Source organism: Camelina sativa, chromosome 17 (genome assembly GCF_030686135.1).
Source record: "Camelina sativa cultivar CO46 ecotype springtype chromosome 17, ASM3068613v1".
Taxonomy (NCBI): domain Eukaryota; kingdom Viridiplantae; phylum Streptophyta; class Magnoliopsida; order Brassicales; family Brassicaceae; genus Camelina; species Camelina sativa.
In genome coordinates this window covers 14,382,134-14,525,596 of record NC_141896.1, presented here as the reverse complement: position 1 = coordinate 14,525,596, position 143,463 = coordinate 14,382,134, and the positions used below count along the sequence as shown (strand labels likewise).

Here is a 143,463-nt window from a genome sequence, read left to right as displayed (position 1 = left end):
TGCAACACTACCAGATTGATTAACCTTAATACCACAAGAAACACTACCAAGTTGATCTATGCCATTAGCAAATAATTCAAAAATCATAGCAATCTAGATACCTACCAGTTCAAATCAGTCCTTCTAATCTCCATCTCCTTACAAGCTTCACTATAACATACTTATAGAAGCTTCAAAGCCTTGATTCATCAGTTTCTTATGCTTCTCTTTCCCCATTTCTGAAAAATGTGTTCTACACATCATCTATTTTTGACAAACAAAAAGCTCACTCAAACATTACAATAACATAAAAAAAAAGTTTAAAGAGTGGTGTTTTTTGTTAGTTAACTGACTTGCAATGATTTGAAACGAGAAGCAAGACTAAAGAGAGCTTATAAACAAATTCCAGAGTCCAAAACTCCAATTGATTTGATATTTTATATTTGATCCCATTCATCATTGGTAACTCTCTCTCATGTTCCTCATTTGCACTTTTAACATCCCTACACACAACAACAAGTCAGAATTTACAAAGAACAATTTCAACATCTGACAATGAAAATTCCAAAAACTCAATCCTTACTTCAATTCTTACCTTGATTAACAGATTCGAGAATAGCGAACAAGATTCTCTCACTGAAGCTCGCTGTCGCTGAGTCCGTATTTGTGGCCGTGGGAATTTGCAGGACTGAAACGACGGTGGCGGTGGATTTGTTGTATGCAAAAAATTGAGCTCGTCGTCTTCATCAACACCACAGTCAAATCGAAATCTATCGGTTCTTCCTTCCAAATCTAGCTTTCGTTGTGAAAACACAAGCTCCAAACACATGCTCTTTCCTCGTCGGAGATTTTGCCAATTTCGTACGACCCTAAGCTTTTTTGATTATTATTTTTTTTGGGAGATTCTCAAAAATAGCACTCATTTAAGTTTTTAGTCCAAAACTAGCACATATTCTTAAATGTTCCAAAATTAGCACAAAATTATATATACAAAATCAAATGTTTTTTTTTTCACAAAATAGCTTCTCCTTTCTCTTCATACGCTTCATCTCCATCGGAATCATCCACATATCAACTCCGGCGTTTCACCTCCACGCCGAATCAATCTGATGAGTCTCCAATAAGAATATTATTGCGAGTCTCTAATTCCAGGTAGAGTCGAAGTACTGAAGTAGCGATGGATCTCGCGACGATGAACACTGGAATCAATGAGAGTAAGGAGAAACATGTGGGATCGACGGCGTAGGTCCAGTGAAAGGCTGACGGAAGTGGTGGTGGTGGTGAGAGCAGAGAATAGCATGATGATTCAATTGAAGAAGATTATGGCTTATCTCATTCTCAATGCTATAGATCCGATTCACCACCGAAGAAACTCGGTTGAGATGGATTGATAAACTTGGTTCATGATTAGGAATACGTATATACTCTTATCATTGACAGATTTCATTTGCTTGTAAATTTTTATGAACATTTGCTAAAACTGTGTGCGTCATATTGGGAGGTTCATCAGGAGGATCTGCAATAGTTGTTGCAGCAATACAGTGTATGATATTCAGGAATGACTCTTTGCGATTTAGGAAGGTCTTCATGAAAATAATGTATAGTGCTCTTACAGCCTACACCTAGGCTTCTATCATAGTATTCACGATGTGCACAAAAACAAATCATTACCCCACATTGATGAGAAAATTTGCGATACATTGAGGCAAACATAAAAATGAAAAGATTTTAAACACATTTTTTAGATTCAAGACATTCAAAAAAGATTACATAATATTCATAAACGTGAATTCACACCAACCATGTTTTGAACACATGAGCTTAGGGATTATGTTAAATTACATTGTCTTACATTTAGGCAAAACATAAGATAGGAAGCCTAAGTATAATTTAGGAAGAACTACTTGAAATTTAGGAAGGAGTCATTGACGTTTAGGAAAGTCTTCCTATAATATCATGCTGGATATTCATATTTGCTATATTTATTATAAAACACCAATATGTACACAATATCAAATCATAATATATCACTAATGGAGTAATATGTGATACAATAGGGTAAAACACATATGAAGATATTTAAAAACACATTTTTAAAAATTTAGGAAGAATTTCATAGTTTTTAAGAAGACATTCTTGAATTTTAGAAAGACATTCTCGAATTTTAGGAAGACTTTCCATAATGACATGTACTCAAACTTCATCATCATCTTCATCAGCAACTCTCTGCTCTCTTTTCTTCCCCTCTATCTCAAGACATTACACAAATCAAAAAACACAACAAAGATCAAGTATCAATCAATCTCAAGAACATCAACAAGTTTCTAATGTAAAGAAAATTTCCCTCCTAAGTGTTCTAATTATATAGCATAAACATCACCTTATCAAGATATATCTAAAAGAATCTATTTGTAGTTATATCGGTATCAAATCCTTCTACTCCTTTGACTGAAGCAACACCTCCTAAAAACATGGCTTCAGCTCTGCATTGCCCAACCCAAGAAATCAATGAAATCAATCTAAACACGCATTAACATGAAAACAGATTCATAAATTGATTTGCCAAAGCTTTTTTACCTTTCCCGTAAGAGGAATGGAATCATCCACAATGACCCATCTCAGCAAAAACATCAACGACAACACGTCTAAAAAACTTCTCACTGTTACAAAGGACACCATAAATATCAAACAGAACCACCGATACTTTCCCCCAATCATCCGCTGTAATTTTAGCCAGAAGACTCTCCTCCGCCACACTCACTACCGTCGACGACAGAAGTACTGTTTAGCTTAATTAAACTCTGATCTTTGATCGAAATCCGGTGAATAAAGATGCTTTTGATGTGGATTTTATTGTAGTGGAATCAATCGATCGATTTGGCAATTAATTGAAAAGATCTGAGATCCAAAATGAATATCTCAGTTCAGAATCTTCACCGTAAGCTTTGTCGGAACTTTGAAATCCAAAATTCGTGAGTTTAATTTTAGGAAAAAATGAATTTTGTTATTTAAATTAAATAATAATCTCACTATATAAATGCTAGTTTTGGAAAATTTGAACATGTGTGCTAATGTTGGAAGAAAAACTTAAAAGAGTGCTATTATAGGGTATTTCTCTATATTTTAAACGATTTCAGTAAATTATTAATAACTAAGATTTGTTAAGTGATTATACTATTATAGTCTAGTGGAAATGATAAGTCTACTAAGAACATATACCATCACAATCATTACGGATCCAGTTATGGTCCAATAGTGACAAAAAAGTAAGATTTAACCAGGATTAATTTGTTTTTTACATAATCATAGTTTAATTAAACTAATTCGATATGTAAAATATTTTAATATTATTGATGTGTTAAGAAAATTATTGTATGTTGATTTACTGTGTTGTAACATTGAATTAATGATATTTTAAATTTATATTAATCTGAATTATTGTTCAATATTTTTCAGTCGATGTGGAATACTGTATACACATTTTTTATTCATCAATTGAGTAATATATGTTCATTTTAAAACTGATTAATATATGTCAGTTTTAAAAAATTGAGTTACATCATATAAAGAAAAAAATCAAAATTTTTATTAACTAAATATATTATATAATAAATAAAAATATTTAAATATAAAATCAAATAAAAGTGAAAAGAAAATCACATATTTATGTTTTAATTAAATAGAGGATTTTCTTATTTTTAAAAATCTTAACCTACAATTGATTTTGAAGATTTGGTAACTAATAATATTAAAGGCAATGGTAAATAATTCGATAATGAGTATTTATTTCTTAAAACTGATTCAAAAATACTATATAGATACAAACATTTAAACTAAAATCTAATTCTAAAAAGCAAAAGCACCAAATCTGTAGTCAATATCAAAATCCAATGAATTTAATCTCTATGGATTTCATCTACTTTTTATTTAATAATAAGATTACAAAAGATAACATTATGCAACTATATAATAGAGAATGTTGTCCTCTTGAAGCAGTACAAGCTATTGCATTCTTTTAGAAATCAGAGAACAAAGATGGAACTTAACCTAGAGGAAGTCAAAAGAGAAGTGATCAAGCCTGCTTCCGCTTCTGATTCACCAACACCTCACAATGACCAAATTCAACTCTCCATTGTCGACTTCTCAAATCCAGAAATTTACGTCTCTACAATCTTCTTCTACAACAACACCAATGATCTCAACTCAGAGACCACCTCCCAGAAACTGAAAACATCTCTGTCCCAAACTCTCTCACGTTTCTACCCTCTTGCTGGTCGCATAGATGGCAGCTCCATTACCTGCAACGATGAAGGAGCCGTCTTCACAGAGGCACGTACCGATCTGCTTCTCTCTGATTACCTCAAAACCCTAAACACTGATGAATCTTTCGAGAAACTCCTTCCAACAACTGCTCCAGGAGAATCTCCAACAGCCTGGCCGTTGGTTAATGTCAAGGTCAGTTCCTTTGGGTCAGGATCAGGTGTAGCGGTCGCGGTCGGCATCTCTCACCTGATCTGTGATGCGGCTTCACTTTTCACTTTTGTCTCGGACTGGGCCGCTACAACAAAAGGGAACTCTAATGATCTTACGGTGAGTAGTCCTCTCTTTGCATCGACCACTATCTACCCTCCTGCGAAGACCTCTTTTCAGGTCCCCAAAATGGACGCTCTTACTGGTTCCAGTGAGAAGTGTGTGACGAAGAGGTTCGTCTTCGAATCATCTAAGATCGCCGAGCTTAAAAGCAAGGCAGCTAGTGAAACTGTGGCGGTTCCTACACGTGTGGAAGCTATTTCGGCATTGATATGGAAATGTGCCACAAAAGCAGCTTCATCAAGATGCAACTGGTCATCCATGATAAATCTAGCCATGGACATACGTCTTAGGACGTCTTCTGATATTTTGTCACAAGACGCTATAGGAAATCTACTAACGTCCTTTTTTTTCAAGAAAGAACCAGGGAGCGTCATGGAGATCGATCAGATCGTGGCTCAATTCAGAAAGGCTAAAGAAGGAGTTAATGAGATGATCAAAGAGAGTGCTACTAGAGCCACGCTTGGACAGAACTTGATGAAAAAGGGTTTTGAGTTCTTATTGGCGTTAAGACCAGACACAAACTTATATGTTGTGACTAGTTGGTGTAGTAAACGTTTTTATGAGGTTGACTTTGGAATGGGTGTTCCCGTTTGGATAGGACCTAGCATTGCTAGTATCCTTAATAATAAGTTGTGTGTCTTGTTGATGGATGCAAAGGATGGGAAAAGTGTAGAAGCATGGATAGGCTTACCCGAACAAGACATGGCTGTGTTCATGCGTGATGAAGATTTGCTTGCTTATGCCAGCCTAAATCCGACCATCCTCATCTAATTGAGGATCGACCTAGTGACATCTAGGTTTGGAGTCGAGGAAAAATAATATCTTAAAAAATAAAAATAAAAAAAGTCTTGGGTTGAACAAATGAGGACAATCCCTTTTATCTATGTTTTATTTACTTTATGGAATTTTATGGGGCCGACGGCCTATTTCCCCACCAGAACTATCGTATCGAGTCAGATAGAGCCCGTTCTTTACCCCCGGTCTATATGTCCCCAAAAAAAAAGTTCAATGCCATTTTCCCCCCGAATTAAAAGTCAAAAGCTATATCTCCCCAAGTTTTGATTATAGCGGTATAATGTCTAAATCCGAGACCAAACCATATATGTCCCAAAAATAAACCAATTGTTGAACCAATTTCCTCCACCAACCCGACCCGTTTATCATAAAACCCAAAATCCCCAAATAAAACCTAAAATCAATTTTTACTTCTTGCATAATCGATTCTTCTCTTGAATTTGCTTCTTCTTCTTGAATTTGCTTCTTCTTTCACGAACTCGAGTAATACAATGAGTAATGTATCAACAAATTCCACCGAATCAAGTTTCCGTGCAAGAGGAAGGGTTATCGGTGTGCCAAAGAGATGTTGGTGAGGGGAGGGAATCATGGCTTTGACATCGAAGTCCGATTCGAATCCGTACCGGAGATATTTTCGGTGTGGGTTTGTAGTAGCCAATAAGGTAACTGTTTTTAAATGTTTTTTGATTTGTTTTTCTAATTTCGTGTATAACATTTGGGTTGTTGCAGCTTAGAAACGATGAACACACATTCAAATGGGTTGATGAAGCTTTTGTCAATGAGGTAGATACATTAAATGCAAAGACTGTTGAACTTGAGAAGCCGCTGAAAGAGATCAGAACAGAGAGGTTTGAGATGGATAAGATGGTTTATGAGAAGATGGAGAAGGAGATATTTGAGAAGGTTGAAGATGCTTTGGATGAAGCCAAATCAAGCAATAAGAAAATGATGCTTATCATAGTCTTCTTATGTATGATCATGATTGGACTCAGTAAGCTACTAGGTTGAACAAGAGATTCAGTGTTGTTCTTAGTTTGTTGTTGCTATGAAGACAATTGGTTGTTAGTTTGTTGTTGCTATGAAGACAATTGGTTGTTAGTTTGTTTTTGCTATGAAAACAATTGTTGTGGTAATGAGAATGAGAAGTTAAATTTCAGAATTATGATCAGTCACATAGCGGTTCATAAAACATTCACCAAAAGACATCACTAGCAAGTTTTAAGAAGAGACAAAAGACAAAATACATAGGGAATTACAAGTCTATGTGGTCGAAAATACATTGAGGCAACCACAAAATTAGAACCCTATTTCTACTTAGCTACTTGATTAAGCTTGAGTGAGTGAACCTTGACTTGGTTCCCCTTGACTTGGCTGCAAAACAAATTTAAAACATTGTAACATTAGTAAACCAAAACAAACTCCATAAACTGAAACCATGAAAAGGAAAATACATTCACCTTGGCAAACTATTGGATAAATATCATTGTTAGCATCCCTACCTAAAGCTACCAGAAGCTGTCCCTTGACCTTATTCTTTAGGAAGCAACCATCCATTCCTATTAGAGGCCTACAAGTCTCTTTCCATGTTCTTCTTATGTTGTCAAAACAAACATAGAACCTATCGAACATGTCTTTCCCATCATCAGTCGTCACACATTCAACCTCTACTTGTGAATCCTTGTTTGATTCTAATATCTCAGCAGCATAATCTCTTAATCTAGCAGACTGTTCATCATACTCCTTCTCAATCCACCTAAGTGCCTTCTTTCTAGCCGCCTGACACTGATGCCTAGTGACACTGATCTTCCACCGTTCCTTTATGATTTCTTCCATTTTCATTGGCATGAAGTACTCAGGATTATCTCTAATCTTATCAAGAAACAACCTAGCTATATGATTCACCTTAAACATCTCACATTCTCCATTAGGAATACAACTATGCTTATCATTAAACTTTCTAATCCTCCACATGTTATCACTTGGCAAAATCGCGGCATATACCTTCCACTCACACTTTGATCCATCAACTCCATTACAACCAACACATATGAAGCCAATTTTATCTTTATCATACCTGTATTGCTTCAGATTGTTTCCAGTTCGAAGAACATAGTCCGTCACTGCCTCTTTGAAAGCGACACCACTGAAGAATGTTTGCTTATCGTACAAATGCCCATCACCGCGCCTGATATGTGTATGAACTGGCTCTTCTCCATCACCATTTTCTTCAGTGTCACTCTCCGGATACACATCATGGCGGACCGGTGGTTCGTCGACGAACTCGTTGACCAACTGGTCGATGTGAAATTCATCTCTGTCAATGGCTTCTTCATCGAAATCTCCTGCATTTGGAACGACAATCGCCATTAACGATGTCTTCCCTAGGGAATCTAAGCTTCGACTTTGGGTTTTCAATCTCTAGGGTTCTTCGCTCAAGGGTTCTTTGCGAATTTGGGGTTTTTTGTTTTAGGGATTTTGGTGATAATGGATAATAATATCAAGGTATATCGGGTCGAAATCGGGTTTGTTTTGGTATAAGCAAGGTTTAGTTTTTTCTTTATCGGTTAGGTAAATAGTAAACCAATCCCAAACCACGATTATGGGTTAATTGATGTAGAAGAATAAACTCGGGGAGATATAGCTTTGGAACTTTTAATTCGGGGGGGAAAATGGCATTAAACTTTTTTTTCGGGGACATATAGACCGGGGGTAAAGAAGGGGCTCTATATGACTCGATACGATAGTTCTGGTGGGGAAACATGGCCATCTTGAGGTATACTCTGTCTCTCACCTGAAACTCAAGATCTCTCCTCCTCCTATCTGCATAACTCCTCTGCCTATCCTGAGCCTCCTTCATGTTCAGCTTGAGAACCCGAATCTTCTCTGAGGTCTCCTGAACAAAACTAGCACCAAACATGCTCCTCTCCCCCACCTGAGTCCAGCATAATGGTGTACGACATGGCCTCCCATACAAAGCCTCATAAGGAGCCATCTTAATACTCGCCTGATAGCTGTTGTTGTAAGCAAACTCTACCAGGTTCAGGTGATCTGCCCAATGGCCACCCCAATCCAACACACACATCCTCAGCAAATCCTCCAGCGTCTGGATCGTCCTCTCTGACTGTCCATCAGTCTGGGGATGATAAGCTGTACTCATATGCACCTTAGTGCCCATCTCTGCCTGAAACGCCTTCCAGAACACCGAAGTGAACTTGGAATCCCTATCAGACACAATGCTCGCTGGCACCCCATGCAACCTGACTATCTCCCTCACATACTTCTTAGCCAAGACCGCTGCTCCATCAGTCTTCTTAATGGCCAGAAAATGTGCTGACTTGGTCAACCGGTCCACAATGACCCAAATAGCATCAAAGGTCCGTGACACTGGCAATCCCACCACAAAATCCATAGTGATCATATCCCACTTCCACTCAGGAATGGGTAAACTCTTCAGTAACCCGCCAGGAACCTGATGCTCAGCCTTCACTAGCTGACACACATCACACCTCGAAACCCAACTAGCTACATCCTTCTTCATCCCGACCCAATGATAGTACCTCTTGAGATCACGGTACATCTTAGTCGCTCCTGGATGAATGGACAACTTGCTCGCATGAGCCTCTCTCAGAATCTCCTGTCTCAACTCCTCATCCTTGGGCACACAAACCCGACCGTGCACCAAGATAGTACCATTATCTGAGACCTGATACTCTGAATCCACATCCTTAGAGGCATTCACCAGCCCCAAATCCTTCTCCTGAGCCAACCGCACTCTACTCAGAAGATCTGCTCTATCTACTGCTTCCAAACCCAACAGTTCCTGTGAAACAGCACATAAGCTCAACGCACTTATCTCCCCTACCAGAGACTCCATCTCCTGCTCCTGAGCCGAAGCTACCCTCTTCCGACTCAGAGCATCTGCAACAGTGTTAGCCTTTCCAGGATGATAGGCTATCTCCAAATCATAATCTGCCACAAGCTCCATCCACCGCCTCTGTCTCAAATTCAGCTCAGGCTGAGTGAATATATACTTCAGGCTCTTATGATCTGTAAACACCTGTACCTTTGCACCATAAAGATAAGACCTCCAAATCTTCAGGGCAAAAACTACCGCACCCATCTCCAAATCATGAGTAGGATAGTTGCCTTCATGCACCCGCAACTGCCGCGAAGCATAAGCAATCACCTTCCCATGCTGCATCAGAACACAACCCAACCCAAATCTAGATGCATCTGTATAAACCACATAGGGTTCTCCCTGCTCAGGCAAAGCCAACACTGGCGCAGTAGTCAACATCTCCTTCAGGCTTGCAAAGCCTTCCTCACACTCTTCTGACCAGATAAAAGGAACATCCTTCCCTGTCAACTTAGTCATAGGACGTGCTCTGCTTGCAAACCCCTGCACAAATCTCCTGTAGTACCCTGCCAATCCAAGGAAGCTCCTGATCTCTGTGGCATTTTGCGGTCTAGGCCAATCTCTGATAGCCTGAATCTTCTCTGGATCTACAGAAACCCCCTCTGCAGAAACAATGTGACCCAGAAAGCCCATCTCACGCTGCCAAAAACTACACTTGCTCAACTTGGCAAACAACTTCTGCTCCCGCAGCTTCTCCATAACTGCCCTCAAATGCACTGCATGCTCCTCAGGACTCTTAGAATAGACCAGGATATCGTCGATGAAAATGATGACAGATACATCCAGAAACTCCTGAAACACACTGTTCATCAATCTCATAAACGCTGCTGGCGCGTTAGTCAATCCGAAGGGCATCACCACAAACTCATAGTGCCCATATCTCGTCCTGAAAGCAGTCTTCCTCACATCTGCCTCATCTATCGGTATCTGATGATAACCCGACGCCAGATCTACCTTGGAGAACCAAGTAGCACCCCTCAACTGATCCAACAACTCATCGATCCTAGGAAGAGGATACTTGTTCTTCACAGTGACCCGGTTCAAACCCCGATAATCAATACACAACCGGAAACTCCCATCCTTCTTCTTCACAAACAACACCGGCGCTCCCCACGGTGATACACTAGAACGTATGAATCTCTTGCTCCATAAATCCTCTAGTTACTTCTTCAGCTCAACTAAACCAACACTCAAGTATGCCGACATCAACTCGCCCCCACCTGAATATCAACCCTCTTGTTCCTCCAAAAACCTCTAGTAACTTGCCAGTTAGGGAATCTTCCACAAGTTAGCTTATTCCAAAGATAGCTTTCCGCTTGGCAATTCTCCACAGCAAATCACAATACGAACATAATAAAACAAACAAGTACCATACGCTCGCATATTCTGATTCACCGCTTCAAATACTTTGCAGGCCGCTAACTCAAGCCACTTGACTTATTCCCTCCAACAAGCTTACCAAAACTTTGAATCTAGCAACCCTGTCCATCTCCAATGAACTTCATCCAACATCGTTGCAACGATTAGTTTCTCCTGCCATGAAGGCTTTCCGTGAACTTATGTATCTGGCAAACATGCCTCTCCTGAATCAATCCTGCTGTAACTCCCCTTCCCAGGACTCCGGCACCACTGGCCTCACAATCCTGGCAAAACAGCCACACATTCATAACCGCTCTGGTTCATAAAACCCTGGCCCAACGGCCAACATAATCCTAAAATCCAAGATTAAACCACCGTAAATCTCTCGAGGTCTACATTCAATCGTTATGTTTATACTCACGTCCTAGGAATTGCTTGCTCCCAACTCTTCCACTCTTAGGTCGAAACCTTCGAGTCATACCGATCTCACTCTCAGACCAGCGTCTTCGAGTTATACCGTCTCACTCTTGGACCACAATCCTCAAGATCTCGGTATCAGGGGAACTACTCATCCCCTCAGGAGAACAACATCCCCTCTGCCACTCTCGGAGCCCTCAGCCCCTCGAGCTATCGGTATTCAGGGGAATCACCATCCCCTCAGGAGCAACAATCCTTAACGACTATAAACATCTCTCGACACAACTACCTCCTGTGATCCGAGTATAACATTGCAATGTTACACCTGCCCACTCAACTTATAATATCCAACTGGATTAACCACCAAGCAGAGAAATATCTGCTCCAACTGCATATGTCCACATATCCGCCTCTCTAGGCCCGATACCTCTTGAGACTAATCTCATACCGGTCATCTACAACCGCTCCATCCTCTTAACGTAAGTTGGAAAGTCCTCAACATCCGCAGCCCTCGACTGCACCCCGCCACATGTGGCACAACTGGAGCCTACTCTGGTACCCCTCTCGGTAACCGCTCCAACAGCACGCCAACAGATCCGCCAAGCGATCATCTCGACCCTGGGCTCCACCTGCTGCAACCCCACACCTGGGTTCCCAGCACCCCCGGCACGCTCACCGGCTAATCCCCTCTGGTCCCTCCTGATACACTTGCGACCCTCTGACGTACCTCCTCGTGGAACTCTGGACTACACACTCGCTGGCCTCGGGACCCGCCCGACAATGACCACGACCACGGCCCCGTCCACGACCAACAACTCAAACACCTTAACCACTGATCTTCCAAGAACAGAGGCTAACAAGCAGAAAACAAATCAATACCACACAAAGAAACATAACAATAACTCACCGTGGAATCTCATTGAAGGCCCGAAGAGGATGTTCTAGGACTCCATGCCACACATAATTGACTAACTCACATAATCAATCAAGACATGCAATCCCAAACATCACAACAGAAACCTAGTGAACCCAAACCTAGAACCGTAAGGGCTTTGATACCAAAATGCAAAGACCGACCTTTTTTTTTTTAATAAATAATAAATAATATATATATATATATATAAATAAACTACAACTAGTGGTCCCATATCCACTAGCCACCTAACCATATTCACAATCAACAGCGCAATAACATAAATCAATATTCAATAATAAACCAATAATAACCAATAACAATCTGATATTATAGCAAAGGCAATATTCCAATACCAAACAACAAGAAACATGAAACCAGCAACCTAGCAATGTTTCTAATGACTCAACTCTAGCAACCTAGCAATGCCAGACAACATCCAATCGAGTCCCAAGAACATCCTCCTCTTCATTGCCTTGATTCCACGATCACACTTTGCCTTTACCTGCACCACAAACACAAATTGAGATGCATGAGTATTTGATAAACACTCAGTGAGGCAATCCTCCCATCTACTGGGCTATACACACAAGCAACAATGATTCCAAAGTTCCAAAACAAGCAACAAACAAACACACAAACCAGGAAATCAATCATCGTCTCGCTGGAAGGGATGTGTCGACCGACACCAGCCTAGTGTCGACCGACACTGGCTCAAAGGTGTCGACCGACACTACCCTACAGTGTCGATCGATGCCAAATTGCTGGTGTCGACCGACACCAAGCTGTATCGATCGACACTCCCTCTGCAACTGCGATCCGCGCGAAGTCGAGAGTCGAATCTCGCTCCCAAATCTCCTCCAAAACACCCAATACTCAATACCCAAGCCTTATACCTCCTTAGGAACCTGTATCAACCAATCCCAGCAAGAAAAACACACAAACAAGCAACAACAAGCAAGAACAAGGGAATCAAAGGCTTAGATTAGCCATGGTCATGCACTCACCTTCTAAAATGAAAATGAACCGTTAACTATCAAATCCCTCCGGTGAAAAGCTATTCCTAGGCATCACGAAGCTTCCCACAAAATTTCAGCACGATCAGATCTCAGATGAAACCGCAATCGATCCCGAAACTCCCGCTGGTCTCAATCCGCGACTGAGAAGAAACGCCCCACGAAACTGTCGATATCTCCTAGAATATTAACCCAAATTCACTTCTGTAAAAAGGAGAGTGTACGAAAATCTCTTAGCTACAACCCTACCAAAACTCAATACCTTTCAAAACGATGTAAGTATACAGATCCACCTTCTCCCAAACCCTGACGATTCTGTTCCTTTTTGCTTGAACACCAAAATCAAGTTTACTCTTCCTTCTCCTCTTTCTCTTTGTTTTCAGCGGCTAGGCAACAACAAAACACGACCTAGGTCGTTCTCCCACTTAAATATCACGGTTTAATGGTTTTCCCTAAACTAAACCGGTCCAAATCGATTAAAAACTCAATCTGGTCGAACCAGAAAATCAGTGGTGTCGAACGACACCCCCTTGGTGTCGATCGACACCCTCACCCAAAACACTCAAATTGGTTTGCGGGTGTTACACTAACTCTGAATGAAGTGGGGATGCACTGCGACGTTGTCATTTGGCACCCATTACCAAAGTCTGATTCTCACCTTCACCACACCACCATCCTAACCCTGAATGTGGTTTTGTGGCTTTCCACGAGCCATCAACCTGACAATGAATTAACAACTCCGGCGTAATCAAAGAATCCGTCAAAACAGTGTCAACCCTTGCAGTTAATTGGGATTCCTTCCACCACAATTGTTCATGTAAAGCCTGATTAATGATATCCATTGGCTCTGATTGTAATCCTTGAAAAACTTTTTTATTCCTATCCTTCCATAAGAACCAGACCAGCCACGGAATCGAGCTATGAGTAGTTCCTAAAGCCATATGTGCTAAAACTTTGCCATATATAAAATCTAAATTTGAATAGATTGAACCAAATGGGAACTTATCCGTATCAGGTCCATAAAAAATCCTCTCCCAAACCTGACGTGAATGAGGACACTCAAATAAGGTATGGTTAATAGACTCTTCCTCCAAGTCACATCTCTTGCATATTATATCACAATTAACTCCCCGGGAGGCTAATCGCATCGTCACCGGAAGAGAACCCGAAGCTATCTGCCAGAAGAAGTGTTTGATTAATTTTAGGTGGTGCCGGAAGATCCCAAGCCTTAGCCTTCAGAGCATTAAAATTGGGACCATACTCAATTTCAGCCTTCATATCTTGAGCTACCTTATAACCTGACTTAACCGAATACCGACCAGATTGTGTATAATGCCACACCAATCGATCTGGTCTAAAAGACTTGCTAATAGGAAAACTAAGAATAGTTTGAATATCCTCCGGATCCATATATTCCTGAAGTATAGGTAAATGCCATTCTGTAGTCCGATGATTAATCAAATGGTTTACCATTAAATTTGGATGAAGTTGTTGTCCCCTACCGTTTGCAGGTCGAGGGTGTTGATCAGGGATCCACGGATCACGCCAAACCGATCTGTTTCTTCTTTTTTCTTTCGTGTATCTATAACAAAATATCAAAATCTATGCATGAGAACAAAAAGTAAGATTATTATAATCATCCGAAAGTAAAAGAACCACGACGACACAAAAAAAAAAACCGCGAGAACCATTAGAGTAGTTCATCGAACTATGTTGAATCTATATATACATTTTTAAGTACATTTTGGGCTCTACCTTTTTATTTGTACTTATTTAAAAACTTATTTTCAAAGTTAATCTCTTAAACATTTCTAAAAATAGCACTTCAGATTTTGTTCCTTAAATATTTTATATTCTATTCTAACTTAAAAAAATTACATCAAAATCAATATGGAACTAGAAACAATGATATATTTAACCACACTTCTATTGTGTTTTGAAGATATTCTATCTCTGAATCATTTGTAAATAAAGAAAACAACAATTCGATTCCCATTTTGTTTTCCAATACCTGTGAGTTTTGATTCTTAACGTAAGAATAACTTCGATTCATACTTATTATGTATTTAGATCCCTTATTTTTGTTATAATAATTAAAACTCAAAATAGAACCTCAAACACTAAACAAAACAAACTAAATATAACAAACAAATAGTCATGAAATATATTGCGGATTAAAAACTTAGTATAAATATTACCGTAAAAACAGCCGGAACATTTTAGTTATTCCTCTGTTTACAAAACATCTAATATTTAACAAAAAAATACAACATAAAATATAAATAATAATAAAAATTATATGCACTCGGTGTACCGCCGGTTAAAATCTAGTTACTCTACAAATATCTATACTAGTATTTTTGCAGCAATTTTTGCTCAAAAATATATTTATGGAAATATTTACCATTGAATGCCATTTAATGCTTATACTCATATCCAAACAAGTTTAGTTAACTCTTCTACTATCCTTATAACCAAACAAAACTAAAATATTTTAAATTTCCATATATATATAATGTTCTATAATTAATATAGATATTTAGAAGATATTTCCATATTAAAAAAGATTATTCTCCTATCATTTTTTTTTAATTTAAATGTAGTGAATCATCATATAATACATAAAAGTTAATAAAAATGTGTATTTTTTTACATATATTGTGATTTGAATTTTTTTAAACGAACATATATTACTCAATTAATACAAAAAGTGTGTGTTCAACATACATATTTAGTAAATTTACCGTATATAGTCAATTATTGAATTTTAAGAAGTTTATAATTTATACTGATATATCTAAATTTAATAAAAGTTTAAAATTATGAATATTTAAACATATTAAATTTTCAAAATAACACAAACGAGTTATATTACACGACAGGTTATATGACATTACATGATTGAATTGATAATACTAAAAAATAAAATATCATTAATATGATACTTCAATACAAGTTAAATCCTCATTTTACTATTTTAACAACACCAATATAAAATATGTCGAATCAAACTGATTTAATTAAGATTGTATTAAACAAAAATTATTGTGCGGTATACCACAAATTATATACTAAATAACTAAAATTAACAAAAAAGTACATTAGCAAAATTAGTATTAAAATAGTAAAAAAATAGTAAAAAAAAAACTTAATACCGCAGGTCGTAATCTAGTATCATACTAAGAATCGATCATCATACCAATTGATATCACCATGACTGTGCCGGCTTAACTACAAAGCCAACAGTAGGACCACCCTATATATATGTTTCATAAGTAAAAGGGTCTTTAATTATTATTTTTTTGTATCTTTGATATGTTAAGACCATTTTTCCTCGAGAAACGGGTGAACATTTTTCAGAAGATTAAAAAAATATATTTTTATTATATTTATTCATTTTTATTTATTTTTTAAAAGATGTACCAATGAGCAAATGACACGTTTCTATTTCTGTCCAAACAACGATTCTTCCAGTCCTTCACCAAGCATCGATTCCTCGTGATTTCTCTTCTCTCTTCCTTTTCTTACTTTTTTATTTAAAGCAATTACAAGAGTAATTACCAGTAATAATGCCCTAAGAAGCCTATTTTAAAAAATTGTCCATAAGCCTAAAAAATGTATAAGCCAGCACACTGATACAATTAATATTTGTCGTTAGACCTTTTAAAAAATACTAGAATATGAATCTGTGCTCTAGCACGGGTTGAAATTCCTTCTTCATGTTTATTTGATAATTTTTATTTAAAACATCCGTATATGTGATTATTTATTTGGTTTAAAAGTTTTTTTGGATAGAACATTATGTCATGAAATCATATACTGAATATGACTTATGAAAATAACATCTATTTTGTAAAATATATTCGAGTATATCTAGATTTTGGCCCACGGTATAACGCGGATTAAGTTGTGTGATAAAAAATTAATTTTTTTTTGTTAATTTTATTTGATTTGTTTAGTGTTTAAAATTATATATTGCATTTTGATTGTTAATTCTATGACTTAACATATATTATAGCGCATATTAATTTTAGGATCAAATATGTAACGTATGTTTATCAAAATCATCGTGACCGAGAAAGCCTACCAAACAACATTATTCCAAACTTAAATTTAATCAGAGACATCATATTTTTAAAATTTTAATCCGTGCTATAGCAAGAAATCATATTTCTTGAAATTTTTTCATATTATAGTGACATATTATTGATCCGTGCTATAACAAATCAAATTAGAGTGTTTATAATTTTTAACTTTTTGATCTATCATATATTTATCTATCATATATTTATGATATTCTTAAAAATATCAAATTAAAATATTTTTAAAGATTCCAAATTAAATTATTTAAAAGTTTATTATAGTATATAAAACTATACAATTCAACAAAATAAATATTCAAATTTTGCCCATTACTCGGTCAAAATTTTCTGATAAAATTAGATTAGATTTTATTTTTTTAGTATAATCGGAAATCACTTATAATCTGCGGAAGAGTGATTAATTTCTAAGATTTTTTTGCTTATATGTGATTAGTTAAATATTATTTGGAGATTTTGGAATATCCATTTTAAAAGGATCCTAATCCTAAATCTATATAACCTATCAAATAATTAATCCATATAATCTATCAAATAATTAATATTAGTTATAACTTATATTAATATTATATGGTTTACCAATTTGAAATTGTGTACTCCGTTTTATTAAAGTGAGGATTTAGTCGGTTAATAAAAATATATCGAAAACTTTTGAAGATAAATTAAGGATAAGGAAAGTTATTGCTGAAGCTGAAATGTCAAATGCATCGTAGGGCCACAGAAGATTCGGGGCGGCATATTATATTGAAATCGTCTCTCTTCTGCCCCCACACGGAGTGAACTATGATATCAATGCAAATTAGTGAATTGCGATTATTCTAACTTTTATAAACTACGAGTTTTCCTAGTCATCACTTACTGGATTCTCCAAATTCAGTTTTCAAATTTGTGCAAACAGTCATTTTTACTCTTTTCCATTAGGATCTATCCAAAAGTGATTTTACAAATTTCAAGCAGTTAGGACTAATAATAAAAACTGATCATAAATGTGCTAATTTAAAAACTTTTATTATACGTACTCTTGTCTCTTGACTACAACAGTTGTTCTTCACACTGATGATTATATTCCTTTTGGTAATAGAAAGTTTTAAATGGGTACTCATGCTAAGTAGAGAAAATGGAAGAAGAAAAAAAACATGTACTTTAAGGTGGCCATTTCGAATGGTTTGTAATAATTTTTTATGGAGTATATGTCTATCTAATGGATTTTCTTAATCAATATAATAAAAGATAACATTATTTATTTCCTTGGAGTGTTTTTTGATTCTTTCCTTCAAAAATGTATTTATTTCTCCTATAAAACATTCCAAATCATCTGGCAGACCATAAGCCCAAAAATATAATAATATTTGATTCAGTCACATCTTCGTTTGACAAAAGATTACAAATTACCCAAGAAAAACATTAATTTCGGGTCAAAATTTTATTGTATTTCATGAAATAGTTAATCAGTAAAATCAAAATCTTAAATGGTTGGTAACATCATAAATAAAATAAGATGTTTAAGCAGATGTAATATCAACTAGAATTCCATATGGACTGAAGTTGCTGCATTTCAAAAAACTCATCCCTGTCGTACTGACCAAAGAACCGTCCGTATAACTCTTCGTAATCAGTCACTTCCAAGTCCTGCATCCACCCCATCCTCGGGGAGTCTAATGGAAACTCATTAATAGCCTGAATCTGATCAGGAGACAATCCGACCCGAGAAATTCCTTGACCGGAGTCGAGAGATGGTTCAGTAGACCCACCTGGTTTAAACATAAGTGCTGCCTCCTGAGCAGCCGCTTGAACGTGCTCGGGACTCGAGCTCTCCGGCTGAGGAAAACTGTTGGCCAGTTCCGGGAAGTTGAGATTGGTCCCATGACCTCGGAGGTGAAGAGCCGCAGCATCGTAGGCCGCTGCTGCCATCTCGGCTGTCTCGTAGCTCCCGAGCCAAATACGGGTTTTCTTACCGGGTTCCCGGATCTCCGACACCCATTTGCCCCATTTCCTCCGACGAACGCCTCTATAAGACACTTGGTCAACGGAGAAGTTGTGCTCTCGTTGACCAATATAGTTGTTTTCCATATAATAATGCAAGGTTGTCTAGCAATGTGTGTGTTTGACAGTGTATACTGAGATATGCTGCTGATTAGTTTAGAAGTTTGAGTTATAGAGTCTGTGGTTAAGTGAAATTGTATATATAGAGAAATAAATGAGGAAATAGAATTTGTGGGAGGCGTGTTTGGTTTCAGGTGAAGTGAGCTTCCCACGTAGTTACGTGTGAAGTGGAAATATGCTGTCATGCATGCATGGGTCTCTTTTTCGGCATGGACTTTGATGGATATTGTATAAATTAGTAAGGCTGTCTTTAAGCGTGTACAAATAGTGTGTATTTCGAAGACAACCCAGATTTTAAAATTGTTCTTCTTTTGGTAGAAGAAAATTTTGAATATTTATATGATTTGGACTTTAATTAACACATCAACGTTTTGTTTAATAAAAACTTTGTACATGCCTTCCAGATAAATTGATATGGTCTTGATTAATAGATTTCTTATTCTATATAATCCGGTTTTTAGTTAACAGCTTAATTAAACCGAATCTTATATAATATGAGAAGGTTTTTTTCAATTTTTGCTAAGGAAATGACATTTGGCTTATCATATTGTTGACACCTGTATTTTTTTTTTGGACGTAAATAACTATAGTTTGAACCTAATTAACTACATGCCCATAAAACAAAAAAAAATGCCATCAACATTTCCTTCATCCCTTCTTTAATCAGAAACATATGCAGCCCCAAGAATCTAGAGTCCTTATATCACTCTGTGGTTGGTTTCATTTCAGAACTATACCAACATTAAATTAAATTTATAGGTTTGAATTCTTGGGTTTAATTTCTGTGTTTTAATCTTCTATAATTTTCACGGAGATAAGCGGAATCAAATTTAGGTAAGATGGTGGGATGGTATTATTTTAGTAAATTAGTTTAATTTTTTAAAAATTGTTTATACAAAAATTAAATTTTTGTATTTACTTTCTGGAAAATTACGTAAGATTGTGAGATGGTTTTGATCTAATTCTATAATTATTTTGTTCGATTCACACTTATTATTTCAAACGTTATGGTATTTTTGAATTATTTAAAATTTATAAGTTTTCATATTAGGAATTTCATAATAAATTATATGAGAAGGTTTTTCTCAACTTTTGCTAAGGAGATGACACTTGGCTTACCATATTGCTGACACCTGTATTTTTTGGTTTGGACCTAATTAACTACAGGCCCATAAAACCAAAAAAATGCCATCAACATTTCCTTCATCCCTTCTTTAATCAGAAACATATGCAGCCCCAAGAATCTAGAGCCACCTTATATCACTCTATGGTTGGTTTCATTTTAGAACTATACCAACATTAAATTAAATTTATAGGTTTGAATTCTTGGGTTTAATTTCTATGTTTTAATCTTCTATAATTTTCACGGGGACAAGCGGAATCAAATTTAAGTAAGATGGTGGGATGGTATTATTTAAGTAAATTAGTTTAATTTATTAAAAATTGTTTATACAAAAATTAAAATTTTGAGCTTACTTTCTGAAAAATTACATAAGATTGTGAGATGGTTTTGATCTAATTCTATAATTATTTTGTTCGATTCACACTTATTATTTTAAACGTCATGGTATTTTTGAATTACTTAAAATTTATAAGTTTTCATATTAGAAATCTATATTATGAAAGATGGCCAACTCTCTCCATTTGAGTGACACATCACTAGTGGAGAGAGTGCCACTTGTCTATCCTCATTAAAAGCAAAAAGACCTATTCATGTATTTTGTTCTTTTTTATATTACAAAAACAGTTTCAATATTTACATAAAAAAATTAGAGAGGCTTATAACATTTCCCAAAAAAGTAGATGCATCACCAAAAGACAAAAAAAATATCGGGATTGAATCAAGAGCCGCTTCTTCCTCTCAGCGTAAACCATGAATCTATGGATATATAGTTTAGGAGTCATAATTTTGTCAATAGTTTGAAGAGTTGCAGCAGTGATAGAGATATTTGTTAATATTGTAGAGAAATTCATGAAAGTTTGTCCCTAAAATTTTTTTTTTTGAAGAAGATTGAAGTTTTGTTCACTATCAAATGGAAGATAATTGAATAAAATTGTAGAATGTTGGTTTAGCAGAATACAGAGACAAAGAGGAAGGAGTTTTCATATTCTAATATTTAGAAATTGTCAAAAATAAAATTAAATGAAATTCTTATAAAAAAATAAAATAATTCTAGAGTTATATTCAAGAAATTGAAGAGCTAACATGAAAGGAAGATGTCTATCTTAATCAATCTTGATAAATTAAAATGTTAGTAGTTCATAGTATATAATTGAGAAGCTAAAAAACTCTTTGTTACAAAATATGCATCTTTAGATCAAGCTTTCATCTGGAATATTTTTTTTAGAAGTTTTAGACAAGAATTGTAAAATGGTTAAGCTTTCAAAATAAAGTTGTCTATGCATGTATCTAATAATTCAATTGCAAAATGAAAAAAGCTATTTGAAGTATAAAAAAAATATCAAAATCAAATTATATTTTTCAAGATTTCCACAATTAAAAAATAGATAAACTCTACATAAAAAATCAAATTGTTTAAAAAGCGGTAAGCTATAAGCCCGCGCATAGCGCAGGTATTCATCTAGTATTATATATATTTTAACTAGATAAAAATAAGATAAAAATTTAAAATATTAAATATTGGTCACTGTAATAATATTGTAGATTTGTAGATATTTTAATATGATCAAAAAGTTCCAAAATTTTTTTAACCTTTCAACATAGATTTCATATATATTGAAACAAAAAAAAAATCATAAAGATCAATAACTTTAATATTTTTGCTGGCAGATTAAATATTAATCTATGTCATGTAATTCAATTTATATTGTGTCTTTTTGTGTGGGAACTTATTATAAGACCAAATGTAAAGAGAAGTTACCAATTCCAGTCCTTTGTAAGTGTTAATTCGGACTTCAGCTCTCGAATCGATCTAGTTGATGCCATGTAAATATCAAGAGTCAAAATCTAGGAAATGCTCCAGCTTTGACAGCAAATGTGCTGATAACATATGTAAACTACTCATAGACTATTTATCACATTGACCAGAAAAAGAAAAGAAAAAAAGAAAGAAAGAAAAAGTGTATTTTTCATAACGAAGGTGCGGAGAAGCCCATTAAAATAAAACTAAAAAACAGTAATACTAAAGCCGGACTAGCAAAAAATGTTCTGCATCCAAATAATTTATTGATTTATAGTAAAACCTCGTGCGTCGAATTCTCAAGAAAACAAAAAAAAAAAAGAAAAAGAAAAAAGAAGAAGATATGGTTGCGTGACGTGGCTGCATAATGGTCACCACCGCCACTAACCACCACACCGTATCGCAATCAGTACGGACCATCCGGTGGTCAAAAAGGTCTCTGGTCTCAGTCTAACCACCCTTTCTGTATTATTGAATCTCTCCACAACATCATATTCTCGACGGACCCTACATGTGAATTCAACAAGTATAACAAAATATTGCTTTATATTCTATTCTTTTGAACTCACATGTTCTTTTGTTCAAGAACTCATGAGTGTACTTTAACACTATTCCAAAAAAAGAGTAATTAAGAATTATGTACATACTCGAACCTATATATGAACCTATGGAATAAGTAAATATGATATGACAATTTCTACTAGTGTTAAAGAACTTCATAGGATTAATTAATTAACTCTTAACATATTCATTAATTCTGGTTTATGGGAGGCATGTGCGTGAAAGGGACCGAACCCTTTGACCGGCGGTAGGAGACACGGTACTTTGTATTGTGATGTTGTCTATCTCCCTCTATTGCAATGTCGACCATAATCAAATCAGTTCCTCTTTTTTTTCGCCATGTCGACAAAAAATTCTAACAAAAATATATAATCTCTATCAAAGTTTACATCCTATAATTTTGCCATGTCGAAGAAATATATATAATCTTCTATCATAGTTACATCATCTTTCGATATATGATTTGGAGATTTCATACTATGTGTATGTGAATCAGGAAAATTTTGAATACTTATGTCGCAAATAATTTGACCCATAAAACTATTACACTCGTTAGTCGTTGTTGCTAATTTTTTTTTTTTTTTAACTACTTTCGAGAGAGAGAGTTTAATATCATTTTGTCATAACGCGATTCATTTCATTCTTAGTTTTTTTTCTTCCTAACTGTAAATATAGCATTAACAATGAAAAAGAATTAAGTTTACAATCTAATCTGTGATATTATTATAGACTTACAAAAATTATCTTATGGCAAAAAAAAACATGGAATTGGAAGTATAATCCAACTAGAATTTAGTTCATATATCTACTGTGAAGTTAAAGGAATTAGATCAATGGCGATTTTGATTGTGGTAATTAACTCTGTTAAATTGATATATACCGTAAATGGTTGGTGACACATCATAAAAAGAATCGAGTAATTTTTTCAGTAATTTAGCAGATTAATATCAACTAAAATCCCATATGGACTGTTGGTGCTGCATTTCATAAAAATCATCCCTATCGTATTGGACAAAATAATGTCCGTACAACTCTGCACAATCATTAACTGCCAAGTCATGCATCCATCCCAACCTCGGAGAGTCCAATGGAAATTCATTAATCGCCTGAATCTGATCCGGAGACGATCCGACCCGAGAAAGCCCCTGACTAGAACCGAGTTCTGGTTCATTAGACCCATCCGGTTTAAACATTAGTGCTGCCTCTTGAGCAGCAGCTTGAACGTGATTGGAACTGGAGCTTGCCGGTTGAGGAAAGCTGTGGGCAAGCTCGGGGAAGTTCAGATGAGACCCACACCCTCGGAGATAAAGAGATGCAGAGTCGTAGGCCGCTGCCGCCATCTCGGCTGTCTCATAGCTCCCGAGCCAAATCCGGGTTTTCTTACCGGGTTCTCGTATCTCCGACACCCATTTGCCCCATTTTCTCTGGCGGACGCCTCTGTAAGACACTTGGTCAATGGAAGAGAAGCATTGCTCTTGTTGACCAACATAACTGTTTTCCATATAATATTAGTACAATGTTGTTTGGTAATGTGTGTATGTTTGTGTGTGGTATATTAATGAAATGTGCTAATTAGTGTAGAGGATAGAGTCTGTGGTTAAGTGAAATTGTATATATAGAGAAATAAATGAGGGAATAGAATTTGTGGGAGGCTTGTTTGGTTTCAGTGGAAGTGAGCTTCCCACGTAGTTACGTGTGAAGTGGAGATATGCTGTCATGCATGCATGGGTCTCTCTATTTCTACATGGACTTTGATGGAGATTGTATAAATTAGCAAGGCTGTCTTTAAGCGTGTACAAATAGTGTGTATTGGGATTCTAATTTAATTTGGTATTCTTTAATAATATTTTGAGCACATTAATATGAGTTTAGTAAATTTTGTAAATGGCTTGCAAATGATTTGATGACTGGCCTGGATAAATATAGTTTATATTTGAGATAAATGAAAAGAAATGTTTCATAATTGAGGATCAATTTAATTTAATATCTTTTCCGGCAGATATGATTATGGATTTATTTTCTTTTAAGTTATAGTTACAATTTCACTAGTAAAAATAGATCATATAGTTACAGAATATTGCTACGAAATAAGTAATAGCTAAAAATAGTCACAAAAAGTTACTGAAAAAAACAAAATATTAGATCAATAAATTTGTGGCAAATTAGTTAGTATTCATAGCAAGGTAAAGACAAAAAGCTACAGATTAAATTTGTAGTAAACTTACTACAGATTTCGGGACAGAATTATTTGTAGCTATGGCGTAGTTACGAAAATGTCAAGTTGCGACAAATTATTCGTAACAAAAAATATGTACAAGCACTTGTAGCAATTTAACGACAGAGAATAATAGTATAGATAACTGTAGCGGACATATTGTGTCAATGTGTTGTGGGTAATTGTGGGTGTGAGGTATTAGTGTTTGCAACATAGAGTAGTGGAGACGATGACATAAGAACAAAGCAAAATTACATAGACATTAAGAACAAAGGAAAGTGGTGGAGATGATGACATAAGAACAAAACAACATAGATGTTATTAAAGCTAAAATGTTCAATTATCAACATTAGAACAAAGCAAAATTATATAGGTTAAGCCATTCATAATCTACTAGGAGTACAAACACAGAATGTCCTAATAATATATCCGACAATATGCATATCAACTGAAGAACAAAAAAAGGCATTAGTATATTGATATTAATACTAACAGAAAACAATCCAGCAGCCATTACATATTTCTCTTGCCATTAGAACTCAACTAACCAAGCGAGCTATAACATCATGCATAAAAATTGACTATAGTTTATCAATTTATCACGAATTAAAAATTAATCTAGTAATTAAAAAAAATAATATAAGGAAAACTATTAAAATACAAATAAACAGTCAATTGGCTCGTTTGAGCTGATCTTTTGTTGTCAAAAAAAAAAAAAAAAAAAAAAAAAAAGACTTGTTTCTGATTGGCTAGTTCTATAAGGTGAGGATCGCACCTCATTCGATATCCACCGTTGATAAAAGTAAAATCAACGGATACATTTACTTCTTTTACCTCGAGATTTACACACGTCTCTACAAGATCTTTGGCTTCCTTCCCTCTCTCATAGCCATGGCTGCTTTCACTTGTACTTCTCGCCCTCCAGTTTCTCTCCGTTCGAATGGGATCTTTAACATCGGCTTCACACTCTTTGCTCGACGGATGTTCACCTTGTATCCTTCTTTCTCACTCTCCGGCTTCGTTGACCTCGATTCATCCTAGGGTATGTCTTCTCCTCCTTTTTGTTGTCTTCTTCATTCATTCTAGCTTCTGCTCAATTTAGATCTTTCGGTTGGGTTGGATTTAAATATGACTCATTTAACTTTTCGAATTTTCGTATTGGGTTCTTAACCTAATTAATGTTGATTTGAGATTCGAAGCATATGTAAGATTTTCCCGTTTGTAATTCTTGACATCAGAGTGAAACATGACAAAAGATGATGCTTATGAGTTTAGGAGCTTCACTGAGATTGATTGATGTTTGTCTCTTTTGTTGCAGTGGCTATCTGTTCAAAGCTTTTTTGCTTATCAGTGATTCTGGTCTGGGTTTATCATCTTTCGTACTCTCTCTCTCTTTAACATTGAACAGAGACACACACAAAAATAACAAATTATGGGTCCTTTAGAGTTCAATATTAGTTGTTCAAAGTCGTTATGCTTAGTTCTAACTTTACTATATGTATCATTGTTGCGTCTTTGTGTGTTTTAATATTCTGATATCTCCACTTTTAATTGATTTATATTTATTTTATCATTCACGCAGAAATTGCTAAAAATTAAGACCCGTGTTCTTAAGGATATTAAAGAAGATGTTTCGAGGAAGAAGTTTCAATGGAAGAAGAAAAAGAAGCTGTAGATGTTTTTTTGTAACCATTTGGATGTGTAATTTTTTATGTATATAATTATTTTTGTTAACTTTAACTTTTTTTTTTGTAAATTACCAGTATTAATATTCATAAATATCTCATTTATCTCATAATTATAGCGTATTAATTCGTAACCATTTTATCACTAGTTATAGTGTAGCTAACTGTCACAAATCAATGACAGACATTTTGTGGGTTCTTGAAGCTAATTGTTACATATAGTTCAAATGCTTTCCGTAACAAATACCTACAATAACCTGTGACATTTCGTAGCAATTTACTATTATTTCGTTGGTATATATATTGTAGCAATTTGCGACAATTATCTACGACAAAAATTTTTGCTACGACCAAACAATTACTAACTATTTTTGTCACAAATCAGTAACAAAATTAATTTGGCTACAAAAAATACATTATAGCTACAAATATTTCCGTAACTATATGATTTATTTTTACTAGTGGATTAATGTAACATACAATTGTGTTTTGTTGTGTGAACTAGGATGACCAAATGAAAAGAAAAATTACTTAGTCCTTAATATATGTGTTGGTTAAAACTTTATAAGGCTTTCGCATCTATCTGATGACTATCTATTGAGTTGATATCCCATGGAATAGCATTAAAAGACTTTTGTACCAAAGTCCATATACTGTATGTCATATCTCAAGAGTCAAAATGTAGAAAATAGCTCGAGTCTTGACAGCAATGTGATACTTAAATATGTAACTACCGATAGACTATAAAATTGAATAAAAAAGGAGAGAGTGTTGTTAATGAATAACGAAGGCACGGAGAAAAATCTATCTAATAAACCAAAATATGGTTCAACAAAATAGAAATACTAAAGCCAGATCGACAATTATTTCATCCTTTTATTAGTTATAGAAAAATGTTGTGTGTCCAATTCCTAAAGAACAAGAAACAAATAAAAAGTCTAAGAACAAAAGAAGTTGAAGATATAAGAACACCTCTCTTATATTATTGATTTAGAAAACTCTCTCAAAAACTAAATCTCTCTCTCAAGTCTTATGGAACACCTCTCCATAGACTCTTATATTTATAGGTTTCTTATTTTCCTAAACCTATTAGAATTAACATATTACAACTTATTGATCTTAGGAACTTTTCCTTTTCCTATTCTATCTCTTTTGGCAACTTCCTAGGAGATAGCTTCTTCCACAAGTTAGAATTATCCAACATTTTTCCCCTTAATTCCAACTTGAACTTCGGGTGCTTCAATCACTTGTACTCCGATCAGGTTCCTCATTTCTCTGAATTTGATTCTTGCTAGTGGCTTAGTAAGGATGTCCGCCTTCTGTTCTTCACCAGGAACATGCTCCACTTCAATCTGATCATTCTCCACACTCTCAGGAATGAAATGGTACTTTGTGAGTATGTGCTTACTCCTTCCATGAAACACTGGATTCTTACTTAGAGATATGGCTGACTTGTTGTCAATCCTTAGTAAGATCTTCTTATCTAGACTAAGTATCTCTCTTAGCAGCTCCTTCAACCATATGGCTTGCTTTGCTGCTTCTGTAGCTGCCATAAACTCTGCTTCACATGATGACATCGCCACTGTATGTTGTTTCTGTGAGGTCCAAGTGATTAATGATGAACCAAGATAAAACACATGACCTCCAGTACATCTTCCATCATCGATATCAGCCTTGTAACTACTGTCGCTGTATCCAACAACCTTACTCAACCCATCTCGCTTGTAGAACAAGCCTAAGTTGGTAGTTCCTTTCACATACCTTAACAAATGTTTGAGAGCTTGTCCGTGTACCACTCTCGGACTCTGCATATACCGGCTTAAGACTCCTACAACAAAAGCCAAATCGGGTCGTGTATGAAGCAGATACCTCAAACACCCGATTGTTCTTCTATATCTTGTGGCATCAATCTCAGATTGTTTCTCAGCCTTTGATATCTCCATACCAGGCTCCATTGGTATGTGCGCTGAGTTGCACAAATCCATCTTAGTATCGACAAGAATACCTCGAGCATAACCTTCTTGTTTTATTCTTATCCCATCTGCTCCTTGTATTACTTCAATACCGAGATAATATGTCAACTTGCCGAGATCTGACATCTCAAACTCTCTTGACATATCCTTTTTGAACTGATCAATGACTCTTTGCGAAGTTCCTGTCACAAACAAGTCATCAACGTAGATTGCCACCACCAGTCTTTCATTCTTGTCGCTCTTAAGATACACAGTAGGTTCCTTGATGCATCTCTTAAAACTCATCTTCTTCAGAACATGATCAAGCTTCACGTTCCAAGCTCTTGGAGCTTGACGTAGACCATACAACGCCTTATGTAGTCTGTACACTCGATCCTCTTGTCCTCTCTTAACAAAGCCTTCGGGTTGGCACACATAAACCAGCTCGTTTAAGTCACCATTCAAGAATGCGGTTTTCACATCAAGGTGATGAATCTCCCATCCCTTCGAAGCTGCGATAGCAATGAGTAGTCGAATAGTTTCAATTCGTGCTACAGGTGCAAATGCTTCTTCAAAGTCTACTCCTTGTTGTTGTACATAACCTTTTGCTACAAGTCTTGCCTTGAACTTGTTCAATGATCCATCCGCTTTCTTCTTGATTTTATACACCCACTTTAGCCCTATTGGTTTAACACCATCCGGCTTCTCAACTAGCTCCCACGTTTTATTTCTAGCGATTGACTCCAGCTCAGCCTTCATCGCTTTAACCCATTCTTGCAAACTTAAAGCTTCAGAAACAGACTCTGGTTCACCATCTATGGTAAGCAGAAGTTGTTCACTCTCTAGTTCAGCTAGTAGTACATAATCATTGAGGTATCGAGGTTTGTTGATAACACGTCCGTATCTGGTGACAACTTGCTGAGTTTCACCTACTTGATCCACGTTTTGTTCATCTTCTATCTCTTCTTCTTGGTTTGCAGGTTCTTGTTCCGGTTCATGATGCTCGACATTGTCATCGTGATTGTTCTCCTCTTCGTTTCCTTCTTCTACAAACCCACCACGAGATAGTTTAAACCTTCCTGGTTCTCCATTGGTTTGGTTTTCTGCAGTCGACCAATCCCAAACTTTTGTCTCGTCGAACACCACGTCTCCGCTTACAAACACTTTCCTTGTAACTGGATCATACAGCCTATAAGCTTTCGAACCTGGTTCTGTCCCTAGATTGATCAAAGTTCTCGACCTGTGATCTAACTTCTTAAGATGTGGTCCAATGATCTTAGCATAAGCAACACAGCCAAACACACGTAGATGCTCGATGTTAGGCTTTCTCGTCGTGAAACTTTCATATGGAGTCTGACCCGCTAAAGCTTTGGTAGGAACTCGATTAATCAGATATGTTGAATGACGTACGGCCTCTCCCCATAGTTCATTCGGCAGTTTCATAGCCTTAAGTAAGCTTCTTGTCATCTCCATTAGTGTGCGGTTTCTTCTCTCAACTACACCATTCTGTTGAGGAGTATATGGTGCAGTTAAATGTCTAGAGACTCCACTTCCTTCACAGAACCGGTTGAACTCAAGCGAGGTGAACTCTCCTCCCCTATCGGTGCGAAAGGTTTTGATAGACAAACCTGTCTGCTTCTCAATTCCTTCCTTAAACCTTTTAAACCGATCGAAAGCCTCGCTTTTCTCCTTCAGTAGCATTGTCCACATGTATCTCGAAAAGTCATCAATAAGGACGAAGACATACCGGTTGTTAGCTGGTGTTGGTGGAGTGATCGGTCCACACAAATCACCATGAATCAGCTCCAAAACTTGAGCTGCTCGAAAGGATGTTGCAGTAGGAAACACAGCTCTGGTTTGTTTTCCGACTAAACATACAGTGCACACATTCTTCTCATGAACAGATTGTGGCATTCCAACAACCATACCCTATCTCACCATATTGTTCATCACTCCAACACTTACATGTCCCAGCCGTGCATGCCATGTTAGAGTAGTGTCATTATCTTGGATATAAAGACACTTAGGATACTCAACCTCCATTGGCGTCTTGTACAAGCGGTTTGATGATCTCGTGACTCTTACCAACAACCGCCCAGCAGTATCGCTTAAAGTTAACATGTCTCCCTTCATGTTCACTTCACATCCAAATTCAGTCGCTTGTCCTAGACTGATAATGTTGTGCTTCAAGTCGGGAATATAGTAAATCTCCTTGAGTGATCGCCTCTCACCCGTTTTTCCCACAAATACAATCGATCCCTTTCCAACAATGTTGACAAACGAACCATCACCAAACTTAACCTTCCCTGTGATGTTCATATCTAAGCTCGAAAAGAATTCTTTCTTTCCCGTCATGTGGTTGCTAGCACCGTTGTCAAGATACCATATACTCTCATTGTTAGTGTCATAGTTCTTGGGAAACACCTTATCCTCGTTCAAGAACACCACCTCATGAACGTAAAGTGCATCAGCTTCATGAGTTTCATTCAAATTTGTCTCTTGATGTGCAACTTCTTTCGCTTGACATGAAGATGCGTAGTGACCCGGTTTATCACATCTCCAACAGATTATTTTAGATAGATCTTTCTTTTGGTTTTGATTCTGGTTTTGGTTCTGGTTCTGTACTTGCTCTGTAGTATCTCCTCCACGATTCTGGCTATTGAACCTTCCTCGTCCTCTGCCTCTGCCAGAATTATCTCCACTGTAGTTACCACGACCAAAACCACCTCGACCATATCCACCACGACCATATCCTCCTCGACTGCCTCCTCTTCGACCATAACCTCCTCTGTTATAGCCTCCTCTGTTTCCTTGATATCCACCGTAGTTTCCTTGATTGTTTGAATTAGAGAACATAAGTTTTGCTTGGTCTTCACTTCGGGTCTCCTCCCCTACACGCTCTTCATAAGCTTTTATGCGACCAACTATGTCTCCAAAACCGGTTTTCTTTAAGTCTAAGACTTGTTCCAATGATGCAACGATGTGAATATATTTGTGTCTTGGAAGTCCTTGTAAGAACTTCTTTACCAACTTCGATTCGTCAATGATCACCCCCAAAGAAGCTGACTGCGATGCTAGGCCTGAGATCTTGCCAGCAAAGTCATCAACGGAGTCGGTATCGTTCATCGTCACCCGATCAAGATCTGCAAGTAGGGTTTGAAGCCTTGCTTCCTTCACACGTTCCGCACCTTGGTGACGTGCTCGTATGGCTTCCCATAGGGATTTAGCCGAACCTTGATCTCCAACTTGCAGGATGAGTGACTCGGGGATGGATTGAAACAGTAGAGCAGTTGCAACGTCGTTCATCTTCTGATCGGTGGATCCAGGATCAATAGTCTCCCACACCTCGCTAACTCGAAGCATGATTCTCATACGCATCGACCAAACGGTATAGTTTGTCGATGTTAACATCGGACATTGGATGGATGGTGATCCAAGGTCCTTGGTTCGCGGCAACGGATTTGAGTCATCCCCCATACTTGGTTATGAACAGCTTCTCCGGAAAATCGGTAATTTCATACCCCAGCTAAGGGAATATGTTCAATTCCTACATAATGTTTAACTCTGTGCAAATTCATACATTAAATTAAATAAAATTTAAATTTACAACCCCAACTCTTCAAACTGTGCTAATACATACCTAAGTCGTAACGGTGTTAAGAAACCGTTAACGGCTTCTAACGTGGACGCCACAGATGAAATGACGTAGTTTTGAAAAACAAAAAAAAACTTCTTTTAGTCTAAACGACATCGTTTCCTTCCTTCTTCTTCTTAGGGGGGGTTATTGGTTTGGGATTTTAAGAGAATTTTAATGACTTTATGTTTTTTAAAATCTTGCTGATTTTAAAAATCATTGAAAAATAGAAAGTCTAAAATAAATGATTCTAACAGATTGTTTACAAAGTTTTTATAAAATCTTGTGATTTGTTTTTCCTAATCTTGTAAAAACTCTCATCAAATCTTGCAAACTTTCTCAAACAATATTATAGAATATTCTCTTACTTATCTCATCTTTTGCCAAAATCATATATCTTTCAACACCTTTTGACATACTCGTTCGTTGGTTTTGGCTTTATCAAAAAGAAAACATACCCGATCTCCAAAGCTACAGGTATAGCTAGGTTTTCTCATCTTCCTGTTGATTATTATATCGTTTGGTTATATTAATTGGTAACATATTGCATCTTTGGTTTTGTATTCATCGTTGGTTTCTCATATTGCATCGTTTATTATATCTTTTTATGTTTGGGTGTTTGATTCTTTGTTTCTTTGACCGAGTGTGATAATCTAGTGATTATCAACATTTTTCTTAACATTGTTTATAAATATATGCTTAGCTAATGGGAGATTCCCAAAAGAGTAAGGAAAAGGGTCCATATAGTCAATGGGGACCAGAAGAGACAAAAGTGCTAGTAGAGCTACTTGTTGATGGAGTTCACCGAAACTGGCGTGATAACAGTGGTAACTTTAGCAAGCTAATTGTGGAGCAAAAAATTTTACCAGTTCTTAATGAAAGACTTGGATGCCAAAAAAATCACAGTCAGTACCTAAGTAGATGGAAATACTTGAGAGGCCTGTACAACAATTATTTAGACCTTCAACGTTTCAGTTCTGGATTTGGATGGGATCCTGAAATGAAAAGGTTCACCGCTCCGGATGAAGTGTGGGAAGAGTACTTCAAGGTATGTATTTGATTATATATGATTAAGCATACAACATTATTTAAATGTACATATTGTATGAGTGATATATCTATATTTTTTTTTTATCTACAGAAACATCCTAGACATAAACATCTACGATATGAGTCAAATGAAAGATTTGAGGATCTTCAACTCATATTTGGATGTGGCTTAGCTACCGGTGGTTCCGCAATTGGAATGGGTGATACCACGGATGCTCCAAGCTTTATTGGGGAGATTCAAAGAGTGACTGATAGCATAATCATTGATGAGGCTTTTGAACATTCATCTCAAGATCCATCAGCATCAAGAGAATGTGATCTGTCACCACCCTTTCAAGGCACAAATCCAAAAGGACGGATGAATAAACTTCCTTCAAAGAAGAGGCCTAGAACCTTAGCTACTAGCAATGTGGATAAGCTGAAAACTGATGAGGAGGATCCTATGATCATAGTTAGTAATAAGATCCTTAATGTCATACAACAAAGGGAAGAACGACAACAAAGAGAAGCTGAGAAAAGAGAAGAAAATCTAAGACGGGAAGCTGAGGAAAAAGAAGCTGTGAAAAAAAAAAACAATGTCTGGGAAGCAATGAAGGAAATTCCTAACTTAGAAAATCAGATTCGCTACAAAGCAGTTACCTTGATTCACTCACTTGGAATGAAAGATGTTTTCATAGACATGTCGGTAGAAGAACGTTTTGGTTGGATTCAGAGCAATGTTGGCTCTATATGATTATTGCTTTTGAGTTTTCTTTTATATTTTTTATCTCTTGTTTGGTGAGACAATTTTTTGCTAGTTGGATTTGAATTTTATTTTTATTCCCAGATATTCTCTTTTGTGTTTATATGTTTGATGCATTGTGGCCTATAACTTACGTTTAACAAACATAAACACGTCAATTTTTTTTTTTTTTATCATCTAACTGATTAATAAATAATTTTTTCAGGGACTGTTTATCATGGATCACACGATTGTGAGAGAGGATGAATCTCATCATGAAGATGACGAATCAGAAATAGACATTTTGGTATTACTACTGAAATATACGACAAGAGCTTACTGTATGAACAAACGTATCGAGCGTCCGATACGTAAGCCTATCACGAGAATTGGCTACATTTACCTCGAGAAACTTCTTAAGGAAGATCATAAAATCTTTCGAGAGGTATACCGTATGTACCCTGAAGTATTTTTGAAGTTATGTGATATTATTAGAGAAAAAACGTCTTTAAGAGATACCCGACAGACTTGTCTTGAAGAAATGGTGGCTACATTTTTGCTCACCATTGGTCAAAGCTCAAGATATAAGTATACAATGAGCAGATTTATGAGATCAAAGTTTGCTGCAAGTACAAATTTTCACAAGGTTTTAGATGCATTAAATATGATTGCACCAAGTTGGATGGCCAAACCTGGACTCACGGTTCCTGCAAAAATAAGAGAAAGCACTCGCTATTATCCTTACTTCAAGGTATGTTTACTACGAATTCAAGATATGTTTCAATAATTATAAACTATTAGGACTAGTTTTGCTTGGGTACGTGTTGTGCTTCTCATGAACGTTTGGATAGATGTGAGTGTTGTCTTTCTTTGTCCTTACTTGATTATTAAATATGGTTGTTTTTCTAATCTTTGCTAGTATCTCATTATTTCTTCATTGGTCAAATTAGTAGTGAATTATTTTATTGGCTTTGTGGAAGCCAAAAACGTGCAAACAAAGTTACATAGTGGAAAAGTCTATTCGAAAAATCAGAGCAACACTATCAAAGACGAAAGAGAAAATTATGCGAGGACTCATTAGCTGCTTTACAATTATTATCTCTTTCGCATATAATTGATAAAACAAATAAATGAACGTTGAACTCTTGTTATCATGATTTTTACAGGATTGCATTGGCGCTATCGACGGTACACACATTCATGCAATGGTGCCTACTAATGATGCACCAAGCTATCGAAATCGGAAAGGATATACATCACAAAATGTTCTTGCTGCTTGTAACTTTGATCTAGAATTCATATATGTCCTTAGTGGATGGGAAGGTACAGCTCACGATTCAAAAGTATTAAGTGATGTTGTAACGAGAAGTAAGAGCAAGCTACCTGTTCCCGAAGGTATATACATATGCATTACACAAAACATTGTTACTTCTCTTTCGTCTTTATAACAATTACTATTCATATATGATTTACAGGAAAATATTATCTAGTTGATTGTGGATTTGTAAATCGACGCAATTTTTTAGCTCCATTCAGGGGTACAAGGTACCATCTACAAGATTTTAGAGGTCAAGGTTGTGATCCTAGTAATCAAAATGAGTTATTCAACTTGCGTCATGCATCTTTGAGAAATGTGATCGAGAGAATTTTTGGTATCTTCAAATCTCGTTTTCTGATTTTCAAATCAGCACCGCCTTTTCCTTTTAAGGTACAAGCAGAACTCGTAATAGCTTGTGCTGGATTACATAACTTTCTCCGTAAAGAATGTCGGTCCGATGAGTTTCCTCCCGAAGAATACAATGATGAAGAAACCAGTATCGGTCACGAAGAAAACAGTAATGAGGAAAATGGAGATACGGGAACTCTCCAATCTCAGCAAAGAGATTATGCTAATAATTGGAGAGACACAATAGCTGCTAATATGTGGGCAGAGGCTACAGGAACAGGGAGCATGCCGTGAAGTTCTTGAAGGTTTTTAAATTTTTTTAAATATTGGTCTTTTCTTTGCTTGTGTTGGATCGGTGATACGAAACGTTGTCTTTCTTTCGCTTTAAACGTTGTCTTTCTTCTCTGTCTTTCTAAACTCGATTTTCCCTCTCTTGATCTGTTGATTATGTTGAAGGTTTTTATAATTTTTCTGGTTCTGTTTTGCTTTGTTTTTATGGTTCGAAATCGATTAAACGTTATTGAACACTGAAACCTAAAGTAAGAAAACAAAGTTTGAGAACCTCCCATTGCTTGTATCCACGGCGATTGAGTCAGAGAAGGAGACATTGTTGGTGAACATACTTGATGGAGAACCTCAAGAGGTTGTCTCGGTAGCTCCGGCGATCGGCAAATCTGGCACAAATCGACTTCGTCGTTGTCTTTGTGTCTCCCGTCGTCGGAAAGGCTTCGTCGTAGCCACCGATCACTTGGTTCTCCGTCGGAAACGCGTCCATATTCAGAGAGTTTCACTCGCTTCTCTTCTCTCCCTCACTGGTGTCGTCTTCGTCGTCTTCTTCACGTTGCCATTGTGACGACTTGTACTGTATTTTGTTTGTTATTGTTGACAGCCAATAAAAATACCACCACGACTCTTCTCTTCTTCTCCTCTTATCTCTCTCTCTTTCTCTCTCTCTATTTTACTCTACTCCCAACGACCACGACTCTTCTCTTCTTCTCCTCTTATCTCTCTCTCTCTTTCTCTCTAGTTCTTCTTTCTATCAAACCAGTCACACACTCATTTACAACTTTTGTTCTTTTATATAGTTACAATATCTCAATTTATCAACATATAGGATATATAACGATATAACCACATATCATCTTCTACATACTCATTGCATCATAATATAGAGTCTGAGGTTAGTTGATGATCTTGAAGTCTGATGAAATTTTGTTATTTATTAATTACCCTCAACCCATTAAAGTATTCCACCTTTGTTACTCTATCTTGCTTATTGGGACATGTAAGCTGTCTTCTTCGTTGATCAACACTTTGTACACCTCCCATTCTCTTTCTCCCGTCACGTGTCTTCCAATTTCAGCCTAGTAAAATGACATCATCATTGGACTCTCAACCCATTTTAGATGTTTAAAAAAATTGTTATGTTTTCGGTTTGACATCAGATTAATGGACACTTTGTATACTGAGAATATGCAGGGAATTTGCGACATCGTCAATGGCTCTTCTTATCTGCCTCCCAAAAAGTCATGGACTATGATTCCACAATCTTTCTATTTGATGAGAATGTTTACATGACTTTTTTTATGAAGAAAAGAATATAAAATCCTAAACCAATAACATAATAGTTGAAGTCATTAACAATCCAAGATTCTTTTGTTATATTTGAATAACATAAAATTTATAATGACTTGATAAAACTCCTAATCCAATAACACTATATTTATAAAGATTTTAGATAACTTTTTGCAAATCCACAACTAATAACACCAAATTTTAAAAGAGTTTTAAAAAGTCTTGATTGAATAATAACATATTTTACATAACTTCTTAAGTCATTAAAATTCTCTTTAAATCCCAAACCAATACCCCCTTACTCTTTCCCGACATCGACTTTTCAGAAGAAAAAAACCCCTTCTCTTCTCTGTCTCTATCTTCAAAAATTGAAATCTCTCAGAGCAAAAGAAGGATCTTGATACTTCTTCTCTATCTTTGTCGTCTTTTGTGTAAATTGATACTTTATTCGATCTCAGAGTCGACGGACGTGAAACGGCACCGTCTAATGAGGATCTTGTGACGCTCTGTTCCGAGTTTCTCAACTCCGGTACGAATACGACGGGATCGGCGATTGAGTGGGGAGTCGCGGAGCTAATTTCGAATCATGTGATTCAATCTCGGCTGTACGTTGAGTTTTATGTACCGGGTATAAGTGAGGACCATTTTTTTGGGGTAAAACCTAACTTCGAGTTGATCTGGTCTAAACCGGATAAATTCGACCTGGACCGATTTATTACAGGTGGAAAAGAGGCTGATCTAACCAGAGTAGCCGGAGTTAAGATGATGTCGTTCGGAATTGGCCGTCGGATTTGCTCTGGGCTTGGAACGGCGGTCGTACACGTTGAGTTAATGCTAGCAAGGATTGTTCAAGAGTTTGAGTGGAGTACGTACCTGCCGGAGAGCAAAGTGGATTTCACCGGAAAATTGGATCTTGATACGCAAAAGAAGGAAGAAGAAGAAGGAATGAAAGCGACGTCGTTTAGACCAAAACAAGTTTTTTGTTTTTTTTTTTCAAAACACGTCGTTTCATATGTGGCGTCCACATCAGAAGCCGTTAACGGTTTTTTAACACCGTTACGATTTAGGTATGTATTAGCACAGTTTGAAGAGTTCTGGTTATAAATTTAAATTTTATTTAACTTAATGTATGGATTTACACATAGTTAAACATTATGTAGGAATTGAACATACTCCCTTAGCTAGGGTATGAAATTACCAATTTTCCCAGCTTCTCCTTCACAACCTTGATCTGAGCTACAACCTTAGCTCTGATACCAAATCTAAGAACAAAAGAACTTGAAGATATAAGAACACCTCTCTTATATTATTGATTTAGAAAACTCTCTCAAAAACTAAATCTCTCTCTCAAGTCTTATGGAACACCTCTCCATAGACTCTTATATTTATAGGTTTCTTATTTGGGACGTTTGCAAAATTAGACCCCTTATTTGAGTCAATTGCAAAATTGGACCCCTCTTTTTCTCTCTCCAACATTTGCCACTTTCTCCCTACTAAATCCTCTGCCATTCCATGTATTCACATAAATGCCATTATTTCTGATTTATTTGAATTTCTTGCGAAAATGTTTATTACATCCATATCCTCATCTTCTTCTTTTATTTACGGTTGTGCCACCGCCATCAATTTTACAACCACCATGAACAACCAAATTTGAAGCTCTTAATGCTTCAACAACCCAAATTGTGAGCTTAAATAACACCCAATGCTATGAGAACTTCATTTTCTTCCATCTCCTCTCCATTTTAATCTAAGAAAATTTGCAAGTGCATTTATCTTGTTATATGTCATGATTCTTGGATAGTGATTAAATTGGTGCTGGGTTTCTTCTGTGGTGACTAAAGACGACGTCCTCGGTGCTTGACATTGCGAAACAACCACCGATAAGGTTATTTTCCGGTAGATTTCATGATTTTCCTTGATTTTTTTTTGCGAAAGTAGACTTTATTTGTTAGTCTAACCGTCATAATATCATGTAAAGTCTACTCTGTGGTCAATTTTGCAATTAAAAATTTATCGAGTTTCGAGCCCGTAGACTGCAATTTCAGTCTCCTTAATTTCATTTGAAAACAAAAAAATATGGTTCAGACTGCATTATAATCTTTCCGTCAGATACTTCATTTGCAGTCTACTAAGGTGTATTTTTGCAATTGACCAAATTCTTGACTTTTTAGTTATGACTGCCGGACGAAGTCTTCTTACAATAATAAACGAGTAGACTTCCATAGTGACTATTTTTGCAATTGACCAAACTATTTAAGCATTGACCGTAATATTAATATATTAAAAATATATTAAAATAATTAGTTGACTGCAAAAGAAGTCTACTATTTAAAAAATGCAATTGTTGGTCAATTGCAAAAATGACCACGGCAGACTGGAAACGAAGTCGTCATTAATGTAGACTTCATACGAAGTCTACTTGGCGAAAGTCAAACTTGGTCAATTGCAAAACTAACCACGACGAAGTTTGCTTTTTCTGGTTGACGGATAGTTAAAGTCTACTTAGTAGACAGAAGTCTACTGTAAAGTCAATGGGTTGGTCAATTGCAAAAATAACCATAGTCGACTATATTTGAAGTTAACCGGTTGAACTTTCCATTGAAGTCTACCTTGTTTTATCTATTTAATTGCAAAACTAACCAAAAAATTAACAAAGGAAGACCACAAAAGAAGTCAACCGGTTATGGTAGACTTCATTCGCAGTCTGCTTTGTAAAATTGTAATTGCAAAAATAGACCCCAAGAAATAGACTTCATTTGAAGTTATCCTCGTATAGTCTTTTTTATGTCTACTCGTTGATGTGAACATGAAGTCAGCATTATTTGAAAACCAAATTATTGCACATTGGTGAATAATTTTTAAGATTTTTTTGTTGTATTCTTTGATATATGTTATGTACTTGCTTCTATATGTTTTTGACATGATTATATATTATACATATGGAGAAATCAAGTTTTTGGTTTTCTTAGGCAGTTAGGTCATTAACTTAGACTTATTTTTGAAGTCAACGTGTTGGAGTTCTGTGTGAAGTCTGTATAATTGAAAAAGTCTTTAATTGAATTTTTTTTATCTTTTATAAAAAATTTATATTCATTTTCTTTTTCTATTGATATTTAAGTTAAACTTTTTCTACAACAATTCTATCTCTAACTTTGCGATTGACATGTGCGTGGGGAACTTTGCGATTGACATGTGCGTGGAGAACTTTGCCAAGTTCAGTGCTTGCTATAGCTGGAGTTAAACCTCCTATTTGCATGAAGTTTCTCTCAGCTTCAACTAATCATAGAGTCGACAAGTTCCTGAATGGATCCTCTTAGGATTTTAAATGCTCAATGTGATATGATCTGTTGAAGAAGTAAAGTGTAATGATGTTTCAATTTTGGAAAAATGTGATAAAAGGTATATTGTCTTGATCACTCAGTTTAGATACATGAGAGACGGTTTGTTTTTGTTGTATTAAAATGAGCAGATTATTTATACATAACTCTGTGAACACAAACTATCGATTAAGCAATGATGAATCCATTATCCAATTCTTGCTTTGTGCAATGTAATCATCGGTCTCGTAGCAATTTGAGAATTTCAGAATTCAATGAACATTCACCATATCCATAAACTCCAATTTGAGAATTTCAAAATTCATACATAAAGGGAACCAAATTAACCAAATTCATCCATAACACCACCAATAATGCAACATAAAGGGAACCAAATTAAGAAAATTCCATTAAAATTCTCTGGAATTCTCAGTTAGTTCTCAAAGACGAAACTTTTACAATAAAATGTGTATCGTGTGTGGACCTTAAAATAAGAAGATTGAGGTTTCTTGCTTTTTCCTTCCCATCTTCACCACCAAAACTCTACAGCTACCGGAGAAGCAAGTTGATGAAAACCAGTTCAAGAGAGAGAACATTTTTCTCATATCCTCCTTCACTAGCTTCAGCTTCATTAAAAATTCTTGACAACCGTTGCTATGTCAGTTTCAGAACCTGCAAGTTTGAACCATGGAGCATCAGGTGAGACGTCTAAGACATGAGTCGTGATGGGTAGCCTACTTCTCTTGGGAGCTTTGTTTCAGCTGCAACATTCAAATGCCCTCCTATGTTTCCCAGCTGAAAATGTCACATAAAAAACAAACCCACACACAACTTTGACAAAGAAAGGATTTGTTAAATCATATAAATGATGAAGACAAGACTAAAAAGTCTAAACCTAATTAACTAGATGCATCAAACTAACTATTGACCATTTTTAAAAATCAAAATGTCATAAAATTGCAGGCCAAAGCTCTCAGTCTCTCTCACTTGTAACAAAGCCACTTAATCTTTAAAAGATGTACTACTATGTAATAACTCCCCACCTAGTAGCTTCTCCAATGGGAGAGCAAGCTCCATGGCTGCAACAAGAAACATCATCAAATTATTTATTTCAACTTACAAATAAATGGAAATATCACAATCACTATGATAGGTTCTAATGAAACCACAATCGTCTCTTCAGTTATAACATTAACATCAGACCAATCTCAAAGACCTCCCTCCCACTATGCTTGTTCTGTAGACCAAGGAAATAAATGGTGTTATAAATCAAACCTCAGACGATGGGGTTTATGAAACAAAACACCAAACAACTCAATAATCAACACACTGCAACAAACGATAATGATGCTCTAAGCTTCACAACTAGCCTTCCACACAACACAACAAAGAACACCACGACAACAACCAAAATCCCGATCCAACCAATGCTTAAAGCACCGGAGGACCACAAGCCGAGGAGAGATCTTACCGGAATGAACACAAAGTCCATTGCCACACCGGAGAAGAACCAAGCCGCCACTCGCTCCGATTCAGACTGCACCACCAGCGACCCACACTAGGAGCCGTGACCCAAAATTGAGACACGACATCAAAAAGACCACGACGGCAAACCGCAGAGAATCAGCCCCGGAATGCGCCACCTTAACCAACCTTCGAGCTCCGCCACGACACGAACAACGAGGAGACGAGACCACCGGCGAAAAGCAGATCTGAGATTAAACCGACGGTGCACCATCGGGAACCAGATCTGAGCAAGAGACCCGCCGTAGGAGAAGCGCAGACCCGTCCAAACACCTCAACAAAGCCATTACCAGTCTAAAACTCGAGATTAGGGTTTGGACAGCTAAAAGGTCGATCTCTACACCATGTATGATAGAGAGAAGAGCTGTAGATGGCGAAGATGAAGAAGAAAGGTGATTACGAAGATGATTTGATGAGTGACAGATTTTTTCAGTTTCAGAATCGCTTATCGCCGCCAGAGAGAGAGAGGCAGAAGTTGGAAGAGAAAGAAATGAAAATTATTAGGGTTAGGGTTAGTGAAAATTAGGTATATATAACTCGGTTAATTAAAACCGATTGGTTATGTGTCTCGCCAAACCGAACTGGGAATCGAATTACCAAATTAATTTCGCCGATCGGTTTGTTGATCCTCTCATAGATGCTGTCGAAAACCGAACATCTCGGTTTAATCGGTTCGGTTCTCTCGATTCTGACCGAACGCCCAGGACTAATTATTAATAGTTGATGGCATAGAAAAGTCAACCACCAATAGTCTACAGAGAAGTCTACTTAAGGAAACCCTAAATCAAATAATTTTAACCTAATCAGCTTTACCTCCCTTAATTTTACTAGTTTATATGTAAAATTATTTTATTACAATGCAGGAAGTCTATGTGGTTATTATTTCATCAAACGGTTAATCAAATTATTTTTTATAATTTTTAAAATTAATATTTAACCTATAATTAAAAAGGAGACTTACTTTGAAGTCTCCCTTTTGATGTCAGTTTGAAATCAAGCTTAAAGATATCTATTGCAGACTTCATCGGGTTAAATATGTCATTTTGGCTTCTGTTTTTTGTTTGGTCGTGAGGGGTCAACTGTAATTTCAGCATCCTTAGTGGTTATGTTTCTTGAAAAACGAATATAAGGTCTACGTTCTCTTTTAAATGCAAATAAAGGTACTAAAAATGCAACTGTCCCTTCTTATTTTCCTAAACCTATTAGAATTAACATATTACAACTTATTGATCTTAGGAACTTTTCTTTTTCCTATTCTATCTCTTTTGGCAACTTCCTAGGAGATAGCTTCTTCCACAAGTTGGAATTATCCAACATGATAAGCCCAAATTTAACATGGTATCAGAGCCCAAGGTTAAAAATCCTGGTGGATTTAGAAAAAGTGGATAAGGACATGCCTCTTGTTAACCCGAGTAATGGGGGCCCAAGAAGGGGTTTATTATCGGTCTAAGTGGGATCGGTTCGAGATGGAGTTGTCATCTCGAGGAGGCGTGGTCCTTGGATTGAAGGGGAGATTGTTGGATACAATCCAAGTCCCACATCTGAAGTTTGAAGGGACTATCATTAATATATAAAGGGTTAGGGTCAATCTACTAATTGCCAATTAGTTTTTAGTTAGAAGTCCATGATAAGCCCAAATTTAACATGGTATCAGAGCCCAAGGTTAAAAATTCTGGTGGATTTAGAAATGTGGATAAGGACATGCCTCTTGTTAACCCGAGTAATGGGGGCCCAAGAAGGGGTTTATTATTGGTCCAAGTGGGATCGGTTCGAGATGGAGTTGTCATCTCGAGGAGGCGTGGTCCTTGGATTGAAGGGGAGATTGTTGGATATAATCCAACCAAAAAAGAAGAAAGAAAGAAGATATGGCCGTATATGACGTGGCTGCATATTGGTCACCACCGCTACTAACCACCCCACCGTATCGTAGTACGTACCATCATGGTGGTCAAAAAGGTCTCCGGTCTCAATCTAACCATCAGGGGGCGGAGGCAGTTAAGAAAGAAGAGTCAGCTAACCCCACTAAATTTTTTGGTATATTTTTATTTAAAAATACCAAAATGATTCTCCTCAATTCTGTATTTTGACCCTGTTAAATTTAAAATTTTCAGTCTGATACATTCAAATTTTGCATTTTGACCTCATTAAAACAAAATTTTCATTTTGATCCTCTAAAAAGTTTGCATTTTTACCCTATAAACTAACTAAAATTTTGTTTTGACTTCCTAAATTTTGTATTTTTACCCTATTGAAAAGAGAATTTTTTTGACCCCTCTAAAATCTGGCTCTAGCTCTACCACTGCTAACCACCCTTTCTGTATTATTGAGTTTGATTGGTAAACACAAACAAAGCTTTACAAACGGTACAGCTTTGAATTTTTGCTAATCACAAAAACTTTACCAAAAACTTTAATAAAAGTTTTACTCTCAGCTTTTTTGTACAGCTTTCATGTACAGCTGTTTCTTACAGCTTTGCACTATTCCGTAAAAGCTTACAGCTTCAGCTTACAGCTTTTCTGTACAGCTTTTGTTACGTTACCAATCAGATCCATTAGTTCTCCACAAGTTCCGATTTTCGAAAAGACCCTACATGTGACTTGAACAATTTTATCCACAAGTTCAGATTTTCGAAAAGACCCTACATGTGACTTGAACAATTTTAAGAAAATCTTGCTTTTCATGATTATGTTCTTTCGAACTCACATGTTTCTTTATTCAAGAACTCATGAGTAAATTTATTATTTAAATACTATTTGAAAAAAGAGTATCTAAGATTGGTTTGAATGGTTGTAGCAGTCTGGTGGACAAATTCGTCTGCACACTTGACCACTTTTTATTTATCATTCATCAAATGTAATCTGCAGTAGTGCGAACTAAAATATAAGGGAAGAAAATCGATGTGGACCAACTGCGCACTATTTTTGTTTATAAATAAAATTAGTCTGCAGCGGTCTGCTGTCCGCCCTATTTTTAGAGAGGACTAAACTGCTGACGGATTTGGCCACTCCGATCGCAGTCACCATTCAAACCATATATATAGTAGAAATGTTGATCCTATATTCATTCCTATATAAACATCGGATCATATAATGTGACAATGTGTACTATTTCATAGGATTTATCATTTATCTTCGTACTATAATATTCATTCATTCTAGATTTTGTGTCGCACGTGGTATATAATACTCATTATTATATTTTTAACTCCTTTTTGAAAATTTATTATACTAAAAACTTTGTAGTGACAAGAAAGGCTGAGTGGTTTGGCCATCAAATCTTATACAAGATAGAATTTGTCGAAGAACACGATATTATGTGATTTTTGTGAATACTTTTATAGGTACAACTACAAATAATCTTTTGTCTTTAGAATTTGATAAATTGATGAAGGTAAGAACACCATGTTAACAGAATAATTGTATTAACGCTCATGATTATTATACAATATGCATTCTTTCTTATGTAGAGATATAGTTTAGAAGTTTCCAATCTAATATATATATATATATATATATATATATGTATATAAATGTAAATAATACATTAGAGATAAATGTAAATCTTCCTAATCATGATCTTCTAAATATTCATGACTTTTGTAATTTCAACTTGTCATTTCGACTGTTGATCTGGTGTACTATTTTTTTCTCCATCTCCCAATAGTTTCGTTAAAATACTTTCTGTTTAATGCCTCTTTAAGATTAGGCACGATACTAATCTTTTATCTGTTTTGCTTAGTACTATTTTTAGGTTCTCGAATATAGATGATAACATGAAATTGGCGTAAAACGAGTATTGAACCAAAGTCCATATATGCCCATATCTCACGTGTCACGTTGTAGAAACAAAACTCGAGTCTCGACAGCATATGTAAACTACCCATAGACTAAAAAATAAGAATACGTTGACCAAAATAAAATAGCATTTGTTCATACTTCATAACGAAGGTGCGGAGAAACCCTTCTAGATACACCAAAATATGATGATTTAATGAAAATTATTTACTAAATCCAGACCAGTAGAAAATGATGTGCTCTATCATAACTTATTGATTTATAGTAAAACCTCGTTTGTCGAGTTCCTACAATAAAAATAAAATAAAAAAAAACTAAGAAATGGTTGCGTCATGTGGCTGCATAATGTTACACCACCGCCACTAACTGCCACATCGTAGCGCAATCCGTATGGACCATCACGGTGGTCAAAAAGGTCTCCGGTCGTAATCTAACCGCCCATGATATATTATTGCTTGGCGTACGGACTTTAATGTGAATTCGACAAGCGTTACAAAATATTTTATATACATCATTGCTACTACATGTGACAAAATATTGCTTTTCATCCTTTTCTTCTGAACAAAATATTTCAGTTTGTAAGCTATTTTTTTACGAAACTAAGAACACAAACAAAATATGTTACTATTTAACGAAAGAAAGACGAACTCATCATATGTTACTTTAGTATTACCTCTACTATTTAGTATTTATTTATCTCTTCTAGCATATTATTATTAGTTTTTTCTTAACATTGTCGTTCTTACTTATTAAGATTATCATCATTATTTAGTTTTTGGGTGGCACGTGCGTGAAACCCTTTTACTAGCGGTGGGAGACACCGTACTTTGCTAATATTGTTAACACTGTCTATCTCTCTCTATCTCAACATGTCGACGATAATAATTTTTCTTTGGTTTGTCATGTCAACAAAATATATAAAATCAATCCACGGGCAGGGTAAAAAAAAGCACACAATATGCTTTTAAAATATTCATCACAAAATGGAATCACAAAAACTGCACCTGATACTACAGGTTGGGCATCTCCATGCTGGGATCATCACTCCATCTTAGGGATCATCACTGGATGCTTGGGATTAACATTCTGAGCTGCAGGTTGGAGACCAACAACATTCTGATCAGGACCTCCATGGTAAATATGATCAGGCGCCAGGTCACGTTTAGAGGAATCATATACCAAATGACTAATAACCACCTCTTCAAAAGTGGCATTGGAGTAACGTCTATATTCATGCTGATACCAACCAGTTCTGAGTCCGTCTTTCACCAAGTCAAATTTCTGCACATAGCCTATGATGAATCGACCATCTTGACTGTGAATACCTGTCGCCTTTCCTGCAACTTTCCACTTCCCAAATGAACCAACATCTCTGCTAGACTCGTACGACCATCGTCGAACAAACAACCAAAAGTGGTTCACATGGAAATATGGATAGGCAGTTGGCTCCCATGGACGCTGACCCGAAATGAACAGCCCTAACTCACCAAATTCTATTAAACCCGTACCACGTAATGGTGGTGTTTGCGAGAGTGTTGGTAGCAAAAACTCCTCAATTACCTCTCTGGCATTAGGAGCGAATCGGGTACATAGAGGGACAGAGATATTACCTAAATGAATGAAACATGTGGAAGGAAACAAAATAAACAAAAACACTCTAATGAAATTTATATCTCTGTCATCAGGAGTGAATCGAGTACATAGAGGAACAAAGTAATCACCAACCTAACTAATGAAATTTCCATCCCTAACGAATGAATTATACAAAACCCACTAATTGGGCCGAGTCATTTATATAACTGATTGATGATTTAATCATTACACCATAGTAACTAATAAAATTTTCTAAATATGTTACCTCCTTGCGGTAACGGATTTTGCTGTGCAGCCATTGTCGTCTCTGAGCAACAGATCAAAGAAGAAGAGAGCAAACGGAGAAGACGGTAACAAAAACCCTAAAAATAACTCATGGGTCGGCCTTTATATACAAGGGTTTAATTATGCCAAATTTACAGAAACAGGCAATTTTCTTTTACAATTTTACAGAAATAGGTTATTTTGTTTTTACAATTTTACGAAGAAAACTCTATACTTTTCGATTTAATATTTGAAAAATTATTTTCCCTAGAAAATATATCACTAGTCAAAACGTTATATAAAACTAGTTAATGACCCGTCCAATGTGCGGGTTTAATATTTTGTAAATAAAGTTAATTTAACAAAAATATACTAAAATTTGTTGTATATTAATGAAACGACCGACCTTTTTTTTTAAAAAAAATAATAATATAATAAACAGAACTATAACTAGTGGTCCCATACCCACTAGCCACCTAACCACAATCACAAACATCAGCGGAAATAACAATACCAACATAATATCCAATAATACTCCAATAAAAACCAATAACCATAATCCTCAACAATAATCAATCCAAACAACAAGAAACAAGGAACCAGCAACCTAGCAATGTTTCTAATGACCCAACTCTAGCAACCTAGCAATGCCAGACAACATCCAATCGAGTCCCTAGAACATCCTCCTCTTCATTGCCTTGATTCCACGATCACACTTTGCCTTTACCTGCACCACAAACACAAATTGAGATGCATGAGTATTTGATAAACACTAAGTGAGGCAATCCTTCCATCTACTGGGCTATACACACAAGCAATAAGATCTCTACATGCCACAAACAACAACCAATAAAACAAACCAGGCAATATACAAAGCATGCGACGTCCATTGTAACTGAACAAGGGGTGTCGACCGACACCAGATGGTGTCGATCGATACTGAACATCTGGTGTCGACCGACACCAAACTGGTGTCGACCGACACCCTGCCCGACACTCCCGGAAACCCTAGTTTGCATCGACCGACACCTCCACATGGCATCGTTCGACACTCGCTAAAGTCCCGAGCCGTCCTCGCGTTGGTGTCGACCGACACCCCAACTGGTGTCGACCGACACCGATGCCGAGCAGCGATTTCCCCTCGATCAGAAACTCCAAATCTCGCCTCCAAGCTTTTCCAATCCGCTCCTTGCACTCCCAGAAGCCAAACCCAGCCCAGACAGCAACGAAATATCATAGAGAACTCAAAGAAACAACCACATAAGCACCAAATCACATAGAATCTAGAGATCTTAGCTTAGATAAGCCATGGTCATGCACTCACCTCTTTGCAGGAAGTTTCTGACCAATAAGGACGAATTCCCTCACTCCTAGCAAGCTTTTAACACCTTCCCAGCCTTAGATCTCCCAAGAACAGCAAGAAAATCTCACAAAAACTCCCAGGAACTCAAGAACAAAGCTTTCCTCCTCTTTCTCTCTGTTTTTGACAAAAGCGGCCAAGAGAGGAGAAAAACTCGAGCTCCCTCCTTAAAAACCCGAGCTAGGGTTTTCCCTAAACCAACTCTGCAAACCGGACAATTAAAATTGAACCGACCAAACCGGCCACAACTGGTGTCGATTGGTTTGCGGGTGTTACAATTCTCCCCCACCAAACTAGATTCGTCCTCGAATCTCAAACAACCATCAGTCAAGGACTCCCGTGCAACCGTCTCCACGGCCCGCACTCCTTCGACTGATCTACAGAAGGTCACCTCTAGGCGATAGACTCACGCTCCAGGCGTCATTTGCTCTTGACTTTTTGGACTTTCCTTTACTCATAGGCCTAGACCTTGAGTTTCATCGGCTCATCATCAGACCTAAGTCTGCATGCCAATGTTGGCTCCTCATCAGGCCTAAGCCCGCATGCCATAATATATAAGGAAAAGCCCAAACTCGTCTCTCGGGTTGCCACCCTACAGCGCGCCCCCGGATCGTCATCCGAAGTCGATATACCAACCATACTCCCGAGCCACAAAGTCTCTGAATATAGCAGTACTAGGAGAACCTAAGTCCCCCAAGAGTCGCGAGCAAACGATTCTGAACACGTCTGAGTCCTATCCCTACCCATGTTTCCTTTCCGTGGCTCGCGTAGAAACATCTCAATGTCCTACCAACCACATATCCCCTCACCGGGATACCTCATGACCACACAAGGATCATACACACGCCACAAGGGCCGCCACAAAGGCCAACAAAATGTCCTAACGAGGACCGCCACCAAGGCCAAAACAAATGTCCTAAAGAGGACCGCCACCAAGGCCACTTGTCCCGAAGGACCGTCACAAAGACCATCTATCCCGAAGGACCGTCACAAAGACCATCTGTCCCGAAGGACCGTCACAAAGACCATCTGTCCCGAAGGACCATCACAAAGACCATCTGTCCCGAAGGACCGTCACAAAGACCATCTGTCCCGAAGGACCGTCACAAAGACACTCTGGCTAAACAGCCCGCCACAAAGGCCAACAATTGGCTAAAAGCCCGCCACAAAGGCCACACAATTGGCTAAAAGCCCGCCACTAAGGCCACACACACTGTCTAAAAAGACCGCCACACACATGCACCCTGACTCGAAAGTCCGCCACAAAGGCCACAAAGCCCCTCCGAGGCTTCCCACCGCTAAAATGGACAAATTCTAACTCCCGTAAAACTTTCCATATTTAGCACTTTCCACTTTTGGAAACTCTTGTTCAGGAAACTTAACTTCGCAACCCCGCCTCGCGGAAACTTTGTACCCCAACACCACCTCATCTTGTTACTGAGTCGCACAACCAACCACCCCAAGCGACCGAGTAACAAGAGAGATGGGCTGGAATACTCCATTCCCGCTCCAGCCACGGATTACAGATGGGACCAGGCTAAACAAGCTCAAGTCGCGGCTTGCTTCTCATACCACTTCTTGAACCTTGCCTTCATCCTTGCCTCAGGCTCCCAAGTCTGCTCCTCAACACCATCACAGTCCCACAGGACTCTCATCAAAGGAATCTTCTTCTTCCGAAGTTCCTTGATCCTCCTCTCGAGAACCCTCACTGGTCTCGCCTCCAAAGTCATGTTAGGCTGAAGATCCTCAGGAATCTTAGCCAACACCTCCTCTCCCTCACGGAGACACTTCCGCAACATAGACACATGGAAAACCTTATGAAATGCACGCATCACCTCAGGTAACTCCAATCTATATGCCACTGGTCCAACCCGCTCAATCACTCTGAATGGACCCATATACCTCGGACTCAACTTAGTCTCTGACAATGACCTGTTCGGACCCCGCAACATGGCCATCTTGAGGTACACTCTGTCTCCTACCTGAAACTCAAGATCTCTCCTCCTCTTATCAGCATAACTCCTCTGCCTATCCTGAGCCTCCTTCATGTTCAGCTTGAGAACCCGAATCTTCTCTGAGGTCTCCTGAACAAAACTAGCACCAAACATGCTCCTCTCCCCCACCTGAGTCCAGCATAATGGTGTACGACATGGTCTCCCATACAAAGCCTCATAAGGAGCCATCTTAATACTCCCCTGATAACTGTTGTTGTAAGCAAACTCTACCAGGTTCAGGTGATCTGCCCAATGGCCACCCCAATCCAACACACACATCCTCAGCAAATCCTCCAGTGTCTGGATCGTCCTCTCAGACTGTCCATCTGTCTGGGGATGATAAGCTGTACTCATATGCACCTTAGTGCCCATCTCTGCCTGAAATGCCTTCCAGAACACCGAAGTGAACTTAGAATCCCTATCAGACACAATGCTCGCTGGCACCCCATGCAACCTGACAATCTCCCTCACATACTTCTTAGCCAAGACCGCTGCTCCATCAGTCTTCTTAATGGCCAGAAAATGTGCTGACTTAGTCAACCGGTCCACAATGACCCAAATAGCATCAAAGGTCCGTGACACTGGCAAACCCACCACAAAATCCATGGTGATCATATCCCACTTCCACTCAGGAATGGGTAAACTCTTCAGTAACCCGCCAGGAACCTGATGCTCAGCCTTCACTAGCTGACACACATCACACCTCGAAACCCAACTAGCCACATCCTTCTTCATCCCGACCCAATGATAGTACCTCTTGAGGTCACGGTACATCTTAGTCGCTCCTGGATGAATGGATAACTTGCTCGCATGAGCCTCTCTCAGAATCTCCTGTCTCAACTCCTCATCCTTGGGCACACACACACGACCGTGCACCAAGATAGTACCATTATCTGAGACCTGATACTCTGAATCCACATCCTTAGAGGCATTCACCAGCCCCAAATCCTTCTCCTGAGCCAACCGCACTCTACTCAGAAGATCTGCTCTATCTACTGCTTCCAAACCCAACGGTTCCTGTGAAACAGCACACAAGCTCAAAGCACTGATCTCCCCTACCAGTGACTCCATCTCCTGCTCCTGAGCCGAAGCTACCCTCTTCCGACTCAGAGCATCTGCAACCGTGTTAGCCTTTCCAGGATGATAGGCTATCTCCAAATCATAATCTGCCACAAGCTCCATCCACCGCCTCTGTCTCAAATTCAGTTCAGGCTGAGTGAATATATACTTCAGGCTCTTATGATCTGTAAACACCTGTACCTTTGCACCATAAAGATAAGACCTCCAAATCTTCAGGGCAAAAACTACCGCACCCATCTCCAAATCATGAGTAGGATAGTTGCCTTCATGCACCCGCAACTGCCGCGAAGCATAAGCAATCACCTTCCCATGCTGCATCAGAACACAACCCAACCCAACTCTAGATGCATCTGTATAAACCACATAGGGTTCTCCCTGCTCAGGCAAAGCCAACACTGGCGCAGTAGTCAACATCTCCTTCAGGCTTGCAAAGCCTTCCTCACACTCTTCTGACCAGACAAAAGGAACATCCTTCCTTGTCAACTTAGTCATAGGACGTGCTCTGCTTGCAAACCCCTGCACAAATCTCCTGTAGTACCCTGCCAATCCAAGGAAGCTCCTGATCTCTGTGGCATTCTGCGGTCTAGGCCAATCTCTGATAGCCTGAATCTTCTTTGGATCTACAGAAACCCCCTCTGCAGAAACAATGTGACCCAGAAAGCCCATCTCACGCTGCCAAAAACTACACTTGCTCAACTTGGCAAACAACTTCTGCTCCCGCAGCTTCTCCATAACTGCCCTCAAATGCACTGCATGCTCCTCAGGACTCTTAGAATAGACCAGGATATCGTCGATGAAAATGATGACAGATACATCCAGAAACTCCTGAAACACACTGTTCATCAATCTCATAAACGCTGCTGGCGCGTTAGTCAATCCGAAGGGCATCACCACAAACTCATAGTGCCCATATCTCGTCCTGAAAGCAGTCTTCCTCACATCTGCCTCATCTATCGGTATCTGATGATAACCCGACGCCAGATCTACCTTGGAGAACCAAGTAGCACCCCTCAACTGATCCAACAACTCATCGATCCTAGGAAGAGGATACTTGTTCTTCACAGTGACCCGGTTCAAACCCCCGATAATCAATACACAACCGGAAACTCCCATCCTTCTTCTTCACAAACAACACCGGCGCTCCCCACGGTGATACACTAGAACGTATGAATCTCTTGCTCCATAAATCCTCTAGTTACTTCTTCAGCTCAACTAAACCAACACTCAAGTATGCCGACATCAACTCGCCCCCACCTGAATATCAACCCTCTTGTTCCTCCAAAAACCTCTAGTAACTTGCCAGTTAGGGAATCTTCCACAAGTTAGCTTATTCCAAAGATAGCTTTCCGCTTGGCAATTCTCCACAGCAAATCATCAATACGAACGTAATAAAACAAACAAGTACCATACGCTCGCATATTCTGATTCACCGCTTCAAATACTTTGCAGGCCTCTAACTCAAGCCACTTGACTTATTCCCTCCAACAAGCTTACCAAAACTTTGAATCTAGCAACCCTGTCCATCTCCAATGAACTTCATCCAACATCGTTGCAACGATTAGTTTATCCTGCCATGAAGGCTTTCCGTGAACTTATGTATCTGGCAAACATGCCTCTCCTGAATCAATCCTACTGTAACTCCCCTTCCTGGGACTCCGGCACCACTGGCCTCACAATCCTGGCAAAACAGCCACACATTCATAACCGCTCTGGTTCATAAAACCCTGGCCCAACGGCCAACATAATCCTAAAATCCAAGATTTAACCACCGTAAATCTCTCGAGGTCTACATTCAATCGTTATGTTTATACTCACGTCCTAGGAATTGCTTGCTCCCAACTCTTCCACTCTTAGGTCGAAACCTTCGAGTCATACCGATCTCACTCTCGGACCAGCGTCTTCGAGTTATACCGTCTCACTCTTGGACCACAATCCTCAAGATCTCGGTATCAGGGGAACCACTCATCCCCTCAGGAGAACAACATCCCCTCTGCCACTCTCGGAGCCCTCAGCCCCTCGAGCTATCGGTATTCAGGGGAATCACCATCCCCTCAGGAGCAACAATCCTTAACGACTATAAACATCTCTCGACACAACTACCTCCTGTGATCCGAGTATAACATTGCAATGTTACACCTGCCCACTCAACTTATAATATCCAACTGGATTAACCACCAAGCAGAGAAATATCTGCTCCAACTGCATATGTCCACATATCCGCCTCTCTAGGCCCGATACCTCTTGAGAATAATCTCATACCGGTCATCTACAACCGCTCCATCCTCTTAACGTAAGTTGGAAAGTCCTCAACATCCGCAGCCCTCGACTGCACCCCGCCACATGTGGCACAACTGGAGCCTACACTGGTACCCCTCTCGGTAACCGCTCCAACAGCACGCCAACAGATCCGCCAAGCGATCATCTCGACCCTAGGCTCCACCTGCTGCAACCCCACACCTGGGTTCCCAGCACCCCCGGCACGCTCACCGGCTAATCCCCTCCTGTCCCTCCTGACACGCTTGCGATCCTCTGACGTACCTCCTCGTGGAACTCTGGACTACACACTCGCTGGCCTCGGGACCCGCCCGACAATGACCACGACCACGTCCCCGTCCACGACCAACAACTCAAACACCTTAACCACTGATCTTCCAAGAACAGAGGCTAACAAGCAGAAAACAAATCAATACCACACAAAGAAACATAACAATAACTCACCGTGGAATCTCATTGAAGGCTCGAAGAGGATGTTCTAGGACTCCATGCCACACACAATTGACTAACTCACATAATCAATCAAGACATGCAATCCCAAACATCACAACAGAAACCTAGTGAACCCAAACCTAGAAACGTAAGGGCTCTGATACCAAAATGAAACGACCGACCTTTTTTTTAAAAAAAAATAATAATATAATAAACAGAACTACAACTAGTGGTCCCATACCCACTAGCCACCTAACCACAATCACAAACATCAGCGGAAATAACAATACCAACATAATATCCAATAATACTCCAATAAAAACCAATAACCATAATCCTCAACAATAATCAATCCAAACAACAAGAAACAAGGAACCAGCAACCTAGCAATGTTTCTAATGACCCAACTCTAGCAACCTAGCAATGCCAGACAACATCCAATCGAGTCCCTAGAACATCCTCCTCTTCATTGCCTTGATTCCACGATCACACTTTGCCTTTACCTGCACCACAAACACAAATTGAGATGCATGAGTATTTGATAAACACTCAGTGAGGCAATCCTCCCATCTACTGGGCTATACACACAAGCAATAAGATCTCTACATGCCACAAACAACAACCAATAAAACAAACCAGGCAATATACAAAGCATGCGACGTCCATTGTAACTGAACAAGGGGTGTCGACCGACACCAGATGGTGTCGATCGATACTGAACATCTGGTGTCGACCGACACCAAACTGGTGTCGACCGACACCCTGCCCGACACTCCCGGAAACCCTAGTTTGCATCGACCGACACCTCCACATGGCATCGTTCGACACTCGCTAAAGTCCCGAGCCGTCCTCGCGTTGGTGTCGACCGACACCCCAACTGGTGTCGACCGACACCGATGCCGAGCAGCGATTTCCCCTCGATCAGAAACTCCAAATCTCGCCTCCAAGCTTTTCCAATCCGCTCCTTGCACTCCCAGAAGCCAAACCCAGCCCAGACAGCAACGGAATATCATAGAGAACTCAAAGAAACAACCACATAAGCACCAAATCACATAGAATCTAGAGATCTTAGCTTAGATAAGCCATGGTCATGCACTCACCTCTTTGCAGGAAGTTTCTGACCAATAAGGACGAATTCCCTCACTCCTAGCAAGCTTTTAACACCTTCCCAGCCTTAGATCTCCCAAGAACAGCAAGAAAATCTCACAAAAACTCCCAGGAACTCAAGAACAAAGCTTTCCTCCTCTTTCTCTCTGTTTTTGACAAAAGCGGCCAAGAGAGGAGAAAAACTCGAGCTCCCTCCTTAAAAACCCGAGCTAGGGTTTTCCCTAAACCAACTCCGCAAACCGGACAATTAAAATTGAACCGACCAAACCGGCCACAACTGGTGTCGATCGATGCCTCACTAGAAGGTGTCGATCGACACCCTTACCAAAATACCAAAAATTGGTTTGCGGGTGTTACAATTATATAAATTTTGTTTGCTATAATACATTGATCTATATTATTAAAGCTGAAGTACTCACTAGATTCAAATTGGACCATGACTTTGTTTTGGTAGGTTTTCATTAAAAATGATTAGAGAATCACTTAAATTAATTAAATTAACCTATAGTTACAATTTTGCTTAATGAACATTATACCCTTTGGTCGACAACTAAATTACGACCGGGTCGGGACACGGATCCTCCTTAACCCGGAAATAGAAGAAAAAAAATCTGCGGATCTGTTTGTACTCCAAGTTTATAATATTCGGATCCTGTTTTTGGTTTGGTTCAAGAATAGTTATTTCCATCACCAAACCGAGGTATAATCCCTATAAATAAGGAAACTGGTATCCGAGTATTTAATGACTTCAGTAATATCAAATATTAACTACTATCATACTTAATCCCTATAATTATTACGAATATTAATAATAATGAGAAATTTTTAATACTTATGGATTGTGACTTTGTTGTTTCCAAAATAATCAATAGATTAAATACGAAATTGTATATATATGTAAACTTATTTGATTTACTTTTATATTGTAAGATATTTACGGAAACAACAAATCAACTTAATATAATTAAATAAAAATAAATCATCATTTAGTTTAGATTTTTCAATATTTACTTAACGAAATTATAGTAATTAATTATGATTAGTATAGATGGAAAGAATAATAAACGCAGAAATGATATATATGTAAAGTTGTAAACTAATTTACAGAAAATGTGTACCGTATATCGCATATCGACTAAATATTTTGGAATATGGTTCATAATCACTATAGATATATGACTAATCTGTTTTGAGTACAAATGAGCCAGAAGCTTGATTTATCAGGTATCCAAATTTAACAATTTAATTTGGTTCTATATTTGAGCATATTTAAATTTTTAAAAAGTAAACATATTATAATATATTTACGTTTTTAAAAAAAGTTTAAGAGATTATAAATATTTAAATTTTTATAGAATGTTTAAATTATTATAAATATTTGAACTCCGTTGAAAGTTTAAAATATTATAATATATTTAAGTCTATAAAATATTTAAGTAATATTAATATTTTTACTCTTAAAAATTTTAAAATATATAAAAAGTTTAAGTTAAACCCGTTAAAACAGATATTTTTATCAAACTATAAATTAAATTGGTTTTTTATAATTTTATTAATATTTGATATATCAAATATTAACTTCAAAATGATAACCTAAATATACCTAATCTCACTATAAATACAATGGTTTCCTAAGCATTGAAATATCTCACACTAAAATTTAACAAGCAACTTCTTCTATTTTGACGACAAACCAAAATAAAGAAAAATTCATCCTCTTACAAAACTACTATCTGATATTGCGGTGTGTCTATCCTCTTACAAAACTACTATCCGATATTGCGGAGTGTCTATTCTCTTACAAAACTACTATCTAATATTGCGGTGTATCTGTTTCCGTGAAAAACTACATTTTACAAACTACTTACTCTATTAGGATTTCCAATTTACTGTATAACCCCAAATATACAATAAACACTATATAAACAAAGAAAATAAGTCAAAATAAAAAACCATATTACAAAAATATAAATTACAAAAAAAATAACTAACAAAATATATAATCCCGTGCTGTAGCACGAGGTATCACCTAGTTTATATCTATTTACAAATTTTGTATATATGTTACCATTAAAAGTCTATTTTTTACACCTAAATATATTGTATGTTACAAATATATTCGTTACCACCACCTAAAAAATGTCTATATGAAAACATTAAGCCAACTATTATATATCTCTTTACTTTCACCTTGTGTCCAACCTCATCTACCACGGAGAAAACCTTGGCTCCGCCTTCCTCCCTTGGAGAGATAACCATGCGTCCAACCTTCTCTACCTTCTTTCCTTGGAGAGATAATCTTGCGACCAACCTCCTCCACCATAGAGAGAACCTCGGCTCTGCACTCCTCCTATGTGGAGAGAACATGTTCACATTTTTTAGCTATCTCAAAATGGTTTGCTCCGACAACCAAAGAAACTAAAGACCATTTTCTAACGTCACAAAATCTTTTGATAGTAACTAATGTTAAATTTCTTAATGTATTCGTGGAAGCTTCTTTGACATATCATGATGTAGCTTCTGTCTTTGTAATGCCCTGATAGCCACCTTCCTTAGTGGGCCCCATATCCACTCCTGACCTGTGGGCCCATCTATATCCGAAGGCTGGTTTGTTACATCTGGGAGACTTTAAATACTTTACCGACCCTACAAATCACCACATGATATTTCTCTGTGTTTTGTCCTCACTCGCGCTGTTCCTACAATCACTTCCCAGAACCTCACTCATCCTGAAACTACTCCAACTCAATCACACTTAACTTTAGAGTTCTCTCAGGACTATTGACCGAAAAGATAAGTGGACTTTGGTGACATAGGTGGCCAAATCAATTCTTTTAAACCTTTCTGCAAACCAGGGTGTCACAGTCTCCAAGCTCATATCGATCTTTTAACAATGATTTATGTATTTCCAATTTATCTATCTATTTTTGTTGTAACCTTGTATTTATTAGCCTATTTTATCCAACCATTAGGTTGATGAGCTTCTACTCGTTATCTCCTTTTGGAATTTGAATGAATGTTAATAATTATGTTTTCACAAAAAAAAAAAGTGTCTATGACCAACCAATCAAAGTTGAGAAATTAGAAAAATTGATTTGACATAATTAAAGAAATAATAGAAAATTATAAGCACGGTAATATATAAATCCTAAGTAATTCAAAGATGAAAATATAAATTAAATAAAATAATCTAAAAATACTATAATAATTTTTACAATACATTATTAGAAAAAGACGCATATATTAATTTTTTTTTGTTCAATATATTAATCTTATCTATTCAGACTGAAAAAGAAGAAAATAGAAGAAAAGTTTGGTATGAAAAAAGGAAAATTTTACTTTCCCATTAATTTTTTTTTTACAAATAGAACAAAGTTGAAAGCAGTGTTTTTGAATAAATTATTTTGTTAGATGAAAAATATGAGACGATCTATGTTTGTATAGAAGTGAGCATTTACAAAATTTAGAATAAATAGTTAACTGTATATTTTCCTTAATCCCTTTTCTATTGTTTTTGTAGAATTAATAACTTAAAATTAAAAATAAGTAAATAATGTTATAATTTCGAAATTGATGAAATATATATATATATATATATATATACTAGTGTCATGGCCCGTGCGTAGCACGGCCTAATTAAACATGCTGAATTTTAACATTAAAAAAAAGAAATAAATAACATTTCTTTGTCTTCCTTCTTTTTATTTCTTTTTTTTTGTCGGCAACAATTTCTTTGTCTTCTTTCATCAAACAATCATCTTTACCTTCTAATCTGATTCTTAGTCTCATCGGCGCCGACCAACCTCATGCTCTCCATCTCCAACAGAGTTAAATCATCCACCGAGTGTTTCAATTTCCGCAAAGGTACTTGATTAAATAAATCAAAAGTTCATATTACAACTCCCAAAATTCCAGCAAAATTTTAATTGAGGTAAAAAGCATAAGCAGGGATCCAGCCAGAGTTCGTACTGAAACGGGAAAAACTTAATATATGCGGATGCTAATTACTAATTAGGTAAATATATCAATTTCGTGTTATCCTCAAATTCTTTAATTGAATGCTGCAGATTTGATAATTGTACTAGATATATTTTTTTATCTAGAAATACAAAATCTAATTACTTTATTATATTAATTATATATGTGAATAATATCTTTTGTATTTTTAAAATGTATTATAATTTTACATCAATATATTATGTAGTTTATAATTTTCATTGTCTATATGTAGTGGTTTATTATATAGTTAGTATAATCTTATTGTTCATTAAATTTAATTTAGTCAATAAATATACTATTTTTTTTATTTTTCTTTTTTATTTACACTACAGAGATAATAGTCTTATATTTTTTTTATAATTTTTGTTGTTTTATCTCTATATCACTAAACACTTTTGTATTTATTGTTGTGTAAAAATAGCAGAGTATTTTTTTTTGTAAAATTTGATTTATACCAATTGTTTTTTAGTATGATCAAAAATCTATCTACTGTATTATATATTAGCTACTGAAAACAACAAAGAAGTAAAAAAAAGAGTTAATAATATGTGTTAATTGAGGCCCAAAAATATTAGTCTCATGTCTTTTTGTACGAAAGATAAAACAAATATTATTTTGTTTTTTTGTCTCCACAAACAATTATACCATTTTTCTTCTTTTCTTATCATCTCCGGCTATCTGGTTTTTGAAAAACTGAGAAATCAGAATTTCATTGTTATGATTCTTCGTTGTTTTTAATAGAAAGAACAGACTAATTTAGTTTTCGTTTTACATCTAAAAACGTATGACTTATATCTAAAAATTCAGATCGTTTTCATCCCCAGAATTCCAGATCTATTTCGATCTAGAGCCAACGAAAGCGAACCCATGTATCTTTCTCTCTATCTCTTTCTTGCATCACGGTGATCCCTCTATCCGACGAGAATTTATGAAATCGGAAGCAAACAGAGAATTGTGGTATCATGTCACCGTCCATCACGTCATATTGCCACCGCAAGCATCAGCAAAGGCAAGTCTCGCCTCTTATTCCTCACTTCTTTCTCTTTCTGATTTGTTACCCTGTTATTAAAAAGAGTCAAAAGTAGCAGCCATAGGGAATTAAATGAAAGAATGTTGAAGGTTTATTGTGAGTGTAGATGGTGTAATCGAGTTTTAGGTTAGTAATATTTATAGGCAAACAATTAGGTCGACCAACACATCTTTACACCTCTAAAAAATATCCGATCAAGCAAAAAATTAGGGAGATAATAACTATATTGGTTTTTTATGGAATCTTTTATATTTTGGTATTTAATTTTGTTTCTCTTGATTGATTTAGAAGATAAATGATTGGTGAGAATCAGGAAGTTTGAACACAAATCTCGGTTAGGATCATCGTCGAAGGTAATAAAATCTCTGTCTATTTAATATTTAATATTTTAAGATAAATTATTAGGACGAAATATTTGGGAATCAAGAGATTTGATCATAAATCTCGGTCGTGATCATCTCCAAGGTTTAAAAATCTGTCTCTATTTAATGTTTATTATTTTAATATCTTGAAGCCAAAATTTTAGATCTCAAGTGGGTTTGGGCTTTAGTAGGAAGGAGCTATGTCGTCGAACCCAACTTATCAATTCAAAAATTTGATGGTAATGGCAGCCTTGTAAATAAGTTTGAAGTTGAGGATTTATTTTATAATTGTACTTGGAAAATGTATATATAGATGATAAAGCAATAATTTCTTTCATTTTCCTTTTCTTATTTTCCGATCTGAGAAGGAATTCCAGAAAGCGATTATAAGTCCAATCATTCTTTTTAAAGCAAGGTTAACAACTTTCACCATGAAGATGACTCTGTTGCCAATGCTCATTAGTTGAAGGTATGGTTTCTTCTAACAATTTTGAGAGTAATTTTCCTTTCACGTAAGCTTGTATCCTACTTCCCTGTTCCAAAATAAAACAAAACAACTTGTCATATAGAGTTTTTTTAAAAATTAGTACCGATTAACTTACAAAAACGGAGCAACACTAGTTTTGCTTTTCACTCAATTAACACTAAAACGTTAAGCATAGTAATATTAGATATTGAAAATTGCATAAGTGAACTTTAACATACCTTTTGTCCACAAGGAGAAGATCGATTCTAGAAAATTCTTCTGGTTTATCTTTTTTTTGGAAATTCCCAAAGACGGACAATTCGAACATTGATTTTACATGGATCTGATGCTAGTGTTAACTAAGAAATAGGCGTAATATCAAGCGGCATATCTGGAGAATAAAGTATCGATTATGAATCTGCAATTCCAAATCAAAATGTAAGATTCATAATTCTGAAAACTAAGAAAAGATAGTGAAATTTTCAATCGGATGGGTATTATTAAGAGAAACAGTGATGAAGAAAATAAAATAGAATTGAGATGTTGGATTTGAAACAGCGATGAAAAACCTAAATCATAAGAAATTTGATTGAATACAAACAGAAGAAGAAAGCGATGAAAAACCTAAATCATCAGAAATTCAATTGAATACAAACAGAAGAAGAAAGCTATTAAAACCCATAATTCAAAATAGAGGTTTTGATTTTTGTACCCGATTAAAGGAAAGAGAAACAGGGATGAGAAAAGGAAGAGATTGAGAGGTTTTTGAATGAAATCAGCTTGGTGTTCCATAACTGATCGAATTAAGGTGAAGTGGAGATCGTGGGGGAAGAGGGTAGCAGTTTTTAGCTTTTGCGTTTTTTTTTTTCTGTCGCAAAAGTAAAATAAGTGTTTTTTTTGTGTTTTAATTTGAGATTTGTAAAGCAAAAATTGTGAAAGATGATAATTTGGGACTTAAGACAGGTGTCAGATGGAGAAAGCTGCAGTTAATTGAGAATTTACTTGTGATTTATAGAATAAGGATATATATTTATGTGTATATATATATATTTTGTAAACCGAAATATATATATATATATATATATAATCTCCTTATAATTATTTGTTTTTTAAAAATAAACTTTTAAATTTTTCTAATTTTTTATAATTATCTTTTTTTGATAATATTCAAATCTCTCCTATTATATTAACTTGTACACATGTCAAAATCTTGTTAATGACTAACTTTCAAAACCCAACTTTATATAATAAGATTCTTTTTCTTTTAATATTAGGCCAAGTAATTCAATATAACGTAGGATTGTTTTTTAAAGTTTAATTATTGTAGTATTTTTAGGATTTTCTCTAGGATAACTACGTATATATTTATTGTAAAATTATCTGTATGATTTTTTTTTCTGTTTTTGAATATAGAATTTTATTAATATTTTAATATTTAAAAAATCTATAATATAATAAGATTTTGACACATGTCATAATAAGATTTTGACACATGTTGTAGTCTTATGAATTAGTAACTTTTGAAACCATACTTTATATAATAAGACTAGACAAGGTCCGCGTTATTACGAGGGTAAAAATTAAAAAAAATTATTGAGAATAATTAAGTAGTAATATACATGTTTTTAGATTTTATCTTGTAACATTTTAATATTGAATATGAAACTCTCATATTTCATTTTAATACTTTCTCAGTTCCATGATTTAAGACTTTTAAGGCTTTTTTTTGCTCTATTTTATAATATTTTCTCAAATTTCTATGAACAATTTATTATTATTTTTTTATTAATATTACAATTTATGACTATTTGAACTATACAATATATTTTCGGGAAAATGATATATTTTCCCACAAAAAGTATCACATAGAGCTCAATCTTTGATCACGTGCTAGTTATCCGTGAAAAAGTAGTCCTCCATATATCTCTCCCTTCCCCACATATATGGGTTTAATCGGTTTATGAACTAAACCCGATAGAAAACCACTAAAACTGATACCAAACCAGTTATATCAATTTATTGATTTTCTATTAATAGAAAAAAGACCCAAGTGTAAGTGCGTCCCTTTCTTCATCTTATTCATTCTACTCTTTCCTTCTAATTCCAGATTGTGTTTATTTGAAAAATAAAAATTATTAGTTCATGTCTCTCTTGAGTTGTTATGATGAGTTTCAAATTTATTTTGAATTAGCATCCTTAAAAATTAACTCATATACTCTCTTTAATCTAAAATAAATTTAATCGTTAGACATTCAGTTTAGTAATCACATTTAACTATCTATTTCATCGTAAAACCATAATTCACTTCTTCATGGATTAGAGTTAAAATTTTAATAAAAAAAGAATATGAGCATTATATGAGATAATATGTATATTGGTTAGTATTTTAAATTTAACAATAAAAATAATCAGTAAAAAAATCAGTTAACATCTACAAAAATTTTGTAAATCCAAAATTATCCTAAATATTATTCTTCTATATGTCATAATTTTATAAATAATATTTTGTCAATTTTCATCAATTAACCAAAAATTCAATACTACAAACTCATTTTTTCTATTTTTTTAGGTTCATATTACTACATGCATTAAAATCTTTAAAATAAAATATGAAAACTATATTATACACATCATGTATTGAAATTTTTTCTTTTTAAGTTCATTATTCTTTCAAGGTTTTGTGTGCTTACTTCAATAAAAAATTATATTACAACGATAAATACAATTTATATCTGACTAAAATTATGTTAAATAACTATGTTATTCTTTTTAACTTTGTTATTTATTGATTAAAATACATGTTTAATTAATTTTGTTTTTGCTTATACATGTCAAATTTTATTGAGAACACATATATAATATAATTAGCATACAATGGAAAATATATTGATTTTATTAGTTTTCCTTTTTTATTTAGAAAAATATTTTTTTTAAAATAGAAATATGTAAAATTCTGTAAATATAATTAGCTGTGCAACTATGTTTATGAAAAAAATGAAATATGTCAACATCTAATTAATATATTTGACACGTGTCATGATCTTATTAATGAGTAACTTTGACATCAAGCTTTATATTTTCAGCTGGTTTTTATTCAGCTTACCGAATAATTTTGTGGTTTGAAAACCAATCAACCGGTTAAGAGATTCGATAACTATGTCCATAGAACTAAACACCGATTTGGGGGTTTTGACCGATTTTAGATTGTTCATGTAGGATTTTCAAATTTTAGTTAAGTTCATATAGGTATAAGCACGACTGAAAGTTTCGTGTATGAATACGATAAAGCAATTAAGATCATGGGGGAATATGCTGTTTTCCCATTAGTAAACCCGTCTTCTTCTTTTTTTTTTTTTTTTTTCGTTTCCCCGGGAAACTTTCCCGGTTCTCTTCAGAACATACAGTTTTCACATTTTAAGTTGTATCCTAAAATCCCTAATTCGCCGTGAATCGTCCTTCACTCCACTGATCAACACTTCATCCCCTCCGGCCTCTCTCCGTCATAGGTCAGTTGATTATGAAACGTATTTTTTGTTTTATATTACAGTCACCGATTTGATTTGTATTCATCATTCGTCTGTGAAATTTTCAAAATCTGTTGTGTGTGAGAAATTTCATCAGTATCACTTTATTCAATTCTTCGATTGATTGTAACCAATTTGATCATTTTTTTTTCCTGAAAACATACAGATTTGCAGATATGGATTCGTTTTCAACATTGGATTTTTCACCGGGAACGTCGTCGTTGAAGCGGAACTCTGGTGATGTTGGATGGGAATACGGAACTTTGTATGACCCGAAGAATCCAGATAGAGTGAAATGCAAGCTGTGTGGGAAAGAAATGGGAGGAGGTGTATATAGGATTAAGGAGCATATCGCTCACCGTAAAGGGAATGTATCCTCCTGTCCACGGTCTACGAAAGAAGACCAGTCTAAATGTATGAAAGCGATCTTGGAAGCGAAGAACAAGAAGAGGAGAATGAATAGAGAACCGGATTTGTTCGGTTTTGCTGTTAATAATGAGAAGGATAGAGATGATGATGAATTGGATGAGAATCCTAATATAGTTCAAGGTCCGATGGATAAGTTCATGATGGCTGTTACTCCTGAGGATTCTTTAGGTGGCGAAACAGGACAAGAAAAAGGTAATGATTTGGTTGTGCATCAGTATTGTGCTAGATGGATATATCAGTCTGGTATTGCTTTTAATGTCGTTGAGAGCGATTCGTTTAGGTTGTTTTGTGAAGCTTTAGGAAGGTTTGGACCTGGTTGGGTTCCTCCAAGCCAGTGTGAACTGAGGGATACATTGTTGAAAGAGGAAGAAGAAGTTATTACTGAGAAACTTAAGAGTCTAGAGGTAGAACGGGTATATAATGGTTGTTCTGTACTGATAGATGCATGGAGTAGTGGCACAAATAAGAACGTTGTGAATTTTTGTGTCAATTCAAGAGGAGGGACGTGTTTTGTTTCTTCAAAAGAGGTCTCGAAGGAATCTCAGACTGGTGCGTTTATCTTTGAGTATGTTGATAAATGCATACAAGATTTTGGTGCTGAGAAAGTTGTTCAGGTGATAACTGATTGTGCGGAGAACAACTTGGCAGCAGCAAGGATGTTGAAAGAGAAGAGACCAGGTATATTTTGGTCAGCATGCGCTGCTGATACTGTTAAATTGATGCTTGAAGACATTGTTAAGCTGCCAAAGGTTTCAAAGTACATTGATAAAGCTAAAGCTGTGACCACGTTCATATATGGTCATGAGAAAACCTTAGCTATGATGAGATCTCATATAAAGGAAAAGGATATTGTAAGGCGTGGAGTCACGAAATTTGCTACGACCTTCTTGACTTTGCAAAGCTTGTTGGAGAATAAAGAACAGGTTAAATTTATGTTTGTTAGTGATGAATGGGACAGATGCAACGAATCCAAATATGTAAAGGGTAGAAGTTCTTACTACACCTGTTTAAGTCCTGCATTTTGGAATGGGGTCGAACGAGTTGTGAAGGTTTTGGAGCCTTTGGTTAAAGTTCTTAGAATGGTCGATGGAGAGAAAAAACCTTCAATGGGGTTTGTTTATGGAGAATTAGTAGAAGCCAAAAGATCTATCAAAGCTGCTACTGGTAATTTGGAAAGGTATTACCAACCTATCACTGAGATCATTGATGAGAAAATCAAAGGTAGGTTGGATACTCCATTACATTTGACTGCCTACTTGTTGAACCCGGTTTACTTCTATAACGAACCAACCGTTCAGCTGGATGCGACACTCATGACTGGCTTTCTCAAATGTGTTGGGACTTTTTACCACGGTGAGTTCGAGAAACAAGGTAACGCTGTCAATGAGTTTAAAAAGTATGAGGATAAACTTGGATTTTTTGGAAAGCCTCTTGCTATAAGAGGATTTGAACAGAATAACGATGAGTTTCAACCAGGTTTTTCTCTCGCCTTTTTGCTTTACCTGCGATGACTTCAAGTTTTGTGAAACTATCTCTTATGTTGCATTTGGATTATGTTAGGGTATTGGTGGTCAACATACGGAACAAGTGTGCCTAATTTGTTTAAACTAGCAATGAGGATTCTCACTTTGACTTCTAGTTCATCTGGTTGTCAACGAAACTGGAGTACTTTCGAAGAGGTTTGTGTATTTTTTTTTCTTTTTTTTTTGGTATTAACTCTGATTTTGTTTCTAAATATTTGGTCAATGTTAACTCTTAGATTTATGTTGTAGATTCACAAAAGTGAGAGGAATAGACTAGACGTTGATCAAATGAATAGTCTAGTCTATGTGCAATTCAATTCAAAGTTGATCAACAAGCGAAAGAGTATCAAAGAGGAAAATGCTGATGTGATCGTTGATGGTGATGACGAAGATGTAGAGGAGTGGTTTGTGGAGCTGGATCGAGAAGGAGAAGAACATGAATTTATTGAAGATGGTAATGATTATCCCTTCCACATCTAATATATTAAATGAGAAGTCGAAAGAGCTCACAGCCAATCTTACAAAAATTGACCTTCTTTGTCTTTAATGAAAAATGTCCTTAAAAATATTTCGGAGAAGCTTTTACTCTCTATTTGAAACGACCGACCCTTTTTTTTTCTTTTTAATAGTAAATACAACATATAATTAAGCATCCCATACTACTTAATTGAACCACCCAAACCACTATTTCCTCATTAAACCAATAACAACCAATATGCACAGCGGAAACATACCAATAATATAGAAACGATACATCATCAATACAATAACATTCCTATCCAATCTATCTAGCAACCTAACACAACTCTACCCAAGGTTCCAACATAAATAATATAACCAACACCACACAAACGAGACCCTAGATCATCCTCCTCCTCATCGCCATGATTCCACGCTACACCATTTGCCTTTACCTGCACCACAAACACAAATTGAGATGCATGAGTATTTGATAAACACTCAGTGAGGCAATCCTCCCATCTACTGGGCTATACACACAAGCAATAAGATCCCTACATGCCAGATGGTGTCGACCGACACTGACTATCTGGTGTCGACCGACACCAAACTGGTGTCGACCGACACCAAACTGGTGTCGACCGACACCCTGCCCGACACTCCCGAAAACCCTAGTTTGCGTCGACCGACACCTCCACATGGCATCGTTCGACACTCGCTAAAGCCCCGAGACGTCCTCGCGTTGGTGTCGACCGACACCCCAACTGGTGTCGACCGACACCGAAGCCGAGCAGCGATTTCCCTCGATCAGAAACTCCGAATCTCGCCTCCAAGCTTCTCCAATCCGCTCCTTGCACTCCCAGAAGCCAAACCCAGCCCAGACAGCAACGAAATATCATAGAGAACTCAAAGAAACAACCACATAAGCACCAAATCACATAGAATCTAGAGATCTTAGCTTAGATAAGCCATGGTCATGCACTCACCTCTTTGCAGGAAGGTTCTGACCAACAAGAACGAATTCCCTCACTCCTAACAAGCTTCTAGCACCTTCCCAGCTTGGATCTCCCAAGAACAGCAAGGAATCTCTCAATCTCTTCCCAAAAGCTCAAGAACACTCTCTTTGTGTTTTCTCTCAAAAACGGCGAATAAGACCAAAACAACACGACCCTAGGTCGTTTTCTTCCTTTAAAACTCGATTTAGGGATTCCCTAAACCAACCACGCAAACCGGACAATTAAAATTAAACCGACCAAACCGGCCATAACTGGTGTCGATCGATGCCTCACTAGAAGGTGTCGATCGACACCCTTACCAAAATACCAAAAATTGGTTTACGGGTGTTACAATTCTCCCCCACTAACAGAAGATTCGTCCTCGAATCTGAACACACCGCCACTCATCCGCAAACTCACCAAAACACCGTCGCAATGGTTCGTACCATCCACCCATTTGGTCTGCCACAACAAGGACACCACTGGTCCAAACCACCCTGAACCCACTGGTCATCACCACTCTGGTCCCCCCGACCAGCATACACCTGACCCTCCCGGTCAACACATAGAAAACCCCGAGACTGAACCCCCATCAATCCCGAGATCCGCTTCCGATCTCAACCGTAACCCTGAGATTGAACCCCCATAAGTCTCATAAATCCAAATCCGGTTACCATTCTTATCTCCACGACCTTGACACTTTTGCCACCAACTCATCTGCTCTTAGGTCGCAACCTTCAAGCCATACCGATCACACTCTCAGACCCCTCGTCTTTGAGCCATACCGTCTCACCCTCGGGTCGTCACCCTTAAGATCACGGTACCAGGAGAACCCCCATCTCCTCAGGAGAACCCCCACCTCCTCTGCCACCCTCAGGACCGCAGTCCCTCGAGCTATCGGTATCTAGGGAACCCTCCGTCCCCTCAGGAGAACCCCCATCTCCTCATGAGTTGTTCAGGACCCCCCGTCCCTCAAGCAAACGGTCATAACGTCTATAAGCATTTTCCAACCTGGACCACCCCTGTGATCCGCGTAGAACATCTCAATGTCCTACCAACCCCATATCCTCTCTGAGAATATCACCACAGCCATGGCCACCCCAGGTCTCACTACTAACATCTCAACTCCTCGGTGTTTACAAACACCCTTTCCACTAAAAACAAGTTCTAACTATTCATAGAACTTTATGTTTTTAGAAACTTTCTAAGCATGGAAACTTTCCAACAACTTTCAATAGCCAACTGCACCTCTCGCACAGAAGCTAAAAAAAACACTACACAAATAACATCACACAAAATCACTTACCGTGGAATCTCATTGAAGGCTCGAAGAGGATGATACTAGGACTCCATACCACATGCAAATTGACTAACTACTCATAATCAATTCCATCACACGACATCATGCATCAAGCAAAAAGGAAAATAATTCACCAAATTAGATTCCTAACCGCTCTAACCATCCACTTAACCATCCTAGAACCGTAAAGGCTCTGATACCAAAATGAAACGACCGACCCTTTTTTTTTCTTTTTAATAGTAAATACAACATATAATTAAGCATCCCATACTACTTAATTGAACCACCCAAACCACTATTTCCTCATTAAACCAATAACAACCAATATGCACAGCGGAAACATACCAATAATACAGAAACGATACATCATCAATACAATAACATTCCTATCCAATCTATCTAGCAACCTAACACAACTCTACCCAAGGTTCCAACATAAATAATATAACCAACACCACACAAACGAGACCCTAGATCATCCTCCTCCTCATCGCCATGATTCCACGCTACACCATTTGCCTTTACCTGCACCACAAACACAAATTGAGATGCATGAGTATTTGATAAACACTCAGTGAGGCAATCCTCCCATCTACTGGGCTATACACACAAGCAATAAGATCCCTACATGCCACAAACAACAATCAATAAAACAAACCAGGCAATATACATAGCATGCCACATCCATCGTAACTGAACAAGGGGTGTCGACCGACACCAGATGGTGTCGATCGACACTGACTATCTGGTGTCGACCGACACCAAACTGGTGTCGACCGACACCCTGCCCGACACTCCTGAAAACCCTAGTTTGCGTCGACCGACACCTCCACATGGCATCGTTCGACACTCGCTAAAGCCCCGAGACGTCCTCGCGTTGGTGTCGACCGACACCCCAACTGGTGTCGACCGACACCGAAGCCGAGCAGCGATTTCCCTCGATCAGAAACTCCGAATCTCGCCTCCAAGCTTCTCCAATCCGCTCCTTGCACTCCCAGAAGCCAAACCCAGCCCAGACAGCAACGAAATATCATAGAGAACTCAAAGAAACAACCACATAAGCACCAAATCACATAGAATCTAGAGATCTTAGCTTAGATAAGCCATGGTCATGCACTCACCTCTTTGCAGGAAGGTTCTGACCAACAAGAACGAATTCCCTCACTCCTAGCAAGCTTCTAGCACCTTCCCAGCCTTGGATCTCCCAAGAACATCAAGGAATCTCTCAATCTCTTCCCAAAAGCTCAAGAACACTCTCTTTGTGTTTTCTCTCAAAAACGGCGAATAAGACCAAAACAACACGTCCCTAGGTCGTTTTCTTCCTTTAAAACTCGATTTAGGGATTCCCTAAACCAACCACGCAAACCGGACAATTAAAATTAAACCGACCAAACCGGCCATAACTGGTGTCGATCGATGCCTCACTAGAAGGTGTCGATCGACACCCTTACCAAAATACCAAAAATTGGTTTGCGGGTGTTACACTATTTAAGTTGCTGAACCGCACCACATTTATGCTCAGACTTAAGATTACTAATTTGACATTAATGAGATTCAAAACTAGACCTTTTTACCCTTTTTTAAGTTTTAATTTAAAAATAAAAAAATAAAAAACGAAAATAAAAAAAAAACGAATTTTCTTTTACAAAATCGGAAATCTAAGATATTTACACAATATCTCTTTTTTAAAAAATGGAAGATAAATATTAGAATATATTACGAATATTTGTTTAAAGAAAATTTCTATTTTTTAAAATATTAAAATGGTAAAGATAATTATGACGATATTCCTTCTAAACTATATATATAGAGGCTCAGCCAAAACAGTAGAAGTTGGATTCATTAAGCTAAACATATATTTTGAGATTATAATGTTTCTTTTGTATTATTTTGGTTCTAATAAATCAACTTTACTATTGTGTGATTTTGATTTTTTTTTTTTCATGTTGATGTACTATCCATATGCTTTGGTGCTTTGAATGATTAATTTTTAGGCTGCTATAATTTTTAATTATTATGTTGAATCATATCAAAAGTTTTACTCATTTTGTACTGTTTGGCTGTGTTTTAGGTGTACCTGCCATGGACCATGGATGTTTTTTTGTATATCGAAAACAAGATTGGACGAACAAGTTGATGAAGCAAGCAAAAAAATCAAATCGGTAAAGTATTTTTAAGAATTGTATTTTTCAATTTTATTCTCTTGGTTAAACATGATCATATTTTTATTCCATGATTTTTTATTCTACAAGCAAATGAGCAAAGACAACTTTTGACAATTTTATATGATTTTTTTTATATATATAGTGGTGATTGTTATTCAATTTTATTCTCTTGGTTAAACATGATCATATTTTTATTCCATGATTTTTTATTCTACAAGCAAATGAGCAAAGACAACTTTTGACAATTTTATATGATTCGTCGGATATTAATTTTTATGTTTTTTTTTTTGTAGTGGTTGTTTGGAAAGCAAGATCAAGCAATCATAGACTTTGTCTATGGATTCTCCATCTTTACAAAACATAGATTGTATTATTTTCTATATTTTGTTTTGTAGTTTAGTAAGTTGAAATAAAATTTTATATGTAACCTAATACATATTTTTTTTGTTTCAGTTAAATTCATGGATGATCATTGATCATAATTGTGGATCTACAAAACTGAATATAATGAAATTCAGGTATTAAGTTTTGCTAATCTGAATCTTCATTTTTTAAAAATAATATTGTTGCTAATATTGTTTTTGTAATAATTATAATTGCAGAAAAATTATGGTGGATTCTGTTCATAACAAATTTATGGTAATTTTCTAAAAACTTGGATTTCTTTCTAGTTACAAATAGATTTAAATTATAATTCTATTTATATGTAACCTATTACATATTTTTTTTTTTGTTTCAGTTGAATTCATGGATGATCATTGATCATAATTGTGGATCTATAAAATTGAATATAATGAAATTTAGGTATTAAATTTTGCTAACCGAATCCTTAATTTTTTAAAATAATATTGTTGCTAATATTTTTTGTAATGATTATAGTTGCACAAAAATTATGGTGGATTCTATTCATATAAAAATTATGGTAATTTTCTAAAAACTTTGATTTCTTTCTATTTACAAATAAATTAAATATTTTTTATGATTAATATTTAAATAAATATTTGTGACTAATATTTCTTCATAAATATTTGTGACTAATATTTCTTCTTCCTCTTAAATTGATAGAAAGAAGAAGGAAGGTATTAATTGGATTAGGGACTTTATATCTCAGAGATTTTTCAAGAAGGAAAGAGATTAAGGAAGATTAGGAAGAGTTTTTTTAACGATTTAAAATTATTATTTATTTGAAATTTCTTTAGATGGATAAATAATATAATAAATAGTAAATTTCCCATTTTTTAAATAAAAAATCAGAAATCTAAATTTTATGTTTCATTTAAAATTTATAAGTAATAGAAAATAAATACTAGAATATATTACAAATATTTCTTTGAGAATATCCCTGTTTTTAAAATTAGTAAATTTCTACAGACCTTTTGTTTCACTTTTAAAATTATTTTTCTTTTAAAAACAAAAATTAGAAAAAAACAGAAATCAAATATTCATATCCAATTTAATTTTTTTTTTAAATGGAAAATAAATACTTAAATCTTTTGTAAGTAATTGTTTCAAGAAAATTTATATTTTCTAAAATGTTAAATTTCTATAATAATTATGACGGTTTGATTTGGATAGAAGGAATTGAAAATCTCGAGAGGATATACTACAAATATCCATTTAATTTGATGATATGACACAATCTTTTGTGATCTCGACAAAATCTCATAGGGTTGATGTAAATCTCCGGAAAATCTATGTTATTCCGGCTGGATACTCTATCACCAAAAGGAGGAACATAGATTCTAAATAAGACAAAAGGTCTTGACAATTAAAATATATATATATTGAAAATATAAATGAGTAATTTTAACAAATTATTTTTCTTTCACTTTTGAAAATGAATTATTATTTTTCAAAAGAAAATTAGAAAATCTCAAAACTAAAATAATCAAATCCCATTTTAAATTATTAAAAATGGAAAATAACTACTATTTTTGAAGATTAAATTATAGCTTCTCTTTTAGTTAATTCTTTTTCATTTACATTTTTGTTGGAATCCTTTTTAGCCTTATAAATAATTTACTTTTTGGTTTGTTAAATTAGTTGAACTATTATTTAAAAATATATTTGCCCACACAAATTTATAAAAGAATTGAATTAGTGATATATTTGACCACAAAAAAGTTTAGACAATAATTCTTTTTAAAAAAGTTTTTTCCCGCACAAGTCAAAATGTTATTTGGTTAATTGAATGTAATTTATTTTTCGCAAAACAAAATATAAATAAGTGTTTAACTTTACTGTTGTAGGTCTAATGTTGACACATGCTCAGATTGAAAATATATGTTTAACTGAAATAGAATTGATGTTGTGATCGAATGGAACGTCTCTTACGGCGTTTGAAAAAATGCCTAAACCAGATAATAGTATGATGAACACAGGTGTAAATAGGCTTATCGCAGATGAGAGAATATATGAGTCTCATAAACAACATGAATTGTACAATGAGTTGTTACCTATGCTAACTGAGGAACAAAGACGTGTTTATGAAGAAATCATCCACTCTGTGGATCACGATAAATGTGGTATGCTTTCTGTTCATGGATTTGGTGGTACTGGAAAACTTTCTTGTGGACTATTCTTGGTGTTGATATAAGGTCTAAAGGTAATATTGTTCTGAATGTTGCATCAAGTGGTATATCTGCTTTGCTTTTGGAAAGTAGTAGAACGGCTCATTCAAGATTTGGTATTCCAATCAATCTTAATGAATATTCTGTGTGTACTATCGTTGCCGAATCGGATCTTGCTGACTTAATTAGAGAAGCAAAGCTAATAATATGGATACTGAAGTAATAATTTTAAGAAATACTAATATTAAATATATATCTAAAATTCCATCTTTATATTTTTATTTACAGGTGAAGAGAGACGATATCTTAGGTCTGATAGTATTGGAACGTCAGATACAAGTGCTCATGATAATATGATCTACACTCAGGAATTTCTAAACAGTATACAAGTTTCTGGATTGCCAAGCCATGTTTTAACGATGAAAATAGGAGCACCCTCATGTTGCTAAGGAATATAGATCCTAAGGGAGGTTTGTGTAACGGTACAAGGTTAATTATTACTCAGATGGCCAATCATGTAATCGAAGCAAGAATCGTGACAGGAAAAAAGGTTGGTGATAGAGTACTTATCCCTAGGATGTATGTTAGTCCACCTGATGCAAAGTTTCCCTTACGTATGAGGCGACGATAATTTTCTGTTACTGTAGCGTTTGCAATTACTATAAACAAAAGTCAAGGTCAGACGCTAGAACATGTTGGATTGTTTCTACCGAAACCGGTTTTCACACATGAAGAGCTTTATGTTGCCTTCTCTCGAGTCACAACCAGAAAAGAATTCAAGGTGTTAATTACAGATAAAGATGGAAAATGCCATAATAAAACTTTTAATGTTGTTTTCAAAGAGGTACTTGAGACTGTATAATGATGGTTTGTAGTTGGATAATTGTTTTGGATATTTAGACTTGAATTATATTTCTTCTCTTAAATATAGTGATTTTTAATATCTTTAACACTACCTCTATTTTATAGTTAGATATAGACTTTCACATTGGAAAAAACCATTTTCTAATTTAGACTTATTCTATACTATAAAATAATAGATAAATACACTGTAGATGGTCTAAGAACATATTTTTAAAAATTTTCACATGATTATATTTTATTTGGTTTCAACAATGTTGTTTGAAAACATATAATTGTTAGCTGTATTATAAAGTGTATATATAATTTTACATCATATTTATTAACTACAAACTTTACCTTTAATCTGTAATTATATATACTAGGATTTCAGCCCATACGTTATCGTACGGTAAAATGAATATTTAAAATGACTAACTTTATGGTAATTCTTTAACTGTATAGTATAAAAATCATAAATAATGACTAAGATTAATCAACCAAATAGTTAAATAAAATATTTTTTTTATATATAAAATGAAAAATCGATTTAGTGAAAATAAGAGAATAATGTTAAACATATATAAATCTAAGTTTACTGAATCATACTCAGATAATCAATTTTGAAAGATATTCACATTAAAAAAAAAATTAATCATTATTCTATCGAAATTTATAAAAAATAATAAGAGAATCAGGGAGAAAGAGCTATAGCTGCAACAAACTAAATTGACTAAAAAAATAAATCTATAAAAAATTAAAAATCACAATTAATTACCTAAATTAATACTTGGAAGAGATGATCAATACAGGTAGATGGAAAACGACACCAAATAAAAGTTAGATGAATAAATCAATAAATAAAACAACTCAAAAGTTTTTAACTAAAATGAGTGAATCAATGTTGATTAATAAATTGAAAGAAAATAATACTTATAATTTTTAAATTTGAAGGTGTTAAACAATACTCAAAGAATAAAAACTATTTTCAAAATCCATAATATATATATGTCCATAATAGATGTGAACATTGAAAGTTGTGAATACGGCGAAAAAACACAATTGTTGGATCAAAATATTACAACTTTTAAGATTATTAATAAATCTAAACAGTTAGATGAGATAATAAAAACAATCTTATCCCTTATATTTAAATTGACACCTAAAAGTGAGTTTCCTATAATATATAAACATATAAATCTATGAAAAATTAGGAATCACAATCAGTTACCTATATTAATAATTGGAAGATATAATTTATGCATGAATAAATGGAAAACGACACCAAACAAAAGTTAGATGAAGGAATCAATAAATAAAACAATCCAAATTTTAACAAAGATGAGTGAATCATGTTGATTAATAAATTAAAAGAAAATAATACCCATAATTTTTAAAACTTGGAGGTGTGAAATAATACTCAAAGAACAAAAACTCTTTTCAAAGTCCATAAAAATCTGTATATATATAAAAACAAAAAGGTGTGAAAACAAAGAGGTGTGAAACAAAAAGGTGTAAAACAAAAAGATGCGAAAACTAACAAGTGCAAAGATTGAAAGCTAGGGTACGACGAAGAAACACAATTATTGGATTAAAACATTGCAACTTTATATAAACAAAAAGGTATAAAACAAAAAGGTGTGAAACCTAACGGGTGCCAACATGGAAAATTGGGGATGCGACGAAGAAACACAATTGTTGGATCGAAACTTTGCAACTTTTGAGATCATTAACAAATGGTGAGATAATTAATAATACTCAAAGAACAAAAACTATTGTCAAAGTCCATAAAGATATGTGTATATATATATATATATATATATATATATATATATATATATATAACAAAGACGTGTGAAGACAAATAGGTGTGAAACAAAAAGCTATGAAACAAAAAGATACAAAAACTAACAATGCAAACATTGAAAGGTAAGGGTATGACGAAGTAACAGAATTGTTGGATCAAAACATTGCAACTTTATATAAATAAAGAGGTGTAAAACAAAAAGGTGTGAAAACTAACGGGTGCCAAAATGAAAAGTTGGGGGTGCAACGAAGAAACATAATTGTTGGATCAAAACTTTGCAAATTTTGAGATCATTAACAAAGAGTGAGATCAATAATGATACTCAAAGAACAAAATTGTTGGATCACAACTTTGCAAATTTTGAGATCATTAACAAAGGGTGAGATCATTAATGATACTCAAAGAGCAAAAACTTTTTTTAAAGTCCATAAAAATCTGTATATATATATAAAAACAAAAATGTGGAAAAAAGGATGTGTGAAACAAAAAGGTGTGAAACAAAAATGTGAAAAAACTAACAAGTGCAAACATTGTAAGCTAGGGGTACGACGAAGAAACACAATTGTTGGATCAAAACATTACAACTATATATAAACAAATAGGTGCAAAACAAAAAGGTGTGAAAACTAACAGGTGCCTACATGGAAAGTTGGGGTGCGACAAAGAAACCAATTGTTGGATCAAAAATTTGCAACTTTTGAGATCATTAACAAAGGGTGAGATCATTAATAATACTCAAAGAACAAAAACTCTTTTCAAATTCCGTAAAAATTTGTATATATATAAAAACAAAAAGATGTGAAAACTAAGAAGTCTGAAACAAAAAAGTGTGAAAACTAACAAGTGCAAACATTGAAAGCTAGGGGTACGAGAAGAAACCCAATTTTTGGATCAAAACATTGCAACTTTATATAAACAAAGTTATAAATAAAGAGTTGTAAAACAAAAATTTGTGAAAACTAACGGGTGCCAACATGGAAAGCTGGGGGTGCGACAAAGAAACATAATTTTTGGATCAAAACTTTGCAAATTTTGAGATCATTAACAAAGGGTGAGATTATTAATAATACTCAAAGAACAATTTTTTTTCTTTCAAAGTCCATAAAATTATGTATATATAAAAACAAAAAGTGTGAAAACAAAGAGGTGTAAAACAAAAAGGTGTGAAACAAAAAGATGTGAATACTAACAAGTGCGAAAACTAACAAGTACAAACATTGAAAGGTAGGGGTACGACGTAGAAACACAATTGTTTATTAAAACATTGCAACTTTATATTAACAATTAAAAAGGTGTGAAACCTAACGGATGCGAACATGGAAAACTGGGGATGCGATGAAGAAACACAATTGTTGGATCGAAACTTTGCAACTTTTGAGATTATTAACAAAACGTGAGATAATTAATAATACTCAAAGAACAAAAACTCTTTTCAAAGTCCATAAAGATATGTATATATAAAAACAAAGACGTGTAAAGATAAATAGGTGTGAAACAAAAAGATGCGAAAACTAACAAGTGCAAACATTGAAAGGTAAGGGTATGACAAAGTAACATAATTGTTGGATCAAAACATTGCAACTTTATATAAACAAAGAGGTGTAAAACAAAAAGGTGTGAAAACTAATGGGTGCCAACATGAAAAGTTGGGGGTGCGACGAAGAAACGCAATTGTTGGATCAAAACTTTGCAAATTTTGAGATCATTAACAAAGTGTGAGATCAATAATGATACTCAAAGAACAAAATTGTTGGATCACAACTTTGCAAATTTTGAGATCATTAACAAAATATGAGATCATTAATGATAGTCAAAGAGCAAAAACTTTTTTCAATGTCCATAAAAATATGTATATATATAAAAACAAAAAATGTGAAAACAAAAAGGTGTGAAACAAAAAGATGCAAAAACTAACAAGTGCAAACATTGCAAGCTAGGGGTACGACGAAGAAACACAATTGTTAGATCAAAACATTACAACTATATATAAACAAATAGGTGCAAAACAAAAAGGTGTAAAAACTAACAGGTGCTTACATGGAAAGTTGGGGTGCGACAAAGAAACACAATTGTTGGATCAAAACTTTGCACCTTTTGAGATCATTAACAAAGGGTGAGATCATTAAGAATACTCAAAAAACAAAAACTCTTTTCAAATTCCATAAAAATTTGTATATACATATAACCAAAAAGGTGTGAAAACAAAGAAGTGTGAAACAAAAAGGTGTGAAAACTAACAAGTGTAAACATTGAAAGTTAGGGGTACGAGAAGAAACCCAATTTTTGGATCAAAACATTGCAACTTTATATAAACAAAGTTATAAACAAAAAGGTGTAAAACAAAAATTTGTGAAAACTAACGGGTGTCAACATGGAAAGCTGGGGGTGCGACAAAGAAACTTAATTTTTGGATCAAAACTTTGCAAATTTTAAGATCATTAACAAAGGGTGAGATCATTAATAATACTCAAAGAACAATTTTTTTTCTTTCAAAGTCCATATAATTCTGTATACATAGAAAAACGAAAAAGTGTGAAACAAAAAGGTGTGAAACAAAAAGATGTGAATACTAACAAGTGCGAAAACCAACAAATACAATCATTGAAAGGTAGGGGTACGACGTAGAAACACAATTGTTTGATCAAAACATTGTAACTTTTTATAAACAAAAAGGTGTAAAAAAAAAGGTGTGAAAACTAATATGTCCCAACATGGAAAGCTGGGTGTGCGACGAAGAAACACAATTGTTAGATCGAAACTTTGAAATTTTTGAGATCATTAACAAAGGGTGAGATCATTAATAATACTCAAAGAAAAAAAAAATCTTTTCAAAGTACTTACAACTCTGTATATACATAAAAACAAAAAAGTGTGAAAACAAAGGTGTGAAACAAAAAGGTGCGAAAACTAACAAGTGCAAACATTGAAAGCTAGGGGGTACGACGAAGAAACACAATTGTTGGATTAAAACATTGCAACTTTATATAAACCAAAAGGTGTAAAACAAAAAGATGTGAAAACTAACGGGTGCCAACATGGAAAACTGATGGTGCGACGAAGAAACACAATTGTTGGATCGAAATTTTGCAAATTTTGAGATCATTAACAAAGGATAAGAACATTAATAATACTCAAAGAACAAAATATTTTCAAATTCCATAAAAATTTGTATATATATAAAAATAAAGAGGTGTCAAAAAAAGGGGTGAAACAAAAAAGTGCAAAAACTAACAACTGCAAACATTGAAAGCTAGGGGTACGACAAAGAAACACAGTTGTTGGATCAAAACATTGCAATTTTATATAAACAAAGAGGAGTAAAACAAAAATGTTTGAAAACTAACGGGTGCCAACATGAAAAGCTGGGGGTGCGACAAAGAAACACAATTGTTGAATCGAAACTTTGCAAATTTTGAGATCATTAACAAATGGTGAGATCATTAATAATACTCAAAGAACAAAAACTATTTTCAAAGTCCATAAAAATATGTATATAAATATAAACAAAAAGGTGGGAAAACAAAGAGGTGTGAAACAAAAAATATGTGAAACAAAAAGGTGCGAAAACTAACAAGTGCTAACATGGAAAGTTGGGGGAGCGACAAAATGTAACATCCGCGAACCAATTTTTAAGGTTTTGGTGTGGGTGTCGATCGACACCCTTGGTGTATCGATCAACACCATGTTTTCTGGTTTGGTCCGGTTCGTTTTAATTGCAGTTTGGTTCGGTTTGGTTCAAGGAAAATCCCTAAATCGTGTTATAAGTGGAGAAGCGACAAATTAAGGGTTTTAGGATGTCTTGTCGCCGTTTTCAGAGATAGAGAGAGAAGAGAGAGCCTATTGTGGTGTGAAGGAGATTAAAGGAGAAAGATCAGAATCGTTAGGGTTTGGGAGGAAACAGTTTCGGCATATCAAATCGTTCTCAAAGGTAATGAAATTTGGTAGGTTTATTCCCAAGTCTTTCATCGTCATTCTCCATTTTACAGAAGTAGATTTGGATTTAAACTCGATGAGTTATTGGCAGTTTCGTGAGACACGTTTTCTCAGACGCGAGTTGGGACCATCGGAGATTGAAACTGAGATCGTGGTCTCGTGTGGTGCCTGATCGTGCTGAAATTTTGTGGGAAGCTTCGTGACGTCTAGGGGTAGCTTTTCACCGGAGCGATTTGATAGTTAACGGTTGGTTTTTATTTTCGGGTTTCGTCTTTGAGACTGTTCTTTTCTGATGTTTCTGTCCAGTTTTGCTATAAGTCGTTTTTGGTTGTGTGGCTTGTTGTAGGGCGTTTCTGGGCTGTTTCAGATGTTAGGAGGGTCTCAACTGGTTGTATTGGTTGTTATAATCAGTTGATAAGGTGAGTGCTTGACCATGGTTGATCTAAGCATGAGATCTCTCTTGTTTGGGTGTTTTCTTTGCTGTTTGTGTTGTTTTGTTGCTTGGGTTCGTTGCTTTTGTGATTCCCAGTGATTTCCGAGGTAATTGGGTGAGTTTGAGACGGATTCGAGATGATTTGGAAGGGGAGTTCGATGTTCGTGTTCGCGCAGATCGTGTCTGCAGAAGAGGCATCGGTCGACACTGTTTAGCATCGGTTGACACCATTGTTTGTAGTATCGATCGACACCGTGAAGCATCGGTCGACACTGGTCTCAGCCGAGACTTGTTTTCCTGGTTTGATGTATTGTTGTGCGTTGTTTGTTTTGCTTAAACATGAGGGTTTCATATGCTTGTGTGTATAACCTAGTAGATGGGAGGACGGCCTCACTAAGTATTTATGATAATACTTACGCATCTCAATTGTTGTTTGTGGTGTGCAGGTAAAGGCAAAAGTGTGATCGTGGAATCATGGCGATGAGGAGGAGGATGATCTAGGGTCTCGTTTGTGTGTTATTGAATTTGTTGGTTATGTTGTTGGAACCTTGGTTAGTGTTATGGTAGGTTGCTGGATAGAATGGTTAGGAATGTTATTGTATTGATGATTTGTTGGTTTTGTATTATTGGTATGTTTCCGCTGTGCTTAATGTTATTGCTGGTTTAATGTTGAGTTGTGGTTTGGGTTGGTTAGTTAAGTAGTATGGGATGCTTAATTATATATTGTTTTTAATTATTAAAAAAAAAAAGGGGTCGGGTTGTTTCATTTTGATATCAGAGTCCTTACGGTTCTAGGTTTGGGTTCACTAGGCTTTGTGCTGTAGATGTTTGGGATTTGCATGCTTGAATTGATTATGTGAGTTAGTCAATTGTGTGTGGCATGGAGTCTTAGAACATCCTCTTCGAGCCTTCAATGAGATTCCACGGTGAGTTATTGTTATGTTTCTTTGTGTGGTATTGATTTGTTTTCTGCTTGTTAGCCTCTGCTCTTGGAAGATCAGTGGTTAAGGTGTTTGAGTAGTTGGTCGTGGACGGGGACGTGGTCGTGGTCATTGTCGGGCGGGTCCCGAGGCCAGCGAGTGTGTGGTCCAGAGTTCCACGAGGAGGTACGTCAGAGGGTCGCAAGCGTATCAGGAGGGACCAGAGGGGATTAGCCGGTGAGCGTGCCGGGGGTGCTGGGAACCCAGGTGTGGGGTTGCAGCAGGTGGAGCCCAGGGTCGAGATGATCGCTTGGCGGATCTGTTGGCGTGCTGTTGGAGCGGTTACCGAGAGGGGTACCAGTGTAGGCTCCAGTTGTGCTGCATGTGGCGGGGTGCAGTCGAGGGCTGCGGATGTTGAGGACTTTCCTTCTTATGTTAAGAGGATGGAGCGGTTGTAGATGACCGGTATGAGATTATTCTCAAGAGGTATCGGGCCTAGAGAGGCGGATAGGTGGACATATGCAGTTAGAGCAGATACTTCTCTGCTTGGTGGTTAATCCAGTTGGATATAAGTTGAGTGGGCAGGTTTAACATTGCAATGTTATACTCGGACCACAGGAGGTAGTTGTGTCGAGAGATGTTTATAGTCGTTAAAGATTATTGCTCCTGAGGGGATGGTGATTCCCCTGAATACCGATAGCTCGAGGGGCTGAGGGCTCCGAGAGTGGTAGAGGGGATGTTGTTCTCCTGAGGGGATGAGTAGTTCCCCTGATACCGAGATCTTGAGGATTGTGGTCCAAGAGTGAGACGGTATAACTCGAAGACGCTGGTCTGAGAGTGAGATCGGTATGAATCGAAGGTTGCGACCTAAGAGTGGAAGAGTTGGGAGCAAGAAATTCCTAGGACGTGAGTATAAACATAACGATTGAATGTAGACCTTGAGAGATTGACGGTGGTTTAATCTCGAGTTTTGAATGTGTTGACTTTTGGGACAAGGTTTTATGACCATAGCGTTTATGAATGTTTGGCTGTATGCCAGGATTGTGAGGCCGGTGGTGCCGGAGTCCCGGGAAGGGGAGTTACAGGAGGATTGAGCCGGGAGAGGCATGTTTGACAGATACATAAGTTCACGAAAAGCCTTCATGGCAGGATAAACTAATCGTTGTAACGATGCTGGATGAAGTTCATTGGAGTTGGACAGGGTTGCTAGATCCAAGATTTTGGTAAACTTGTTGGAGGGAATAAGTCAAGTGGTTTGAGTTAGCTGCCTGCAAAGCATTTGACGCGGTGAATCAGAATATGCGAACGTATGGTACTTGTTTGTTTTATTACGCTCGTATTGATGATTTACTGTGGAAAATTGCCAAGTGGAAAAGCTATTTCTGGAATAAGTTATCTTGGGGAAGTTTCCCTAAGTGGCAAGTTACTAGAGGTTCTTGGACGAACAAGAGGGTTGATATTTAGGTGGCGGCGAGTTGATGTCGGCATACTTGAGTATTTGTTTAGTTGAGCTGAGGAAGCAACTTGAGGATTTATGGAGCAAGGGATTTATACGTTCTAGTGTATCACAGTGGAGAGCACTGGTGTTATTTATTAAGAAGAAGGATGGGAGTTTCCGCTTGTGCATTGACTAATTGGGTTTGAACCGGGTCACTGTCAAGAACAAGTACCCTCTTCCCAGGATTGATGAGTTGTTGAATCAGCTGGGAGGTGCTACTCGGTTCTCTAAGGTAGATCTGGCGTCGGGTTATCATCAGATACCGATAGATGAGGCAGATGTGAGGAAGACTGCTTTCAGGACGAGGTATGGGCACTATGAGTTTGTGGTGATGCTTTTCGGATTGACTAAAGCACCAGCAGCGTTTATGAGATTGATGAACAGTGTGTTTCAGGAGTTTCTGGATGTATCTGTCATCATTTTCATCGACGATATCCTGGTTTATTCTAAGAGTCCTGAGGTGCATGCAGTGCATTTGAGGGCAGTTATGGAGAAGCTGCGGGAGCAGAATTTGTTTGCTAAGTGGAGCAAGTACAGTTTTTAGCAGCGTGAGATGGGCTTTCTGGGTCACATTGTTTCTGCATAGTGAGTTTCTGTAGATCTAGAGAAGATTCAGGCTATCAGGGATTGGCCTAGACAACAAAATGTCACTAAGATCAGGAGTTTCCTTGGTTTGATAGGTTACTACAGGACCATGAGATGAAGTCTCTGGTAGGAGAGATCAGTGCGTTGAGCTTGTGTGTGGTTCCTCGAGAACCATTGGGTTAGGAGGCGGCTTATGGAGCGGATCTTCTGAGCAGGGTGTGGTTGGCTCAGGAGAAGGATTTGGGGCTGGTAAATGTCTCTAAGGATGTTGATTCAGAGTATCAGGTCTCAACTAATGGTACTATCTTGGTGCACGGTCGGATTTGTGTGCCCAAGGATGAGGATTTGAGATAGGAGATCTTGAGGGAGGCTCATGCGAGCATGTTTTTCTATTCATCCAGGAGCGACTAGGATGTACCGTGATCTCAAGAGGTACTATCATTAGGTCGGGATGAAGAAGGTTGTAGCTAGTTGGGTCGCGAGGTGCGACGTGTGTCAGCTGGTGAAGGCTGAGCATCAGGTTCCAAGCGGATTACTAAAGAGTCTACCCATTTCAGAGTGGAAGTGGGATATGATCACGATGGATTTTGTGGTAGGATTGCCAGTGTCACGAACTTTTGATGTTATTTGGGTCATTGTGGACCGGTTGACTAAGTCAGCATATTTTCTATCCATTAAGAAGATTGATGGAGCAGCAGTCTTGGCTAAGAAGTATGTGAGAGAGATAGTCAGATTGCATGGGGTGCCAGCGAGCATTGTGTTTGACAGGGATTCTAAGTTCACTTCGGTGTTCTGGAAGGTATTTCAGGCAGAGATGAGCACTAAGGTGCATATGAGTACAACTTATCATCCCCAGACAGATGGACAGTCTGAGAGGACGATCCAGACGCTGGAGGATTTGTGTGTTGGATTGGGGTGGCCATTGGGCAGATCACCTGAACCTGGTAGAGTTTGCTTACAACAACAGTTATCAGGCAAGTATTAAGATGGCTCCTTATAAGGCTTTGTATTGGAGACCATATCGTACACCGTTATGTTGGACTCAGGTGGGGGAGAGGAGCATATATGGTGCAGATTTTGTTCAGGAGACCTCAGAGAAGATTCGGGTTCTGAGGCTGAACATGAGGGAGGCTCAGGATCGGCAGAAGAGCTATGCTGATAAGAGGAGAAAGGATCTTGAGTTTCAGGTTGACGATATAGTGTACCTCAAGATGGCTATGTTGCGGGGTCCGAACAGGTCATTGTCAGAGACTAAGTTGAGTCCGAGGTACATGGGTCCGTGCAGAGTGGTTGAGCGGGTGGGACCAGTGGCATATCGGCTGGAGTTGCCTGAGGTTATGCGTGCGTTCCACAAGGTATTTCATGTGTCAATGCTGAGGAAGTGTCTTCACGAGGGTGACCGGCTGTTGCCTAAGATTCCTGAGGATCTTCAGCTCAACATGACGTTGGAGGCGAGACCATTGAGGGTACTCGGGAGGAGAGTCAAGGAACTTCGGAAGAAGAAGATTCCTTTGATGAGAGTCCTGTAGGACTGTGATGGAGTAGAGGAGCAGACTTGGGAGCCTGAGGCGAGGATGAAGGCAAGGTTTAAGAAGTGGTTTGAGAAGCAAGCCGCGACTTGAGCTTGTCTAGCCGGGTCTGAGTTGTAGTCCGTGGCCGGAGTGGGTACGGAGTATTCCAGCCCATCTCTCTTGATACTTGGTCGCTTAGGGGTGGTTGGTTGGGCGACTCAGTACTAAGATGAGGTGGTGCTCGGAATGCGGGTTGATGGATTGGATTGTTGTATCTTATTGTTTCTGTTGTATTTTCGTTGAGGTTGTAACGATTATGACATTTTGAGATTAATAAGATGAGTATTTTCCTTTATGTTTGACTGTTGTCGTCATGGGAAAAAGAGAAATAGCTCGAGTTTCTATTTTTGGAAGTTTCCATAAATAGAAAGTTTCCACAAAAGGAAAGTTTCCAGAATTAGAAAGTTTCTAAAAGGGGAATTTTTGTGGGAAGTGTTGAGGTAGATCTAGCCGTGAGATACTCGATGGCATCAGGTTTGTTTTGCTCAAGGCCGTGTGGGCCCAACTCATGTGATACCGATAGCTCGATGGACTTTGTGGCCAGAGAGTGGGAGTGGTATGAGGCTTCGGATGACGATCCGAGAGCGTGCTTGAGGGTGACGACCCAAGAGCGAGATATTTGAGACTCCCTGGATACCGTAGCTGTGAGCCGCGGCTTGGTAGTGAGCCGGTATGTCTCGAGGGTTGCAACCCGAGAGCGGGGGGAGTGTGTGTGAGTGACTTCCTGGATGCCGTAGTTTAAGGCGGTTGGCCTGATAGCGAGCCGGCATGATTCGTTGGTTGCGACCACGGACGGGGAAAGCACTGAGTTGTGAGCAAATAGTGTCTTTGATGCGAGTATATTGGCTAGAGGGAGACCTCATGGTTCAGTCAGAGGTGTGCGGGCTGTTGCGACAGTGCACGGGAAACCTTGCCTGACGGTATTTAGTCCGGTCGGGGACGTGCGGGCCGTGTTGACGGTGGCACGGAGGTCCTTGACAGTTGGACGGTTTTGCGGGATTCAAGGACGAATCCTTGGTTGTGGGGGAGAATTGTAACATCCGCGAACCAATTTTTAAGGTTTTGGTGTGGGTGTCGATCGACACCCTTGGTGTATCGATCGACACCATGTTTTCTGGTTTGGTCCGGTTCGTTTTAATTGCTGTTTGGTTCGGTTTGGTTCAAGGAAAATCCCTAAATCGTGTTATAAGTGGAGAAGCAACAAATTAAGGGTTTTAGGGTGTCTTGTCGCCGTTTTCAGAGATAGAGAGAGAGGAGAGAGCCTATTGTGGTGTGAAGGAGATTAAAGGAGAAAGATCAGAATCGTTAGGGTTTGGGAGGAAACAGTTTCGACATATCAAATCGTTCTCAAAGGTAATGAAATTTGTAAGGTTTATTCCCAAGTCTTTCATCGTCATTCGCCTTTTTACAGAAGTAGATTTAGATTTAAACTCGATGAGTTATTGGCAGTTTCGTGAGACACGTTTTCTCAGACGCGAGTTGGGACCATCGGAGATTGTAACTGAGATCGTGGTCTCGTGTGGTGCCTGAGCGTGCTGAAATTTTGTGGGAAGCTTCGTGACGTCTAGGGGTAGCTTTTCACCGGAGCGATTTGATAGTTAACGGTTGGTTTTTATTTTCGGGTTTCGTCTTTGAGACTGTTCTTTTCTGATGTTTCTGTCCAGTTTTGCTATAAGTCGTTTTTGGTTGTGTGGCTTGTTGTAGGGCGTTTCTGGGCTGTTTCAGATGTTAGGAGGGTCTCAACTGGTTGTATTGGTTGTTATAATCAGTTGATAAGGTGAGTGTTTGACCATGGTTGATCTAAGCATGAGATCTCTCTTGTTTGGGTGTTTTCTTTGCTGTTTGTGTTGTTTTGTTGCTTGGGTTTGTTACTTTTGTGATTCCCAATGATTTCCGAGGTAATTGGGTGAGTTTGAGACGGATTTGAGATGATTTGGAAGGGGAGTTCGACGTTCGTGTTCGCGCAGATCGTGTCTGCAGAAGAGGCATCGGTCGACACTGTTTAGCATCGGTCGACACCATTGTTTGTAGTATCGATCGACACCGTGAGGCATCGGTCGACACTGGTCTCAGCCGAGACTTGTTTTCCTGGTTTGATGTATTGTTGTGTGTTGTTTGTTTTGCTTAAACATGAGGGTCTCATATGCTTGTGTGTATAACCTAGTAGATGGGAGGACGGCCTCACTAAGTATTTATGATAATACTTACGCATCTCAATTGTTGTTTGTGGTGTGCAGGTAAAGGCAAAAGTGTGATCGTGAAATCATGGCGATGAGGAGGAGGATGATCTAGGGTCTCGTTTGTGTGTTATTGGATTTGTTGGTTATGTTGTTGGAACCTTGGTTAGTGTTATGGTAGGTTGCCGGATAGAATGGTTAGGAATGTTATTGTATTGATGATTTGTTGGTTTTGTATTATTGGTATGTTTCCGTTGTGCTTAATGTTATTGCTGGTTTAATGTTGAGTTGTGGTTTGGGTTGGTTAATTAAGTAGTATGGGATGCTTAATTATATATTGTTTTTAATTATTAAAAAAAAAAGGGTTGGGTTGTTTCACAAAAAAACACAAATGTTGGATCGAAACTTTACAACTTTTGATATATATCATAAAAGAATAAATCATCCCATCTCTTTCGGTAAGTGTTTCGTTAATTAATTTAATATTGATATGGTACAATGTGTGAGTATAGTTAATTGTAACTTTGTGTAAACTTTATAAATGGACTTTAAAATTTCAATTAAACTTTAAAAGTGGACTTTAAATTTTTAATTTATATTTTGCATATTAGAGTAATACTATAAATAAACATTTTAATAACTATTCATTTTATTATTTTAAAAAATGAAAAAATAATATTTAATACAAAAACAAAAAGATAATTTATGCCTGAACATACGAACTAATATAAAAATTTAAAAAATTGAACAAGTTTTTAAAATATAATAAAATTTTGATTCAACATTTTAAAGAATTAAATTAATTTTTTTTCTGTTCAGTTCCTGCCCGCACAAGCGTGCGGGTAACTCACCTAGTTGAGTTTGAATCAGAGGATGAACTAGTGTGATTGTTGTGGGTGAGTTTTGAGGAGTAAACTCTAGTTTGTCAGTTATGCTAGTATTTAAGTTGACTTTATCTTTAGTGACTTTGGATTTGAGTGCTACTAGTTAAAATATCAATCTATTTGACAAAGTCGCATCTGTAGGAAATTTAATTTGGAGAGTGACATTAACTAAATATCCTAAAAAGAACGACTCATTGTCCTTGTCCTTGTCAAGGCAATCAAGTGGTTGGGCCATGCAAAGTTTATCGAAATTCGAAAGACATTAACATCAAGTCGACGCGAAACCTGATTTCGTGAAATAGCCACTTGCAAGAAGAAAAACAAGTTAGATATGGTAAGAGAAGGGAGTGGAAGTGCATCAGAGCTCTGTAGGTGACAAGATGCTGTGAAGAGTATCAGAGGTCTGATTTGCTAAGGAAGAATCGATCGTGATATACTCGAAGATATTGAAAGTATATCTCGACAAGGGAATAAGGAAGTAATATTCTTGGGGATCAAAAATATTTCCTTTTTGTTAGGATGCACAAAGATTTAGGTTAGAAATCTTTGGTGCAAGTATAAGAAGACTAGGGCTAGCCACGAAAAGAGCTAGCACTCGTGGGGTAGAAAGTTGTGAGATTTGTAATCTTCAAGCATTCATAAAAAGGCTTAGAAGGTAAGTGTGTTTAACTCTTTTAGATCTACACAGGGTGTTATGTTAGATAGATAGGAGAGTGAGCTTAGTTTCAAAGTCTTGTAAGAAAGGAGAGTTTTCATATAAGATTGAATAAAAAACATTTGCTTGACACGTTTCAAACGGGTTACTTGTTGTGTGTGTTTTCTATACCTTAACAGGAAGATACATTCACATAATTTCTGTTTTTTGACTCAATGTTTCTTCTTACTATGTGTCTTGAAATGTGGTGAATGATGATGATGAATTTGAAAGTAAATTGTATCACATATATTTGCTACCGAAAGAAAAAAAAAATTACAATGGAGAAATTCGATTCTGACTAAAATCTGAGTTCAGAATAAAATCAGATTAAACTCAATCCTATTAAATAAAAAGAATTTTATTTTTGCCAATGATAAAAGTGAGCATAATATTTATTTATTTCTCCCTCTGTTATGTTTTGAGATTTAGTTTTGTTTATAAAGTATTGATTTTGTAGAAACTTAAAAGAGATATGGATGATATGGAAATCTATAACAGATTGGCGATCCTTTCACAAGAAATCGTTAAAAACTTGAAATGATTTTTCCACTTTATATTTTTATACTAAATAACATGGTATCTAATGATTAATATTTTCTCACTCTTCTTGCTATTGAAACTTTAATCTTCATGTTTAAACTAATCTTTTTTGGTTATATCCTTTCGGTTTGGGTTATTTAATGATAATCTGGTTCCCATTTTAAAAACTGAAGGCGTGTGGACTGTGGAAAACAGTTTGGATCAAAAGTAGAAAATAACAATATGATGAGCGGTTTAAATGACTCGTAATTGGCTTTATTGCGCGCTGTATCTAAAATTTCCATGAAAATGTGATCGCTTGAATATGACAACACGAAATTGAGTTTGGCTTGGTAGGTCGGCTGGTATCCAATGAGGACATTATTAGCACCAATGAAGATAAGAAGATAATAACAGCGTGGTCCTAAACATAGTCCAAGTGTTTCCTTGTAATATATATAGAACTCCTTGGAAATTGCCAACTAATATCCCATTAGGTATTGACTAGTTTTCCTGCTATCTCCCGCAAACGCAACGTTTGCGGGTGGTAGCGGTTGCTAGCGATTGGAACCAATCATACAAACCGTTCCCAATCGCTCCTAATCGCTTCTAACCGTTTCAAACCACTGAATTCCAAAAACTGCTTCCCGCAAGCATTTGTGGTTGCGAGCGATTGCGGTTAGAATTTTTTTTTTTTTTTTTAAACTTAAAAGAAATCAATAATAATGAAATTTTTTTTGTTATATCTTCTATCTAAGCATTTTACTCATTAAGGATGAGAGAAAATGAAGTACGGATATGATTGCAGAGATTATAAAATAAACAATTAGAAGAAATAATATTCCAATTAACAATACCTAGAAAACTTGATGTAAATTTAATGGCACATCGCACATAAGTTCAAAAAAATCTAAATAAATATAATATTCCATCAGAAATTTAAGAAAATAAGATTATTTGTGAAAAATATTAAAACAAATCACCAGTGACTCTTATCAACTCTCACTTGATAATTCCTACCGATGCAACTATTGACCCACGATCTAAGAGAAAAGAGAAAAGATCTACGATCTAAAGCATATGTTTTGTCATTTATCAGATTACTTGATTAAATTTTTGGTGAAAAGCCAAATGCATAAAAGAATAAGTATTTCAATATGAAATTTATTTATTTCTTGAATAATTATTTTAGTATTTTTTAATAAATTTTAATTATAAATCAAGTTTAATAAAAAATTTGGTGTTTTTAAACATTTATATATTATATATCACATTTATTATGTTCCAACCGCTATTGCACCCGCTGGTCAACCAGTCGTAAACCTCCCGCAAACGCACCAATTTTAAACAGCTAAACTAGTCGTTCAAAACGCTTAATAACGCTTGAAACCATAATCGCTCGCTTCCGCAATCTTCCACAACCGCAATCGCAACTGCAACCGCAACATTTGAACCAGTCAGGCCCTACATTTTCTGAAAAGTTTTCAACAAATTTATTGTTAGTGATTTCTAAGTAATTTTTGAAGATCTTTTATTTTTGTTTCATGATGCTTGTATGGGATGAATTTTTTTTTTGGTCGAAAATTCGTCGGAATACTGTATTCTTTTTGACATTATCAATGTCGAAACTTACAATGTTTTTTTTTTTTTTTTTTGTTAAATAGTTGTTTGTAATCATATTTAAAAAATAGGAATATATTAATAATATATTTACTTTGTAATTTAGTTCATGACTTATACTTTCACAAAGACTTTTTACGCCGTCGTTTACGTATTCTTTTCTACTGTGATTGATGATCGGTCGTCACAAATGAGTTTTGTTTCTTACCGTGGCAAGTTGTGGTCACTGACAAGGACTCGGAGCCCATCATAATACCATTTCCTTTTTTTTTGTAAACTTCAATTTTCCCTTTATATATCTATGCTATTTTCAGACAATTTAATGTAGTTACCTCTATCAGTTAATAAACTCAAATGGACATCATCTCAGGACAATCTATGTTTCTCCTCTTCTGTTTCATTTTATCATGTTTTCTTTTCTTCACCACCGCAAGATCCCGCCGGAGCCTTAGTCTAGTATCCATATCACCTCCGGGACCTCCACGGTTACCCATAATCGGAAACATCCATCTAGTCGGAAAGAATCCACACCACTCGTTCACGAACCTCTCGAAAACATATGGACCAGTCATGAGTCTTAAGCTTGGATGTTTAAACTCAGTGGTCATAGCATCAAGAGACGCAGCAAGAGAAGTACTAAGAACACAGGACCTAATCTTGTCTGCACGGTACATAAGTGAAGCAACACGATCCAACAATCATCATGAATTTTCCGTTGGTTGGCTTCACCCGTCATCTCCTCGTTTCAGGTAACTGCTTTTTATATAAAGAACATCTTTTTGACTGGTCTAAGCTAACCACACTTGAGTTGTTTCTAAATGGTTACGTATCATCATCGTTTCTACTTATGTAATGTTTTTCAGAATGTTGAGGAGATTATCGGTTGCTCAGCTGTTCTCACCGCAGCGTATCGAGGCTACCAAAGATTTGAGGATGAAGAAGGTGCAAGAACTTGTCAACTTCATGAGTAAAAGCAGCGAGAAAGAAGAAGCTCTTGATATTTCTCGTGCATCCTTCATCACATCTCTCAATATCATATCGAATATTTTGTTTTCAGTCAATCTCGGTAGCTACGATTCGAAAGATCCCAGTGCGTTTCAGGAGATGGTGACTGGTTACCAGGATTCCCTCGGGAACCCAGACCTTGCTAACTTCTTCCCATTTTTGAGGTTTCTTGACTTGCAAGGCAATATTAAGAAGATGAAGGGGTGCTCAGATAGCTTGTTTCAGGTATTTAGAGGGTTTTATGATGCTCGGATTATCGAAAACTCATCGCGTACATATGAGAAAAATGTTTCGAGCAGAGACTTCCTGGATGCGCTTATCGATCTCCAACAAGCAGATGAACCTGAAATCAACATTGACGAGATCGAACATCTACTTCTTGTAAGTCTTAACTTATTAGCATAACATGATCTGTATATATATATATGCTCACTGATAAATATGACATCTCTTTGTATGTGTTGATCAGGATCTGTTTGTAGCGGGCACGGATACAAACTCTAGTACCGTGGAATGGGCAATGGCAGAGTTACTTCGAAACCCGAAAACGATGACAAAAGTTCAAGACGAGATCAATCATGTGATAGGGCAAAACGGCGACTTCCAAGAGTCTGATATCTCAAAATTGCCGTATTTACAAGCGGTCATTAAAGAAACATTCCGATTACACCCGGCTGCTCCATTTCTCCTCCCAAGAATTGCCGAAACCGACGTAGAGATTCTTGGATTCCATGTGCTTAAAGATTCTCAGGTTCTTGTGAACGTCTGGGCCATTGGAAGAGACCCAAATTTGTGGGAAAATCCTACTCAATTTGAGCCAGAGAGGTTTTTAGGGAAAGAGATTGATGTAAAAGGTACTGATTATGAGCTTACACCGTTTGGGGCAGGGTGTAGGATTTGTCCGGGACTGCCTTTGGCTTTGATAACTGTGAAGCTCATGCTTGCTTCTCTTCTCCATGCCTTTGAGTGGAAGCTTCCAAACGGTGTCGGTTCTGAGGATTTGGACATGGAAGAGACCTTTGGTCTTACACTGCACAAGACCAACCCGTTACTTGCCGTGCCTGTGAAGAAAGGTCCCATAAATTAATACTTGGTGTTATGTTAATTTTGAATATAATAATTTCACAAAGATACCAATAACACCCTATCATTAGAATAAAACTTATATCAAAAGCTCTGTTTATTTTTTTTTTTTTTGTTTTTTTTTTTGTATTTTGCTGGCGTTTAGACTCTAATTTACAGTAAACCAAATAAAAATAGGGTTGGCTTCTAAACCACGCCCCTGGTTGTGGAGCGAGAAAGATTTTTTTTTTTTTTTTTTTAACGCTTATTCATTCATGTTAAACGAGTGGAACTACAATAGTGCAAACAGAGAAAAGCAAATTTTGCAAATAGAATGTTGAAAATTAAGCTAGATCAAACTATCCTTCAACCACGACGATCTTGTTCAATCTTATCATGTAACCAAGATGGACCCCCAAGTGCGAGATAAGAAGGCAGCCGTCCCTCGCGTGACACACTAGAAGCAATAGCTCTAGCCAACCCGTTGGCTTTCGGTGAAGAGAGGTGAAAAGAAACCTCCTCCATCACCTGTATTGTTTCAGTGATTCTGTCAATCGCAGAACGATATTTCGGCCAATGTGAAGGCAATGTCAACGCAGCAAACGCAACATTACAGTCCAACCAAACTTCACACGACATAACCTGTAAAATCCTCAGGCTTTGAAGGCACCACAAAACACAACTGAGCTCCGCTGAGATCATGTTGTTGCAGGGAACAAAAGCGTCTCGCGCATGATACAGAACATCCCCAGTATGATTTCGTAGAAGCCAAGCTCCTCCACTAAACCAAGAGTCTGACACCCAAGAGGCATGAATGTTACATTTAAGTACACCTGGAGGTGGTTTGCGCCATCTCTGTATCCGACTGCCTCTCTCAAGAGCTTCAGACCGTGATTCCATAAGTATAAGAGCCTGCTGCTTTATCCACTCCGCTGATGTCTCCAAGGCTGAGGCAATTAAAACATGATGATCTTGGTCTCTGTTTTCAAAAACAAAAACATTCCTTGATTTCCAAATTTCCCAAAGGAGCCAGGGGATAACGACTCTCCACTTCTCCAAAACAGTACTCTTTGTCATTACACCAAAGAGATACTCTATATTCAGAGTGATAGAGTTTGAGAAGCCTTGCGATGGAAGGGGGATAGCCGTGGCCTCCCATACTCGATAAGCAAGAGAGCAGCCAAAGAGAACGTGAGCTATCGTCTCATTTTCTGTGTTGCAGACCTGAAAAACAGGGTTAACATGGAGACCATGGGAGTTCATACAATCAGCAACCGCTAAAGCACCTGATAACATTCTCCAAAGAAACATCTGAATCTTCGGTTCGGTTTGTACTTTCCAGATCCTTTCCTTAAGCCTATTAACCACTGCAGCAGGTTCAGGGACCTGGCTAAGGTTGTTAACTTCCTTGGTGAGTAACCAATTCCCGCTCTTAACAGAGTACCGACCATCCCGTGTATAGGCCCAAATATAACGATCCTGAAGCGTCAGATCTGGAGGATAGGAACAAATCAAAGTTACATCACACGGAGGAAATAACTCATGGAGCCGTTGAAAGTTCCACGTTCCTTCCTCTGTTATCAGCGACGACACCTTCAGACACAGATCAATGGTAAGTTCCTTATTAAAAGGTCAACGCGGAGAGCTATCTGCAACCCACTTATCTAGCCAGACATTAGTGGTTTGGCCATCACCAATAGATTTCAATAATCCTCTCTCCAACAGCTCACGGCCAAACATAATACTGCGCCATGCATAAGAGGGCCGATAGCCTAATTTAGCATCCAGGAAAGACTTATCCGGGAAGTATCTTGCTTTATAGACTCTAGCCAACAGAGAAGTCGGCTCATCTAACAATCTCCATGCTTGTTTCGCAAGTAAGGCTTGATTAAATCTGCCAATGTCCCTGAATCCTAAACCACCTCTCAGTTTCGATTGACAGACTTTATCCCATGATGTCCAATGCATCTTATGTTTATCTGCACTTGCATTCCACCAGAATTGACACATTGCGCTTGTGAGTTTTTGACACTGATGTTTGCTAAGCCTGAAGCAGGACATAGCATATACCGGAAGAGCAAGGGCTATCGACTTTAGCAAGACCTCTTTACCGCCCAAGGAGAGAGTTTTCTCATACCAACCACTCAGTCTTGATTTAAGCCTATCCGAAATAAACTGCAGTAAGTCCTTTTTTGAGCCACTAAAGCACTCTGGCAGACCGAGGTACTTACCGTTGCCTCCCTCAAGTTCAATTCCAAGATACAAGCCTAAAAGATGCTTCATAAACGGGTCTAGTTTCTTACCAAACGTAATAGCTGATTTTTGAAAGTTTATTTCCTGACCAGAGGCTGCTCCATGTAATCGTAAGCATTTGAGGAACTCAGAACATTCTTTTAAGTTCGCTTGACAAAGGAAAAGGCTGTCATCCGCAAAAGTAGATGTTGGATCGATGGACAGGAAGAGTTGAGTTTCATTCCTGTGAGCCGTCCCTCCAACTCTGCTTTATTCATAATGTGGACCAAAGCTTCAGCACAGAGAATGAAGAGGAAGGGCGATAAAGGATCACCCTATCGTAGCCCTCTCTTTGGCTTAAAGTATCCGTACGACGAGCCATTCAGTAAAACTGAATAAGAGACTGAACTGACACACACCATAACCCACTTAACCCATTTGATATGAAATCCCATGCGGATAAGCAGTTCTTCCAAAAAACGCCATTCTACACGGTCATACGCCTTTGACATGTCAGTTTTGGTCGCCATGAAATCTTCATCACAATGAGGATTGGTACGTAAGGCATGAAGCATCTCATGTGCCAATAGGATATTGTCAGAAATTAAGCGGCCAGCCCGAACGCTCCTTGTGTCGCCGAGACTATATCAGGTAAGAACTCTTTGAGGCGAGTGCACATGACCTTCGACACAACCTTATAGATCACCGAGCACAGGCTAATGGGCCGGAGATCAGTCATTTTAGAGGGGTTTGGCTTAGGGATGAGGCAAATTTGCGTGAAGTTCCAATCTGCAGGTAAAGAACAAGTTTCAAAGAACTTTGTCACCTCTTGAACCACTTGTGGACCCACAACCTCCCAATAAGCCTGATAGAAGTGACCAGACATTCCATCCGCCCCTGGTGTACTACCTCCATTGATGGTAAAAACCGCTTGTTTTATCTCTTCTTCTATCACAGGTCGAGTTAACACGGTGTTCATCTGGTCAGTGACCCTTGGAGCCATGCCTTCTAAGGCTTCCCATATCACTTCCGGATGTGTTGTAGTGAATAAATTGCGAAAGTAAGAAACCGCCACCACTCCTTTGGATCCTTCTGCAAACTGTTCCACTCCATCAGCATCAAAGAGGGAGAGGATATGGTTCTATACACATCGACGTTGCACACTACTTTGAAAGAATTTGGTGTTATGATCTCCTTCCTTAACCCATTTCTCTCGACTCTGTTCCTTCCAAAACAGTTCTTCTTGTCGATATGCTTCTGCTAACTCCCACCATAGATTCTTCATGAGGTGAAGATCCGGCTGTAGCTTCGCTCCCTCTTCATCCAGCTTGAATTTCAGTTGTGCAATATGTTCTTTGGAGTTGCAGGTTGTAGAACGTTTCCATAGAGATATTGATCTTCGACATTCTGCAATCCTGTTCATAACAGACAACTGTCCTCTGTTTTCTCCTGCAGACCAACCTTGTTTGATAATGTCTGCAAACTCTGGCTTAGAGATCCAGCGTTTTTGAAACATAAATCGCCCCGACGCGAGATGTTTTCACTGACAAAACGTGTGAAGAGAGGATGATGGTCAGAGCCAACCCGCTCCAAATACTCTGCTTGTGCCCTTGGGAACAGCTGAAACCAAGCAGTGTTCCCCAAGGCTCTATCGAGTCGAACCTGCACCCACATCCTATTACGTTCACCTGCCCACAACCTCTCGTAATCGACAATCACTAATCATGTTACGAAAAGGGAAGAAAGAGGATTATGCCCGTGCAGGTCCACCCAGCTTTTCAGAATTATCAATGATCTCATTGAGATCCCCCAGAACTAGCCATGGATCATCCCTTCCTGCACCAATGTTAATCAAACTGTCCCAAACCTCTTGACGATATTGCACAACCGGATCCCCGTAGACACAAGATATGAAGAACAGCAGGGATCCAAGCTTGACTTGAACATCAATAATACGCTTGTCCGCACTAATGACCTCGACCTCATAAGTAGATTTCCAGAAGAGTGCTAAACCACCACTCAACCCAACCGGATCCACAATGTGAGAGTGATCATAGCCTAAAGATTTTTGTAGGTTAACCACGTGATGACTGGAGTTCTTGGTCTCCAGGAGGAACATGAAATCAGGGAAATGTTCACGACGCATCTCTCTTATGGTAGGAATTGTCAAGGGGCTCCCCAAACCTTGACAATTCCAACTCATAAAACTCATACTTGCGTCGGCGGTTTCTCATCCGGAACCACCTCCTCGGTTCGACGTGCGACTTTGAACGATACATCTGATCCACTCGTAGCTTTCCTTTTCGAAGAAGACACTTCTACCGTCTCCTTCTGCTGGACAACTTGGTTTGTTTCTATGACTTCCTAAGACAGAGCAGCCTGCGCTTTCCTAACCCATTGGTTTGGACGTCTCTGTTTCTTAATGCGTTTGGTTTTAGCTCCGGTAGCACCAACCGAAAAGCTTGGTCCATAAACCGTCGAGCCACCAACAACCCTCTGACTTGAGGAAGCAGAAACCGAGGTTGAAATCTCTGATAGTGATAGCCTCTCTATTATTCTCCGTGAACTCGCAACAGGTTCAGAGTAGCGTTCCGTAGGGTTACTAACAGGCGCTATCCCTTCAAAATCAAAGACTAGACCTTTTCCTTTATTCATATCAGTTGTGACCTCCGGAGGAGCTTCCAGCTATGGCAACTGTTTCTGGCCTGCTTTGTCCCCTTCAAGGTTCCAAACTGATTGACGAACGCGTTCCACATGTACTTTCCTTACTTGAGGATCTGCAACTGAAAGATATTGCCGCATCTCGTCAAGAACAGGCTTAGCAATTTTTGGTTTCCCTCTGACTAAGTCAATCCCCACATCATCATCTGTGAGCACTCCAAACAGAGGATCATCTTTACTGATCCTAGGAATCAGACGACTAGGAACCTTTGTTGCAGAGATCATCCCTCCCGTAGCAGCAGGTTGTCGGTTGGAAGGGTTAAAGGGACAATGCTCCTTATCATGTGTGAGGCGTTGACACTGGTAACACCGTCGTCGTATCCGCTCATACTCAACACCAATAACAACAATATCTCCCGAAGGTAGCTGAAGGTCTCGAGAGTTTTTCAAAGGCCGACTGACATCAAACAAAATCCGAACCCTGACATAACCCTTGCTCTGTGGTTTTAGCGGATCAAAAGCCACATGTGTGACTTGACCAAAGTGAGAGACTATGGCCTTGATGGTTTCTGCTGTGTTATAGTTGACCGGAATATGCCGTAGTCTGATCCATATAGGTAGGATCTTCAAATAATCACTTGGTGGCTGCTCCACCCAGCGTTCCAAAGTAACACTCCAATCATTAAAAGTCCAAGCACCCGTGTCTAGCACGGTAGATAACTCTGTTTCGGAATAAAAAATGAACTGAAACTGATCATTAGGCAAGGCAATACCTCTTGCTCTGTTATAAACTCTCCACATGCATGGCATCTCATGGATCAAACTGGAGAGTTTCTGATTCTCCGGGCAAAGGAGTCTTCCAATGATGCTGCACTTGTTCCTGACACACGAACTGAATTGAGGCAGATCTTCCAAAACAATTGGCTTATCCTCATCAAGCGTCATCTCCTGTAAAGCCTTATCCAAAGCGTACGCCATTTGAAAGTTGGAACCGTTCAGCAACGACAGAAAAGCTTCAAGGACGTGGAAGAGGTTGACGGTGGATGGAAACTTCACCAACTAGGTTAAAACTTGCGGCGAGATCTTCGAAGATACGGTAAAGATTACGCAAAAAACAAATCAAATCTTTCCAAATCCGGCGAAAACAAAAATATTCCCGGTAAAACTAAGTCTTGACACTAGAGGGCAAACCCTCTAAATGAAAAGAAAGGACCTAAGCAAAAACTCGTTACTTACGGTATTAGTTGAAAAAGAAATCTGAGCGAGAAAGATAAATAATTTTTTTTTTTTTTTTTGACAAACACTTGTTTTTCTTTTTTTTTCAAAGTAACAAAGGATTCAAAGATCCTAAATTTTAATACAAGATAAAAAAAGGTATTCCCCAGTACGAAACAAAGATAACTAAAATAAACAAAAATAAAGATAACAAAGTATAATTATTTTTTGTTTATAATATGTTTTTGATGTGCTTCATTATGGAGAATGTTATGTATTAACCATAATCTCAAAACAAGTAAATCAATAACACTCTCCATACCGATAATCAAGCACATCAAAAACTAATTAAAAAAAAAAAAATATAACTCATCTTATTATATAAAGTTGAGTTTTGAAAGTTAGTCACTAACAAAATTTTGACATGTGTCAACCTATCAATTTCAGATTTCGACATGTATAAAAGTTGATATTTAATAAGAGAAATTTGATTACAACAAAAATAAAATAGTTTGTTTAAAAAAAATATTAATAATGTGAAAAGATAATTATAAAAATTACAGAATTTATAAAAAAAATACAAAATTTTTCAAATAATTATAAGGAGATTATATAATATATATATTTCATAAAATTCAAAACTATAATATTATTTACTTATTTTTATTTAAACACTAGATAAGGACCCGCACGATGTGCAGGTATTGAGATTGTTGAAAAGAATAAATTCTAAATCCTAAATTTTTTTTTTTAAATTATAAAAAGAATTTTATTTCTTGAAGTAAATATATAAAAAATTTTAGTTATAGAAAAAATCATATTTGTACTTACCTTAATACATTTTTTATATTTTTATATATTATAACAATTATTACAATAATATAAAGCTAAATATAGCCCACCAAAATCATATTTGTATTTAGCTTCATACACTTATTTATATATTTAAATATTTTAATATATTATAACAATTATTACAATAATCTAAAGCTAAATTATATCCCTACTAAAACTTTTGCCAAATCCTCATCATTAAAATATCTTATAATTATTGTGACATAATTTCTTTAACCATTAATGTTTTTTACTCCAAAGATATTTTGGATGAACAACTGGTGAAAATTATCTACTCTATTACAATGAATAAAAAATAGAGTAGTATTACAACTGGTGATAAGATTAGTAGATTTCGTGATGTCAATGAAACCAATTTTAAAACGGTTTATCGTTCCAACTTCCCAAATTACAAAATCGCTACCAAATACATCAACCACCGCCTAACCTTTGAAATTTATAACGCTACTAACCGTAGAATTACTTTTGGAACCTCCATCAGTGTCTCCATCCTCGATTAATTTAGCGGGCTTTATATACTTTGATTCTATTTCATTGCATCTGATAACTTCCATTGAAGAACCCGCACAAATAAAAGACCCAAAATATATCAGCAAAATTATATCATGAAAAAAAATCAAAGATTATAGCTTTTGATATAAACATGTAAATTTTATGTAGATATAATGTTATTTTCTTAATTAGCTGTTCCTATTATGTTTCAAAAATTATGATTCTTTTGACATAACTTATGTTATTTTTTAAGATTTGTTATTCACTATTTATTAATTAATAATAATATACATGCTTAATAAATTGTTTTTTTTTGTTTATACATGTCAAAATCTAATTGAGAAAACAAATATAATATAATAAGCGTAAGATATCTGTTAGATTCGCTTGCAAGATATATTAAAAGTTGTGACCATTTTCTTAGCTGCATAGTTGTAAGCTGGAGTCAATATATTTTGTTAAATAATATTAGTTAATTATGAAAAATATGTATGTGAAGCTGAATATAGGTTTTATACTTACGCATTGATTTAGTTTGTCGACCCATGTCTGAAGTGTAGCTAGTTTCAGTCGCATACGAGATTCATCGGTAAGCGCCTTCTCCATCGGTAAGCTTTATATAATAAGATAGATCATTTCATATTTAAATAATTTATTTAAAAACAATGCTTTCAACTAGGAAAATTTTCTTTAATGGGAAGGTAAATTTTTCTTATTTTTTTTTCAACCACAATTTTTTTCTCCTACTTTCTCCTTTTTCAGTTGGGAATAGGTAAGACTAATATGTTGACACAAAAAAAAAAGATTAAAATATATGTCTTCTTTTCCTAATACTGTATTTTAAATTTTATTCTAGTATTATTAGATTATTTTATTTAATTTATATTTTCATCTTTGAATTATTTGGGATTTATATATTACCATGCTTATAATTTTCTATTGCTTCTTTAATTATGTCAAATTAATTTTCTTCTAATTTATCAACCTTGCTTGGTTGGTCATAAACCCTTTTTTTTTTTGCAAACATAATTGTTATTCATTCAATCCCAAAGAAAGATAACAAGTAGAAGCTCATCAACCTAATAGATGGATAAAATAGGCTAATCAAACACAAGTTTACTACAAACATAGATAGATAGACTCGAAAACATGTTGATAGATCCATAGGAGCTCAAAGACTGTGACACCCTGGTTTGCAGAAAGGTTTAAAAGAATTGATTTGGCCACATATGTCACTAAAATGCACTTATTTTTTTGGTCAAGGGTCCTAAGAGGATTTCATGATGGTTGACCTTCCTGGAAGTGATTGTCGGAACTGTGAAAGTGAGGACAAAACGCAGAAAAAGATCATTTGTTAATTTGTAGGATCGGTAAACAAGTTTTTAAGCCTCCTAGAGCTAACAAACTGGCCATCGAATATGGGTGGATCCACGGGCCGGGAATAGATGTAGGGTCCACTTAGGAAGGTGGTCCCATGAACTGAGAGTGGACATGAGCTCATTAAGCAAGGTGGCGGTTGAGGCGTTACAAAGACAGAGGCTACATCATGTTGTGTCAAAGATCCTTCCACCAATACATTGGGAAATTTAACATTAGTTACTATCAAAATATTTTATTGCGTTAGAAAAAGGTTTTCTTACTTTCATTGGTTGTCAGAGGCTCAGAGCAAGCCATTTTGAGATAGCAAAAAGACGTGAACATGTTCTCTCCACACAGGAGAAGGATAGAGCCGAGGTTCTCTCTATGGTGGAAAAGGTTGGAGACAAGGTTATCTCCCCAAGGGAGGAAGGTGGAGGAGGTTGGACGCAAGGTTATTTCCCTAAGGGAGGAAGGCGGAGCCAAGGTTGTCTCCATGGTGGATGAGGTTGGACGCAAGGTTCTCTCCATAAGGGATGAGGGCGGAGCTGAGGTTTTCTTCATGGTGGTCATACATTATTGTGATGATACATCATTGATTAGTATATTATGTAATATATTTTTTATTCAAAATGTTTTGGAGCCAACAATCTAGTAATTAAAAAAACTATGCAGAAATGAAAGTAAAATAGTTGGCTTAATGTTTTCATATAGACATTTTCTAGGTGGTGATAAAGAATATATTTGTAACATAGAGTATTAGGTGTTAAACAAAATACAATTTTAATAGTAACATACATAAAAAATTTGTAAATCGATATAAATCAGTGTATTATAACAAAAATAAAATTTATAAATAACGTACAACAATTTTTAATATATTTTTGTTAAATTTAATTTAATTTATAAAACTTTAAACCCGCACATCGGACGGGTCCTCATCTAGTACTTGATAATTCATTGTCTTATACAAATTATGCATCTCTCACTAACCTCAAATTTTAATCAACATAATTGTGTCGTTTAAAAAGAACAATCATCTTCTTCAATTGGATTTCCACTACAGTTTTTGTGTTGTATAGTTACCAAGAATATTGTAGCTATGTACTTATATTTGTAACAAAATTTGGTTTGTTACAAATTTGTTTTGAAAATTTTTTTGCGCCTATAGGGTGGTAGCAAAATACCGGTTGTGAGAAATCTTAGCAAATCAGCTACAAAATTGCTTCGACTGTTGTTGTGTCCATTTGCTTCAAATTTGTCTCAGAAATATTGTAACGGATTGTTACAACTTTCCACAAACTAAATTGTCGTTAATAGTTACGAATACTACAAGTTTGTTGAGACAAATTTGCTACAATTTGTCATTAATAAAACTGTGTTAATTTGCATCAGTTTTGTTTCAATAGTTTTGTAACAATTTGTTATTAATAACCACAAACTATCTTGTTGCTAATAGTTACGCAGAGCTACGTTTATCTTGTAACGTACGGACTACAAGCTAGGGGCGGATGGTATTGTAACGAATAGCCACAAAAAATAGTCACTAGGTCTTTAACTAAATTAGCCACAACTTGATACAATGTTTTTTGTTCTTATCAACAACAAATTAATTTGTAACAAACTTTTATTTACTCACAAATTCTCGTCGCAAATACCCACGATGTACAAACAGAGTATATTACGTTTGTTACGTGTTTTTGGTAACAGAGTATATTCACAAACAGAGTATATTACGTTTGTTACGTGTTTTAGGTAACAGAGTATATTCACAACCAGAGAAAATCGTTTGTTAAAACCGATTATATAGAACATAAAAACCAAAATTAACAGAAAAACCAACAAACAAGCATTCATAAAAAAGTTTTAAAAGTAGAACACAAACATGTGGATCATACATTCCTACCTCCAAAAAACAAGCATCCATAAACAGAGTTTCAAAAGTAGAACAGAGGGAGAGATAGCATATGAAAAACTTGATAAGCATAAGGTCTTAATTAAGATGAGAAAAGAGATAGAGGTCTAACATCACCATTCACTTCACCAACTTGCACCACCATTGTCCTCATCAGCATTGTCATCTTATTGGTTTGCCTCATTGGGAACTTGGTTAGGATCTGAAACTATGGGAGTACCTTGAGCATGTTCCTCTGGTGGATTACCAGGTTCAGCATCATGATTATTGTTGAAGCGAGATGGGCCAGCTCCGGTGCTTTGTGTGGGCTGAGCAGAAGGGAATTTGATGATCGCTCCTTCAGGCATGTACTTCTTCATCTACTCAACCACATCAGCCAGCTGCTGTTACAAGGTGGAGAGTTGACGCTCAAGTGAATGGCTATTGCACCAGTAGAGCTTTCCCCACGCTCAAGAGTAGAAAACTGTTCTCCACGACCAAATATCCTCCCATTATGAGATGGTACATACTGAAAAAATAAAAAACAAGTTAGATAACACTTTCATTTCCAAAGATAGAACATTGTTAGAACAGAACCACAAACCAAAAATCAATAAAACAGGTGAAAATGTAACATGACTTTTGGTCCTTGAGAATAATTCGATAACATTCTTAACAAAACTCTTCTTATGGATGAACGTAAACACAAATCTAAAGAGAAAACAAAAGAACAGCAGTATAATAATAACAGTTTGAGACAAATACGGGCAGTATACTAACAATACTATTTTTTTTTTCAAAAATGAGATTGAACAATTACAACCTATTTTAATCAATTAAATGGATTTATATGTGTCTAACAATGTATAACGACTGTGTCTACAATGTAATTATGTTTTATATGTTTGTAGTATAAGAATCCAGCTAGTTCATTCCAAAGTATAAAAGAAATAGAAGTTACTAAATGTTTAAAACATGAGGATTGGAGTAAGAATTGAAACTGTTAACTTCAAGTACAATTCATCTTCATCAAGTTGTGTGATCTCTAAGCCGTCGTCGGTTGGGCCAACGGAAGCTTGAGAGATGGCTTCTATTTGTCTTTGAAGTTCTTAGTCAATTGACTGTGCCCGTCTACCAACATATCAAAACAATATGTACAATACACAAAATAACAATTAAACTCAATTTAAAATACACAAACAACTACCATAAATATTTTTAGTACACAATACCAACTAAACTGGTCGGTTTCCATCAAGAGAGCAAAAAAATAAACTACATATTAATTACCCCACTCTAAAGCCACAGACCTGCAACTGAAACAAGTTAAAGAAGAGAAAACTAAAGACTTTGGCCAAAAACACTATAAAAGAGAAATCTAGAAGACCAAGAGACTATAAATATATATATATAAATATATACTTTACCCAAAAAACAAAAGACCCATAAAAAAATTGGTAGAATCCATCTTTATGCAAAAATGGACGACAACCAAAATTTAGAATTTTCTTTCTCCTTAAAACTATTATGTCTTATATACACAAAGCAAGTGTAATCAACCTCATCATAAAAGAGGAAAATTACCTTTATGAGTGGTGAGGGTTGTAGAACCAACATGAGTGATAGGAAGATGAGTGCCATCAGCTACCATCATTGTTTCAGCACCATTATATGGTGTAGCTGTTGATAACTGAGTGTCTGCAACAGTAATGTGAGCATAAACACCAGAATCTGTAATCCGTTCCTGACCACAACTTTCTGAAATCTAAAGCGCAGCAAGAGCTTGAATGCATCCTCACTCTGGTATGAATTATCAAACATGTTCCAGCATTTAAGAGCAAAATGACCAACCCTTCCACATATTTGACAAACCGGAAGAGCATTGTTTGATTCTTCAGACTGAAACTGATTCCAACTAGAATTGTTGACCTGCTGAGAAAAACCCTGATTGTTGGGCATAATTTTATCATCATAATTAAATAAATAGAATTTATTTATTCAACACATATTTTATGGAATGAGGTCAACAAAAATATTTATTTATCTTGTAAAAGGAAAAGCCTTCTGATTGGTTCAATGAACTGAGAGTGTCATGACTGAATCTGTCACGAGGCCGAGAATCTCGCGACTGACTTCGTTGATGGGCCATAAGTCACATGACTGGATCTATTAATGGATCAAAAGTCTAACGATCGACTTTACCAGTAGGCCAAGAGTCCTGTGACCGATCTTATCATAGATAGAGTCAGCAAGCCCAATGCATAACTTAAGGAATTAGGGTAAAGAGATCTATGTATAAAAGGAGAGCGGCTCCACGAGAGACATCTATGAGAACAAAGCAAGAAATCTAAATCACAAGACACGCGACTCAATTCTAGAATATCGGCTAGGGTTTTTTATTGTGCCTTGAATTCTTGTGTTTGAGCTCGAGACTTTGATCAATAAAACGTCTATTCCACTTCTGTTTCTTGTTTTATGTAGTCTTCAAACGAATTAATTACTTTTGCCCAAAAAATCGGCACTAGAAGGAGAGGAAAAGTAAGCTACGTGAGATAATAGGAAACAAAAGTTACACGACTAACATCGACGCGACTGTCGCTGCTCAGCTGGAAGTCCTGACTACTAAGCTGAACGAGGCAGTGCATAAGCTGGCACATATCGAGGAAGATAACGCTAAGCTACGCGAGGAGAATGCCTTTCTGGTGGCAGCAGAGAGAGTTTTTACTGCAGCAAGCTCTAGATTTCATGGCGTGCACGTCAATCAGATGCAAGATCTCAACACGACTCCTGCAACTCCTCGAACGACGCCCATGACTAAAGATGGAAGACTAGAGACTCTGCGGCAGGAAAATAACGGAGAAAACCCTATCATAAGGCAACCCCGTGACGACCATATTCAAGAAAGAAACATGGGTCAACAACGAATTCTTAACACGCCGCAAGTGATAGGGATCAAACATGAACAATACTCAAAGTCAGCCGAAGCCACTTACTGGGAAACTATGCTTACAAGAAGTTTGGGTGCAGTAGAAGCTATGATCGAATGACTGCCAGGAGTGGCTCCACCGATCCGAAAAAGCAACTTGCACTCTTATGCTGATACACATTTTTTCTGATGAAATTGCACTCATTGAGATGCCGAGAAAATTCACGTTACCAACAATGAAGATGTATGATGAAACATATTACCCGGATAACCACATAGCACAATATAAACAACGAATGTTCACGACGGCTATCCAAAAAGAGTGCATGGAAGATACTATGTGCAAGGGTTTTGGCTCAAGCCTTACGGGTGCAACACTTCAGTGATTTATCAACTTGCAAAACGGCTCAATAAATTCGTTTGCATCATTGACAGATCTCTTTGTAGAACAATTCACAAGCAGTAGGAACCTGGAGAAGATAGTGGATGATCTTTACGAGGTACGACAGAGGAGAGATGAGTTGTTGCGTGCCTATGTGGGATGCTTCAATAAGGAGAAAGTATCGATACCCAGTTGCAACATGTCAACCGCCATCTTCGCGTTCAAAAGAGGCTTGCTTCCTGACGGTGATTTGTACAAGGAGCTTACGAAGTATTAGAGTAGAACAATGGAAGACGTTATGTCACGTGCATGGGCACAGATAACATGGGAGGAAGACTCAGCTTATCACCAGCGACACTCACCACGATCTAATTCCTGCGTGGTAAGAAACGAAAGAGCGAGTAGGGATGATAAGCCTTACCAAAGACCAAGTGACGAAAACACCAAGAGTGGAAGAAGGAAAACGCATCGACTACTGAGCGGAGCTGACGACGGAAAGCCTAAATCAACAACATGGCCAAGTATTAGTAACCTCTCGATCTCTCATACACGTATAGTTGGTGTATTGAAGGAAATGGGTGGAACCGTGAGATGGCCTCAAAAGATGAAAGCACCTGAGAATAGGCGTGACACCTCGAAGTGGTGTGGGTTCCACAACAAAACAATCACAGCCACAAAACAGAAGATTGCATCACATTGAGAATGGAGGTGAACGAGCCGCCGAAAAAGGTCACTTCAGAGAATATTTGTCTGATAGAACCCGCAACCGCATGGATGGCGAGAGCAATAAGCAAATAACAATTACAAATGGTACAGTTTCACCTCCAAAACATGATCGAGTCATCAATGTTATCTATGGAGGATCAGAAATAAGTGGAATAACTCATTCAGCTGCGAAAAGAAACACTAGAGCTGTCAAGAACTCTCACAGCGGAGGTCACGGTATGCAAGGCGATACACCATCATAGACAATAAATTTTACGACTGATGAGAGGAGTGTACCAACTCTCCATCACGATGCATTAGTCATACAATTAACGGTGGCTAACTCTTTGATGAAGAGGATATTAATCAACAATGGAAGCTACACCAACATCCTTTATATGCAAGCGTATAAGGAGTTGGGTCTCGACGAAGGAGGACTAACACGAAAATCTATTCCGTTAGTGGGGTTCGGTGAGGTCAATCAAAGTATTGGCAAAGTGACGCTTCCAGTGTATGCAGAAGGAGTTAACAAACACACGAATTTTTTGGTAGTAGATTGTGCTTCGGCTTACAATGCTATTACGGGATGCCCTTGGATTCACGACATGCGAGCTATTCCATCAACTCTGCACCAGACAATCAAATTTCCCACCCCATGGGGAGTGAAAGAGATAGTAGGGGAACAAGAAAGTTCACGCTCGTTCTATCAAACTACCTTAAAAGGTAATGGTCAACAGTTATAGCAATTACATAGGCCACCGCTGGTACCTCATAGCGAAGAGCCAGAGGTGCCATTACTCAAAGACGATGCTGACAAACAGGTTAACGTGGGTTCAAAACATGCAGCCGACATATGGAAGAGGCTTATCGACTTTTTCGATCAAATGCTGACTGCTTCACTTGGACGCACGCGGATCATGAATGGCCACTGTATTGCGCTGAATGTAGGAAGATCAAGCAGCACGCGGATCATGAATGGCCACTCAGCTTTGCGACGCCAGAACAAGATTCTTTCTTCTCGAGATCAAGTTGTTGCTTGAGGGAATCAATTGACTGTCGTTAGTGGGCGACTTCAACAATAGTGGATGACAACTTTATTTCCATAAGATGGTACGATGACATCGCCTGGAGGAAAGAACGGGACGATAAATTATGATACAAAGATAAGGGGTGAGATGGTGTTGATCAATACACAAGTGGCTTCAGACTATGCTATGAAAGTACCTGGACAAGGTCATTGTAAACTATGCTGGCGATGGTGGCAGTCCCATCAGCTTCTAGAGACTCAAAGTCATGAGAAAACACTTTAGCCTTCAGCTCTTCAATGACCAAATAAGTGTCAGTGTTGGTCACTATCTCTCGACAAGGAACCATCGCAGTTGAGGGGGCACTGTCATGGGTCAGTCTACCTCGTCTCAGTGACGACAATGATGCAATGTCCTGAGAAGTCTTACACTTGCTCGCAACAGATATTTCAACGCATTCCACGTCATGAGACAAACCAGCTGGTGTATGTTTCGCCCGAGTAATTTTTCCGCGAGCAGCAAGGAAAGAGGCAAATTTATCAGACACATAATGATGTTGATCACTCGACATATCAAATCCTGTACAGAAATATAAAAAGGAAATGTGTTAGCATGTCTGAAAAGAGCGAAACAACACAGAGGAAGTGAGCAGTTTTCTAACCCCAAAAACTTCACTCCTCAAGAACGAATTCACTAGTAAGAAAGGTGATGCAGCGGTGTTTGACATCGTGAAGTAGCAGTCTGGAGATTGTTGCTTCTCCTTCTATACGGTTGTTAGTACGGACGTCTGCAAAAAACAGATAAACAAGACAGAGTAGGTATGATAAGAAGTTCGCAAGTACTTGTAAAAATCTGGGGCCTAGACCCACCAGCGTCATACCAAGCAGTGGGAAACCCTGGGTTATAACCAACCCTCATATACAAATATCTTTGTCACCAGGACCCTTCAAGCTTCCTTCTTTCAGTTAACTCAAGATCAAACACCAACCGATTAGGGCGTCACGAGTGTATAGAGTACATACCAATGTCGTCTGCAAGTGGAGAAAGTAGTATGCATACATAATCTCATCTACTCCTATTTCAAGTGAGTAAAACTCTCCAAGGGCTTGAGTAGCCATCAGTACTCTCCACGCTAACAGGGAGAACTGACCAGGAGAAATGGAGAGAGCCGTAGCCATTTTTGTGATAAGGGATGGTATTACTTCTTGCAAACTCGATGCAAAGTTAGCCTCATAAACGGAAACTAGGACCGGACCCGCGCTACAGCGCGGGAGAATGTTCACAAATACATAAATTCATAACGAATTGGTATATGTTATATTTTTATTTTATGGTCAGTTGAATATATATATTTGTAATGAGTTTGGACATTGGATAAAATAATAGAAGGAAAAAAGAGAGTAAATTTTAACATAAAATAGTGGATACTTATAATGTATATACTGGGTTTTGATAAAATAAAATAAAAAGAGATAAAATTTTAACATCATCATGAATTTGGATAAAATCAAATAATGAATAAATTGTAAAATATTGTGTAATTAATTAAGTTTGAGATTCAAAAAAAAGATTAATATAAACATAAAACAGTTTCGGGCTAAATTTTCTACATGTTCTGACCGTTGCAAAATTACATACATGTTCTGACATTAATATACGTAAAAACCCACAATACATGGAAAAGTAATCTCTAGATTCCTTACCAATGACATCTACAAAAACACATATTGATTTAGGAACATAAAAAATGGATTCTGCGAAAAAAAACATATAAACTTACATATTAACATATAAACATATAAACATATAAACTAATGAAAACGAATATGATACATAAAAAAAACTACAAATATAAGCTTATTCCATGGTTTTTAGTTAGTGGCGTATTGCTTCCAAGTTTTTTTTGGTGTGTTGCTTATGTTATTGGAAGAATGACAGCCATTTGGAAAGCTTAATCGAGAAATGAAGCAAAGGTATAATGAGTTCAACCTAGATGACTACCATGTATTTATAGGGAGACGTATAACTGTTACTCGATTAAGGTACACTAGGTAATAATCCGTGCTATTGCACGGGGTAAAATTTTTGTTTGAGATATTACATTTGTAAATATATTTATTTAGTATAACATTTATAATACAAACTTATATTGGTTTGAATTCATCTAGTTTGTGAAAGTTTAAAATATTAATAGTTTCACCATAAATTTAAGATTGACATGATGGCGGACATGGATCGAATGTAAACCGAATTAGTGATCGGTTAGATTTTTATCAAAATCTTGAACTAACAAATCAAATAAAAACCACAAAAAAACTAAAATTTCATGAACCAAATGATTTAAATAAATTGTTAACCCGGTCAAACTCGTTCGCTAAGCCATCCCACAGCGGGTTTAAATATTTTGAGTCGCAAAATGTCTTTACATCTGTCCCGGTTGAATTCGTGAGATCGGGTAACCCACATGCATTTCAATAAATCATTTTTCTAATATATAAAGTATATTTAAAGCTTAAACTTAATCTCTAGTAATAAAGTTGTGTGCTAAAGTTTTTAAGAATAACACATTTATTTATTTTTGTTACAAACACAATGACATATAGCTGTAAATAATAAATCAAAATGATGCTAAATAACTCAGCTGTTGGTATAATATTATTACTTTTTTCATTTTTATTAGACTGGATTTTCTAAATTTTAAGATTTCTGTAAAAACAGTATGACTACATATTTATATATAATGTTTAACTACATAGTTATCCAAAATAAAATATATACGCATGTCATTTTAATTGGTGGTCATATGTTTTTTTTTTGGGCAAATTAAGTATTTTTTTTAGCAAAAGAATAAACATTGAGACAATTTCAAATAATCTTCGATTATTTCACCATTAGAGAGCTTTATAAAATTATTAAAAAGTTAACATTATTTATATTTTTGAAGATATGATTTTAAATATATATATATATATATATATATATATATATATATATTCTCTTACATCTCATAATATAGTCATATTGTTATACTACAATACATAGTGAAATTAATTTAATTTCGAAAATATGTAGGAAATAATATTTATCAATTTTTGAATAATATTTACCAATTTTAGAATTTATAGGAGCAAAATATTGTGTATATAAATAAATTGAATAGCAGCAGTGGTAGTTGACAAAAAAATAGCAGTGGCAGTTGTATGTAATATTATAAAATATTAAAGGTAAATAATAAATTGGGTACAAAGCTCTCTGGGGATGACACATCAGCTTTTTTTAGAGAATGTTTCTCTTTTAATATATAGGGGATTTTAGGATATATTCTCCTAATTTTTGAAATATTAACCATATGTAATTCGGTAATCAAATCTTGGAAGGAAATATTTTTGGGATATGTTAGTTAGGATAGTTTTAATGAGATTTACGGTATCTAAATCAATTATATGACTAAAAATTAGGTACAGTTTGAAAGGAAATATCTTTGTAACTAAATGATATTTCTATAATTCAAAATTGCGTAGTAAATGTTCTGCTTGTACTTCTATAATTTAAAATACCATAATTATAGTTTCCGAAATTGAAATGTTGTCGACTAACATAATACTAATTGTATGTTAGTTTACTAAATTACAGGAACCAAAAATATTCTCGTAAGTACTATATATATTTTTTGGAAAATCTATTTAAGTTTTCATTTAATATAACCTGATAACCCATTTATAACGTCGTGGATATTTCTAACCCGAATCCGACAACTTTAATTTTGGGTTATTTTTTGTAATTGACCCGACCCGGAAGCATTTTTGTACTTCTCTTTTACTTATATAGGGATTTCATCTAACCGTGTATCTGTCACCCACTCGGAGGGCAGAGGACATCTTAGAACCACCGAAGATGGTAAGTTGTAAACTTCCATGTCAAGGATGCTATCTTTGGTTAAGACTGTCAAGGGGTTAAATTCTAAACAGCCACCATGACGCTTACTGGGAAGGTTCGACATATCGAACTATGCACACACAACGTGGCCCACCTCTTTGTGAGCATCCTGAACTTGTCAAGAGTTTCATGTGTTGGTTCGATGCTTCAATTATGAAGTTTGAAACAAGTCACCAAAAACTGTTGGTGAAAATCACGGAAATAGAAGCGTTTTACCTTCGTTTCTCAACAGAGGAACTCGACGGAAAGTGCAACAACGGCCGCCCAAACGTCGTGACAAACCTGCAATAGACAGTGACATTAGCGACAAAAATCAAAAATTTGGAAGGGAACAAGCATCTTACACAACACTTCTCAACTGTCGACAATGACACTCAAGTCTTGTAAAGTAAAAAAAAAAAAGAATTTATGACATACAAAGTTTACCCACAGATAAAGAGACAGGACAAACAATGAGTTGTAAAGGAAAAATCAGCAATTCATTTTTTATCTTGAAATTTTCTACTCCTTTAAGAAAATGAATCTGGGCACACCAAGGTAAAAAAGACAGTCTTTGCCGTCTTCAACAGTAAAGAAAAAGAGGAAATGAGAAGAAGATAAGTCGTGATTGGTGAGTATTGTTAGGTTAAAAAACTGGGGTACACGACAACATCTTTGTTTGGGCTTCCCCAAAGCCCAGGTAAGTTTACAACCCATTTTTGATTTTTAATTCTCTAGCCAAAAACACTATAAAAGAGAAATCTAGAAGACCACCAGACTATCTATATATATATATATATATATATAAATATACTTTACCCAAAAAATGTAAGACCCATAAAAAAAATGTTAGAACCCATCTCTATGCAAAAATGGGCGACAACCAAAATTTAGAATTTTCTTTCTCCTATAAAACTATCATGTCTTATATACACAAAGCAAGTGTAATCAACCTCACAATAAAAGAAGAAGATTACCTGTATGAATTGTGAGGGTTATAGAACCAACATGAGTGATAGGAAGATGAGCACCATCATCTACCATCATTGTTTCAGCACCATTATATGGTGTAGCTGTTGATAACTGAGTGTCTGCAACAATATTGTGAGAAGAAGTACCATAATCTGTAACCCATTCCTGCGCACAACTTTCTGAAATCTGAAGCGCAACAAGAGCTTGAATGCATCCTCACTCTGGTATGAATTATCAAACCTGTTCCAGCATTTAAGAGCAAAATGACCAACCTTTCCACATATTTGACAAACCGAACGAGCATTGTTTGTTTCTCCAGACTGAGACTGATTCCAACTAGAATTGTTGACCTGCGGAGAAAAACCACGACTGTTGTGCATAATTTATCATCATAATTAAATAAATATAATTTATTTAGTCAACGCGTATTTTATGGAATGAAGTCAACGCAAATCTTTATTATCTTGTAAAAGGAAAAGTCTTATGATTGGTTCAATGAACTAAGAGTCTCGTGATAGACTCTGTCACGAGGCCGAGAATCTCGCGACTGACTTCATCGATAGGCCGAAAGTCACATGACTGGATCTGTTAATGGATCAAGAGTCTAATGACCGACTTTAGTAGTGGGCAAAGAGTCCTCTGACCGACCTTATTATAGATATAGTCAGCAAGGCCAAAACATATCCTAAGGGATTAGGGTAAAGAGATCTCTGTATAAAAGGAGAGCGGTCTCAACGAGAGACATCATCAAGAACAAAGCAAGAAACCTAAAACACAAGACAAGCGACTCAAGTCTAGAATATCGGCTAGGGTTTTTCGCTGTGTCTTGAATTCTTGTATTTGACCTCGAGACTTTGATCAATAAAATGACTATTCAACTTTTGTTTCTTGTTTTCCGTAGTCTCTAAACGAATCGATTACTTTTGCCCAAACAACGACCACGAGTTGAGAAGTTGCCTCTACCTCCCCTTCCATGAGAATTCGAACTGCGACCTCGATAACCAGAGAAACCACCTCTTTGTGCTTGAAAAGCCAGATTTGGTGAAACATCAGAGGTAGTTCACATGTGTGCAGCTTCGAATCAAACCAGAGACCTGAAAGACCACATCATTGAAGGTAGGAGAAGGCAGACACGACAAAGAACTCTGGTTAACAATGGCTATAGGATCATAATCTCTAGCCAACCCATTCAGAAACAAAACAACCTTCATTGACTTATTAACATGCTTTCCTATCGAGCTGAGATTATCACAAATATCATAAAACTCTCAGCAATAGACAGAAAAACTCTTATCTTTCATGTTCTGAAGATTGAGACGACATAGTAACTCACATTCTCTAGCCACAGAACTTCAATTGAAGCTAGACAAAAGAGACAGCCATACCTCTAGAGATGTAGGTGATATATCATGGTTTTTATAGTTCTTAACCATGATATAAGTGTGTTTTTAAAGTCTTTTGATTTGCTTTTAGGTTCTTTTTGAGTCTTTTCAGGGACAAATGCAATTTAGGATGATTTGGAGCTTAATGGAGAGTTTTGGAGCATTTTTGGAGACATTTTGGGTGTTGAGGCTAAAGCACAAGAGCTGGTTTTCTACATCGGCCGATATTCCTGAGATAGTCTGATATTTGTTTCTAGAAAGTTTTCAAGCAGAAGAGATGGTTTTCCACATCGGCTGATATTCCTAAGATAGCCCGATATTCGTCTCTAGAAAGTTTTCAAGCAGAAGAGATGGTTTTCCACCGGCCGATATTGCTGAGGAGTGTCCGGTGTTTGATTCCAGAAAGTTTTTAAAGGAAATTTTATAATTTATGAAGATTCAAAGCTGCCCCAAAGTTACTCCTATTTACAACATTAGTCCCCAATGAGTTTTAGGATATAAATAGACTTTTTAGGTTTTAGAAAACACTTACATTCTATTTTTTTCTGAGTTTTTCAGCACCTTGAGACTTTTGTAAGCCATTTCTGGAGATTAGAGATCTATCCTCTTTTGACAATTTGGAGAAGATTTCTAAACTCTTTTCCCATTTTATTTCATCAATTTAATTATGTATTCTTCATCTCTTTGTGTTGTTGCTTTTAATATGTGTGAGTAGTCACCTAATTGGGTTTTAGGGTTCTAAGTAGGGGGTCAAATGATTTAATGGTTTAATTGTTGCTTGGGAATCCTATTTTCTTTGTGGTTCTTTGATTCATATGTTCTTAAAGCTAGAATAGGACTGATCACTTTGTTCTAGATTCTAGGTTTTTCTATGCATCAAAAGTGTTCGATAGAATGCCTGAACTAATATGAATTGGGCAATATTTCTCTAACCTGCGAAAGTTGATGTTAGGGGATATTGTTAACTTAGTGAACTAGTTTGATAATGCAAATTTGATTAGGAGATTACAAATGAAAGTTTCTTAATTGAGTCAAGTTTAGTGATTAATACCTTGAAAGAGGGTTAGCCAAATCTTGTGTTCATGTTCTAGAACGGTTGTTAACTATTGAATTTCTTGTTTCATTTCCCCATTGATCATTGATTTCTGAAATACCCTATAGCCCAATGTTTTAATCCCATAAGTTAAATCGTTTTATTTATTGCATTTTTATTTACAATCTCTGAAACCAAACAAACAAACATTCGTTCACTTTAACTATCACAAATCTTTAGTGTACCATTGGTCCTTGTGGATTTGATCCCGCATATCCTGCCTTGCGGTTAAGTGTATCGGGTAATACTCGAGTAATCAGTAGGCATAGCATGAGCAAGACCAAGATCCTCTTCAGAAAGAGTTCCAAAGAGCCACGACTTGATGAGCTCATCAGTATAGATCCAAGCTTCGTATGATGGATTGGGATTGGTGACTTGAACGTTGTTGATTGTGGTGACACAAGTAGTCGCAAATGCTGGAATCTGACAATTGACAAAACCAAGCAGCTTCTGAAAACGGAGTAAAGATTCAAACTGAGTCTTCCACAAAAGGTAGTCTGTGTCACTCAGCTTGATAGTGACGGCGCTAGCAACATGAATATTGGTCGGAAAATGATAAGGATCGAGTCTTTCTACCATGACAGCAACCTGTTTGGGTTTTTAGAAAAGCTCTAATACTATTAGAACAAACAAAAGAAGGATTTTCTTATGTTGAAACTTTGACTGTATTATTGATATCTTGTTCATTACAACAAGATTGTATTTATATATCTAGAAGAACATTGTAGACTATTTCAACAGCCTAAGGATCTATGATAAGTGTTTATCATCTACTCACATTCTAATGATAAAAGGGAATCATAACGGCTAGATAGAACCAGGGCACAGCTCTCTTCAGCTGGTTCATGTACCTTCGTAGTCATTTTCTTCTATTTCGTATCTTTGTCATTTTGTAGCAGAGAAGGTGGAACAGCTTGTTAGACTACTGAACTGGTATTTGTTATTGGGCTTGAAGTGACCAAAACATTTTCTATTGCCTATTCTCAGTAGAAGGACCATATTGAGAGTGGCTCTGACTTTTATATCTAAGCTCTATCCGTGAGTTTTCATCTTCAGTTTATGGTTTCCTTCGAGTTAATTTTTCTAATTTTTAATGTACATACACACCAATTTAATGATATAGAATGAAAATTATGTTTAGAACTAATAATTAGGCATACACAATCTCTTCTTCTTCCTATTAAAACTAATTTTTGACTAAATCTTGTTTAAATTAGAAATATCCTTTCGGTTTGGGTTTTAACTAACGAACTGGTTCCCAATTCTTAAAAACCAAAGGCGTCTGGAAAACAATTTGGATTAAAAATAGGAAATAACAATTCTGTGTAAATTGGCTTTCTTGGGCTGTATCCAATATTTCCAGGAAGATGCAATCGCTTCAATTTACACAACACGTAATTGAGCTTGGCTTGATTAGTTGATTGGTCAGCTGGTATCTAATGGGGACATTATCAGCACCAATGAAGTTAAGAAGAAAATAAAGTTGATTGGTCAGCGTGTTTCTAAACATAGTCCCAGTGTTACCTTGTAATTTAGTTGGGAATTCCTTGGAAATTGCCAACAAATATCCCACTACATTTTCCGACCCCAGTGATTTTTTGACGATTTCTGTTTTTTTGATGCTTTGTATCTGATGCATTATCTGACTGATCGGGCAAAAAAACTTAATTCGAAAAACTGAACTGAATTTAACAGAAAGAAATAATTTGGTTTGGTTATAGTTTAGTCTTAAATACTACGTATTTGATTTTTACTTTTATTAAGTTTTAGATCTAGGTTAATTATATAATTCTAGTTTTTCAACTTATACAGTACTGTGTTAAATTATGTTCTGTCAGATTTTTTTTAATATTTTGGGCGTATAATAATTTGAGTTATATTAACTACATTTTATTCTTTGACTTATTTAGGATCTTTTGGTTTACGAAACTAAATTTTGGGTATATTCTTTAAAGTATGTGTAACACCCGCAAACCAATTTTTGGTATTTTTGTAAGGGTGTCGATCGACAACACAGGGGAGTGTCGATCGACACCAGTTGTGGCCGGTTTGGTCGGTTCAATTTTAATTGCCAAGTTTGTGTGGTTGGTTTAGGGAATCCCTAAATCGAGTTTTTAGAGGTAGAAAACGACCTAGGGTCGTGTTATTTGGAGTTAGTCGCCGTTTTTGAGAGAAAAACAAAAGAGAGAGTGTTCTTGAGCTTTTGGGAAGAGATTGAGAGATTCCTTGCTGTTCTTGGGAGATCTAAGGCTGGGGAAGTGTTAGAAGCTTGCTAGGAGTGAGGGAATTCGTTCTTGTTGGTCAGAATCTTCTTGGAAGAGGTGAGTGCATGACCATGGCTTATCTAAGCTAAGATCTCTAGATTCTATGTGATTTGGTGCTTATTTGGTTGTTTCTTTGAGTTCTCTATGATTTTCGTTGCTGTCTGGGCTGGGTTTGGCTTCTGGGAGTGCAAGGAGCGGATTGGAGAAGCTTGGAGGCGAGATTCGGAGTTTCTGATCGAGGGAAATCGCTGCTCGGCATCGGTGTCGGTCGACACCAGTTGGGGTGTCGGTCGACACCAACGCGAGGACGGCTCGGGACTTTAGCGAGTGTCGAACGATACCATGTGGAGGTGTCGGTCGACGCAAACTAGGGTTTTCGGGAGTGTCGGGCAGAGTGTCGGTCGACACCAGTTTGGTGTCGGTCGACACCAGATAGTCAGTGTCGATCGACACCATCTGGTGTCGGTCGACACCCCTTGTTCAGTTACGATGGATGTTGCATGCTATGTATATTGCCTGGTTTGTTTTATTGATTGTTGTTTGTGGCATGTAGAGATCTTATTGCTTGTGTGTATAGCCCAGTAGATGGGAGGATTGCCTCACTGAGTGTTTATCAAATACTCATGCATCTCAATTTGTGTTTGTGGTGCAGGTAAAGGCAAAGTGTGATCGTGGAATCAAAGGCAATGAAGAGGAGGATGTTCTAGGGACTTGATTGTATGGTTATCTGGCATTGTTAGGTTGCTAGAATTGAGTCTTAGAGCATTGTTAGGATTGCTGGTTGTTTGATTTATGCTGTTTGGGATTAATGCTGGATATTACTTATTTGGTTATTGGATATTGTTTTATTGGATATTTATTGGTATGTGGTTCCGCTGTTGGATTGTGAATGTGGTTAGGTGGCTAGTGGGTATGGGACCACTAGTTGTAGTTATTTAATTATTATCATTATTTATTATCTAATTATTAAAAAAAAAAGGTCGGTCGTTTCATTTTGGTATCAGAGCCCTTACGGTTCTAGGTTTAGGTTCACTAGGTTTCTGTTGTGATGTTTGGGATTGCATGTCTTGATTGATTATGTGAGTTAGTCAATTGTGTGTGGCATGGAGTCCTAGAACATCCTCTTCGAGCCTTCAATGAGATTCCACGGTGAGTTATTGTTATGTTTCTTTGTGTGGTATTGTTTTGTTTTATGCTTGTTAGCCTCTGTTCTTGGAAGATCAGTGGTTAAGGTGTTTGAGTTGTTGGTCGTGGACGGGGACGTGATTGTGGTCATGGTTGGGTGAGTCCCGAGGCCAGTGAGTGTGTGGTCCAGAGTTCCACGGGGAGGTACGTCAGAGGGTCGCAAGCGTATCAGGAAGGACCAGAGTGTTAGCCGGTGAGTGTGCCGGGGGTGCTGGGAACCCAGTTTTGGGGTTGCAGCGGGTGGAGCCCAAGGTCGAGATGATCGCTTGGCGGATCTGTTGGCTTGCGGTGGGAGCGGTTACCGAGAGGGGTACCAGTGTAGGCTCTAGTTGTGCCGCATGTGGCGGGGTGCAGTCGAGGGCTGCGGATGTTGAGGACTTTCCACCTTACGTTAAGAGGATGGAGCGGTTATAGATGACCGGTATGAGATTATTCTCAAGAGGTATCAGGCCTAGAGAGGCGGATATGTGGACATATGCAGTTGGAGCAGATATTTCTCTGCTTGGTGGTTAATCCAGTTGGATATTAGAAGTTTAGTGGGCAGGTGTAACATTGCAATGTTATACTCGGATCACAGGAGGTAGTTGTGTCGAGAGATGTTTATAGTCGTTAAGGATTGTTGCTCCTGAGGGGATGGTGATTCCCCTGAATACTGATAGCTCGAGGGGCTGAGGGCTCCGAGAGTGGCAGAGGGGATGTTGTTCTCCTGAAGGGATGAGTAGTTCCCCTGATACCGAGATCTTGAGGATTGTGGTCCAAGAGTGAGACGGTATAACTCGAAGATGCTGGTCTGAGAGTGAGATCGGTATGACTCGAAGGTTTCGACCTAAGAGTGGAAGAGTTGGGAGCAAGCAATTCCTAGGACGTGAGTATAAACATAACGATTGAATGTAGACCTCGAGAGATTTACGGTGGTTTAATCTTGGATTTTAGGATTATGTTGGCCGTTGGGCTAGGGTTTTATGAACCAGAGCGGTTATGAATGTGTGGCTGTTTTGCCAGGATTGTGAGGCCGGTGGTGCCGGAGTCCCGGGAAGGGGAGTTACAGCAGGATTGAGCCAGGAGAGGCATGTTTGCCAGATACATAAGTTCACGGAAAGCCTTCATGGCAGGATAAACTAATCGTTGCAACGATGTTGGATGAAGTTCATTGGAGATGGACAGGGTTGCTAGATTCAAAGTTTTGGTAACCTTGTTGGTGGGCGGGTTTAAGTCCCATGTTATGTTTGATTCTGGAGCTTCGCATAGCTTCATTACTCCAGAGTGTGCAGAGTGTGCGGGGATCAGCGGGGATCCTGGAGAGCGTGCAGGAGTTGTCAGGGTTGCGGGAGGCGAGTTCCTGAGAGTGATTGGACGAGCTAGAGGAATTGATATTCAGATCGCAGGAGAGTCGTGGCCAGCAGATTTGCTTATCAGTCCAGTGGAGCTGAATGATGTTATTCTCGGGATGGATTGGTTGCATCGGCATAGGGTGCATTTGGATTGCCATCGGGGTAGAGTGGAGTTTGAGCGTTCAGGAGGAAAGTTGGTTTTTCAGGGTATTAGACCGACTTCGGGGAGTCTCGTGATCTCAGCCATTCAGGCTGGGAAGATGATCGAGAAGGGCCGTGAGGCTTATCTGGTTACTATATCTATGCCAGAGTCAGTGGGGAAGTCTACGGTTAGCGGTATTCCAGTAGTGGAAGAGTTTGAGGATGTGTTTCAGTCTTTGCAGGGATTACCACCATCTCGGTCGGATCCCTTTACCATTGAACTGGAACCGGGGACGACACCGTTATCCAAGACTCCTTACAGAATGGCTCCAGCAGAGATGGCAGAGCTGAAGAAGCAGCTAGAAGATTTGTTGAGTAAGGGATTCATCCGTCCTAGTGTATCACCGTGGGGAGCGCCGGTGTTGTTTGTGAAGAAAAAGGATGGGAGTTTCCGGTTGTGTATTGATTATCGGGTTTGAACCGGGTCACTGTGAAGAACAAGTATCCTCTTCCTAGGATCGATGAGTTGTTGGATCAGTTGAGGGGTGCTACTTGGTTCTCCAAGGTAGATCTGGCGTCGGGTTATCATCAGATACCGATAGATGAGGCAGATGTGAGGAAGACTGCTTTCAGGACGAGATATGGGCACTATGAGTTTGTGGTGATGCCCTTCGGATTGACTAACGCGCCAGCAGCGTTTATGAGATTGATGAACAGTGTGTTTCAGGAGTTTCTGGATGTATCTGTCATCATTTTCATCGACGATATCCTTGTCTATTCTAAGAGTCCTGAGGAGCATGCAGTGCATTTGAGGGCAGTTATGGAGAAGCTGCGGGAGCAGAAGTTGTTTGCCAAGTTGAGCAAGTGTAGTTTTTGGCAGCGTGAGATGGGCTTTCTGGGTCACATTGTTTCTGCAGAGGGGGTTTCTGTAGATCCAGAGAAGATTCAGGCTATCAGAGATTGGCCTAGACCGCAGAATGCCACAGAGATCAGGAGTTTCCTTGGATTGGCGGGGTACTACAGGAGATTTGTGCAGGGGTTTGCAAGCAGAGCACGTCCTATGACTAAGTTGACAGGGAAGGATGTTCCTTTTGTCTGGTCAGAAGAGTGTGAGGAAGGCTTTGCAAGCCTGAAGGAGATGTTGACTACTGCGCCAGTGTTGGCTTTGCCTGAGCAGGGAGAACCCTATGTGGTTTATACAGATGCATCTAGAGTTGGGTTGGGTTGTGTTCTGATGCAGCATGGGAAGGTGATTGCTTATGCTTCACGGCAGTTGCGGGTGCATGAAGGCAACTATCCTACTCATGATTTGGAGATGGGTGCGGTAGTTTTTGCCCTGAAGATTTGGAGGTCTTATCTTTATGGTGCAAAGGTACAGGTGTTTACAGATCATAAGAGCCTGAAGTATATATTCACTCAGCCTGAGCTGAATTTGAGACAGAGGCGGTGGATGGAGCTTGTGGCAGATTATGATTTGGAGATAGCCTATCATCCTGGAAAGGCTAACACGGTTGCAGATGCTCTGAGTCGGAAGAGGGTAGCTTCGGCTCAGGAGCAGGAGATGGAGTCTCTGGTAGGGGAGATCAGTGCGTTGAGCTTATGTGCTGTTTCACAGGAACCGTTGGGTTTGGAAGCAGTAGATAGAACAGATCTTCTGAGTAGAGTACGGTTGGCTCAGGAGAAGGATTTGAGGCTGGTGAATGCCTCTAAGGATGTGGATTCAGAGTATCAGGTCTCAGATAATGGTACTATCTTGGTGCACGGTCGGGTTTGTGTGCCCAAGGATGAGGAGTTGAGACAGGAGATTCTGAGAGAGGCTCATGCGAGCAAGTTGTCCATTCATCCAGGAGCGACTAAGATGTACCGTGATCTCAAGAGGTACTATCATTGGGTCGGGATGAAGAAGGATGTAGCTAGTTGGGTTTCGAGGTGTGATGTGTGTCAGCTAGTGAAGGCTGAGCATCAGGTTCCTGGCGGGTTACTGAAGAGTTTACCCATTCCTGAGTGGAAGTGGGATATGATCACTATGGATTTTGTGGTGGGATTGCCAGTGTCACGGACCTTTGATGCTATTTGGGTCATTGTGGACTGGTTGACCAAGTCAGCACATTTTCTGGCCATTAAGAAGACTGATGGAGCAGCGGTCTTGGCTAAGAAGTATGTGAGGGAGATAGTCAGGTTGCATGGGGTGCCAGCGAGCATTGTGTCTGATAGGGATTCCAAGTTCACTTCGGTGTTCTGGAAGGCGTTTCAGGCAGAGATGGGCACTAAGGTGCATATGAGTACAGCTTATCATCCCCAGACTGATGGACAGTCAGAGAGGACGATCCAGACGCTGGAGGATTTGCTGAGGATGTGTGTGTTGGATTGGGGTGGCCATTGGGCAGATCACCTGAACCTGGTAGAGTTTGCTTACAACAACAGCTATCAGGCGAGTATTAAGATGGCTCCTTATGAGGCTTTGTATGGGAGGCCATGTCGTACACCATTATGCTGGACTCAGGTGGGGGAGAGGAGCATGTTTGGTGCTAGTTTTGTTCAGGAGACCTCAGAGAAGATTCAGGTTCTCAAGCTGAACATGAAGGAGGCTCAGGATAGGCAGAGGAGTTATGCAGATAGGAGGAGGAGAGATCTTGAGTTTCAGGTGGGAGACAGAGTGTACCTCAAGATGGCCATGTTGCGGGGTCCGAACAGGTCATTGTCAGAGACTAAGTTGAGTCCGAGGTATATGGGTCCATTCAGGGTGATTGAGCGGGTTGGACCAGTGGCATATAGATTGGAGTTACCTGAGGTGATGCGTGCATTCCATAAGGTTTTCCATGTGTCTATGTTGCGGAAGTGTCTCCGTGAGGGAGAGGAGGTGTTGGCTAAGATTCCTGAGGATCTTCAGCCTAACATGACTTTGGAGGCGAGACCAGTGAGGGTTCTCGAGAGGAGGATCAAGGAACTTCGGAAGAAGAAGATTCCTTTGATGAGAGTCCTGTGGGACTGTGATGGTGTTGAGGAACAGACTTGGGAGCCTGAGGCAAAGATGAAGGCAAGGTTCAAGAAGTGGTATGAGAAGCAAGCCGTGACTTGAGCTTGTTTAGCCTGGTCCCATCTGTAATCCGTGGCTGGAGCGGCAATGGAGTATTCCAGCCCATCTCTCTTGTTACTCGGTCGCTTGGGGTGGTTGGTTGTGCGACTCAGTAACAAGATGAGGTGGTGTTTGGGGTACAAAGTTTCCGTGAGGCAGGGTTGTGAAGAGGAGTTCCAAAAATGGAAAGTGTTAAATATGGAAAGTTTTGCGGGAGTCAGAATTTTGTCCATTTTTTGCGGTGGGAAGCCTTGGGAGGGGCTTTTGTGCCTTTGTGGCGGACTTTTGAGTCAGAGTGCCTGTGTGTGGCGGTATTGTTAGACATTGTATGGCCTTTGTGGCGGGCTTTTAGCCAATTGTGTGGCCTTTGTGGCGGGCTTTTAGCCATTTGTTGGCCTTTGTGGCGGGCTGATTAGCCAAAGTGTCTTTGTGACGGTCCTTCGGGACAGATGGTCTTGGTGACGGTCCTCCGGGACAGATGGTCTTTGTGACGGTCCTTCGGGACAGATGGTCTTTGTGACGGTCCTTCGGGACAGATGGTCTTTGTGACGGTCCTTCGGCACAGATGGTCTTTGTGACGGTCCTTCGGGACAGACGGTCTTTGTGACGGTCCTTTGGGGACGAGTGGCCTTGGTGGCGGTCCTTTTTAGGACATTTTGTTTGGCCTTGGTGGCGGTCCTCGTGAGGACATTTTTGTTGGCCTTTGTGGCGGCCCTTGTGGCGTATATATGATCCTTGTGTGGTCATGAGGTATCCCAGTGAGGGGATATGTGGTTGGTAGGACATTGAGATGTTTTTACGCGAGCCACGGGAAGGAAACCTGGATAGGGATAGGACTCAGACGTGTTCAGAATTGTTTGCTCGCGACTCTTGGGGGACTTAGGTTCTCCTAGTACTGCCATATTCACAGACTTTGTGGCTCGGGAGTAAGGTTGGTATATCGACTCCGGATGACGATCCGGGGGCGCGCTGTAGGGTGGCAACCCGAGAGACGAGTTGGATTTTCCTTATATCATTTGGCATGCAGACTTAGGTCTGATGAGGAGCCAATAAAAACTCAAGGTTTAGGCCTATGAGTAAAGGGAAGTCCAAAAAGTCAAGAGCAAATGACGCCTGGAGCGTGAGTCTATCGCCTAGAGGTGACCTTCTGTAGATCGGTCGGAGGAGTGCGGGCCGTGGAGACGGTTGCACGGGAGTCCTTGGCTGATGGTTGTTCGAGATTCGAGGACGAATCTAGATTGGTGGGGGAGAATTGTAACACCCACAAACCAATTTTTGGTATTTTGGTAAGGGTGTCGATCGACACCACAGGGGGAGTGTCGATCGACACCAGTTGTGGCCGGTTTGGTCGGTTCAATTTTAATTGCCCGGTTTGCGTGGTTGGTTTAGGGAATCCCTAAATCGAGTTTTTAGAGGTAGAAAACGACCTAGGGTCGTGTTATTTGGAGTTAGTCGCCGTTTTTGAGAGAAAAACAAAAGAGAGAGTGTTCTTGAGCTTTTGGGAAGAGATTGAGAGATTCCTTGCTGTTCTTGGGAGATCTAAGGCTGGGGAGGTGTTAGAAGCTTGCTAGGAGTGAGGGAATTCGTTCTTGTTGGTCAGAATCTTCTTGGAAGAGGTGAGTGCATGACCATGGCTTATCTAAGCTAAGATCTCTAGATTCTATGTGATTTGGTGCTTATTTGGTTGTTTCTTTGAGTTCTCTATGATTTTTGTTGCTTTCTGGGCTGGGTTTGGCTTCTGGGAGTGCAAGGAGCGGATTGGAGAAGCTTGGAGGCGAGATTCGGAGTTTCTGATCGAGGGAAATCGCTGCTCGGCATCGGTGTCGGTCGACACCAGTTGGGGTGTCGGTCGACACCAACGCGAGGACGGCTCGGGACTTTAGCGAGTGTCGAACGATGCCATGTGGAGGTGTCGGTCGACGCAAACTAGGGTTTTCGGGAGTGTCGGGCAGAGTGTCGGTCGACACCAGTTTGGTGTCGGTCGACACCAGATAGTCAGTGTCGATCGACACCATCTGGTGTCGGTCGACACCCCTTGTTCAGTTACGATGGATGTTGCATGCTATGTATATTGCCTGGTTTGTTTTATTGATTGTTGTTTGTGGCATGTAGAGATCTTATTGCTTGTGTGTATAGCCCAGTAGATGGGAGGATTGCCTCACTGAGTGTTTATCAAATACTCATGCATCTCAATTTGTGTTTGTGGTGCAGGTAAAGGCAAAGTGTGATCGTGGAATCAAAGGCAATGAAGAGGAGGATGTTCTAGGGACTTGATTGTATGGTTATCTGGCATTGTTAGGTTGCTAGAATTGAGTCTTAGAGCATTGTTAGGATTGCTGGTTGTTTGATTTATGCTGTTTGGGATTAATGCTGGATATTACTTATTTGGTTATTGGATATTGTTTTATTGGATATTTATTGGTATGTGGTTCCGCTGTTGGATTGTGAATGTGGTTAGGTGGCTAGTGGGTATGGGACCACTAGTTGTAGTTATTTAATTATTATCATTATTTATTATCTAATTATTAAAAAAAAAAGGTCGGTCGTTTCAGTATGTTTAACTTATTAATTGATATATTATGCGAAAAAACTTTAAAAAGCAAAAAAATATAAAAACATGGAATAACGTTATGAACAACAGGAACCAAACCAAGCCAAAATAAATATGATTTTATATGATTTCATTTTATTGAAAATCTATAAACCGTAAACCGTAAAAAACCAAACAGTAACCAAACTAAATTATATAGTTATTGTATATGGTTTTTTTTTGAATAAAATGTAAAATTTATTCGAAAAAACATTTTTACAACAAGTGCATCATCAGTCTGAACATGTTAGCGTACAAGATCATAAGAAATAACATGTTAGGTACTAGCCAGAGACTTTAGTCCACCATAATCAGCGAGTTGCGAGCCACTTGATCAGACAACTATCGAACTTCTATCCCTCTGCAATTGAACAGAATAGACTCTGTTTTGGACCTCCTGATCCAGCCATCGAACTAGTTGCGCTGGCATAAGCGAAGCTTCACCACTTGTATATGGTTTCAGTTTTTGTAAAACTAAAAGACTGAACTGAAAAAATTGAATTGAAACCAAACCGAAAAACTGTTCACCATACTCATCATTCTCCTTTGTCGGAATATTGTAACAAAAAATCTCTGACATTTTCAATCGTTAGAATCCCCTTTATAATAAAACGGAAGTACACAACATTGTTTTGTAGACTATATAATTTTAATAAGTTGGTTACAAATAGGTTATAGATTAATTGGTTACAAGTTAAATAGATTTTATTACTATAGCACATTGTTTCCAAAAATCTTAAAGAGAATATTCCAAAAAATCATTTGATATCATCTAACTTACCATATTAATTTCCTTTACTAATTATTCATCAAATAAAATTTTTTGATATCTAACTTAACATATTAATTTGTTAATTATCATTATAATTCACCTCTCATTTATATATATATGAGTCTATTTTGTGAAACAAATAAATTATCCTATTATTTATTATAATTAAAAATTAGTTTTATTTCCGGATATACCATAAGTTGAATTTTTTAAAACAAATATAAAATATTCGATCTATAAAATATTCAGGCTTTATAAATAATATTATTCTTTAAAAATAATATCTATTGAATTAAAAATTTTACTGAATAACGAGTCAAAATTTGAATATTTTTAAATTCAATTTCATATTTTTTTGTTAAATTTTATAATTTATATTATATAATAAACTTTAAATAAATTATTTTTAAATATTTTTAAAATATTGAAACTTGATATAAAAGATAGAAACTATAAACACTCTAAATTGATTTGTTATAGCAATGTCAATAATATGTCACTATAATATGAAAGAATTTTAAGAAACCAAGTATACAAAAACAAAAATATAACAATATATTAAATTACTCATAATATAATAATTCGTTTTTTAAAAACCAAAAATTTACAAAATTATGTCTTATAATGACATTCAAGTCATGATGTAGAATATACATTGTTGAAATAACTTCACATAAATAAACTAATACGACATATTAAAATTTTATTTTAAAATATAAAATATATTATAGCACGGATACTTATATAGAATCATTAACAATATAAAACTTACAAAATATGTGTCTTTTTTCAAGCCATCATATTTAGCATATGATTTTGTTGCATAATGTTTTATCCAAAAAAACTTTTAAAAACAATCACATAAATTATATTTTCTATAAAAATTACGATATAAATAAAATGAATTTTAATCCTTGCTCTAGTACGGGTCTTAATCTAGTTTACAATGTATTGTGGTAGCCAAAAAAAAACTTGTGTGACGCAAAATTTTACTAAACCTATTAATGTTCTTTTTATTTTTCAGTGTTCAACATAGATATGAATATGTAAAGTGAACAGTTATTTTGTCATCATATTAAAGAAATAGGAATATAGATTTTTGTAATTTAGTTCAGAACTAATACTTTCACAACGACTTTTGACGCCCTTACATACGTATACTTTTCTACTGTAGCCACAAATGAGTTTTGTTTTTTTTCCGTGGAAAGTTGAGGTCACTGGCAAGGATTTGGAGCCCATCAATATGAAATTGTAATACAAATTTCCTTTTTTGTAAACTTCAGTTTTCCCTATATATATCTATGCTATCTTCAGAAAATTTAATGTAGTTATCTCTATCACTTACGAAACAATACAAATGGACATCATCTCAGGACAATCTATGTTTCTCCTCTTCTGTTTCATCTTATCATGTTTTCTTTTCTTCACCACCGCAAGATCCCGCCGGAGCTCTAGTCAGCTATCCATATCACCTCCGGGACCTCCACGGTTACCCATAATCGGAAACATCCATCTAGTCGGAAAGAACCCACACCACTCGTTCACGAACCTCTCAAAAACATATGGACCAGTCATGAGTCTTAAGCTTGGATGTTTAAACTCAGTGGTCATAGCATCAAGAGACGCAGCGAGAGAAGTACTAAGAACACACGACCTAATCTTGTCTGGGCGGTACATAAATGAAGCGATACGATCCAACAATCATCATGAATTATCCGTTGGCTGGGTTCATCCGTCGTCTCCTCGTTTCAGGTAACTGCTTTTTATATTTTAAAGAACATCTTTTTGACTGGCCTAAGCTAACCACACTACATGAGTCGTTTCTAATGGTTACGTAATGTTTCTACTTATGTAATTTTCTTCAGAATGTTGAGGAGATTATTGGTTACTCAGCTGTTCTCTCCACAACGTATCGAGGCTACCAAAGCTCTGAGGATGAAGAAGGTGCAAGAACTTATCAACTTCATTAGTGAAAGCAGTGAGAGAGAAGAGCCACTTGATATTTGTCGTGCATCATTCATCACATCTCTCAATATCATATCGAATATTTTGTTTTCAGTCAATCTCGGTAGTTACGATTCAAAAGATCCCAGTGCTTTTCAGGAGATGGTGACTGGTTACATGGAATCTAACGGGAACCCAGACCTTGCTAACTTCTTCCCATTTATGAGGTTTCTTGACTTGCAAGGTAATAGTAAGAAGATGAAGAGGAACTCTGAGAGCTTGTTCAAGGTATTTAGAGGGTTTTATGATGCTCGGGTTGTGGAAAACTCATCGCGTACAGAAGAGAAAGATGTTTCGAGCAGAGACTTCCTGGATGCGCTCATAGATCTCCAACAAGGAGATCAATCTGAAATCAACATTGACGAGATCGAACATTTACTTCTTGTAAGTCTTATAGCTTATTAGCGTAACATGATGATCTATATTAGTTATTCACTGATATATAATATGTACTTGTATGATCAGGATCTGTTTGTAGCGGGGACAGATACAAACTCTAGTACCGTGGAATGGGCAATGGCAGAGTTACTTCGAAACCCGAAAACGATGACAAAAGTTCAAGACGAGATCAATCATGTGATAGGGCAAAACGAAGACTTTCAGGAGTCTGATATCTCAAAACTGCCGTATTTGCAAGCTGTCATCAAAGAAACATTCCGATTACACCCGGCTGCTCCATTTCTTCTCCCAAGAAAAGCCGAAACCGATGTAGAGATTCTTGGATTTCCTGTGCTTAAAGAATCTCAGGTTCTTGTGAACGTTTGGGCCATTGGAAGAGACCCGAAGTTGTGGGAAAATCCAACTCAGTTTGAGCCAGAGAGGTTTTTAGGGAAAGAGATTGATGTAAAAGGTACTGATTATGACCTTACACCGTTTGGGGCAGGGCGTAGGATTTGTCCGGGACTGCCTTTGGCTTTGAAAATAGTGCCTCTCATGCTTGCTTCTCTTCTCTGTGCCTTTGAGTGGAAGCTTCCAAACGGTGTTAGTTCAGCGGATTTGGACATGGAAGAGACCTTTGGTTTAACAGTGCACAAGACCAACCCTTTACTTGCCGTGCCTCTAAAGAAACGCGCCAAAAATTAGTACTTATAAATTTGTTTGAATATAATAATTTCACAAACATATGAATTGAAGAAAAATAATATCGAAGGCTCTGTTTTTTTTTTCCTTCTCTTTTTGTATTTTTCAGCTGTTTAGACTCTATTTTACAGTAAGCCTAAGAAAAATAAGTATGTTGCTCAACATAATTAATGTATCTATAAAATCATATTGAAGGGGCGACCTTTTTTATTCAGTTGACAAACGTAGTGGATATTTAATAATTTCACCCTTTTATTCAATAGGTGTAATTTTTTTGTAGGGTTGCCATTTCAATATTATTTCAATACTTTTGTTTTTAAAATTGTTTGATTCAGAAAAATTGTGAAAAGATGTGGTGTGACGCTTGCATCCTTCCCATCAATTCTGATCCATTCTTCAAATGTGTGCAATGCAAGTTTTTTCTTCATAACTATGTGCTAGTCTTCCTCGGAAAAAACGAAATATCCTCCATAACCACAAGGTTGATCTACACGTTAAGGATAAGGCGGGCAAGTTTAAGTGTACATATTGTCTTCAATTCTTTGATGGCTTCAGGTACAAGTGTAATTCTCTCAAATCATTTACACGTTGTTCTTTAAAAATAGAGTGCGATGCAGTTCCATTTCTGAGCCTTTTAACCATGAATTGCATCCCCATCCCTTATATCATACCTCGCGAGAGCCTAAGACTTGTGGAGCATGTCGTAAAGATTCAGAGTATGTCTTGTGCTGTACTGTGTGTGAGTTTTCTTTAGGCATGGAGTATGCCACTTTACCAAGAAAAGTGAAACACAGATGCGATGATCATGTTTTGTCATTACATTTTGGGACTGGAAACTCAAAGGGTCAATTGTGGTCTGATATTTATGAAGGAAAGACAGATCTAGAAGTATGGTTTTATGGTTGTGATAGTTGTGGAACCACTCTCCATATCAAGTGTGTACTTGGTGACATGAATTATTTCAAGCCAGGGAACAAATACTTGGGAGCTGAACTAGTCTCCAATAATGACATATTCCCTTCCTATCTCAAGGCTACTGTTGATGATTCAACGGTTGAATATGGTTGTTGATATATCATGGATTTTATGGTTTTTAACCATGATATAAGGAGTTTTTTAGTGTTTTTTCATTTGTTTCTATATTGTTTTTGAGTCTTTACAGGTTTTTAGCATGAAAGGAGTGAAATGGAGCAATTTGGATGATTCTGGAGCATTTAACCGGAAGAATCAATTTGGTCTCAGATCAAAGCATGGGCATCGATCGACACCAAGATTTGGAGCATCGATCGACACCCTCTTCAGACGATGAAGAATCACAAAATTGGAAGTTTTACAATTCTGCCCCAAAGTCTTCCAAAATTGCAACATAAGTCCCTGACGTGTTTTAGGACATATATATATATATATATATATATATATATATAGTTTTTAGGTTTTTAAAACCCTTAAGTTTTATTCTAGCAAGTTTTATTTTTTTCTGTAACCTGTGAGATTTTGAGAGCTTTTGGGAGAGAGAGAGATCTGCTTTGTAGAGAAGAATTCTTGAACTCTCTTTTACTCTTTTAAATCTCTATTGCTTATTATTCAGAATTATGTTTTGTTCTTCATTGAATATATCTGAGTAGTTTGTTTGTTAGGTTTAGGGTTTTTCATAGGGTTTTTATGAATTATTAGATCTGATTGTTTAGGATTCATTATCTATCTAAATCTTCATCTTAGTTTGTTCTTCATATTAATCCTTGATTGGCCATCTAGAATTAATACCCTAGGAAAATAAATTGTTATGAGAATATGATTGATTTTCCTGATAAAACTTTTTGATGAGCAAATTTATTTCTTGCAAAGAGATTTGATTTAATAATTTTGTGAACAATCTAAACCTGATTTTATTGCTGATTTTTAACCTAGAATTTTACAAAGAGATTTGGATTTTCTGGTTTTAAATTTAGATATTATTTGCAGTGAGAACTGATTTAATTTACAAAAGTGTTTAGAGTTCTAGATATGTTCTTAATTGTTTGAATCCTAATTTATTGATTGATTTAATATTTCATAATTTCCTGAGAAATTCCCTAGGCCTAGCTTTTTGATCTTCTGAATTTACAACAACTTTTATTTAATATTTTGCATTGCTTTTATTTTAATTCAATTTAATCTGTTTAGCATAATTATAAAATTTTATAATATATTGTGTAGACTTGAGTCCTTGTGGAATTCGACCCCTAAGTATTACAGTGATCTCTTCATTTGAGAAAGTAGCTCAGGGTTAAATTTGAGCATATCAAATTTTGGCGCCATTGCCGGGAGACTCTTTGATCTACCATTAGATTTGAGTTTTTGATTTTGTCTAAATTTTTCTTTTTATTTTCAAACTAACACGCTTTTGTTTTCTTTTCTCTTCTGTGTTTCAGGTGTATGCCTAATAAGCCTAACACAAGGAGCAACAAGACTGGTCCAATTCTGAAGCTTTCAAACCAAGAGTTGGGAAAACTTGAGCGTGAGAACAGAAAAGCAGCCAAATCTCTGAAGATGGTTAATCCGATCATTCTGATGCGTGATGAGGCTGGTGTTTTGAGGGATCAAGAGGGCCACTTGCGGAATGAGCTAGGCCAAAAGATTGATGCTGAAGGCAATGTGATTGTTGAACCTGTTGTCAACGAGCAGGCTGTCGTGAACCAGCAAGCTGCTGTCATTGATGATCCGAATCTTGGTGTCGATCGACACCAACCAGGTGGCATCGATCGACACCCACCTGCAGCAGACGGACGTGGAGCTGCCAACCACGTCCAAAACCCTGTTTGAAGACAGGAGCACAACCGAGACTTGATCAGGACCATTGCTGACTACAACCGGGCTGATCTTGTGTATGAGAACCGGTCCGCTATTGTTCCTCCTCCATTCCAGAGGAACGATTTTGAGTTGAAACCTGCGTACTTTCAACTAGTTGGGCAGAGACCTTTCTCTGCTTTGCCTAATGAGAAGCCCTTGGACCACATTGAGCATTTTAAGGATCTGGTGACTAGTATCAAGGCTAATGGGGTGACTGAGGACTACATCTTCTGCAAACTCTTTCCTTACTCACTTGCAGAAGAGGCATCTCAGTGGTTGAAACAGCTGCCAGCTGGATCATTGACAAGTTGGCGTGATGTCAAGGTGGCTTTCCTCAACTACTTCTATGATGATGCAATGTCAGATGAGTTGAGAATCAAGCTGTCTTCTTTTAAGCAAAGACCAGATGAAGCTTTCAAAGCAGCTTGGGTGAGATTCAAGGCTTACCAAAGAGACTGTCCACACCATGGTTTCTTAAAGGTTCAATTGCTAAGTATCTTCTTCAGAGGGTGTGACTGGGAGTATCAGTTGGCTTTAGATGCTGCAAGTCATGGGAATTTCAAGACAAGACTTCCAGAAGATGTTGAATGTTTGATTGAGAACTTAGCTGCTAGCAATAGTACTAAGAGAGCAGATGCTGAAAGGAAGAGATTACATGGAGGATATGATTCAAACCAGTTAGCTTCTGTTAATGCTAAGCTGGATTCAGTGCATAATCTCCTTGTGGGCAAGAAGTCAGTTCACTTTGCTGCTGAAGTTGAGACATTTGAGCCACAACCTGAGACAAGGAATGAAGAAGTCGATGTCAACTTTGTCTATGGAAATCAGGGTTAGAGATTCAGTAATCAGCAAGGCAACAGGCCTTACAGTGGGAACTTTTCAGGCTACACTTCCAAGCCAGAGTATCAGCAGCAGCAACAGGGCACTGGGTACACAAGGACTTATGGCAACAATTCATATCAGTCTCCTCCTCCAAAAACAGCTGAAAGTAGTAAGATGGAAGCTATGCTCGAGCAGCTTTTGCAAGGTCAGGAGCAAATGACAGTGACTTTCAATGGGAAACTTGACAATGTATACACTGATCTTAATGGGAAGTTTGAAGCTTTGAACATTCATGTCAAGAAGCTGGAAAGTCAGGTTGCACAAACAGCTGGATCCGTAAAAAGGCAAGAGGGTTTTCTTCCTGGAAGAACTGAATCAAACCCCAAGCATGCTTGTAATGCCATATCTGTGAGGGATGAAGAGGATGTTGAAATTGTTTCTGCAGAACAGGGTGAAAAATCGTCAAATCTCTCAACTCCAGATGTTGGTGTCGATCGACACCACCTGGGTGTCGGTCGACACTCCTCTCAGACGAACCCAGAAACTGCAAAATCTCAGGTTCTAGCTGCTGAAAGGGTCTACAAGCCTAAGGTTCCTTTTCCCAAGCCAAGAATGTCTAAGCAGGAGATGGAGGAAGCTAGATGCAAGGCAATGATGGACAAGGTGATGATTGAGATGCCATTGATTGATGCAGTAAAGCTTTCACCACCACTAAAACGCTATGTTAAGAGAATGGTATCCAATGGTTTGAGCCCTGAAGAAGGAGCCTTGCTAACTAAGGATGTTAGTGCAATTCTGTTGAACCAGCCTGTTCAGAGGAAGAAGGAGAGAAAGCAGGAGGTGGTTGTCTCTAAGGAAGTGAGTGCAATCATTCAATGTAGGACTGCTAAGAAGTTACCAGATCCTGGAAGCTTTGTACTTGATTGCTCAATCTCAGCAGGAAGGTTTTCTCACTCACTTTGTGACCTTGGCTCTAGCATCAACTTGATGCCACATTCTGTTGCTGTGAGACCTGGGATGACAGAATTCAAGCCAACTCAGATCTCTCTTATCTTGACTGATCGCTCCCGAAGAATTCCTGAAGGTGTTTTAGAGGATATTCCAGTTAAGGTTGGCAACTTCATGATTCCCTCTGACTTTGTGGTGCTGAAGTATGATCAAGAGCCTAAAGATCCTCTCATCTTAGGAAGATCTTTCTTGGCTACAGCTGGTGCAATCATAGATGTGCAGAAAGGACACATAACACTGAATGTGGACGGTTTGAGTATGAGTTTTGAGATGGATAAACTGAGGAGAGCTCCTACCATTGATGGACAGACGTTTTCTGTTGAGAAGATGCTCAGATAAGCTGCAGAGAAGCAAATTCACGAGCATCAGAAGCAGTGTCGATCGACACCACCAAGAGGGTATCGATCGACACCCCTCCACGACCGAGACAAAGCTTGTACAAAACTGATTCCAAACAGAAGAGTCACCAATCCACACTCTAGAGCCCTCAGGTAAGGTCAAGGTATGCATCTCCTTCTCCTAAACTTCCTCCTATCATCAACAAGAATTTCAAAGAGATAAAAACTGTTTTGCAGTTAACCAAGCCACGAGATTATCGTAGAGCGCTTGTTTCTTCTGTTGATGATTTTGCAGGACAGAAAATATACCCTCCCATACCTAAATCCCGCCCTAGTCCTGTTCCTAACATCCTTGGCAGACCTCATGCACCTAAAGCTTATACACCACCTTGGATGAAGAGGACTTCAATGCCATGTTCTGCTCCTCCGGATGCGTGAGCTCCAACACAGTCAAGCTACTGACTGAAAACAAGCGCTTAGTGGGAGGCAACCCACTGGTAGGTTTTTCTTTTTCTTTTGATTTTGATTTTGATTTATTTTATTTTTATTTTTGCTTTCCTCTTACTTGATAACACTGGGGACAGTGTTGTTTAAGTCTGGGGGAGGTTAGTTACTAACTATGTTTTCTGTTTTTGAGTTTCAGTTGTGTCAGTCCAAACCATAAAGTTTGAGTCAAATTTTTCAAAATTTTTCTTTTTGTCTTTGGGAATTATGATCTTGATTAATGATTTCTCTTATTTGGCTAACACTCTAATGATTATTTGTTTATGCTTGATCTCAGAACTGAAGATTAGAAAGACTATGAGCCTTATCAACAATCCTGAAAGCCCTTATTCAATGGATATCTGATTGATCTAACGTTGTCTCAACTTTTATCAGGATTTTAACCGGACTTAATCTCTTACTTTGGGGTTAGAAATCAGTGAACTAGACTTCTTCTTCAGGCCATACAAAACAGTGCAATTTTTCAAAGTATGTCTCCCCTCTCTCTTCTCTTCAGTGCTTTAAAAATCAGAGAAAAAATAAAATAAAAGATGAGATGATTTTGATCAGTTTAGAGAGGTAGGTAAATTACCAGTGACCTCATTATTCTACTCTTGAGTCAAATGATTACACAAAGCTTGGAAGCGAGGGGTAGGTAAATTACCGATGACCCTTGTATTCGCTTACACCTTTGAAAAAAAAAGAAAGGGAGAGGAAAGGAGATGTAAGAAGAAAGTCTTGGCCTGAAAAGAGTCCATATGCCACTGTTCGATACACCCAAGGTAAGAACTCACATGTACTTGCTTTAATTTATATAATGAGATGACAATGGAGATTTCAGAGATTCCAAAGGATTGTGGGATTTGAGTAAGGAATGTTGATGCTTATCATGGTTGAGTATAAGAAGTAAGTTCTTGAGTCAGGTAAATGAAGAGTGTGAATAAGAATAATCTGCAATTGAGTGAGTTCCCTGTTTTCAAACCTCTTTCACAGGTCTAACTTTATGTTTTGCTTGAGGGCAAGCAAAGGCTAAGTCTGGGGGAGTTGATATATCATGGTTTTTATGGTTTTTAACCATGATATAAGGAGTCTTTTAGTGTCTTTTCATTTGTTTCTAGATTGTTTTTGAGTCTTTACAGGTTTTTAGCATGGAAGGAGCGAAATGGAGCAATTTGGATGATTCTGGAGCATTTAACCAGAAGAATCAATTTGGTCTCGGATCAAAGCATGGGCATCGATCGACACCAAGATTTGGAGCATCGGTCGACACCCACTTCAGACGATGAAGAATCACAAAATTGGAAGTTTTACAATTCTGCCCCAAAGTCTTCCAAAATTGCAACATAAGTCCCTGACGTGTTTTAGGACATATATATATATATATATATATATATATATAGTTTTTAGGTTTTTAAAACCCTTAAATTTTATTCTAGCAAGTTTTATTTTTTCTGCAACCTGTGAGATTTTGAGAGCTTTTGGGAGAGAGAGATCTGCTTTGTAGAGAAGAATTCTTGAACTCCATTTTACTCTTTTAAATCTCTATTGCTTATTATTCAGAATTATGTTTTGTTCTTCATTGAATATGTCTGAGTAGTTTGCTTGTTAGGTTTAGGGTTTTTCATAGGGTTTTTATGAATTATTAGATCTGATTATTTAGGATTCATTATCTATCTAGATCTTCATCTTAGGTTGTTCTTCATATTAATCCTTGATTGGCCATCTAGAATTACTACCCTAGGAAAATAAATTGAGATGAGAATATGATTGATTTTCCTGATAAAACCTTTTGATGAGCAAAATTATTTCTTGCAAAGAGATTTGATTTAATAATTTTGTGAACAATCTAAACCTGATTTTATTGCTGATTTTTAACCTAGAATTTTACAAAGAGATTTGGATTTTCTGGTTTTAAATTTAGATATTATTTGCAGTGAGAACTGATTTAATTTACAAAAGTGTTTAGAGTTAAAAATATCTAAATTTTTATTGATTATATACGATCGAATATGATCTATTAGCTCCGCTTTCATAAATATGATCTATTAGCTCCGCTTCCATGTAATGTACTTTAATATATTTCATTTCCTTTCATAAGTTGGACAATAACCACAAAACAAAAAAAGTTGGAAAACAAAAAAAAAGGACATCAAAATTCAGAATGATTCCTTTGTGTACGTTCATCACCTCGGGTTGCATTGTGAAGGTTCTTGTTGAATAAGACACCGACCTCCTCTCCAACAGCTCTTCTGGCTTCAACCCCCGAGCTATGGCGTAAGAGACTTGGCCATGTCCACAATTCTTCCCTTGCTTCTATTTTTAATTCCAATCCTTCTCTTTGTAATAAAGGACCAGCTCCTCTTTCTTGTGAACCCTGCATTTTGGGCAAATCAATATAACAACCATTTTTTACTTCCTATACTAACGTTCACAAACCATTTGAAATCATTCACTCTAACTTGTGGACATCGCCATTACTAAGCATGAGTGGCATTCGATACTATGTTCTGTTTCTCGATCACTACTCTCACTATTTATGGGTATATCCTCTTAGACGCAAAAGTGAAGTATTCTCCAGATTCCTTCACTTCACTGACTATATTGCCACTCAGTTTCACACCAAAATACAAAACTTCCAGTGTGACAATGGTGGTGAGTACAATAATGCTCAATTTCAAAGCTATTTTGCCACTCATGGCATCAATGTGTTCATTTTTCATGTCCTCATACCTCTCAACAAAATGGGAAATCTGGAAGAATGATTTGAACCATCAATAATGCCATTCACACTCTCTTGTTCCAAGCTCGCTTAGCACCTTGCTACTGGGTTGAAGCCATACATGTCGTTGTTCATGTTCTCAACATCACCCCATCAAAAGCTATCCAAAATCAAATCCCTTTTACTCGCCTATTCCAAAAGCAACCTACATATGATCACTTAAGAGTTTTTGGTTGTTTGTGCTTCCCCAATATAAATCATTCGAACCTCACCAAGCTTTCACCTCGCTCCACACCTTGTCTCTTTCTAGGTTATCCTATTCAACATCGCGGGTATAGATGCTTGGACCTTAAAACCAAAAAGATAATCATCTCGCATCATGTTGTGTTTGATGAGACAAAATACCCTGCTGCTGAGCCTATCACTCCTCCTATATCATACACGTTCCTTGATGATAGTGTTGATACATCTCCTCATTTTTAGTCGATTCTTCAAACACCTTTTCCCTCACTATCACAACCTACTCTTACAACCCATGTCCCTTTGTTTACTCGTCTTGTACCTCTACCACGCCACAAGATGACCACTCGGTCCAAGGCTGGTATCTCCAAACCAAAACAGGTCCTTTCTCTCCTCACTCACACCAAATCACCACTTCTTAAAAGTCACTTACATACCTTATCTGATCCCAACTGGAACCCAGCAATGACGGATGAAGTCGGTCCTATGAATAAGACTAAGAATTGGGATTTGGTACCAAGACCACCTAACGTTAACATTGTGCGTTCCATGTGGCTCTTTAAACATAAATATAATGCAGATGGAGTCCTTAATCGACACAAGGCGCGTTTGGTCGCTACTGGGAAGTCTCAAGAGGAGGGACATGACTACAATGAGACGTTTAGCCCAGTGGTGAAGCCTGCAACCATACGCATTGTCCTCAATGTTGGTGTTGCACTTGATTGGCCCATTCAGCAACTTGACGTAAAAAATGCCTTCCTCCAAGGCGACCTCCAAGAAACAGTTTACATTCACCAGCCACCTGGTTTTGTTGACAAGACTAGACCCTCGTATGTTTGGAAGCTCAATAAAGCCATTTACAGCCTGAAACAGGCGCCCCGTGCCTGGAACTCTCGCTTCGCAAGCTACCTCAAGCTCATGGGCTTTGTACAAAGTCGCACTGACTCCTCTCTTTTCATATTCAAATGTGGTCGTGATTGTGCTTACTTACTGCTTTATGTCGATGATATCCTCTTAACAGCTTCGTCCGCAGTCCTGATTCAGAAAATCATCACCAAGCTGAAAACAGAGTTCCCTATGACCGACATGGGCAAGCTACATCATTTTCTTGGCGTCAAAGCTGATTTCAATGCTAAAGGTCTGTTTCTAAGCCAATCTACCTATGCGCAAGACATAATTACTCGAGATGGTATGGAAGGTTGCAAGCCACTTGCTACACCGGTTGATCTCCAGTCCAAACTCTCCATCGATGCAGGTGACCCCATCAACAATCCCACTTTCTATCGCAGCCTTGCTGGTGCTCTGCAATACTTTACATTCACGCGACCAGATATATCCTACGCTGTCCATCAAGTCTGCCTCTACATGCACCAGCCTCGGGTACCTCATCTTCACGCACTTAAACGCATCATCAGGTACTTACAGGGAACTCTTCACTATGGCCTTCAGATAACACGCGGACGTATTGACACTTTAACTGCCTACTCTGATGCTGACTGGACTGGTTGTCCTGACACACGCCGTTCCACCTCCAGTTAATGCGTCTTCCTTGGTCCAAACCTTGTTGGTCTGCAAAACGGCAACCAACGCCATCACGCTCGATCACTGAAGCTAAATACAAAGGTGTTGCCAACACCGTCGCCGAACTAACCTGGATATGTAACTTGCTGCTTGAGATACATCGACCAATATCCTCTGCTTCCATCGTCTACTGTGACAACGTCAGTTCTGTTTACCTCTCAACGAATCCAGCTCAGCATCAACGCAAAAAACACATCGAACTAGACATTCACTTTGTTTTCGATAAGGTGGCTATTGGTGGAGTCAAGGTCTTTCATGTTACAACGTCGCTCCAATATGCTGATATTCACCAAAGGGCTTCTTACAACATTTCATCAAGAGTTTCGTTCCAGTCTCACCGTTCGACAATCTGACGCTGCGACTGGGGGAGGGGGGGGTGTTAGGAATGAGATATACTCAATTCCATATTTAAATTATATTTTTAATATTCGATTGTATGTAATCCTACTGATTTAGGGAATCCCTCTAATCTCTGTAATCTCCTCTACTATAAGGCCTTGATTGGAACAACTGTTAGTGAAGCATTAGCATTATGCAGCATGAGCAGTATGCTGCATAAGCTGTATGCTATTATTTATTAACAATGATATGTGATTGGTACAGCTGTTAGCATTTAGACATAAAATTACAAAATTAGACATTTTAAATATACAAATATAGTAAACTCTAGGTGATTAATGAGGGTAAAATTGTATTTTAATAACTTTAAAACCATTATGCTTGGGAAATGCTTCGTTTAGGAGCATTGGGCTGTGGAGCATTTAAAAGCCTTTTATGCTCCCTTTATGCTTTCTAAATAAAACGTGATTGGCTTTCTAAAATCTATATGCTCACTTATATACACTACCAATCAAGGCCTAAGTAGGGTTGTACATCATTGTTAATAGGCAAGGGAATCATATTCACTTACATTAAGAACCCATAATCTTTAATCTCAAATGTTGAATTATATTTACAAAAAAAAAAAAAAAAAACTTTGTTACATCGAGTGCATCTTGATGCAGAGAGAGTTTAATACAGAAAAAATATTTGAAAAAGTAAAGCTAAAAATGAGGGAAAACGAGCTATTTCCCCCCAAGAACTATCATATCTCGCTGGATGGAGCCCGAACTTTAGCCACAATCTATATAGCCATGTCAACTATGACCAATCTCCATTTCCCCCCAAATTAAAAGTTCTACACCTATATCCCCCTGAAAAAAAAGTTGTATATCTAGTTACAACTAGACCTGGTTATGTGACGGTTTACTATTTGCTTAACCGTCTAATGCATAGCCTAAACCAAATTTGACCAAATTAAACCTGATTTTACCCGAATTTTTCGAGTTAACCAGATTATGACCCAAATTTAACTAATTTTGACCCGACTTACAAATATATTATCCTCTCAACATCGAGAAAACCCTAAATCGAAAAATCCTCAAATTTCTCCCAACAAAACAAAACCCTAAATCGACAAAATCCCCAAATCTTGAAGAACCCTAAAAACTTCGATTTCGAGTTCTTTCGAGTTGAGAGACGATGTCGGTAGTTGAGAGAGATCCCGGCGGTAATTACGACGAAGAAGGTGAAGATCGAGACGAATTTCACATTGAACAGCTAGTTGAGG

At 37.3% G+C, this 143,463-nt stretch overlaps 11 protein-coding genes, 3 long non-coding RNA genes and 5 pseudogenes across 35 annotated transcripts; 6 read left to right on the top strand and 13 right to left on the bottom strand.

The window, feature by feature from the left end:
* Positions 1-3,971: 3,971 nt before the first annotated feature.
* LOC104757731 (BAHD acyltransferase BIA1 pseudogene) lies at positions 3,972-5,509 on the top strand (annotated as a pseudogene). Its single transcript, XR_015586163.1, has one exon. The product of XR_015586163.1 is annotated as a BAHD acyltransferase BIA1 pseudogene (transcript).
* A 151-nt stretch (positions 5,510-5,660) lies between these two features.
* LOC104759656 (uncharacterized protein At4g04775-like) lies at positions 5,661-6,523 on the top strand. The gene is made up of 2 exons (XM_010482562.3): positions 5,661-6,029; positions 6,097-6,523. Exons 1-2 carry the CDS (start codon positions 5,955-5,957, stop codon positions 6,373-6,375), a joined length of 354 nt encoding a protein of 117 aa, XP_010480864.2. The 5' UTR covers positions 5,661-5,954; the 3' UTR covers positions 6,376-6,523.
* A 162-nt stretch (positions 6,524-6,685) lies between these two features.
* LOC147923727 (uncharacterized) lies at positions 6,686-7,774 on the bottom strand. Its single transcript, XM_087496534.1, has 2 exons — positions 6,825-7,774; positions 6,686-6,738 (listed from the first exon to the last, which is right to left on the bottom strand). The coding sequence occupies exons 1-2, from the start codon at positions 7,732-7,734 to the stop codon at positions 6,686-6,688; spliced, it is 963 nt and encodes a 320-aa protein (XP_087352660.1). The 5' UTR covers positions 7,735-7,774.
* Positions 7,775-13,611: 5,837 nt separating this feature from the next.
* On the bottom strand, positions 13,612-13,929 carry LOC147923726 (uncharacterized). The gene has a single exon (XM_087496533.1). The coding sequence runs from the start codon at positions 13,927-13,929 to the stop codon at positions 13,612-13,614; it is 318 nt and encodes a 105-aa protein (XP_087352659.1).
* A 4,567-nt stretch (positions 13,930-18,496) lies between these two features.
* LOC147923725 (ethylene-responsive transcription factor ERF022 pseudogene) lies at positions 18,497-19,238 on the bottom strand (annotated as a pseudogene). Its single transcript, XR_015587567.1, has one exon. The product of XR_015587567.1 is annotated as an ethylene-responsive transcription factor ERF022 pseudogene (transcript).
* Positions 19,239-23,588: 4,350 nt separating this feature from the next.
* LOC104757730 (ethylene-responsive transcription factor ERF022 pseudogene) lies at positions 23,589-24,241 on the bottom strand (annotated as a pseudogene).
* Positions 24,242-30,454: 6,213 nt separating this feature from the next.
* Positions 30,455-32,002, bottom strand: LOC147923724 (uncharacterized). Its single transcript, XM_087496532.1, has one exon. The coding sequence runs from the start codon at positions 32,000-32,002 to the stop codon at positions 30,455-30,457; it is 1,548 nt and encodes a 515-aa protein (XP_087352658.1).
* Positions 32,003-32,865: 863 nt separating this feature from the next.
* LOC104759654 (uncharacterized protein At2g29880 pseudogene) lies at positions 32,866-33,942 on the top strand (annotated as a pseudogene).
* Positions 33,943-40,762: 6,820 nt separating this feature from the next.
* On the bottom strand, positions 40,763-42,496 carry LOC147923723 (uncharacterized). The gene is made up of 2 exons (XR_015587734.1): positions 41,963-42,496; positions 40,763-41,728 (listed from the first exon to the last, which is right to left on the bottom strand). It is a non-coding gene; the product is annotated as an uncharacterized LOC147923723 (long non-coding RNA).
* A 4,112-nt stretch (positions 42,497-46,608) lies between these two features.
* LOC109129918 (uncharacterized) lies at positions 46,609-47,745 on the bottom strand. Its single transcript, XM_019238961.2, has 2 exons — positions 47,668-47,745; positions 46,609-47,419 (listed from the first exon to the last, which is right to left on the bottom strand). Exons 1-2 carry the CDS (start codon positions 47,699-47,701, stop codon positions 46,851-46,853), a joined length of 603 nt encoding a protein of 200 aa, XP_019094506.1. The 5' UTR covers positions 47,702-47,745; the 3' UTR covers positions 46,609-46,850.
* An 11,795-nt stretch (positions 47,746-59,540) lies between these two features.
* On the top strand, positions 59,541-72,991 carry LOC104757728 (uncharacterized). 18 transcript variants are annotated; one of them, XM_087496356.1, is made up of 11 exons: positions 59,541-59,777; positions 59,862-59,928; positions 60,737-60,921; positions 61,231-61,295; positions 61,469-61,543; positions 61,673-61,773; positions 65,461-67,199; positions 67,284-67,402; positions 67,496-67,700; positions 72,072-72,162; positions 72,459-72,700. In XM_087496356.1, the coding sequence occupies exons 7-11, from the start codon at positions 65,471-65,473 to the stop codon at positions 72,490-72,492; spliced, it is 2,178 nt and encodes a 725-aa protein (XP_087352482.1). In that variant the 5' UTR covers positions 59,541-59,777; positions 59,862-59,928; positions 60,737-60,921; positions 61,231-61,295; positions 61,469-61,543; positions 61,673-61,773; positions 65,461-65,470; the 3' UTR covers positions 72,493-72,700. The 18 variants fall into 18 exon arrangements, 10 of the variants coding, with proteins under 10 accessions (XP_087352482.1, XP_087352487.1, XP_087352485.1 ...); XM_087496361.1 differs by lacking the exons at positions 72,072-72,162; positions 72,459-72,700 and having other exon boundaries at positions 61,234-61,295; positions 61,457-61,543; positions 67,483-67,898; XM_087496357.1 differs by lacking the exons at positions 59,541-59,777; positions 59,862-59,928 and having other exon boundaries at positions 60,544-60,921.
* Positions 61,618-62,620, bottom strand: LOC109130023 (uncharacterized). The gene is made up of 3 exons (XR_002036197.2): positions 62,483-62,620; positions 62,010-62,188; positions 61,618-61,837 (listed from the first exon to the last, which is right to left on the bottom strand). It is a non-coding gene; the product is annotated as an uncharacterized LOC109130023 (long non-coding RNA).
* Positions 72,992-92,473: 19,482 nt separating the features above from the next.
* LOC104757727 (cytochrome P450 76C4) lies at positions 92,474-94,498 on the top strand. Its single transcript, XM_010480491.3, has 3 exons — positions 92,474-92,968; positions 93,083-93,605; positions 93,694-94,498. Exons 1-3 carry the CDS (start codon positions 92,574-92,576, stop codon positions 94,309-94,311), a joined length of 1,536 nt encoding a protein of 511 aa, XP_010478793.3. The 5' UTR covers positions 92,474-92,573; the 3' UTR covers positions 94,312-94,498.
* A 154-nt stretch (positions 94,499-94,652) lies between these two features.
* LOC147923722 (uncharacterized) lies at positions 94,653-98,034 on the bottom strand. Its single transcript, XM_087496531.1, has 4 exons — positions 97,723-98,034; positions 97,337-97,617; positions 95,961-96,783; positions 94,653-95,879 (listed from the first exon to the last, which is right to left on the bottom strand). Exons 1-4 carry the CDS (start codon positions 98,032-98,034, stop codon positions 94,653-94,655), a joined length of 2,643 nt encoding a protein of 880 aa, XP_087352657.1.
* A 1,169-nt stretch (positions 98,035-99,203) lies between these two features.
* Positions 99,204-100,157, bottom strand: LOC147923721 (uncharacterized). The gene has a single exon (XM_087496530.1). It carries the CDS (start codon positions 100,155-100,157, stop codon positions 99,204-99,206), a length of 954 nt encoding a protein of 317 aa, XP_087352656.1.
* Positions 100,158-109,972: 9,815 nt separating this feature from the next.
* On the bottom strand, positions 109,973-111,267 carry LOC104757726 (uncharacterized). 2 transcript variants are annotated; one of them, XM_087494396.1, is made up of 4 exons: positions 110,910-111,267; positions 110,691-110,816; positions 110,229-110,608; positions 109,973-110,129 (listed from the first exon to the last, which is right to left on the bottom strand). In XM_087494396.1, exons 3-4 carry the CDS (start codon positions 110,598-110,600, stop codon positions 110,064-110,066), a joined length of 438 nt encoding a protein of 145 aa, XP_087350522.1. In that variant the 5' UTR covers positions 110,601-110,608; positions 110,691-110,816; positions 110,910-111,267; the 3' UTR covers positions 109,973-110,063. The 2 variants fall into 2 exon arrangements, with proteins under 2 accessions (XP_087350522.1, XP_010478792.1); XM_010480490.2 differs by lacking the exon at positions 110,910-111,267 and having other exon boundaries at positions 110,691-110,827.
* A 2,428-nt stretch (positions 111,268-113,695) lies between these two features.
* LOC104757725 (uncharacterized) lies at positions 113,696-114,535 on the bottom strand. 2 transcript variants are annotated; one of them, XR_015586333.1, is made up of 3 exons: positions 114,396-114,535; positions 114,182-114,247; positions 113,696-114,074 (listed from the first exon to the last, which is right to left on the bottom strand). It is a non-coding gene; the product is annotated as an uncharacterized LOC104757725 (long non-coding RNA). The 2 variants fall into 2 exon arrangements; XR_762509.2 differs by having other exon boundaries at positions 114,392-114,532.
* Positions 114,536-129,929: 15,394 nt separating this feature from the next.
* Positions 129,930-132,048, top strand: LOC104757724 (cytochrome P450 76C4). The gene is made up of 3 exons (XM_010480488.3): positions 129,930-130,502; positions 130,616-131,138; positions 131,220-132,048. The coding sequence occupies exons 1-3, from the start codon at positions 130,108-130,110 to the stop codon at positions 131,835-131,837; spliced, it is 1,536 nt and encodes a 511-aa protein (XP_010478790.1). The 5' UTR covers positions 129,930-130,107; the 3' UTR covers positions 131,838-132,048.
* A 2,987-nt stretch (positions 132,049-135,035) lies between these two features.
* Positions 135,036-135,136, bottom strand: LOC147923720 (small nucleolar RNA R71; annotated as a pseudogene).
* Between the last annotated feature and the right edge of the window lie 8,327 nt (positions 135,137-143,463).

What these genes read in the sequence shown, in the direction of transcription:
- LOC104759656 (XM_010482562.3), top strand. Translation starts at nt 5,955, where the DNA reads ATGGCTTTGACATCGAAGTCCGATTCGAATCCGTACCGGAGATATTTT. An exon ending in GGTTTGTAGTAGCCAATAAG is followed by an intron (nt 6,030 to 6,096) that starts GTAACTGTTTTT and finishes GGGTTGTTGCAG; the next exon opens with CTTAGAAACGATGAACACAC.
- LOC147923727 (XM_087496534.1), bottom strand. Translation starts at nt 7,734, where the DNA reads ATGGCGATTGTCGTTCCAAATGCAGGAGATTTCGATGAAGAAGCCATT. An exon ending in TTATCCAATAGTTTGCCAAG is followed by an intron (nt 6,739 to 6,824) that starts GTGAATGTATTT and finishes TTTGTTTTGCAG; the next exon opens with CCAAGTCAAGGGGAACCAAG.
- LOC147923726 (XM_087496533.1), bottom strand. Translation starts at nt 13,929, where the DNA reads ATGGCTTTAGGAACTACTCATAGCTCGATTCCGTGGCTGGTCTGGTTC.
- LOC147923724 (XM_087496532.1), bottom strand. Translation starts at nt 32,002, where the DNA reads ATGGGGGATGACTCAAATCCGTTGCCGCGAACCAAGGACCTTGGATCA.
- LOC109129918 (XM_019238961.2), bottom strand. Translation starts at nt 47,701, where the DNA reads ATGGCTGCACAGCAAAATCCGTTACCGCAAGGAG. An exon ending in AAATCCGTTACCGCAAGGAG is followed by an intron (nt 47,420 to 47,667) that starts GTAACATATTTA and finishes TCATTCATTTAG; the next exon opens with GTAATATCTCTGTCCCTCTA.
- LOC104757728 (XM_087496359.1), top strand. Translation starts at nt 65,471, where the DNA reads ATGGATTCGTTTTCAACATTGGATTTTTCACCGGGAACGTCGTCGTTG. An exon ending in TAACGATGAGTTTCAACCAG is followed by an intron (nt 67,200 to 67,283) that starts GTTTTTCTCTCG and finishes GGATTATGTTAG; the next exon opens with GGTATTGGTGGTCAACATAC. An exon ending in CAAGCAAAAAAATCAAATCG is followed by an intron (nt 72,163 to 72,458) that starts GTAAAGTATTTT and finishes TTTTTTTTGTAG; the next exon opens with TGGTTGTTTGGAAAGCAAGA.
- LOC104757727 (XM_010480491.3), top strand. Translation starts at nt 92,574, where the DNA reads ATGGACATCATCTCAGGACAATCTATGTTTCTCCTCTTCTGTTTCATT. An exon ending in CCGTCATCTCCTCGTTTCAG is followed by an intron (nt 92,969 to 93,082) that starts GTAACTGCTTTT and finishes AATGTTTTTCAG; the next exon opens with AATGTTGAGGAGATTATCGG. An exon ending in AGATCGAACATCTACTTCTT is followed by an intron (nt 93,606 to 93,693) that starts GTAAGTCTTAAC and finishes TGTGTTGATCAG; the next exon opens with GATCTGTTTGTAGCGGGCAC.
- LOC147923722 (XM_087496531.1), bottom strand. Translation starts at nt 98,034, where the DNA reads ATGTTTCAAAAACGCTGGATCTCTAAGCCAGAGTTTGCAGACATTATC. An exon ending in GTGGTTCAAGAGGTGACAAA is followed by an intron (nt 96,784 to 97,336) that starts GTTCTTTGAAAC and finishes TGAATAAAGCAG; the next exon opens with AGTTGGAGGGACGGCTCACA. An exon ending in GTGATGGCCAAACCACTAAT is followed by an intron (nt 95,880 to 95,960) that starts GTCTGGCTAGAT and finishes CTGTGTCTGAAG; the next exon opens with GTGTCGTCGCTGATAACAGA.
- LOC147923721 (XM_087496530.1), bottom strand. Translation starts at nt 100,157, where the DNA reads ATGGCGTACGCTTTGGATAAGGCTTTACAGGAGATGACGCTTGATGAG.
- LOC104757726 (XM_087494396.1), bottom strand. Translation starts at nt 110,600, where the DNA reads ATGTCGAGTGATCAACATCATTATGTGTCTGATAAATTTGCCTCTTTC. An exon ending in TTTACAATGACCTTGTCCAG is followed by an intron (nt 110,130 to 110,228) that starts GTACTTTCATAG and finishes TCTTTCCTCCAG; the next exon opens with GCGATGTCATCGTACCATCT.
- LOC104757724 (XM_010480488.3), top strand. Translation starts at nt 130,108, where the DNA reads ATGGACATCATCTCAGGACAATCTATGTTTCTCCTCTTCTGTTTCATC. An exon ending in CCGTCGTCTCCTCGTTTCAG is followed by an intron (nt 130,503 to 130,615) that starts GTAACTGCTTTT and finishes AATTTTCTTCAG; the next exon opens with AATGTTGAGGAGATTATTGG. An exon ending in AGATCGAACATTTACTTCTT is followed by an intron (nt 131,139 to 131,219) that starts GTAAGTCTTATA and finishes TTGTATGATCAG; the next exon opens with GATCTGTTTGTAGCGGGGAC.